Source organism: Myxocyprinus asiaticus, chromosome 46, assembly GCF_019703515.2.
Source record: "Myxocyprinus asiaticus isolate MX2 ecotype Aquarium Trade chromosome 46, UBuf_Myxa_2, whole genome shotgun sequence".
Classification (NCBI taxonomy): Eukaryota; Metazoa; Chordata; class Actinopteri; order Cypriniformes; family Catostomidae; genus Myxocyprinus; species Myxocyprinus asiaticus.
In genome coordinates this window covers 11,074,971-11,219,149 of record NC_059389.1, presented here as the reverse complement: position 1 = coordinate 11,219,149, position 144,179 = coordinate 11,074,971, and the positions used below count along the sequence as shown (strand labels likewise).

Sequence of the window (144,179 nt, the reverse complement as noted above, 5' to 3'; positions counted from 1 at the left end):
ACTTCCAACCAATTCTGATTGGATGAGCATGATTCAAAGCCACTGTAAAATGCCAAAAATCACTTTCTGTATGGAAAAAATACTACTGTTGTGCTCTATTCTCTAGCTTATAAACATGAAGCCATAATCATCATATTCAGTTTGAAGAGCATGAAATGATCCCCAAGGATGTTTGCTGAATGTCAGTTGAATTGTAGACACACTGTTCATGATTTGCTGCAGCGACCTCATTCTCTAAACACTTTGCACTTGAAATGAATGCAAGCCCTAACACGGGCTTCCAGATGTGAGGTCACATCGTGCCGAGGGGTGGAGAGGAGCTGATAACAGTGTCGCAGAGCTGCCGATGCTCACCTGCCTGTCACACACCTGTGCATTTGCGTAAGGCCATTTGTATGCATGGCTAAGACAACTAAACAGTCTTAAATCTGCAGAGCAGTCACTGTTTGTAACGTTCATGCAGAGAGCAAAGCCAGAGAAAAAGGAAGCCAGATCGGAGGAGGTAAGCTGGAGCAGAGGTTAAAATAACTCCTGGAAACTGACTCATAGAACAGGCTAGCAGCCTGACAGTAATTGGAGGATTGTGGCGGCTTCCTCCGCTGCTCTTTTCACGGGGGGGAAGTTGATCCACTTGATGTCGAAGCTCAATATCCGGCCGTGTGAATGCGGAACTGAGCAGAGCGTGCCGCAGGAAATGTTACTAGTGATTAGAGACTGATTGACAACTTCAATCCCTTTGTCAGTACAGACTCTAAACCAACATGTGTTTTGCACTCACTTTTTTATCTTGTTTTCCAGTAAAATGATCAAAACTCTTTGAGATCAGACAAATTTACTTGAGAAGCAAAACTGTGTAAGAAAATAATTGTTTTCAGAGAGTATATATTGAATAAAATGGATAGTTTATCCAAAAATTTAAATTTTGGAGGCTAACATTCTGTTGTACATCTCATACAGATCAGCAGAAAGTGAAATGTTATACAGGGTTGGAACAATATGAGGGTGAGTAAATTAATTTTTATTTTTGGGTAAACTTTAAGTTTATTTGCCCCATTTCTTGTTCAAAGCATAAAACACAATACATTTGGTTAAATGTATGATTAAAACAAGAAAAACAAAAAATAAAATTTTGCCAATGAGGTAAGAAAAATAAAAATAATTTGATGTATAACCTTTGAAAACAAGTCTTAATATCTTACACAATTTTCTCAAGTAAATGTATCTTGTTTAAATAATATTTTTTACAGGAAACCTAGACAAAAGCAGGAATTCATCTTGACCAGCACCAAACCAACACTAACTAGCGTAAACCAGCATAAACCAGCATGGAAATTCAAATTCTTTAGTATTCCTCAGGCTACGTCCACATTAATCCAGATACATTTGAAAACTGCATTTTCGATATGCTCTCCATTCACATTGCCATTATCAAGTGTTTTCCAAAAGTTGCTCGTCCACACTAAAATGTATAAAAAAGTATTAAATCCCCTTTCTGCGAATGCAAAACAAATTGGCTTTCCATGTATAGTTTGAAATTTAATTGTCCTCGTGTTCCGTCGCCGGACAGCAATTCCAAGTAAACTTCCTATCGCCATATCTGCAATATGATGTTTGTACAAAGTAACATTTATCTTTAACAATGCTATCAAAGTGAATAACAGGCACAACAACGCCACTACAACATGGGCCGCTATCTTGATTGTTTTAGGTTGACTGGATCACACGACTGCGTCACATGACAACAATTACGTCATCGTTTTCAGATATCTCAATTTTCCCTGTCCACACTATAATGGGAAAATGGCGTTTCAAAAATATCCACTCTGGAAAGCGTTTTTGAAAAGCTCAGTTTTCACTGTCAAAAACGCCGTTTTAGTGTGGACGGAAGGCCAAAATTTAGAGAAAAAGATGCATTTTTCAAACGAAAACGTACTAGTGTGGACATGGCATCAACCTTTCTCTTCTGGCTAGTGTTACAATATTTTTTTTTTCATTAATTTTTTTTATTGCAAATAATTTTTTTATAACTACATAATTACTTAATTATCAAAAGTGTTTAGGGTCGTTAAAGACCCTAGATATGTAATAGTGTCTGGGTTTTTTCTTTTTTTGTGCTTCCATAAATAAAAAAAAATTTCTCCCCTTTTCTCCCCAATTTGGCATGTCCAATTCACAATGCGCTCTAGGTCCTCGTGGTGGCGTAGTGACTCGTCTCTGTCCGGGTGGCAGAGGACGAATCTCAGTTGCCTCTGCGTCTGAGACCGTCAATCCGCACATCTTATAACGTGGCTTGTTGAGCACGTGTGGAGGCTTCACGCTATTCTCCGCGGCATCCACGCACAACTCACCATGCGCCCAACCGAGAGTGAGAACCACATTATAGCGACCACGAGGAGGTTAACCCAACTTAACTTTACCCTCCCTAGCAACCAAGCCAATTGGTTGCTTAGGAAGCCTGACTGGAGTCACTCAGCATGCCCTGGATTCGAACTTGCGACTCCAGGGGTGGTCATAAATCATATTTTTATGATTATTTCATATTTAAATAAGTTTATTATCACAGGATATCTATTTCTATGTTTAAAATGTATTACATACAAATAAATACTATATCACGTTGATTTTCTGTGCGACATTGGTGAATGTTGCTAATGTGTTTGACAGCCTGTTGCATCTAATGAAATTTCACTGTGAAATTAATCAATCCTGTTCTATGTTTGTTGCATCATCTCTTTGATATATGAAAAATACAACATCAAAATATATCAGAATATATTCTATTCTATTATTTTCTAATTGTCTTAAAAAAATAGAAAAGTTGACACTATCTGGGCATTTTGTATATCCATTTGTGATAGATATTCGTGCCTGGTCTCTAAAGACCCGAGTATGTAATAATGTTTGGCAAAACACCCATGCATTTAACGGTCAATAATTTTTCCCCTCTAGCTTTGATTTACACATAAAATGATCCTTCAGAAGCAAGTGATTCTTCCTTTATGAGCAATTACACATGTGGCGAGGATCCAATCACTTCTCGGCAAAGCGTAAGAGCCCACCAAAACAATTGACAATCTGTGTTTTTTTACAGCCATTTTGTCAGCTCTAAAAGAACAGAAGAGAGGCCACTTAAGACCATTTTCAAAGCCTGGCCATGTAGCTGTCGGATTACAGTGATTTTCCGTCATTCTCTGTCTGGGCTGGATTATGGCTAAATCCCACAAGGACCCAACACTGCTTTAATACAGATGCTCATGCAGTCTCTGTGTTTGATATTTATGTTAGAACAGACTGTCCAGCCTTTGAAATAATGTACCCATGATTTTCTATCCTGAGAACAGAGAACAGCAGGGAAAATCGAATTGTCCCAGAGGAAATTAGTTGAGAATGATGACCTGATTATGACACGATGTTATTGTTTAAAAAAGTTATTCATACACAGATGTCATTTTTTATTATTATTATAAAACAGATTACAAGTCGTGGTAAAATGCAGATAAAAGCATATCAGTGAATGCACATTGTTTGAAATCTATCTATATATCTACAGTATATTAATGTGCCATGGTAAAATCATTCTAACGCATGGACTTTGTTGCTTATTGCTTATTTAATTGGTTTCTTGCCTTTAACTGATCATGAGAGTGGTGAAATGACAGCAAAATGATATATCGGAAAATTACTTGATTTCAGGTCACTGCCACACTAGCACCACTGTGCACCGTGTCTGTTAGGCCACATCTCCGACCATGTTTATTTTGATGTGTTAACTGTCTGTACACACCCAAATTCACACATGTATAATCCTCTAAATGTTATATTTTAAAAGTGTAAGTTGTTTTGTGGAAGAAAAGTGGATAAATATTTAAATGTGCAGTCTGTAAATGCTGACCCAGCACTGCGAGGAATTAGATTTATGTTTAAAAAACTGCTGGTGGGGTCTTCAGTGCCATTAATGGGCTGGCAGTTGAAGTAGTTTAGGATTACTCTTGTAAGTCAGTTGAGTACATAAATTCAAATGATGTGTGTTGTCAAGTAGTGTAGATATACATCGTAGACTCCTTACAATCCATCATACCCTTAGTAGATTATTGGTAGGGGACACAAACAGCTGAGTAATTACCTTCCAATTCAAATCTAACGGAATTATTTTTCTTTTAACAACAGAATATGTTCATTGCACACTGTCTCTGATGGCCAGGTTATTTATTCCTCTTAAAAATAAAAAAAAGTTACTCTACACTAAACAAACATGCAGACACAATTTGTTAAGTAATAAGTTGTAATCTGAATTAAATTAAGTAATATATAACAATGTCCGCCTACAATCGGATCTACAATCCGCCTAACAAATGTGTCTTTAAAATGTTATGTTTTTCCAAACATTACATTGTGGTTGTGGTAATGTAAAAATGTCCAGTTTTCGTAACATAAGTAGAATGTTGTTCAGGTTAACATTCCTGAAAACATAACATTTTACACAAACAATGCTTCACTATTAAAATTTTCTCCTTATTGTGAGAACTTTTATCGAATACTTACAACATCATAAGGATGTACCATTTACTTTTTTTTTTTTTTTCAAACAATGTTCCTAACATTTACATAACGTTTGCCAAAGTTGTAGGAACATTCCTTGTTAGGTGGGCAGAAACAGCATACATTTTTAATGTATGGCAGATGCCACAACCTCTTCACCTCACAGTAATTGGTTGTTATACAGCATTTTTTGCCTCACATTTGATAAAGTTCAGCATTTCCTTGCTTTTTGACACTTTCGCTGCTTGCTCTGCTGCACTGTCAATCTCACATTCTGTCTAGCTTCCATTGAGAATGAATTGGAATGTCTTGCTCATGCTCCTTTCACTCTGCACAAGTTGACATTTAACCTACCCAACAAAGAAAATTTCCATTTGCTAACATTAGTTAACATGAACTAACAATGAACAATACTTATTAAGCATTTATTAATCTTAGTTAATGTTAATTTTAGCATATAGTAATAAATTTTTAAAATCAAAAGTTGCATTTTTTAACATTAATGCACTATGAACTAACATTAACAATGAACAATAGTATTTTTATTAACTAACATTAACAAAGATTAATAAATGATGTGAAAATATATTGTTAATTAACTAATGATAAAGGTGCAGTGTGTAACAATTTTCATGTTTGCCGATGTGTGAACGGCTTGTAACGCAACTTAAAAAATAAGCCCTTCCCGGACTTCCTAGGTTGCCTACTAAAGCCTGTAGACTGATTTTCATGAGAAGGGAGTGGGTTGGTTTTGCCAGGAAAATCCAAGGGATGTGACGTTTATGCGCACTCCTGTGAGCCTTCTACTGAATCCCATCTGGCTAAACGGGAACGTGATCGTGGTCGAGCAAAAACTAGAGTCAACATCGGCAGGGCATTTGATTCCTGGAGGGACCTTCATTCGGTTTTGGGGATCAAAACTGACACTGAATTGCAGTTCTTCTTATTGGACAGGTAAGCTTACATAACTGCAAAGCATGTGAAATATAGTGCCATAAGGATTGATCTGTGTAATTTTAGCTAACTTGATCTTGCCTGCTAACGCTGACGAATTGCAAGTTACCTTGCTTCGTAACTTACAAATAATTTCAATGATCTTCTCTTTATACTAGATGTCAGGTATACAGGATAAATTCAAGCAAATACGCTGGTTTCTTGATCGTAGTACAACATATGACATACAAAACATACAATAGTGCAACATAACAGTGCAGTGCAACAGTAAACTGTCTGGAATAGTTCGGTAGTATGTAGCTGTATGTGTATATCAGTATGCTATGTTAGCTGATAAGTAGTTTTAGTTTAGTCTCAAAGTTTGTAGTAAAACAATCATAACTGTGTAATTATAATTTTGCTACCTCATCTGTCAGCATGATGCTGGTGGATCACGTTCAGTCTCTTTGTACGTTACGTCATTGTTTTGGCCGATGCTCGCTCGCTCGCGTCCCTGTGGAGTGTGTGCACGAGCCCGAGCACGAGCAACAGGTAGCTGGCTGCAGTTCACTTAACGGCTACAGGTGTCATTAAAGGGTTTCTGAATCTTACATACTGCACCTTTAACGAATGGAACCTTACTGTAAAGTGCTATCGAAAATTTGTATAAGTCTGTGTACCATATGAAATATTAATGCTTATAAACAGCTATAGTAATAGGCTATAATAATGTTCATGAAGGGTTTCTTATAAGAGCAAGTTTTGAGTTCAAATTTAGGATGCAATATGTTCTATTGGAATTCACATGTATAGTGATTGTAAATGCAATTTCTCATTATCAAGTTCTTTTTATACTGGGGCAGTGGCGTGTCCAGACTTTTTTGATTGGGGAGGCCCATGTGGGGCACAGACTCATTCAAGGGTGGCATGAAGTGTAACTCAACATCCCTGATATTAATAATAATTATAATAGTAATAATGTGATGTAATAATATCAAGTAGGCTATTGTTTTATTTTGAGACAATATAGAAGATACTGAAGATATTTCTTAATCTTATCATAGGCCTACACATAAAGAATGTGCATGGATTTCAGTTTTGTGTAGGCTACTCAATTTAGCCATATATTGGGACTACCAAAGGCAATTAGATTAATTAAACAGTGCAACTGTTATTTGATATTAAAGCTGTTTTCCTGATCTCCAAATTCTTTTTTCTTTTATTTTTTTCATCTTTTCTTAAGAGACATACTATGAAATAAGACTGAAAGCATTACATTATGAAAGGCAGTAAAAACAGGCTATATGAAGACTAAACTTTCTGCTAATAAAAAAACTGATAAGTGTATTAATTTAATTGTAACTCCAACACATGATAATGATTAAGAACCTGCAAAAGTTTACAACGTTTGTGGCAGTGGCATCGTATCTTTTAAAGATTTTTAAAAACTTTGTTTGAGGCAGATAGTTTTAAGTAAACGAGATATCCCACAGGTTTTTAAAAAAAATACTTATGATGCACACATCGATGTTATACACACCCCAAAACGTCACGTGGGAAAGTAGTCAGATATTTCATATCTGAATGAATGAAGTGTTCTTGGCCAGAATAAGATGGTGAAATACAGTATGTAGAAGTTTACAGCATTACAGTTTTTGTTTAGTTGGGATAGAAGAGAGTACTGGCTTCTTCACTTCAAGCCCTGGTGATGGGACACGTAGAGGTGCATTTCCGCAGGGTGTTTCTTACAGTGTGGGATTAAATTTCCGAATTGAAGGTGGGAGCGGATGGTGATTCCATGAAATGTGGACAGTCAGAAAATATCCTGAAAATCCAATGTAGATATATGTTTTATTTTATTTATTCGAGTAATGAATGCAAGGAAAACATTTTTTTATTTTTTATTTTACAAGGTAAAATAAATGTGCACACAGCACGTGCATCAAATTATACAGTAGTTAGAGCAGGCAGTTAGTCAACGGGGCTTTAGAAGAAGCGTGGGCACACAGTGTCATCAAAGGATGTGTAACTCAGACAAGAAAATGGTAAATTTAGACAACCAGCCTCAGGAAAGTCAGATGGGCATCATGTCATGCGCCATCTGATAATTGCAATAACAGAAAAATAAAATGTTTTTACATGTGTACACTTGTTGTCTGTTTGTATTGCTTTCACCCTATGTTGAAAACAACTTTGGGGTTAAGGAAACAGGAGCGGTCGGGAAGAAAATCACTGGAGCATGGAGTAAAAATCAGCGGGAGAGTTTGGGTGCGAAATAGAAACTTGCAGGAGCGGGATGGAAAAAAACAGTCCCATGCAGTCCTCTAACAGGACGGATGATCATAGTGCTTTTTGTCACATTGTACAGTGTTTGCAGTGACTGTAACCATTGTTTATAGTGAAATGGTCCCTCACCAGATTTCATTAAGACCTCTTCACAGATGCACCTCAGTGTCGCAGTCTCGAGGATCATGTGACATGCAGCGCAATCTACAGTGCACGTTAAAGCCAATGAAGCCATATTTCATTTTGCATGACTGTATGCAGTGTTTCCCCCTGAGTCCACTTGAATAACAATCATTTCCTGACACTGTTTTCCGCTCCGATTTAAACCAATGAGGTGTAGCAGCCCGGCTGGATGAAACAACTTTGCTCTCTTTCACTGATGTTTGTGATTGTCTTCCTTTTATTCCTTTCACATATTTTGACTCCACAACATACCGTAAAAACTAAAACAAACAAATAAAACAGGATGGGTATTTGCAGGGGAAAATTTACAGTGTTTAAACAAACCAGTGATACAATAAAACTGGCTATTTTACAACAAAATCACTGTCTGAAAGGCTCCTTTAATGAAAGCCTCCTTTACTGATGATAATTCATCACTAATTATTTCACACATTCGCATAGTCCAGCTGACTTTTATTCTGACAGTGAGCTCCATTTAGATGAAAGTAAGCAGTGGCAGTTCTGGCTTACTTGGTGCCTTAGGCTAGTTCGGACGTTGTAATTTCACAAGCCATGAGAAGAATTTGATATCTCAATTAATGGAACAGTATGGGACCATAATCGAAGACAAGAGGACAGATAATGTTACCGTAAGAAATAAAGAAGAGGCGTGGGTCCAGCTAAGCACCAGCTTTAATGTGTCTGCAGTTATCAAGGACAAGCGAGACATGATGAACTTGAAAGCCTAATGGAAATACGTAAAAGCGAAAAAAAGATGCTGCCCAGGAGAGAGGAGAAACTTTTCTCACAGGAGGAGGTCCACCAGCAAGCGAAATGGATCCGTTGTCTCAAAAAATCATCCAGATCATCCCGCAACAAATAGCCTATCTCTGTTATCTAACCATTTGAAGATGATGCCATTGCGGACCAGCCAGATCCACCAACACCAACCTACAAAAGTATGTCCCTACATTTCAGTTATGAAATGGCAAATAATTTTGTCATTGTTGGCTTGATAAAGCCAAGAACATTTCCTAAAATATGTTTGTTTGTCTTATAGATACGAATAATGGAGATGTAGCGTCTGTTTCTTGCACGCACGCCACAAATGTACGCGCCAGCGAGCCGATACCGTGTGCTCACACCTCCACTACTAAATGTGTCAGCGAAGGAGATGCTCAGCATCCAGGGCCCTCGAATAGCAAAATGCCAAAAACTGACTTAAACTATTATCATTTTAAATTACTACAATTGGAGAAAGATCATATATCAAATATAATTCAGATCGACAATGCAAAGATGCAGAGAGAGGTGCTTCTTCTACAATGATAAATACTGCAACTTCAAAAATATAAACTTGCAGAGAACTAGAACCAGTTCAAATTGTTTTTAATGAAATCTAGAGAAAACAGTCTAATTTAACAGTACTGTATGTAAATGATATTGTATCTGACTGTATTGTTACATTAATGTTTTAATATTACATAAATTGTAATAAAGAACAAGAAGGCAGCCATTTTAAATGGGTCATCTTATTTGTGCAAAGGAAGGATATTCAAGCAACTCATTTGAATTAAAAATGTTTTCAATCAATGTTAATAATTAATTGTATTGAAAGTACATTGCAGTGCATTGATATGTTTCTCTCTCTCTCTCTCTCTTGTGTTTACATATTCGACATCTTTTAATGCCACCACAACACAAATTATGCAGTAAAAGGTTTCAAGTTATAGGGTTCAAGAGGGGGGTCATCAGGTAGGCACATCAGGGGTAGCCATTATCACCTACCAGGTGACCCTGGAATGCATGGCTTTCAAGCAAAGCACACAGGTGCTATTGTCAAAGATCCTGCTGTCATGTGTTGATCCTGGCCTTCAAGCCACAATGTTGGTGATTTGGGCCTTCTTATCACACACGACTTGAACATTGATGGAACAGTAGCCCTTCCTGTTGCGAAACAACTCTCCATTTTCTCCACCAGAGTTCTGAATCCGAATGTGGGTGCAACTGCCCCTGATACCCTTCCAACAATTCTGCTCACAGCTGATTTATGAACTCCAGAAAGGTCCCCATCCACCATCTGGAAACAACCAGTGGCATAAAAGGACAAGGTTATCAGAAACTGGAGCAATGGTGGTATAGCTGCATTTCGGTCACTGCTATGTTTAATTAGGGGTCAGATGTTTTCAGTAAATATAATTACAGATTCCTTGTTGAATCTATACACTGTAAAAAAAACAAAAAAAAAAAACGTAATTTTAACAGTAAAACACTGTAAAAATGCTACAGTAAAAAAACGTTAATTGGTTAACGGGTAGTTACCTTAAAATATACGGTAAAAAATGTTAATATATTTCAAAAGACAATACATATAGTTTTACGGTAAAATTTTGTACAAATATTTTTTTTATGTAAAAAGTGTGATTTTCTGTATAATTAACAGTAAAAATGTATATTATGTTTAACAAGAGAGTACATGTAAATTATTGCTAAAATTACGGTAAAAAAACAGTAATCGGCCGTTCCCAGAATTCCCTGTGTGACCCAGTTCATTTCATTATATTTTATGGGAATAGTTCTGTTTCTTCTTATTTTTAACATCAGTTATGTACATTGGGGTGTTGTGTTTTATATTTGATGTAGTTCAGTTAATGTTTATTACATTATTTTAATTTCACATGTGTTACCCTGATGGTGTTTGTGTGAGTGACACTGAGCACTGTCTCTACATGTTTATTGGTCACTGCTACTGGAAGAGCCACTGTTAGTGAACTTCATGTCATCATGTGCCTTTCAGTCATTACTACGGTGACTAACAATTTATTATAAAGTTTCAAAAGGTTAATATATCAAGTTTATTATTTAATAATGGAAAGATGGTAACGCACTGTAAAATATACAAGCATCAAAATGACATCCCGTAAAGCCTGAAACGTGGTTACTGTATTTTTTACGGGTAATTTCTGGCAACAACAGCTGGCAGTTTTTTTTTAACAGGATTTTTTTTACAGGGTACCTCTTTGAAAATTCCTCATTGTCATAAAACTCAACAGGGTTCAGCCTGTCCCGTATTTTTCTTCGAGGTACTCTTTCATTGTCCCCAATCAACCAAAAAAGTGTTGCCGTTTTTTATATTTAAACCTCCTAAGCTGCAAGTTTAAAGTTAATCCTTAACTGAAATTTAAATCTGAGTTTAAAGTAATGGAGCAACAGGATTAAAGTGAATCTAGATTTACTGTGAAATTTAAATCAGGATTAAAATGATGGTTTAAATTTAACCATGATTATTTTTAAACAAGGTTTAAAGTTTGGTGCAACAGAATTATTAGATAAACCTTGATTTAATCTCAGTTTAATCCTTATTGGTGCAACCCAAAATAGAGTGTTTAAAGTTGTTGTGTGTCCAGAGAGAAAGTGAGTAATATTGACTATTGACAGTTATTTGAGTAACATTCTCAAGGGCTCCTCAGACAATATTATAAGTGATCTAATGTCCAGTTCTTCAGCCAGTGGACATTGATATTAACAGCCCGGATGTCTACCGCGATTAAATTAATCACAAACAGTGGCCATTCATTTGATGTCAATTGTCAATGTGCATGTCTTGATACGAGATATTTGTGTTGGCACTCCTGGAAGTGTCATGTTTGCAGTGATCGGATCTTTATGCCGTTAAGATCAATCCATAATCACGTACAATAAATTGGCTTTCAAGGATCCTATTCCTTGTCATCATGATTAACACAGGCTAACGATTGGGGTAAATTCTGTCATATGACACTACATTTTTGCGTTAATGACAATTTTCTCAACAAAAAGTGTTTCCAAACCAGTTTTTCACGACATTTGATGTATCGACATAGAGTTTATGCGCTAGAGTTAAACGGAAAAATATTATGTCGACACTTGTGAAATTTTAGTGATAATTTGCGTTTCCATCAGCTTAATTTCTATGCGCTAAAAATTTTCCGCAAAAAAATCCTTGAATGGAAACGTTGTTGCTGTTTTCTAACTACCTGATATTGACGTTATTCTGAAGAGCCTGTGGTTTCATATTTACATTTGTGTTGTATTGCTTATTATGCAGATATTATTGTGGGGGTAGAGAGGAAAGGCAGATGTTTGTTATAGAAATATTCTTTATTCTTTGTTTCAGACCACACACAAACATTTACATATACAAGCTCATCTCTGCAAAGAATGTAAAGAGACATGAGTCAAATAGATCTACCCCAGCACTCAGTTTTGTTTAAAAGAGATACATTGTTGTTCTCAACATCATCCTGGCTCTCCATTTCTGCAAATATTGCTCATACATACACTACCGGTCAAAAGTTTTGAAACACTCATTCTTTATTATAATTTTTTTCACATTTTAGAATAATAGTAAAGTCATCAAAACTATGGAATAACATAAATGGAACTATGGGAATTATGTTGTGACTAAACAAAATCCAAAATAAATCAAAACTGTGTTATATTTTAGCATCTTCAAAGTAGTCACCCTTTGCTTTTTAAACTGTATTGAAGGAGTTCCCATCTATGTTGGGCACTTATTGGCTGCTTTTCTTTATTATTTGGTCCAAATCATCAATTTCAAAAACTTTTTTATTTTAAATTAAATGTTAGTTTTATAATGAAATAAATTAATATGTTGGCACAATTATATTTTTGTCTACAAAACGAATTTCAAACATTTAAGCATACGCCTTCAGATCAAAAGATTTTTAAGATCATGGGAAACACTTCAGTCAAGTGTTTCAAAATTTTTGACCGGTAGTGTATGTCTGTATTACAGTTTTTCTCAAGTGCTTTGGCTCATTTTTTGAAACAGTCTTAACATTCTCTAAACTGTAAGTGCAATTGTCACAACTGTTTTATGGGACATCACAACTCTATTGCATGTGTCCAAAATGTCATAACTCGCCCAAAACATTTAATTCATGCTTCAAACCCTAGTTATTGTTTCAGTAAATTGGCCAATGCCACCAAAATGAAACGTTTTTTTGTCATCGTGTGAGCCGTACTGGTCAAAATGTTAAGATGTTTTTTCACCATGGCAGTCAACCCTGGAAATGTTTGTTATATACACATTTCATTTTTGTTCTACATTTTTGTTGACACTGATGCTTACTGTACTATACAAGAATGTCAGTTTTGTCTGGCTGAATGCTATTGCGTATCACACTGAGCTTTTTAGATACCGATTTCAACAGTAGGTAAAAGTTTACTCATGGGAAAAGTCAATACTGTACAACACTGTAGTACATGGGAAAAGGATATGCACATTTGTATGTATACAGAACATTTATTTTTGTAGCAATGTGTTACATGTAAACAGAAAATTCACATTTGCATGTCCATTTTTACACATTTCTTACATGTAAAGTCATATATAGTGAACAGAAACATTGCCACAAAATGACATCCATGCAAAAAACAAAAAAAAAAAAAACTGTAACAATGAGAAAACTTGCGGTAGTTCTGTAAAAAACAATAAACTATACCTCCTCACACTACCGTAACACTGCAAGTTCCCATTTTCTTGTTGGACATCCTGGCGCTCTTGTTGGTTTGGCCAGAGATTTAGCAGACATCACAAACATTCCATGTCATAGATATTTATGGAATATACATGTATGTCTGACAGATTTTGATAATTGAATGGATCATTTTGCATGTGATGGCTCACACGATGAAAGAATGTTTAGAGTTGTGAAGAGTATGACAGTTTCACTTAGAATCAACGTATCAGTTTTTATCAGTAAGCCATGTGCATTTAGTTATTGTGCAAATTGTAGACAATTGTACTTACTCTTTTGCACACATGTGCCAAAACACATGCAATATGCTTAAATGAATACGAAATTCAAATCTGGTGTGAACAAGAAACTAATTGTTCAGAGATTTGAACTTATTGTTTTGAGAAAAAAGAATTCTCATTTGAGAATTGAGCCAAAGCGATTGAGATAAACTGTAATAAACCTGTTCCAGTTTATCCCCTCTCCTGCTTCAGTGTTTTAATCGTGTTTTAGTCGCACTAGCTCCTTGCTGTCCCACTTGGTCTCAGCTATAATCTACAGTGGTCGTGAAGTGCAAAAAAAATAAAATAAAAAAAACTCTAAAAACACAACGTCAATCCAAAGACAAAATAACAATTCAGAAACACATCAACAAATCATAAATCACAACGGCAAATCCAGAAACAATACAACAAATTAGAAAACACAACAGCAAATCAAAAACACAACAGCAAATCAGTCGAAACTGAAAGTGTAGGTATCATAGCTTCTCACCTGATTGGCTGAGTGAATGAAATCTAGTCCTTTCTTCAGGACTGGTTCACTGATTATATCAAAATCCATGTCAAAAGGTCACAGACTGGGGGGCCTGGGTAGCTCAGCGAGTATTGACACTGACTACCACCCCTGCTGAGTGACTCCAGCCAGGTCTCCTAAGCAACCAAATTGGCCCGGTTGCTAGGGAGGGTAGAGTCACCTGGGGTAACCTCTTTGTGGTCGCAATTAGTGGTTCTCGCTCTCAGTGGGGCGCGTGGTAATTTGTGCATGGATCGCGGGGTGTAGCATGAGCCTCCACATGCTGTGAGTCTCCGCGGTGTCATGCACAACGAGCCACGTGAAGGTCTCAGAAGTGGAGGTAACTGAGACTTGTCCTCTGCCACCCGGATTGAGGTGAGTAACCACGCCACCACGAGGACCTTCTAAGTAGTGGGAACTGGGCATTCCACATTGGGAAAAAAAAAAAAAAAATTGTTAATACAAAATAAAAAAAAAAGGTCACTGACTGAAAAACTAAATAATTTGGAGTGTTTCCTCTCTCGGGAAAACAGTAACAGGAAACTTTATAACACAGAGAGTAATAACAGCGAGCAGGAAATGTTAGTTTTAGGTATGATGTTCATCTTGGCCTCATGGTTCATCTAGTGTGAAAGGAACCGTCTTAAAGTCCACAATCTGTGCTAAAACGTTAGTGGTGTCCAAGCATTCGTTCAATTTGCATGTTCTAACTTAAAAAATCCTGAAGAAAGGACTAGGTATTCTCCCCACAGCCAATCAGGGGAGAAGCTATGGTACCTAACCTTTCCATTTCGACTGAATTGCTGTTGTGTTTTCTGTCTTGCCATTGTGTTTTCTGAATTGGTGTTGTGTTTTCTAACTTGTTATTTTGCCTTTGGATTTGCCGTTGTGTTATTAGATTTATTATTATTGTTTTGCACTTCACGGTCACCGTAATAATCCCAACATCTACGAATAAACAACATAAAACTGACCATAAACCAAAGTAACTGACATGAAGTCAAAGATACACAAAATATAAACACATAAAATAAACATTACTGACCTTGTCCCCTTATCAACCAGGTATTAGATCAAAATAAATAAATGGGCAAATATTCACTTTACAGTTCCTTTAACTACATTGTGGCTTATTAACTGTTATGTAGGTGGGTGTGCTGATTGCTCTCTCCTTTTCCATTCACTCTCCCGTTCTCCAGAGGAACGGCACATCAAAATAAAAGTCCCGTTAGGCGAAATAACTAAAAAAAGGGAAAATAATAATAGTAAAATCATAAAAACACATATCTTGTGGCTTTTAATGTTATACTAAAAACTAAGCTATAAATAACAGGGTTATTTATACCAGGTTCTACCTGGTTTTATTGAAGGCCCACCTCTGACTTGTGAAATGACCAATCACAGTTTAGAATTTGGGGTGGCACCTGGCGTGGCCAATCAAATTCTAGGGGGGTCCAGGGCCACCCCATGCCCCTTATCTGGACATGCCCCTGCACTGTGTGACCCCACATTCACATGCGTGGACGTTGTATGTTGGCTTTGCTTAAATGAATTAAAACTGACTGATTTCAGTTCTGGTGACTCTGTGCTGTCAGTAAAGTGTTAAACTTTCAACGCATGGAGTCATGTGACAAAACAACATTGTGCTGACCACAGCGGAGTTTATCTTTGGGAGAAACGCCAAAAAAAACTACATCTGGTAAGAAATCGTATTAAGTTTTTACATTGAAACCTGTTTCAGTCAAAAGATTACAGTCTCTAGTTTAATCCGATATGCCATTTTTAAAGTTTGAGCGTTTTATCACGAAACGTCACACTGCTAAACACAGTGTACACTAATGTGTACTTTAGTTGATTTTTTCCCCTTAGAAATATTATATTTACTGTGCTTTATCACATTGAGATGGGTTCATCCAAAATCTGAACATTTTTGCTTTCAAAGGCTTTATATGGTATAAGACTGAATATAAGGTGCATTTCGAACTGTTCTGAGACCAGTGCAGACATACAGCACACTGGAGGTTAAGGAGGTTAGCTCTCTGTGCATTCAATCCAAACTTCCTATCAAAAGTTCAGTTTCAGGCTGCAGATGATGTTTGGACTCAACATGTTTGGCAGACATGGGACAATATCAGTACATAGATTCAGAATTTATAATGCATAATTTTATTTTAACATGGTTGGCAGTGATTGGATGCTGTTGGCCTTTACTTTGAATCAGAATTAATTAAGGTAACTCTGGTGTAATGTCTTTAACGTCTCAAAAACATGAATTACCAACAGTCCTGGAAACATAATAAACCATTTGACTTTCTATAGCTTGGCATTATTTAAAATTTCACAACTTAGTGCCGCTGTCCATATATGTTGCAAAAAAAAAAAAGCACAGGCGGAACATTGTTGTGGCCCGTGCGTGACATGGAGAGTTTAAACGTTGCGCACCGTCTACAGGACACGAGCGGGGTCCGAGTTGGGGCGGCAAAGCTCATTTTTAGGGTGGCAGCTGCCACCCTGTGCCACCTTTCTTGCTCCGCCCCTGGGTCCATTCAAAGTCCCTTTAAGGCAAGTCAGTTTACTCAGCCACTATCTTGACTAAGACCCCAGGCTGCTATTTTCTGTAATAGGCATGCAAGTACAGCTCCTATCAACAGTACTTGAATGGGGAAAGACCGAAATCTCCAGAAGTGTTGGCACATTACAATAACATATTTCAACAATAAAATCTGACAAAACTCGTATCATAAATTTTGCTTATTTAGCTCAAATCCTGCCAAATGTGGGACTTCCGTTCATACAGCCACCATATTGAGTGTTGTGATTTCTTGCATCCTTTTTTCTATGAGAAGTCTATTTTTAGTATAGTGTGATAAAGCATTTAATAATGAATAAAAGATTTAAGCCTAGGTTGTTTCATAAGACGAAACAGCACAGATATCTGCGTGAGATATGCTACTGTATATAATTTATTCAATCATTTTTCTACTGTTCAAATGTATTCAGCAATTTAAAGTGTGAGCTATACCCTAAAGCAAAAGAATTTACAAATATACTAGCATGATTACATCCCAGTTATTTTAATTAGTTTCAAATGACAATTTACATTTCAGATCTTGTTGCAATTCAAATCATTCTCAAGCATATACGCTGCATTTCTAATGAAAAAAAAATGTATTTGTTTAATTGTTGTCCTTTTCCTTCTCTCCCTCTCTCTTTTCACTCTCTATCTAGGTCATCAGAACCGCAGAGTGTCTCTGTAGCAGCAACAGCTTTTTCCCTCACTTAAAAAACAGAGGTTTGTTTCGCCAGACACACTTCATCAACAGAGCAAAGATGAGACCATTTTCGAGAAAAGTAATTGAAGCATTCAAGATCTATAAAGGGCGACAATAGTTCCCCTCTCCCTTGATGCAAGTCAACACGTTCACAGTGAAATATCAAACCCCTTTAATTACGAAAAACAAAATCCTTTGTTGATTGCCGACACCTGGCCGACAGGTTGCCCACTGGGACTTTCAAGAGGTATAACCAAATCTCCCACAAGTGGCTGTGTCAAAAGCCTTCTCTGTGGGATTTGCATGAATACAGTTGATTATTCAACGAGAGCCAAACAATGATTACAGTCAGATTGTATTACGGTGATCAACACCGTATGACATTCAATCAGGTGTTTTAATCGGGGGAATGAACTATAGCAATCAGGTTGTTTATGCCAAATAGAGTCTTTTTGCCAGAAATACACACCATGTTTACTACCACCTGTGATAAGGCATATGAAATATTAAAAGAGGCATTAACCTTTTCGGTCTTCTGTAGTTCTCTGTTGATACATGGGGGGTTGTGATGGCCTATGAAAACTTCTGTTCCACCGTTCAGGATTGGACTTCACAAGACAAACAGAGAAGAGGTACCTGGAGTTACATACAGTACATTAAAGCCAGTTGGATTCCTGTTGTGTAAAATGCTTTTCTTCTATCATTTGTTTCTGCGTGCAGGGAGGCAAAAGTTTCAAGTGCCTGCGGAGCACCAAAGTAAGATATAACAGTGAAAAGGACAAAAATAATGTGGGGTTATTAGTTCTGCACTATTATTGCTCATGCTTTGGGTTACTGTAGGGATTTTAGCAAACCCATAAACTTAAGTAATAAACTTCAAAAAGTTTGTGCAGCGGACTTTAATGATACCTTAAATTGTACAGCTTATTGAGGAGAGGTGTGCCAAACAGATGAGATTTATATGGTTAAAGGAATAGTTCACCCAAAATGATTCACTCGATGATTCACCTAAAAATCATTTACTCACCCTCTTGACATCCCAGATGTGTATGACTTTCTTTCTTCTGCAGAACACAAACAATGATTTTAAGAAAAATATTTCAGCTCTGTAGGTCCATACATTGCAAGTGAATGGTAGCCAGAACTCTGAAGGTCTGAAAAGCATATAAAGGTAGCATAAAAGTAATCCATACGACTCCAGTGGTAAAATCCATGTCTTCATAAGCCCTATGAGTGGTGTGTGAAGTCATTCTAAATTCTCTTCCTGCCCAGTATGTGGCGATTTGCACAAAGAATGTGAGTCGCCAAAAAACTAAAGCGGATGAATGTGAAAGTGGAGATTTATAGTAATAAATATTGATATGTTTCTCAGCCACACCTATCATATCGCTTATGAAGATATGGATTTAAACACTGGAGTTATGTGGATTACTTTTATGCTGCCTTTATGTGCTAAACTTCTTTGTTTGTGTTCAGCAGAAGAAAGAAAGTCATACACATCTGGGTTGGCATGAGGGTGAGTAAATGATGAGAGAATTTAATTTTTGGGTGAACTATACCTTTAATTCTCTATTGAGTTTTAAATTAAAAAAAAACCTACCTCCCTCACTAAACCTAAACATAATTGATGGTGTCATAAAAAGCATGAAAAATACGAATGCTGATGCAAACACAACATTATGTAATGCTTCTATGACACTTTTATCTCACGTGTCGACACGTGCTCTTCAGGACTTGTACCCTGGTCTTCACATCATAAGTGCAATGCTCTATCAGTTGACCTACCGCACAATACAAGCTTGTAAATGTAGTTGGTTATGTAATGCGAACATTAAAATGTATCGCCTAACAAGTCATGCGCTACAGTTAAAGGTACTGATGTCATAAGATTGCGTGGTGTCACATATAGGGCAAAAAGTGAGTGCTTATGAACTGATAATCTGCCATTTTACTCGTGAATTGTGTCTTAGTGAATAAAAGTCATTGTTGTTGTAGCGCCTCGAGTGTTTTTTCACCAGGAAACTGCTGCTATATGTACAACGAGCCATGCAAAAATGACTAGGTTGTCACCTAGTAACCACCTATAACACCCTAGCAACGTGGTAAAAACCACTCAAAACACCTTAGCAACTGCATAATACCTTGTCAATCACCCAGCACACCCTAGCATCATTGTGGCAAATTTGACAAGGAAACCACTGACATTTTCTTCTGAGTTCATCACCAGAGCTGGCAAATCAACTTCCAAAATGTCATGTGTGTTGAATCACAATTCATACATCTGTGCATTTAATGGACATGAAACCAGAAGGTCACCAAACAGCCTTGAAAACCCACTGGGTTGATATGGAAATGCACTGAAATTCCTTGGTTTGCAGGCTAATAGGTTGGACATACCCAGTAAGAGACCCTCTCTGAGCAGTCCTGTTTTCATTTATGTTGTGGATTGTCTAAATTGCTGTTCTTACAGGCCAGGTCACGCTTGTGTTCACCGGAATAGGATTGTGAACCATGTGCTGCGCATCAGTTCAACTCGATACTTTCTCTGTGCTAACAGTAGCTGGGTGAGGCAAAGGGAAAATGATGAATGGGCGTGGTGTGTGCGCGTGTGTGTGTGTGTGCTGATGAATCTGCAACAGAGGACATTGTGTCCATTCCACCACACGCACACACACAAACCCAGAACCAAACAAGACACAGGGGTCAGTCGTTTGTCCCAACAGTGTAATCTGTTCCCCAAAATTGGGTTTGATAACACATCAGCTACAGCAGCAGTGGGCCTAATAGCTTCCTCATGGCCAGTGCTATTACCTGTGCCCATTTATTGCCAGATGTCTCACTTAGAACCTGATATAGCACCTTCTCTGTAAGTGAAAAAAAATGAATTTAAAGGAACAGTCCCCCCCCCCCCCCCCCCCCCGCAAAAAAAAAAAAAAAACATTCTGTCATCATCTACTCACCAACTTTCTTTTTGCTTTTTAATAGCATGAAAGATATCATGAGCCCTATCTGTCAGCCCGAATTACATAACTCCCACAATAACCCGCCCAGCAATAACAATCAAAGACATTATCATGAAAGAATTTGTTCCAGAAGAGTTTTATCTACATCACAAGGGGTCATTAAAACTTCTTCAACTAAGCACTCTTGAATAAAAATTTCTCAGACTACAACATAATCTTGCACACATAGAAACTCCACTCACAGTGTTTTTTAGTGCCAGTGCCTCCCCCATTAAATAAAGCAATGATTTCAAGAGATATATGACTGTGTTTCAGCGATATGTCTCTCTTTCCAATTTTAACACACACCAATCCCAGTATTTCATATTGAGCTCCCATTTCCCAAATATATTTTTCATTGCTTCATATTTTCACATCTCAAGTACTAATCTCATCGGATCATTTCAGTCCATTACAACAATGCAACAAATTTCCTTCTTCTATACATATTTTGACTGCACAATTCAACATTGACGGATGAGTCTTAATATTTTTCTATGTATTGTGTTTTCCCCTTTTGACACAGTTAGAGGAGGCTAAGGAAAACCTCACTTTTACTATAGCTTTGTTCAAATCCCTAACTCTAAATGTAAATTTAGTAAGTGACTTGCACTGTTTCTGCTACAGACATTAACACTTTAAACTTGGATGGGCCTGCCGAGAAAAAAAAAATCAAAATATTAATAACTACAGTCTCGATCAACACAAAATAGGTATAGTTTTAAAGCTTAGAAGCTGTACTTTACAATGCATGTAGGCATTATAACCAAAACTGAACAAGTGCTTTAAAATTTGCAGACATATCAGAAGTGTTTCTTTTTTATAATTGATTAATTATTTTGCACTGCACAATTTATTGTAATCGAACTGATCAAATAGCCATATATCATATGTTGTTGTAAAGCTCTCAAAGAGTAGAATACAACTTGCCTATATTAAAAATATAGCGAGTAATAGCTAAGTATATGTCTTTGACATACATACTATATGTAAACAGGTGTTGCTTATATGCTGCATTTTCTCTTATAACATCATGAAAAATAATAGAACCTAAAATATCACATACCATTACTTAGAGGAGGCAATTATCTTTAAAACAAGCCCACACAACGTAAACGGATGCATAGATCATTAGATAATCCACACACAGCACATAATGTGGTATCTGGCTAAAAACACTTTAGCTTTCCTGGATCAGATGACTTCATTAGAAATTATGTAGTACATTGTCCAGTGTCATGGAATGCTAAACTAATCATATCAGGATTCATATCGCTGCAACCAGAGGTGGAAGTCATCCAAATATGGGCAGAGAGGATTGTTCACACTAATTATATATGGCCACCAAGAGATGGCACCAAGTACATACACAGACTCAATGATGGCTTAAATGACACAGAATCGAACTGAATGAGATCTCGTTACTCATGCCTGCTTGCTTTGGAGAGAGAGCATACCTTTAGACATTGTTGTGTAATTAGTTCTTATGTACAATTATTATGTTTTATCTCTTTGGAGAGGCTTTTGGACACTAGGATATATTCTTTTTGTAATGCTATAGTTTTGATTGCTTTGTCATATCAACACAAAATCTTACTCTGCTACAGTGGACATTATTGGGAACAAAACAAAAGCAGTTTTTTGGAGCTACCTTATTTACACTCTGAGATATATATAACGTAAAATTAGAAAATAAAATTGGCTCAAGTTTTTTGTGATTTTTCAGCAGTTTCATAATTTAACAAAATCTATATCATTAAAAATGTGAAAATTTTTCTTTAAAATGATACCAAACACTTGAAAACTCCTTGTTTTTTGTTTGTTTTTGTGTTTTTTTTTTTTGTTGAGTTATAAGCCTTTAATTTTGGGTATGCCACTGAAACAGGAAATCTTTAAAAACACCCTCAGAGCTTAAAGGTACAATGATAACACAAATTTTGCAGATTGTTGAGGAGAGGTATACTATTATATACTTTTCTACGTGTTCTACGTTTAACTTGATTAAACGTGTGCAACAAATCCCAAAGACTTATGCTGAAGGTGGTACCTGAACCATATGTAGGGTCCAGAATATCATAAAGACTTGGTGGTGGACTATTTTGTCTTGGGCCAGTGAGCAACCACCCAGTACACCCTAGCAACCACATAGCAATATGCTGAAAACCACTCCAAACACCTTAGCAACTGCATAGCAACGCCCTGGCAACCACCTATAAAACCCTAGCATCCTGTTGACAAGTTTTGCATGCAAAACGTACAAAAAAATCTAGTTCTGTGTTCTAAATATGAAAGTGTTTTTATGTTTAAGTTGCATGTTTGATTTTATTTATTTTTTTCATAAGAAGTATACTATAAGGATTCAAACCACACTGCAGCTCCATCAACCACATGGAAACCTTCAGTCAAAACATAGATGCCACCAACCTTTGCAGGACACAGCTGTGCACAGCATTAGCCGTAATAGCCCCTGTCTGATGACTGTGTGTGTGTGTGTGTGTGTGTGTGTCCAGGTATTCCCTATATTGTGGGGACCAAATGGATAAAAGGATAGTAAAACCTGAAATGTTTGACGTGGTGGGGACAATCAGTCGTTCCCCATGAGGAAACTTATAAATCATACTAAATTATGTTTTTTGAAAATGTAAAAATGTAGAAAGTTTCCTGTGAGGGATAGGTTTAGGGGTAGGGTTAGGGGATAGAATATAAAGTTTGTACAGTATAAAAACCATTATGTCTATGGAGAGTCCTCATAAAACATGGAAACCCAATGTGTGTATGTGTGTGTGTGGGCGCAAGTCTACATGTGTGTTTATGTTATTACCTGGCTTGCTTAATGTTCAACTGTGGGTATACTGTATTGCTGAATATTGTAATATATTCCACAATTTCATGATAAATAATTAGTATATTTTCTGGAGATCAATAGGAGATGACTTGGCTTTGTCCACTTGTATCTTAAAAACACTAATGCATCTACAGTATTTTGGATGAAGCACTCCTCACCCAGCGGCTGTTGATAGGATTCCGATAAATGTGAGAAAGCAATTATTAGATCTGCTAAGAGCGGCAAAGAGGGGGTGGATAAAAATCGTATAAACGGCAGTGGGATGATTTCAGGGGAAGAACGAATATCTCATAGCTCAGAGGTTGCTCAGGAGACTTAATTGAGTTCACAATTATGTTCCATTTACGAAGCAATTTTATTTCAGATGTTTCTTCTAAATTCCTTGGGAGAAATAAAAGTAGACACAAATGAGACAACTGTTGAAATACTGTATAGTAAGAGTACAGAGTTATAAAATGCACAGTATGCAATGATTGCAAATACTAAAAATATATATATTTTAAGATTTAATTACATAACAAAATTTCATCAAATTTTAAAAAGTAATCTTTAACAAAATATGTCCCAATTTATATTAGATGTTTTTAACTACTATATACTAAAATTAAAATACAAATACAATGTACTTATTGTGTAACTACGTGTTGTTCGGCAAAATTCTCATAAGATTCACGTTTGCTGCTACTGAGGTTGAGGTACAGGTACTGTAGGGTTAGGGTTTAGGTAAGGTTAGGGTTTAGGGTAAGGGTTGGGTTAGGGTTAGGGTTAGGATTGGGGTAAAGTTAACAGTGTCACTAAAGATGTAATTAAATGCAGGTACTTTAAATGTAAGTACAATGCAACAACACTTATGTACATAATAAGTGTATTGTATACTGTACATTGTATGTTATTATTTGTATATTGTGTTGTGTGTAATTATGTGTATATTAGATTTTAAACTGTGTTGTAAATCTGATGTTTATTGTAAATTGTCTCATCACTGTCAGGACTACTATGTTGCTCGGAACTGCACCCAAGAATTTCACACACTTTTGCACTTGTGTATATGGTTGTGTGACAATAAAAGTGATTTGATTTTGATTTGATTTGAAGTACATTCTAACAAATGCTTAAATGCATAGTAAGTAAAGACATCTAATTTAAAGTGTGTCCACAAAATAACATTTGAAAAAACTAAATATTTTAAGTTTTATAAATGTAATTTTAATTACACAATCCAATTTGATGGAATTTTTATATGAAATTTAAATGCGTAAATTCTAAAAACAAAAATAGGCTAAAAATTTTTTTAGTGTACATTAACTGTCAGTATGTTGCCTTCAATTTATGTAGTTTTCCTTGTAAAAATATATAAATAAATTACAGTAATCAACATTTTAATGTTAAAGTGAATGCAGGAATACTGACTGAATTCAAACAGAAAATCCCGTCAAAGAGAACGTTTTGTGTTTCTGATAAAATATTTGTTTATTGTGCTAGATTCAGTGTACGCATTACAATTTAATATGACATACAAAAAAGTACAATATGTACTTTACAGTATAGTAAACATACAGTATACCTTAAGTCTCTATTGCAGGGCTCTTCGACGTGCGGGGGCCAGTTTATCCAGATGAAAATTTTGGCGGGGGCCAAAATATTTTCTGTATTTATCTTAGCAAAAAACACCCTCAATACTGTGCATTTATTCATATTAAAACAGTCACAGGGTATACTGTATATTGAATTTTAATTTTAAGGTCTGGACATAAATTCCTTCATAAGATCTGGCTGAAGAACAAACTCTTAACTAACAAATAAATTTTGATCAACTTTACTTTGAAAAAAACAAAACAAAACAAAAACATAATCTTTTTAAAATTTAGGGCTATTGTTTACAAATGATTAAAACTGAGGAGAAACATTTGACCTGCTACAACCCTCTCACAATATCAACCCACATATGAAAGCAATGGCCATATAGAAATGTCATGTTTACTTAAGAATGCATTTAAATGTAGTTTTCTTTTTGAAAAAAAACAACAAAAAAAACTAAATTGTCTATTCTTCCATTTTCTCTATAAAGTATCATCCTATTCAGTGAAGAAAAAATTAGCCCTGCAAATATTGTGAATTTTTCCACAACAGACAGTGCAGGAGCCAGATTTTTGTGTAGGTAATCATTGGCAAAAGAAGAACAAACTGAGCTGATGCTGTTGAGGGCTGACTCACAGCTGTATAGAACCAAATATAATCAGAATATTTGCAGGTTCAGTTTCACGTTATCATTTTTTTCCAAGCCCTGCAGACCCTGAACAGATGAGACACAATCATTTGACACTTCAAGGATAGTAAATAAAAGCAAAAGTTTCAACGCATTTTCTTTGAACGTTCAGTTTTCAAAATCGACTGCTTTTGTTGCCTAATGTGCATATGTGCTGACAACATTTCTGTCACAACTGCGGTGATCATTTTTTACATCTGAAAACAGACACAACTATAAAATTTTATGTAAATATTTAATTGAAAAAGACTTTATCAAATGCTCACCTAAACGGTGTGATCTATGTTTAACAAACCAGTGTAACTAAACTATCGCCAGAAAAGCTTAAACACGTGCTCCGGTCTAATGACTGCTGCATGCTGTTGCACTTGCCAATGAGCGTTGTTAAACTCGCCGCTGATTGCTGAGGTTCGTGTCTATGAATGCTGAGTTCTGCGCAGAGAGCGCGCTGGCATTTCAGATGGCGAGACAACTTGATAAAAAAATCAGTCGGAGGGCCAGACAAAGATGATTGGCGGGCCAGATTTGGCCCGCGGGCCGCCAGTTGACTAGCCCTGCTCTACTATATGCTGTAACTATTGTAGTTCAATTTACAGTAATACTACTGTTATAAAAATACAGTAACTTGCTGGCTAGTAAATTACTGTTGACTTTACGACACACTGAAATGTTTGAGCTCTTTTTGAAATCTCTGAATTTGTATTGTAGTGTTGTACAGTATATCTTGCCGTATTCGGTGACAGATCTCCACTAAAACACATATGAGATTTGTTATTGACTCAAATAGTTGACAGAAAAACAAAACAAATATACACTGAATCAACATTTAACTCCCTCTATTACCCCTCCCCAATCACCAACCCCACCCCAACCCCCAACGAAAATCCCCGTGGTCACATAAGTACACACACACACACACACACACAAAAATAAAAAAATACAAAATAATAATAAGAAGAAAAAAATATATAAAATAATCATACACATCTAAAATTACGCCTCTCTCTCCACAGCCCCTCCCCGAGAGTTCCCCAAAAACTCAGAATAACTGCCCCATTTCCCATCAATTGACTCCCAGATCCTCAGCCTTCTATATGACACCTCCTCGAAAGCTGCCACCCTCCCCATCTCCGCGCACCACTCCCGAAATGGGGGTGCTCCAGCCGACTTCCATCCCCTTAAAACAAACTGTCTGCCTGTCATCACACTGGTCAGGACCCAATTTTGTATGTGTTTATCCCCTATTTCGATGACCGCCCCATCACCTAAAATACAGAGTCTGGGGTAAAACTAAACCCGAGTGCCCAACACGTCACACACAAAACTCTGAACCTTCAACCAGATTTCCTGGATCTCACCACACCACCAAAAAACATGGGCCGTGTCTCCATCCTCCGATTGGCATCGCCAGCAGGTGGGTGTGTTTTAAGATCAAGCCTATACAATCTAGAGGGGGTCCAATAGAATCTATGTAAAATCTTGAATTGCATAAGGCACACCGTTGCATCTCTAGATGCAGACTTGACATTTTTTAGAATCCTAGCCCACATTAACTCTTCCAATACCAAGTTTAAATCTTTCTCCCATAATCTCTTGATAGAATTTAAAGCTCTGTCCCCCAGACTCTGAATTAGCAGGGAGTAATACACTGATGCCTCATGACCTTTTCCAAAAGCAGTAATCACCACTCCCAGAGTATCTGCTGCTTTAGGGGGGTGTATGCTACTCACAAAAATAGTACAGAGCAGGTGGCGCAGCTGTAAATACCTAAAGAACTGAAATCTGGGAATCCCAAAATGTTGAACCAAATTTTCAAAAGATCTCAACACTCCACTCTCATATAGGTCACAGAGTGTTGTAACCCCCATCACAATCCACTCTGACCAACAGAAAGGGGACTTATTAATACATAATTTTGGGTTCAGCCATATGCTCGAGGCTACATTTAAATAAATGTCCGAATTAAACACTCGACACTTTTGTCCATATCGAGTGCAAATGCGAGATAACGGGGTGTAACGTTTCCGATTAGTTTGATAGAAAGGCTTTGCAGTGGCAAAATAGGGGCAAGAACATCCTGTTCAATACAAAACCAGGGAGGGGCTCTCTCAGGTAGAAGCGACCAATGAGCCAAATGTCTGAGACCGAATGCATAATAATAAAACAAAATCTTGGGTAGGCCTAGCCCACCTTTGTCAATCAGCCTATGTAACTTATTGAAATGAATCTAGGATGATTATCATTCCAAATGAAGGACTTCACTATGCAATCAAATTGTTTGAAATAAGAGAGGGGGACATCTACAGCGAGAGATTGTAGCAGGCAGTTAAATTTTGGAATACAATTAATTTTAATAACATTAACCATCCCAATCATCGATAAATGTAATGAAGCCCACCTACTCACATCGCTCGAAAACCTTTTTATTAAGGAGTCTCCATTTGCTTATTTAATATCATTGATGTTCATGAGAAACAATTTAGATTTTAATGAGATCTCATTTGTGATTTTTCTTTCCTATGAGATGGAGCTGAAAAACTCAGGTTTGCACATTGAGCTTTTGAAAGAAAGTGTTTTAGGGAATCATCACAGTAAATCATTCCTAACCTCTGGGGATTTTTTTTTATTTATTTTATTTTTATTTTTTTATTGTTGCTTGGTTTAGGTAAAGATTGAAACATTGCTGTCATTTTCTGTAATGTTCCTCCACAAAATGCAGACAAAATTGTTACTGGATTTTCATCAAAACAGATAATTTACCATGATGTGCCCATGTTTCAAAGAAAGAGTGAAGAAATAAAATGAGCTTTGAGGAAAAACCGCTTTGAGCACCCCCACTGTCAGATCTGTTCCTATTAAAGTTTATAGTTGACTATAGCTATAGTTTTAGAGGAATGAATATGTAAGGCTGCTTTTCAAAATTGTTTAGTGTTCATAGAGAATCGTCCATCTGTCAGATTAAAACAGATCCTCCATTAACAAATGAAATGAATCGTCCAGATGGCACTAAAATAACACATCAGTATTGTACTAAATGTCACAGGAGAGTGGTTAATGCTCTTAAATTGTATTAAATATGGGCATATATGATATTGTTTTTCAATAATCATAATTTTTTTTATTCTTTTGAATTCAAGGACAATTTGTAATCGCTTCATGCATCAGTGTTTATTGTTTATTTAGATGTACTGTTTAAACATCCTTGCAATTATACACTTAAAGGGATAGTTGAAAATGAAAATACTGTCATTAACTCACCCTCATGCGGTCCAAACACATATGACTTTCTTCAGTGCAGCACAGAAGATGTTAGGCAGAATGTTAGCCTCAGTCACCAAGGATATTATTATTATTAATAATAAGTGACAAAGCTCAAACTTTAAAGCATTCTATTTTTTACATATACAACCAATAAAAAAACAAATACTATGGCAGTATGGTATAAGGATAAAATATATATTTGATTTGATATACAGTATATACCATGGTACTAAAATTTTGTATACCATGATATTTACCATGATAGTACTTAAATGTACTTCCAAGAATAACATGGTACTAAAAAAATGGTAGTACCATGGTGATTTCTCCTTTTTTGTAAGTAAAAGAATTGTCTTTGCTTTATTGTTCAATGGTCTATAAAGACTTATTTAAAATCTGTGTATTATTTTCCCCTGTCCTTGATGTATTGTTTGGGTAGGCCAATAGAAGAACTTTAGAGATCACATTTAAGAGAAATCCTTATTCTTTGTCTTACATCAGTGTGTGGCTTCCTACAAAACTCATAATAAATTAATAAGACAAGAGAATTGATAAAAGCTCTCAAGGTCCATCAGTTTTGAGATATTCGTTCTGAAAATTCTCTGAATGGCCATAAATAGAGGCTTGAAAGAATATGTTTGCTGTATATAATGAGCCACCATGGGAAAATGCATTTTTAAAAACATTTTATATTACATGCTTCCCTTTAAACTGAACATGTAGTGTACAAGGATAGCTGATTTATTCCTCAGATTATCATTCACAGTTTAGAATGCTCACTATTCAAAATCATAACTGACAATGATGAAGTCACTGTAATACAGTGGCCCCAAAAATGAGCCGTTTTGTACACCTGTCTCTACTTTTCTTTAAAAAATGCAAAAATCGAGGTTACAGAAAGACAATTGCAATGGCAGTGAATAGGGCCAATTTTTGCAGGTCTTAAAAGGCTGATATGTGAGGCTTAAAATTTTATAAAAGCACTTACATTCATCATAATTTTTACAGTCATTTAAGGGTTTTAGCGTTTATGGTGTCACGTCGTCATGGCAATGAAGTTGTAAAATTGGATATAACTTTACACAGACAAGGTTAGTAAGCTATTTTATCATACTAAAATCCCATTTACACACATATTGTTCATATCTTGTGGCTATACTTTTGAAACACTGAGTATTTAAACATTTACGGATTGGCCCCATTATCTTCCATTGTAAGTGCCTCACCGTAACTTTTTTAGCTTTTTTTTTTTTTTTTTTTTTAGAAAAGGAGGGACAAGTCAACATGACTTTTTGTGGTTTTCAACATTATGCCACAAATGCTGTCGATTGAGCTTAACTTGTACTGAACCTGAAATATTCCTTACGAACATTTTGCTAAATGTTTTGCATGAAAAATCTGCTTGTGCTTTTCTTTAAAAATGAATGCTACTTTGTTTGCTATTTTGTTAGTGTCCAAATACTTTTTGGGGCCACTGTATTTGAATCCAGAATTGTTATTGGTCTTTTCTTTGGTCATCTATTTAACTCTTCTATATTGCATATGAACATCTCTCTGCCTTTTTTTGGGGTTACAACTTTTCTACACTGGTGGCCAAAAGTTTGGAATAATGTACAGATTTTGCTCTTATGGAAAGAAATTGGTACTTTTATTCATCAAAGTGGCATTCAACTGATCACAGTGTATAGTCAGGACATTAATAACATGAAAATTACTATTACAATTTGAAAAAAAAAATCAGAACTTCTTAAACTACTTCAAAGAGTTCTCATAAAAAAATCCTCCATGTGCAGCAATGACAGCTTTGCAGATCCTTGGCATTCTAGCTGTCAGTTTGTCCAGACACTCGGGTGACATTTCACCCCACGCTTCCTGTAGCACTTGCCATAGATGTGGCTGTCTTGTCGGGCACTTCTCACGCACCTTACAGTCTAGCTGATCCCACAAAAGCTCAATGGGGTTAAGATCCATAACACTCTTTTCCAATTATCTGCTGTCCAATGTCTGTGATTCTTTGCCCACGCTAACCTTTTCTTTTTGTTTTTCTGTTTCAAAAGTGGCTTTTTCTTTGCAATTCTTCCCATAAGGCCTGCACCCCTGAGTCTTCTCTTTACTGTCAAATCAAATCAAATCACTTTTATTGTCACGCAACCATATGCACAAGTACAACAGTGGGTGAAAGTCTTGGGTGCAGTTCAGAGCAACACAGCAGTCATGACAGTGATGAGACATATTCCAATTTACAATAAACATCAGTTTACACAACACAATTTACATATCTAATATACACATAATTACACAACACAATAATAATATACAATGTACAGTATACAATACACACAATATAGAATACACATACAATAAAAATAGTATATAAAGTATATATAAAATATACAGTAGGTTGTATTGTACTGTATTGACATTCAGGCTGTCAGTTGATAGTCAGTTGCCATTGTGTTGTTAAGAGAGAATATAATTTATGACAGTCCGGTGTGAGATAATAAGACTAATAAAGTGCAGTGCTGATGTATATTGATTGTGAGAGATCAAGAGTTCAAAAGTCTGATTGCTTGGGGGAAGAAGTTGTCATGGAGTCGGCTGGTGCGAGTCCTGGTGCTGCGATACCGCCTGCCTGATGGTAGCAGTGAGAGCAGCTCATGCCTCGGGTGGCTGGAGTCTCTGATGATCCTTCAAGCTTTTTCCACACACTGCTTTGTATATATTTCCTGGAGGGAGGGAAGCTCACCTCCGATGATGTGTCTGGCAGTTCGCACCACCCTTTGCAGTGCTTTGCGGTTGTGGGCGGTTCTATTGCCGTACCAGGCAGTGATGCAGCCAGTCAGAATGCTCTCTACAGTGGTGGTGTAGAACCATGTGAGGATGTGGTGGTTCATTCCAAACTTCCTCAGCCATCTCAGGAAGAAGAGGCGCTGATGAGCCTTCTTCGAAATGGCCTCAGTGTGGATGGACCATGTGAGTTCCTCTGTGATGTGGACACCGAGGAACTTGAAGCTGCTGACTCTCTCCACCGGTGCTCCACTGATGGTGATGGGGCTGTGTTCTATGTCTTTTCTCCTGAAGTCCACCACAAGCTCCTTGGTCTTGCTGACATTGAGGGAGAGGTTGTGCTCCTGACACCAGTGTGTCAGAGTGTGCACCTCCTCTCTGTAGGCTGTTTCATCATTGTCAGTGATCAGACCTACCACCGTCGTATCATCAGCAAACTTAATGATGGCATTGGAGCTGTGTGTTGCCACACAGTCATGTGTGTACAAGGAATACAAGAGAGGGCTGAGAACACAGCCCTGCGGGGCTCCAGTGTTGAGGGTCAGTGATGAGGAGATGTTGCTGCCCATTCTAACCACCTGGCGTCTGCTTGACAGGAAGTCCAGGATCCAGCTGCACAGCAAGCTGTTTAAGAGTTTCACCTAAAACTTGGAGGGTACTATGGTGTTGAATGCTGAGCTGTAGTCTACAAACAGCATTCTCACATAAGTATTACTTTTTTCCAGGTGGGAGAGAGCAGTGTGTAGTGTAGATGCAATGGCATCATCAATGGAGCGGTTGTTGCGGTAAGCAATGGGTCCAGTTAGGCAGGCAGCACAGAACAGATGTAATCTCTGATTAGCCTCTCAAAGCATTTGCTGATGATGGGGGTCAGAGCAACAGGATGCCAGTCATTTAAGCAAGTGATTTTTGATTGCTTTGGTACAGGCACAATGGTGGACATTTTGAAGCATGTGGGGACTACAGACAAGGAGAGGGAAAGGTTGAAAATGTCCGTAAATACACCAGCCAGTTGGTTCGCGTACACTCTGATGATGTGGCCCGGAATGCCATCTGGACCCACGGCTTTACAGATATTCACCCGTCAGAAGGATCGGGTTACAACCGCTATAGAGATGGAGAGTGAACTAACCTCTGTAGCTTCAGCCGCGAGAGCTCTCTCCATGAGGGCGGTGTTATTTCCCTCGAAACGAGCATAAAAAGTATTAAGTTCATCCAGGAGAGAGGCAGCAGTGTTCACGGCGGAGTTTTTATTCCCTTTGTAGTCCGTGATGATATTAATTCCCTGCCACATGCTTCTAGAGTTGGTGGTGTTGAACTGTCCTTCAATCTTGTCCCTGTACTGGCACTTTGCTGATCTGATAGTTTTGCGGAGGGCATAACAGGCTTGTTTATGCTCCTCCGCGTTCCCTGAATTAAAAGCGGAGGTCCGCGCATTAAGTGCCGCACAAACAACGCTATTAATCCATGGTTTCTGGTTGGGGTAAATCCGTATTGTTTTGGTCGAAACAATGTACTCTATGCACTTTCTGATGAAACACGTTATGCTATCAGCGTAAACCTCGATGTCGTCATCAGAGGCGGACTGGAACATCTCCCAGTCCGCGTGATCAAAACAGTCTTGTGCGTAGAATCTGATTGGTCCGACCAGCACTGGATCATTCTGAGGGTGGGTGCTTCCTGTTTCAGTTTCTGCCTGTAAGCGGGCAGAAGGAGAATGGAAGAGTGGTCTGATTTGCCAAATGGTGGGCGGGGGAGGGATTTGTAGCCATCCCGGAAGGGAGAGTAGCAATGGTCCAAAACCCGGTCCCCTCGTGTGTTGAAACTGATATGTTGGTGGTATTTTGGTGCGATTGATTTGAGATTGGCTTTGTTAAAGTCCCCGGCCACAATGAACGCGGCCTCAGGGTGCGCAGTTTCCTGCTCACTTATACTCCCACATTGTTCCTTGAGTGCCCGGTCTGTGTCGGCTTGTGGCGGGATGTACACGGCAATGATAATGACCGCTGTGAATTCCCTCGGTAGCCAGATTGGTCGACACAGAAGCATGAGAAATTCCAGATCAGGAGAGCAGAAAGACTTGATAGAATGTACGTTCCTCTGATCACACCAGGATTTGTTGACCATAAAACACACCACCACCTCTGCTTTTACCTGAGAGGTCTTTCGCTCTGTCCGCTCGGTGCACGGAGAACCCCGCGGGTTCGATGGCTGAATCTGGAATCTCAGCAGACATCCAAGTTTCTGTAAGGCAGATAATGCAGCAGTCCCTCATCTCTCATTGAAAAGACATCCACACTTTCAGCTCGCAGAGCTTGTTGTCCAGCGACTGAACATTTTCCAGTAGAGTACTGGGTAGCGGGGGTCAATTTGCATGACGTCTTACTCTGATGAGAACGCCGGCTCTATTTCCCCTTTTCCTTCTGTGTTTCCGCGGGCGGGCAGCCCAGACAAAGGGCTCCGCTGGCGTGTTTGTAAACAGCGGGTCGGCATTGAGGAATTGGAAGTCCAGTTTTCGGTGTGCAATTGTAGAACCAATGTCCAAAAGTGTTTGTCTATCGTATACAATAAGACAGACAACATCCAAGACAAAAAACATAAGAACTGTAAACAAAGCAAACAAAAAACTGCAATGTTGTGTCGGAGCTCGCAAGGCAGCAGCTATACTCGGTGCCATTTTGAGTCCAATATAACCTCTACAAGTCTTGTATGACACATACAAGTACTGAATTTCTCAAACTAGAGACTCTGATGTATTTTAAGATCATTTAGTTGTACATCTGGCCTTCCACGTATCTTTCTGTCCTTGTTAGAGCCAGTTGTCCTTTGTCTTTGAAGACGGTAGTGTACACCTTTGTAAGAAATTTTCAGTTTTTTGGCAATTTCAAGCAACTGACGAGTTTTTAGAGAAAGCTGTTTCTTTTTTGCCATTTTTTACCTAATATTGACCTTAAGACATGCCAGTCTATTGCATACTGTGGCAACTCAAAAACAAACACAAAGACAATGTTAAGCTTCATTTAACAAACTGAATAGCTTTCAGCTGTGTTTGATATAATGGCAAGTGATTTTCTAGTACCAAATTTGCAATTTAGCATGATTACTCAAAGATAAGGTGTTGGAGTGATGACTGCTGGAAATGGGGCCTGTCTAGATTTAATCAAAAATGACATTTTTAAAAAAGTGATGGTGCTGTTTTTTACATCAGTAATGTCCTGTCTATACATTGTGATCAGCTGAATGTCACTTTGGTGAATTAAAGTACCAATTTCCTCCCGAAACAGCAAAATCTGTACATTATTCCAAACTTTTGGCCGCCAGTGTGTGTATAATGTCACCCACTTCTTTGCTTCATTGCAAGTACTAGTATATCCGTCAGGAAACTCAAAAAAGTTGTTCGAATCATTGCATCTGTCCTACTAGAAATCAAGGACAAAAAGAGAAGATCTGTCTACTGACACAAACCAGTGAACAAACATTCACATTGTTTTATCCCAAGAGCCCTTGAGCCTCACATCCTGTGCTCCAAACACAGCATGGTCCATCGCCGCTGCAAGCGCATAATCTGCCCCTTCTGACAAAGAAAAACTCCCAAAGCCCTCAGGGTGGAGAACAATATTTACCCCTGACTTGCCACAGCTGCAAAATGAATGCTCTATTGAAAAAAAGTCACCACTGGGGGTCTGGCGGCGACATACTGCTGACACGAGAATCAGCAATTTGAAGACTCCAGTAATTAGCGCCACAAAGACAGAAAGTTACCGGGCGTGGAGGAGCCGCTACATCAGCACGTGTTTTCCACTGCCCTCAGCACCAGCGTGAACTTCTAATAAGGATGGATGCTCCTATTTATTTGGGCATTGAGACTGTCAAATAACTTTTTCCTCTGCACCAGTCAAGGAAGTGCATAGTTGATTACTTCTCATTGGACTGTGTCCCAGATACAATATAGGCTTAGGCCGGATCTAGCAGCATTTTGGGAGCAAGTTTAGCCCACATACCACATGGAATTACGGTCCAAAATTGGCCCAAAAGTCACTTGATGAAATTTGACCAGACCCACAACAGAAAGCGGCCATAACTCAGCCATAACTTTCCCCTGTCCTCTGAAACCCCAGAAAGCAGCCATTACTGGACCACAACTACACCAGAATGCTCTGAAATCAGCAGTCAGCCAAATGCTATTTCACGCAAAGGTGTTACAACTCCACTGCCAGAACCAAACCAGAAGGGCAAAAAATAAACCAGTCAAACTTTCTTGCTATCTGGGGTGGTTCAATTATTTAGTCAAGCTGCAGTAACATATTATGCAATTCAGGCCTGAAACGCTGTAATCCTGTTGATAAACACAAGATATGTTTGAAGCTTAGTTGATGCACTGCCACATTTGTTTCCTAATTTATAGAATAGAATAGAATAGAATAGAATAGAATAGATTAGATGGGCTGGTGGAAATTGTTGTAAATACAATGGAACATATAACGTGTGTGAATGTGCAATACAATAAGATTAACAGTACAATACACATATAATACATAATACAATACAGTACAGTACAAAATACAATATAATACAATACACAAACTGTGATACAGTTCAGACAGATTAGAATGTACATATATGTTGGAGTAAAATGCAGGTACAGCCAGTATGCACATATTTTCATAATTTGGGATTCAAAACTTTCAAACCATATTGTAATGTATGGGTTATTCTCATGAAAACTGCTGAGAAAAAAAATAAAAATAAATAAATATGTATGTATATATATATATATATATATATATATATATATATATATATATATATATATATATATATATATACTGTATATATATTTTCTTGGCAGGTTTGTCTGTTTATCTTAATTTTGTTTTGGTGAATTTAAAACATCACTTTAAAAAAGTAATAGCACACCTCTTTATTCAAACCCCTAACCCTAAGTATGAGCGATAGTAATACCGGTTAAATATCATCACTAATAATAACTACTCTCTAATTAGTATTTATCAGAAATCTGGTGAATATGTATTTATGTAAGCCTCATGCTGGTACATGTTCTGCAAGCCTGACCAGAAATTATCATAAACTTGCAAGATGTTACCAGCTTTCTGTACACATCCTAGGAGACCCAGCATCATCCGGTAAGAATATTGCTCACTGATTAATGAAAAGACTGTCTTCACTTTCTGGCTTTTTTTCCTCACCAAGCATAATTTTTAGACACTTGTCTGGTTTTAAATGTCTCTGCTTTTGTTGATTTCATTCAGTTACTCATCCCAGGGAATCGATAGGATATGGGGAGAAATAAACATGTATTGATCAGTGAAGGGAAGTTGGACTCAGGGGTGGGATTAGAGAAGACTATCTCCCTATGAGACTGAGAGTGTACTCCAAGTTTTACACACACACATGTTGGTGCAGCTATCATTATGAGGACTTTCCATAGACATAATGATTGTTATACTGTACGAACTATAGATTCTATCCCCTAAACCTAACCCTACCCCTAAACCTAACTCTCACAAAAAAACTTTCTGCATTTTTACATTTTCAAAAAAAAAACATCATTGAGTATGTTTTTTAAGTGATTTGTATTATGGGGACACTAGAAATGTCCTCATAAACCACATTTATAGCATAATACCCTTGTAATTACCTGTTTGTAACCTAAAAAAAGTCCTCGTAAACCACATAAACCTGCCCACACACACACACACACACACACACACAAACAAACACAGCTACTGATGGCATTGCCAGAGCAGCTTATTCCAAACCAATTCCATATCAGATTGTAAGATTAAAGACTCCTCTAGGATTTATGCCCACAGAGAATTCTGCCTTGGAGTTTAAGTGCAAGTACAGTTATAGCCCTATATTAAGAGCACAAGCATTTAGAGCTAAGCAATTTCTTAAGTCATAAGCACAAAGTTAAAGGGCATGGCCATGAAGTTTTGATATTTTCGTGCAAGCATGCGCTATAGGCGCAAGTGGGTTCGGTGAAATCATGCATGCAACACGCAAAAAGACTGGACTAAGTGCAATTTAGGTTCTTCTCCAGTTATTCCAGAATCTGCGTCCTATTATAGTCCACTCCCTCAAGCACCAACGATTTAAACAAAGACAGCACATTCATAAGAAGTTGGAAGTGTAAATGGACTGTATGCAATGAATAACAAGAATAGACATATGGAATTTCTTTTGTGCATTATCTGCATCCTTGAATGACAGTGACACACGCTCCTTTGGTATGCACTGAAAATGTGATTCTCGTCAGAATTTGGATGTATGCTCCTTTAAATTATAGAGATACTGACACACAAATCATGGCTAGTATTAACAGTGATTGTATCAGAATGCACTTCACTTCTACCGGTCGATTTAAAAAAAATAAATTCATTTATTGAAACACGAACAAATCAAACCAAATATATTTCTAAATTCAAATTACACTTAATTAAACTAAACGAAAATATAATCAAAATAACGAAGTGGTCAAAAAAATAATACCAAATCCAGATATTTTACCCTATTCCACTTCTTCCACTGGCCCCTTTTGAAGTGACTTAAAAATCACTCTACGACAACAAGAGGAAAAATACCAATATAAATTAGATCATAAACACAACTGTTAATATAAACATAATTATAATTGAAAAATAAGCCATGACTTTTAGATAGTTTAACACAATCTCATAATTATTATTTTCATAACTGATATGACAGTGATTGCCAGGGATTTTTAGTTTAATGTTCCACTATATTTTAAGAGTTTGGACATGAACTTCATTACCACCTGCTGATGGAATCTCCAAACTGCAAACTCAGGAACTGAATTTGGACTTTGCGCTGAGTTAAGACATGGTATTGAAATGTCTTAGCACAATGACCATTTCTTAGGAAAATAGCAAAATGCACTTTGCACCACTTTATACAATACTATACACCCACAGTTTGCATGCCTACACCCACAGCAGCGCAAACACTCCCACCCACGCCCACTTGCGCTTTGCGCTGACACGAAAATTGCACTTAGAATTTGCGTTCTCAATGGGTTCGTATAAAAGCTGAAAAATGTTGCTTACAGAGGCTTTATATGAGTTAGAGAGACCAGTGCAGACAGACAGTACACTGGAGGTTAAGTCATTCACTAAATGGTGAGCAAGGGGACATCCTATAGCTTTCTAAGCAGCAAAGTCTGTTCACTCCTAAAATCTGACCAAAAGTTCAGTTTCAGGCTGCAGATGATGTTTGGACCACTCAACATGTTTGGTAGACATGGGACAATGGTAATCAGAACATAGATTCAGAATTTATAATGCTAAATTTTATTTTAACATGGTTGACAGTGATTAGATGATGTTGGTCATTACTTTGAATCAGAATTAATGATTCAGCTTTTCAGAAAATCAGCTGTATTGTCTGTAACGTCTCAAAAATATGAATAACCAACTCTCCTGGAAACATAATAAACAATTTGATTTAAAAAATAAATCTTTCTATAGCTTGGTATTATTTAATATTTCACAGCTTAGTCCCGCTTAGTCAATTTTTAGGCAAACTATTTGATCTATCATTTCTCGTTCTTCTTTTTTTCCTTTTTTTTTTTTTTTTTTTTGCTTGTTTATTAGGGGCTACTAGATACAAATCAAAATGGGAAATGGAAAATGCACACAGCAGTCACACTCAGGTCTCAGGAGCTTAAATGTAAGTACAATGCAACAACGTGCATGTACATAATAAGTTCATAGTATTAAATGCTTAAATGCATAGTAGTTAAAGACACCTACGTAATATAAAGTGGGTCCTCACTTTGTGTGATGAACAGACCAAAATGTCGCTATTCACTCACAAATCAGTGAGTGAGCCAAAATATGGCAACTACAATGCAGACTGGATTTCAATAACATCAAACCTCATTGGTTGCTTGTCTCTTGACCAAACGTATTGGTGTCAAACCTGCTTCTTAGTCACCATTTTTGCTTTTTTTTAAATCCTTTTTAGAGCTTGATAGTCTGGAGTCACTATTAATTTTCATTATATGGCAAAAAGCTGTGTGAACACATTTTTTTAATTATTATTCCTTTTGTGCTTTACAGAAGAAAGAAAGTTGTATGTATTAGGTTGATTAAATAATGAATTTTTTTTTTTTTTTTTGGCTCAAATATACCTTTAACATATTTGGAAAAAATAAAAATAAACTAAAATACATTTTCATAAAAATGGCCACAAATGAATTTTAGTTTTAGATACACAATATGTTATACATTCATAATACATTATGCATACAGTAAATTAATATCAACAGTCATAGATTAAAATCTTACAAAAACTACACTGAAAGAACAAATTATAATTACTATAAGAACCGTTACAGTCCAGTAAAATGCTAGTAAATGTCAACAGAAAGCTGTTGGATTTCAAGAGCCAACCATGGCTGTTTGAGCTTAATATTTGCCATGTTTCCCAATTATAAATGACAGACACAGACAAACATACGATGGGCTTAATCACAGTCCTACTCGATGCATACAACCAGACTGGCTGAAAATTTCCTAATCCAGAACAGCCCTACAGCACGAAATGCGGCTGATATCCAAGAGGATCAAACCCTCCCCCTTCTTCTTCCTCTCACCAGCCACGTCCCAATCAGTCCGGCCAACCGATTTATCATCCTCACCTGCGGTCGCTCCATTTATCATCCTTAGATCGCATCTCCACCAGACAGGAAATGTTTATTTTCGCTCATTACAGTCGCCAGCATTCCCCCTTTCACCAACGCCCCTCCACCCTGGTGTGATACCGCGCACGTCTGATCTCATTGCATGTACCCCTGTCTCATGCAGACCATGCGCCAGTGCCCTCAGCCATCAACCCCTCAATAAGAATTGGACAGCCTCCAGCACCCACCCATTTGCATTTAAATGGCCAAAAAAAATACACATTTCACTGCCCGTTATTGGATTACACTCCCCCTCCTGTATTATCTGTTATTAGCAACCGAAAAGGTTAAATGGCTATATTGTCGAGTCACACCAGGACTTGTAATAAAATTGATGCGATGCTGCACAAATTCATATGGAGGGGGGTTCGCGGGAATTACCTCACATTTTATACACCAGTGGCATCCCAATTATTCTGTCAGACCTGCGGTGATTGCAAATAACACCCACTTTTCATATTGAAGTTAACTCACCCGGGCGAGACTGCATTAGAGTTGAATTATGAAGAGCCAATAGGGATTTGTTTGCTATCTCCAATAAAACCCTTCATTCTCTGGAATATGATCAAGAGAAAAGTATTATAACAGTGGCTGCTACAAGCTACCCTTGATTGTACACCGTGTAGAGCGAACGGTAAACAACCATCTCCCTGCACTGATAAGGACACTTGAACCCCTTTCACACTTTGCTTCATTCAAGATAAATCATTACAATCCTCACACAGTAGGGAAAAAGGACTGTAGCTGGTAACAACATCCCACTTGTTCCCCCACATGCTGCGCAATATTGAAAGTATGTGTTTTGAGACCCTTCTGATAGTACGCAACACGACTGCTCAATAACTGGTAAATTGGCTGCTGCTTCAACTTTTCATTTGAACATTTTTATTGCTTGTGTTATTCTGCATTAGTTCACTGTGTATTTCTGGGCCCTAATTACTAGACTTGGTTTGGCTGAGATGAAGCAAAGCTCCTCATAAAGCTCTTCTACCCCATATTTCATGGAAAACAGAACCTCTGCCACTGCTGTCCCTGCTGACAAATCAATCCAACACTTTTCTCTATTGCAACAGAGCCTGGGAGGAGATATCGACTGCATCCTTTGGTTTTGTGTATTGTAATATACTTCCATAACAAGGGATCGTTGGTGTTGAAAAGTGCAAATTGACAATTCTCAGAATTCCTTTAAAGACCCCATAAAAGTGGAGTTTTGTGGTTTTAGTCCTTGTATAATAACTTTGAAGCCATATATATGCTACACTCCTAAAAACTGACAAAATGATCTTTTAGCAGTCTCATAAATATATGAGTAATCAACATTTTGGTCCATATTCCCAGAGTAATCACATTCTCATAAACAATGGTGAGTGTGATTTGGATGTTGCATTTTCGCTCTAAAACAAAAAAAATTCTCCACTGACGGTTAAGCCCAAAGTACACTTCAGTACAGGATGTGTGATGCAAATCTCATCATCAGCAGAGTGCTCGAGCGCTGACAGGTGCAGCCTGAATTTTCGAACCGCGTGTCTTTTAACATGCAGAATACACATGCGCCTGGAATTATTTGCAATAATTAGTGGGTCCACAATGTGGCAACACTCACATCTGAGCTGTTGCTATCATGAAGAAGTGCTAGAAGAAGATGTAATCGTCGTTTAACATCAGGAGATGAAGGTAAAAACAACAACAGTAGAATAACATCAAGAGCGCGTGTGAGTCTAAACTCCTGTAGAGAAACAGTCCGGTGTCTCATAGCAGTCGTAGCGCGCATGCACCAACCGTCTGTGTATGCGCGCACAGTTATATGGAGATTAACAAGTACTTTGACGAGCTCGTGTTCGACTGTACACAGATGCTGAGCGTTCGCTTCAAAATCAAAGTATACTTTGGGCTTTAGGTTTAGGTTTGGTAAGGGCATCTGGTTATAAAATATGCATTCCTGTTGACTGTATTATATAATTAAAAAGCGACTAGTCGACTATAACTAATGTAGTCGACACTGTCAGCCTGAAGTCGACTAGTCACATTTTACAATGGGGTTTCTATGCAACCCCTAGTGTGTGTGTGTGTGTGCGCACATGCGTGTAAGTGGTTGTCCATTCCCAATGGAATATATCTGATGAGATCGTGTGAGATTAAATTGTCTGAAGTCTCTCCACCTGAAATAAAGTGATTCACACTGCATGACAGGGAGCCCAAGAGATTGTAAGATTTATTTGACAATAACACAAAAAGCAAGCACTCCACTGCCTTTGCATAAACACAAGGAAGGATGAAAGAATGTTTTACCTTGATTACAGAGTCACGTTAATATTTCAGAACACCGAACTGCTGATTAAGACGTCCTGAGTGCCATATGAATTCTTAGTATTCCTAAAATAAAACCATTTTCTATTAATCCAATTGTATACAGTAACTAGCAGTATTACTGTAATAAATATATTGCAAGTTCATTCTCAGAGATAATCATATACTTTATTCACTTTCATTGTATGGAACAAAGATGCAATGAATGTATATAGTAACTGAGGCTAACATACTGCCTTACACCCCCTTTTGTTTTCCATGGAAGAAAGTAAGTCATACGAGTTTGGAACAACATGAGGGTGAGTAAATGCCAACAGAATTAAAATTTTTGGGTGAACTATCCCTTTAAATTTGGTAAAATTTGAAAGTGTGAAATTTCAAGTAATGTTTACCAATACTTGTTATTTTGATTAATTTGGTTGCATGCACAGTACACAGAAGTGTATTTTGAATAATCGAACTGCCTTTGGCTCAATTACTTGTTTCCAAACTTGACAAATCTTTTTCCGGTCTTTCACAATTTCTTCAGACACAGTCTTATCACCATGAGTTATGTATTTAATAAAACTCTGTTGGACCCAAAAACTTTGAATATTTTATGCATTTGTTTCATTCTAGTTAGTTACAGTGACAGAATACACAGTAGACTTATGGTAGTCCATTGTATAAACCATTTAATGGTTAGGTACCTTTGACGTTTGCTTGTATAACGCAAAAGCACTCTGTATTAAACTTTTATGCTTACACGTTAGTTTCAAAGGTGAAATGAAACCCTTTATTTTGTACAGAGAACCTGAGCAAGAATAGAAACACATTAAAGGAATTGCTACAGGAAATATCCAAGCAACTTTGGCATAAAGTATTTGACAAATAGCAGATTGAAAATGGCAGGCAGGGTAAAAATGCTGACTTAGGGCAAACAGACCTAAAAAGTGATCTGACACTGACCCTTACTATAGCCACCCACTGGATCGAGTCTGATATTTCTCCACAGGGGAGAGATTTGATTGGCAGTTAAATTTAAATAAATGACATCTGTTTCAAAATCACAGTTGCATACAAGACCGCCTCCATGCTTGTTTGCCTCAGGTAAGAGATCAAAAAGCATGATTATTTTCAAAGTCTTTAAAAGCCCTGCTGAAAAAAGCCCAACTTAAACCAGCCTAAGAGTTTTTTCCAACGTGTTTAGCTGAGTGCTTTTTTACTATCAATCTCCACTTTCACTTTTACATTCTTCTTCTTTTGTTTTTGGTGATTCGCATTCTTTGTGCATATCGCCACCTACTGGGAAGGAAGGAGAATTTATAGTAAAAAAGGACTTAAATATTGATCTGTTTCTCACCCACACCTATTATATTGCTTCAGAAGAAATGGATTTAACCACTTGAGTCATATGGATTATTTTTATGCTGCCTTAATGTGCTTTTTTGAGCTTCAAAGTTTTGGTCCCCATTCACTTGCATTGTGAGGACCTACTGAGCTGAAATATTCTTCTAAAAATCTTTCTTTGTGTTCCACAGAAGAAAGAAAGTCATACACATCTGGGATGGCATTTATTTTTATTTTAGTGTGATCGTTTACTAACCTTTTCTGTGTAAAGTTCCAATCCAAATTTGGATAAAAATCAAATTTTCTAACTTCTGTGCCAGATCTAATGCCATAAACTCTAAAACCCTAAAATGAACATAAAAACAATGATTTAATGCACCAGTTATAACAGAAGAATGAATGTAAGTACTTTAACAAAATTATAATCTTCACAAAAATTGGCCCCATTCACTTCCATTGTAAGTGCCTCACTGTAACTTCGATTTCTGCATTTTTTTTAAAGAGTCTGAATAATTTTTTATGGTCATCAATATTATGCCACAAATGTTGTGGATTGAGATTAACTTGTATTAAACCCTGAAAATTCCTTTAATTTATTGTAGTTTTAAAGTAGTAACAGTAACTGTACTTTTTAATGTTGCAGATATGGTTACTAAGGCATTTATTCAATTTTAAGGGCTCGTTCTTGCACTGTGTGTGTGCCTCACATTTAACTGGATGTGTTGAGCTTCCATTACAAGACCTGATTCAGTTTGCAAACAGACTATTTAGGGCTTTTCCGGTCAATTGTTCAATTACTTTCCATAATTTTTAGCAGATGTAATAATAATACAAAATACATTACAATATAATTTATAAAATAAAATATACATTTTAAAATATAAATGAGGATGGATTTATCATAATTAAAGGCTGAATGTTACAGTCACATTGTTGGCAAAGATGAAATGGTTTCTGTGTGTTTGGAGTGATAACTCTCTCTAAAAATACACCAGACCTTACTCAAATGATGCTGATTAGATTACTGGCTTAACTTCTTTTCTTCTTCTTCTTTTTTTTTTTTTTAAATGAGGGCATTAAATACAGTCATGAATCTTGTTCTTCCCCCCAAATGGGGCCGACGTCAGGGGCAGCACAGGATTAATGGTCATTCCTCCTGCATTCTCCTTTTTCTTCAGGACTGGGGTTTCTTTTTACCCACAGGCTAATGCAAATTAATATCCACTCGCCCAGAAAATGAGTCCTGCCGAACCGGGCTCTCTCGGCCCCAGCAGATGCCGAAAGAGAGTTGCAAAGAACAAACACTTCATTAACCATTTCTTCCCGCATTAATGGAAATAAAAGGCATTGATCCCAGCCGCAGGCTGGATGGTGGATGGTGGTAATCAGTTTTATGCTTCATTTTGTATTAGCAGAAAAGGAAGTCATCCACCCATGGGTGCTGCTCAGTTAGTGCACCGTACACCATTCACTGAGTTTTGAGGACAAATAGAAATACTGTGCACAGTGAAATTGTCCTTGATATGATTTGCTTCTCTTTCACTCATCCTTCCATTCTGGTTACCAGTGTGTAAAATGACAAACGACCAAGTTTCAGAACACTTTTGACTCTTACAAGGTTAAATGTCTGCATTGATTGTTAGCTAAGAGGCTGAATTTCATCATTGTCAAACTAAGAACAAGAACTGTAAGTAACAAGCACATGAGTTGTTGATACATTTGGGAAGCTTACATCTACATCTTGATGCATAAGTCTGTAGACACTTTAAGCATAAATTACTCCGATATTGAAGCCTTCAAGTAACAAGTCTCTCAAATCTTTCATGATTAAACAGACAGATTTTGGTTAATCTTGATCATGCTTTTCCTCTTATCCTGCTGCTTCTTACCACCTATTCATTCTGTCCATCATCCTTTACTCTTTCCTCTTGATGTTTGTTAGTTTATTTGTGAAAATTCACTCTTGCATAGAGTGAATTAACTGGGCCAGGCTTCCCGTGCCTGCATGCTTTTCAGGAAGTTGCACAGATGGGGAGACGCCTCGGGCAGATGTGTCAAATTATCTGCAATTAAACAATGCCCAATCCAATGCCCATGATGCTGTTTGTTAGCGGTAATTTTGGGGAAAAGAAGGCTCTGGAAATGCCAATACATGTTTAACAAATTGAAAGTGTGTTATGCACTTAGGCTTGTGTGACTTTTGCATGACTTTCTTTTTCTTCAAAACAGCTGCCTCATAAGAGTCATTCATTCGGGAACTTCACTACTGATCACGCTGTTGATGCAAAAGAACCGGCAGATTCGTTTGGAAATCAGACTACTGGTCACACTGTGTGTTTCACCCTGTAGATTAAAAAGAACCGCTTTAATGGAGTCATTCATTTGGGAACCGCACTACTGGTCACACTGTTGATGCAAAAGAACTGGCTGATTAATTTGGAAATCTGACTACTGGTCACATTGTATGTTTCGCACTGTAGATTCAAAAGAAACGGTTTATAAGAGTCATTCCTTAAACTCTGGTGAATTCTTGGACAGCTGCATGCAATTTGTCACACTCAAATTTAAAAACTCACCATTCACAGATACTGTGGTCTAATTGCAAAATATTGGGCTCATTTTTTCAGTACGCCCCACAAAAAAAAAAAAAAAAAGACTCCAATTATTCATAAAAAAATATTGTATATGTTTACAAACTTATGATGAACAGAAATTTCAAAAATCACCTTCCATCATAATATGCAGATCTAAAATGTAGGTGGCGCTCTAACGCATTTTAGCCCTCACAGATGTGCTCGTCCATAGACATTCAGTCTAATTTTCAGTTCATGCAACACCCCCATTGTTTCATTGAGTATCTCAGCCTATGAGTGGGATAGAAGCTCAATATAGGTGTCATCAGAAATCTGAGATTCTTCCCTTTGCAATGCTATAAAATGCATTTTATCACCCACAGTCGATAACTTATTTTTCTGATGATTTGTATAGCATGCTTTTCCTGCTGGACTGCATGTTTTCTTCAAGACATCTGAGATATAGCATTGGATTATTTGCACAAGCAAGCTCAAAGACAAGTTAAAAAAATGGCTCATTTTTTAGAAAACTGCCTAAGGTAAAAGCAGATGTAAAGTTTTTGGCTACTTGGAGCTTACAGCTGCACTGATCACTGCATAAAAAAGACATTTGTATTTGATGTCTTACAGAAATCATATTTCACTTTGTGATTCTTTTGAAAATCTTTTGAACTGTGGTATTAGGGCAACAAAATAAATGAGAGCTTTCATTTTATATATGACTTGTCCATTTAAGTGCTATGTGAAAGACTTTTATATTCACATTCATATTTCTATATTTAGTTAATTTGTGAACATAAATGCAAAATTTATGATATTCTATAAAATGTTCATATTCTAAGCTGATACCCCATATGCCTGACTTATGTATCCAGGGACTTTAACGTTTTAAGCGTAAACTCATTTTGTGATAAACGCCCCCCCCATACTATACTGTTCGTGCTGTGTGTTTTGTGTCATAGATTCAAAAGTACTGCCTCATAAGAGTCATTCATTCCGGAACCGCACTACTAGTCACACTGTTGATTCAAAAGAATGGGCTCATAGGAGTCATTTATTAAAGAATCAGGCACCAACAATCATGCCATGGTCGAAATCACTTAAATCAAATTTTTTTCCCCATTTTGATGGTTGATGTGAACATAAACTGAAGCTCCTGACCCATATCTGAATGATATTTTATGCGTTGCACTGCTGCCACATGATCAGCTGATTAGATAATTGCATGAATAAGTAGGTGTACAGGTGTTCCTAATAAAGTGCTCAGTGAGTGTAGATCACTTTTATAGTGCTTTTTTGTCATTTTTAAGCTTGGCAGCTCAGGTCTCTATTCACTTTCATTATATGGAAAAAAAGTATCCAGGATATTCTTCAAAAATTTACAATTTGTGGCCAACGGAAGAAAGAAAGTCATACGTGTTTGGAACATCATGGGTGTGTAAATAATGACATGGGATGAAGTTTTGAAAGCCTACGGTCTTCCAAAGTACCACTATTTTATTGCCACTCTCTAAATACAAATTCTGCTGAATTCACAAACATGCAAAAAAATAAAATAGTGACTTAACTTTTTCCAACACGGTTTATTGAACATTTTTCACAGTCCCATGATTTACCAAGCATATGACACAGGCATATTTCCATCTTAGTTTAATGTTCCCTTTTTCGCTTGTCTAACAGGAATGATACAGAGGCAGCGGCACAATTTCCTGTTGTGAGGAACTAAAAATACCTCCTAACTGCTGGACTAGACAGATTCAGTTAAAAAGGAGTAAAAATAAAACCTCAGCTCAAACAAAGCTCAAAAAAAGCACAAGGATAGTAGTTGGTGAGTGTGCGTTCATACAGTATATGTAAGTAATCCTATACGCATACGTGTGTTTGCATAAGGAGCCGCATATAAATGTGTTAACATGCATGCGGCTGTTTTCACAGGTGTGAATGCAATGCAAAAGAACCTGGAAGCCCACGGAGAGCCCGCTCTAAAGAAAATACTCTGCTAAAGGCCAGTGCCAAATGGAGTTATAGGAGAGCTGTTTGTTAAAGCACTTCTCCCACCTTTTCTCATTTGGTGAGCTTCAAATTAGATTCAGCCAGTTACTGCCATCAGTTTTCAGCAGCCCATCCACCTTCTTTACTCCATGCATTCTAATTTGATTCTCTTTCATTCCACATTTATTTTCCTCTCTCTCCCCCTCTCTCATTCACTCCCTCTTAAACTCCTCAACATTTCTGTCTCAGCAGTCCAATTTAATTCCAATCAACCCTCTACTGTCCGGTGAAAAAAAAGAGCCAAAAGCAATAATGGAAGGCATTGTCAGTCCAAGCAGGTCAGTGATACTGGGTAGCACATTAAAGCAGAAATAGCTGATTTATAAACTTAAAATAAACAGATTGCAGTTCCAGTTTTCTAATGCGTTTCCACTGGATTTAAAATACTTCTATATTAAACATTAACTGCAACAAGGGGGTAAGACAAAATCAAGCAAGCTTTTTCTTTATTGTTTCATTTCCTTGTAAATAAAGATGTTTCTTGCCTATCAATGGTTCATTTGCATATAAAGGATGGACCAGTATAAAATGAGATTGGTCACTAATGAGAAAATAAACATTCTTATTTTTTGCTCTGAGAAACTGAAGTAAACTATCTGTTCTGTAAGGGATAAACACTTTGCAGTATATGGCACTTTCAAATCATTTGAAGGTCATCGTCTGAATATTGGAATAGAAAGTGGAAATATAATTGAAAGTACATCCAGTAACGGATGACAGTAAAAGCAAATTAATTGAACTGTGTTTCTATTCCATTTACAACTTATCTATGCTGATAGCAAGCGGTAGGGAAATGGGAAAACTCTTATCTTTAACTTCATTAGCGGGGTTATCTAAATTCCGAGCCTTATTTGTTTTAATTATTCATTTACGTTTTAAATGACTTCCGCATCTGTATTGTCTAATAATATGTGGGGTTCCTTTTAGACAGAGCTAAAAAGGATAGTTCACCCAAAAATGAAAATTCTGTCATCACTTATCACCCTTATGTCATTATATTTCAATTACAATACAGTAAATGCTTTGATTGTCATGCATTATGTTCTAAACTGGTTTAGTTAAAACTCAATAAGAGGTGCCATCTTGTTGTGTTCTTGTTAAGTTAAAAGACCCAAAGAACAGGAGAAAGTTTGACTTGAACCTCAAATCCATACGGTATTCACTCGCCACTCAATTACAAACCCAACAGCTCCCGTCTGCAGTCAGATTTCAGCACCATGGAGAGCTCACAAAAAAAACTAAGCACAGCTGAGGCTCTTGTTTCAGCTAGAAATTTCCCTTGTGTGGATGTGTTTTTAGGTCTGTTTTTTGCAAAGTGGCATGAAATGTAATTTTTCTACCTGACTGGATGGGTTCTGGTACATTGTTGCCCCATTTCCTAATATGTTAGGCCCAATTTAGATACATAACTAATCGAATTACCTGATCCTGTTACTTATTTGTATTAATAGTTCACCCTGCTGAAAGTAAACATGGAACCCATTTTACAATTCAGATGTCATAAGATAGCATTGTGTGAGGAACAGGGCAAAAAGTCTTTATGAACTGATAATCTGCCATTTTACTCATGATTTGTGTGATAGGGAATAAAAGTAATTATTGTTTTAGCATCTTTATTGTTCATTTCAACAGTAAAACTGCCACGATACATACAACGAGCCATGTAAAAATAATTTTGCAAAAATGGAGCCTAGGTACAGTAACGTGTTTCTATGTGACTATCATCGAGATATTGATCATTTGAGATATTTCCAAGTGAATCAGGATATACAGTGCATCCGGAAAGTATTCACAGCGCTTCACTTTTTCCACATTTTGTTATGTTACAGCCTTATTCCAAAATGGATTAAATTCATTATTTTCCTCAAAATTCTACAAACAATACCCCATAATGACAACATGAATGAAGTTTGTTTGAAATCTTTGCAAATGTATTAAAAATAAAAAACGAACAAAATCACATGTACATAAGTATTCACAGCCTTTGCCATGACACTCAAAATTGAGCTCAGGTGCATCCTGTTTCCACTGATCATCCTTGAGATGTTTCTACAACTTGATTGGAGTCCACCTGTGGTAAATTCAGTTGATTGGACATGATTTGGAAAGGCACACACCTGTCTATATAAGGTCCCACAGTTAACAGTGCATGTCAGAGCACAAACCAAGCCATGAAGTCCAAGGAATTGTCTGTAGACCTCCGAGACAGTATTGTATTGAGGCACAGATCTGGGGAAGGGTAGAAAAAAATTTCTGCAGCATTGAAGGTCCCAGTGAGCACAGTGGCCTCCATCATCCATAAAAGGAAGAAGTTTGGAACCACCAGGACTCTTCCTAGAGCTGGCCGCCCGGCCAAACTGAGTGATCAGGGGAGAAGGGCCTTAGTCAGGGAGGTGACCAAGAACCAGATGGTCACTCTGACAGAGCTCCAGCATTTCTCTGTGGAGAGAGGAGAACCTTCCAGAAGAACAACCATCTCTGCAGCACTCCACCAATCAGGCCTGTATGGTAGAGTGGCCAGACGGAAGCCACTCCTCAGTAAAAGGCACATGACAGCCTGCCTGGAGTTTGCCAAAAGGCACCTGAAGGACTCTCAGACCATGAGAAACAAAGACTGAACTCTTTGGCCTGAATGGCAAGCGTCATGTCTGGAGGAAACCAGGCACCGCTCATCACCTGGCCAATACCATCCCTACAGTGAAGCATGGTGGTGGCAGCATCATGCTGTGGGGATGATTTTCAGCGGCAGGAACTGGGAGACTAGTCAGGATCGAGGGAAAAATGAATGCAGCAATGTACAGAGACATCCTTGATGCTCCAGAGCGCTCTGGACCTCAGATTGGGGTGAAGGTTCATCTTCCAACAGGACAACGACCCAAAGCACACAGCCAAGATAACAAAGGAGTGGCTACGGGACAACTCTGTGAATGTCCTTGAGTGGCCCATCCAGAGCCCAGACTTGAACCCGATTGAACATCTCTGGAGAGATCTGAAAATGGTTGTGCACCAACGCTCCCCATCCAACCTGATGGAGCTTAACAGGTCCTGCAAAGAAGAATGGGAGAAACTGCCCAAAAATAGGTGTGCCAAGCTTGTAGCATCATACTGAAAAAGACTTGAGGCTGTAACTGGTGCCAAAGGTGCTTCAACAAAGTATTGAGCAAAGGCTGTGAATACTTATGTACATGTGATTTTTTTTTTTTATTTTTTTTTTTTTTTTATTTTGTTTAATAAATTTGCAAAGATTTCAAACAAACTTCTTTCATGTTGTCATTATTGGGTATTGTTTGTAGAATTTTGAGGAAAATAATGAATTTAATCCATTTTGGAATAAGGCTGTAACATAACAAAATGTGGAAAAAGCAAAGTGCTGTGAATACTTTCCAGATGCACTGTACAGTGACAAAAAAAAAAGTATATGAACCCTTTGGAATTAGCTGGTTTTCAGCATTAACTGGTCACAAAATGTGATGTCATCTTCATCAAAGTCACAAGTATAGACAAACACAATGTGTTTAAGCTAACAACATGCAAACAATTATAATCTTTAATTTCTTTATTGAACACATCCCATTAAACATTTACAGTGCTGTGGAAAAAGTAAGTGAACCCTGGTTGATCCTCCTTTGGCAGCAATAACTTCAACCAAGTGTTTCCAGTAGCTGCGGACTAGACCTGCACAGTGTTCAAAAGAAATTTTATGAATAAAAGTAATCCATATGACTCCAGTGGTTAAATCTATGTCTTCAGAAGTGATATAATAGGTCTGGGTGAGAAATAGATCAATATTTAAGTCCTTTTCTACTGTGAATCTCCACTTTCACTTTAACATTCACATTCTAAAGATGAAAGTAGAGATTTATAGTAAAAAAGGATTGAAATATTGATCTGTTTCTCACCCAAAGTGATTGCCTCACTTCAGAAGACAAATAGTAAACCACTGGAGTCGTATGGATTACTTTTATGCTGAACCATTCACTTGCATTGAAAGGATTTACAGAGCTGAGATATTCTCTTATGACATTCATACATTTTAAGTGTGGCTTAATTGTCCAAATACTGCATGAGCTGCACATTTCTTTGTGAGACTCATCCATATGTTCCATGGCACCTTTCCACTAACCTCCAAGCTCATTTGCTCGCAAACCCACAAGTGCCCACAGTCAGCTGCGAGCAGTGGCCCGTGTCAATTTGCGTCCATGATTTGAAAAAGCGTATCTTCAAAATGAATAGTGTCAGGTCATTACAATGACATATTCCATGGGTGGATTATCCTTTATTTGTTTGATAGGTTGCAAACAAAACAAACAGATCCTTATCCATAGTAAACAGTTTTATAATATTGTGCCTGGCACACCAGGGACATCTAAGTGCTATGTTTGTTGTGATGTTAAGGCCTGTGCAAATCTGCTATGAGCAAAAGGACAGATATCAAAGTGAACATGTGTCCAATGGCATGTGTGAGGGTGATTGTATCGATGTGAGCAGCATGCGTTAAATTTCAAAGAGGGAAGCGTTGAACCTGAATCTACTCACGGCAGGCTGACAGTGAAATGTCTCAGATTGAGAGTGGATACAATGTCAACATTCATTAGACAAGGCCCTAAATGAAACAGAGAGCTAATGGACTAGAAACTAAATGAAACTATGGTGACTGTGTGCGGCTAGTTGGATAGACTCACTCGCTAGCCTGAGCTCTGCTTTTAACTGCTTGTCTGTTTTTAATCTTGTCTCAGGAAACCTCCTAGCAAACATTTAAGTTGAGGTGTGTATTTTCTATGCCATTACTTTTAAAAATGTATTTCAGTCTGTTTTGAGACTTGCGCTTTTCAATTGTATGAAATATTTTCATCAAAATTTAACTGAGTAATTTTTAAATGGTGTACATAGTTCAGATTAAATTAGAAGTATTTAACCCTTTAAGCTCTGAGGGTGTTTTTAAAGATTTCCTGTTTCAGTGAATTAAAGGCTTATAACTCGACAAAACAAACAAGGAGGATCAAGTGTTTGGTATCATTTTAAAGAAACAATTTCTAATTTTTTAATGATATAGATTATGAAAATTCTGAGACTCTGAGAAAATAAAAAAATCACAAACATTTTTTTTTTTTCTGATTTGACATTATATTATGTAAATAAGGTAGATCTGTAAAACTGCTTTTGTTTTGTTTCCAGTCATGTCACCTGTAACTGAATAAAATGATATGTTAATACGACACAGCAATCAAACATTACAGCATTACAAAAATAATATATCCTAGTGTCCAAAAGCCTCTCCAAACAAATAAAACAATAATTATACATAAAAACTAATTACATAACAATGACTAAAGGTATGCTCTCTCTCTAAAGCATGCAGGCATGAGTAACGAGATCTCATTTAGTTCCATTCTGTGTCATTTGAGCCATCATTGAGTCTGTCAAGTTATAAGTGAAAACATGGCATATAAGCAACACCTGTTTACATGTAACATGTATGTCAAAGACATGTACTTTGCTATTACTCACTATATTTTTGTCTGTGAGTAAAACAAATTGACTGGTTGTATTCAACTCTTTAAAAGCTTTCCAATGACATATGACACATGAATCCAGAACAAAGCAGCCAAAATAGGCAAAAAATTTGAATGTTAATTGTAGAAGTTAGCTTATACAGAAGAAATAGAAGTAGAAAGAGAGGAATTAGAGGTAGTTAGAGCAAAGAGAGTGGTCCAAGTTATCAAACAATTACTCAGTCACAACTGAGGTAATTGGAACAATTGTCTCCCCTTTTAAAGGAAAGTGGAGACAAAAAGACTTAATTGCGGCACTCTTCAATATGGCCTCTTGTACAAGTACAATTTAAATTAGACCAGTTTAGTTGATGGTACATGTACATGTACATTGACCCTCAGGTATTCAGGTTTAAAAATAAAAAATATATATATATATATATATATATATATATATATATATATATATATATAATTATATTACTTCTGAATGTAGTATTTAGCTAAAAGCTGACCCTCTTTAAATTCAGTGGACAAAATGATTGAATTATGATTGAATTATTAATTTTTTTGCACTTTAATGTCTGCATGCAAGGTATATCTATTCCACTTATTTTGAAAGTGATGCAAAAAATACTGATCAGTCATGCACACATGCCAATACACGCATTTGTTGATTATAGATGCTGGTGGACATGAGCGTCTGAAGAGCCAAAATTTGTATTCAGAATGCTTTGGTCCAGTTGAATGAGCTCATGTTTTGTAATAATGATGATAATAAGAGCCAGTGTGTTTTCATAAAGATATCCCACGGGTCCCATTACAGGCATCAGACAGCTGCCACGACCACCTCTGTCCACTGGTCCCAGCATCTGCTATACACACACACACACACACACACACACACACACACACACACACATGCGGACAGACAACATTCACTCACCTACAAAGGCAGACTTCCTGAGGAGCCAATAGGGGCCTCAAGTTTCACTTTTCACCTTTAAAGGTGCGACAAACTTATTTGGTCAGTGGGAACTTAATATGGTTGATTAAGACTGCATCTGAGCAAAAACTTGCCTCAAAAATCATGCCGACCAATTTTATTTACCATTTTATATAAAATTTCTAGATTGCCACAATACATTTGCTGGAATACAACAAGGAATCAGTTTCAATTCACCTACTAAATCATGCCAACGTGTTTTATTTTACCATTTTATCAGTATTTCTAGAATGCTTCCAAAAAATTGCTTATCCATTGTCTAATCCTCTATAAAAATACATCAAGAAATCAGTTATCATTCAAATAATGCAGGCAAGTTAGATTGGAAACACTAATCATTTAAATACACCTCAAACTAAATATTGCTGACAAATTTAATTTCCCCATTTCATCTCAATTTTCTAGATTGCTTTTATAAAATTGCTTACTCATTTTCCATATCTTAATGAAATGCCTCAAAAACTGATGCCAGACATCAGTTAGTTTTTTTGTCCACAAGAGCTTCAAGTGATGTCAGCAAAGCCCACCAGACCCATTCCACAGTTTGCCAAACATTGTGCTCGGTGTTAGCCGATAGCTTCATGTGTGCCAAACACCAGCAGAAATAGAAGGGAATGTTCTTCCATGTTCACCTAAAACTGACTAATCATGAGAAACCAAGATGACCCAAGCCTGACTTCACCGATCTGTCGGGTTTTTCCTCCGAGGGCTCAAGATTAAGCCGAACAAATGGAGAGATTGTGCAAAAGAAACCCCATCTTCTTTCAAGCCAACTTTATTACATTGTGTTGTCACCCGATACCATGATTAGGACAATGACTCTCAGTGTGAGACATTGTATGGCTATACGAGACAGAAATGAATATCCCTCGTTTCCCACAAAAGCAGCCTTAAATGTTAGCAGACATCCAAACTCTGTACGGGACATTTCTGTTTGCCTTTCTTTCCTGATTACTCTGAATAGACAGACCCCAACAATATGTGTGGTGTACTATCAAGGCCATAACCATGTCTTGAACATTGGGGGGAACAAAACCATCTTGGGGGTGGGGGGTGTTGAGGTCACAAATATAATGGTCCTCTTTGGTCCTTTAATATAGTAAAGGCGCTAATTGCAATAATTTTCTGAATAAAGGCTTGAAATGCGATAAAGGACCAAAATTTTATAATTGTTGGTTTTAAAAGATATATGTATTTTTAAAGTTCACACAGTACATGAAAAACACTGTGTCTGCATTGCTAGCAATTTGCCTGTTTCAGTCATATTTTCTTTCTTTTTTGTGCTGTCTCAAAGAAAAGATTAATATAATTAGAATTTCTTTTCATCACTGATGTATCTGTAAAATGACATGACTGTGTCAGCTGGCTAGCAAAAAGAAAATACACAAAATAATTTCCTGCCCTCAAGTTGTCCCTCATTGTTTTTTAATCCCAGTAGTATCTTAATACAATATCTTCTTCAAGAATCCTAACGCTGCTCTTTTCCATACAAAAACAGTTCATATTATCTACTGCTGTCAAGGTCCAAATATACATTTTTTTTTTTTTAAATCATTAAAAAAATACCGTAAAAGTAGTCCATACAACACATAGATGTTTTATGGCCCCAGAGAGCTTGGAATATAGTGCACTTGTCATATGGACTACTGATATAATGTCTTTATACTGAACCTTTAATAGTGCTTAATTGTATTTGTCCTTTTTGAAGCTTGACAGCTCCTGCTCATAAACTGTTTTTCTATGGAATAGAGCTGCTTAAAATATCTATATTTATGTTCCAAGAAAAACCCCATCATTTGGGATTTGAACAACATAAGGGTGAGTAAATGAGTGAGTAAAAGTAAATTTTATTTATTTTTTTCTTAGACACTGTCAAGAGAATTTTCTAAAAAGCTTCTTCAAAAACCTGCCAGATTACCACATTCATTCAATTCCTTTACAATATACACACATTCGCTCTTTATCTTAAGCCTGATTCGCTGAAAACTGCTCCGTTAATGCTTTCATATTCACAATTATGAATGACATACAAATCACGTGCTGTACATGACATATTTTCAATTCAAAACGGCGAATTTCGCCAAATGGTGAATAGTTTGCACCCTTGGAAATTAATGTTGTTCTGTACAACATCATAAAACAGTGGTCAAATATTGAATGTTTAGTTAGATACTTACATCTCACATGACACAAACACTCTTAACCTGAACGGCTTGCTGATGCGCAGAGGTTAGCATCTTAAACTTGAGTCCCGCCTTCATCGATTTGATCTCATGTGACATTGACGAGCGGTGTTAGACTAATAAGTGTGGTGAAAATTTTACTTTTTTAAACCATTATAGTATTCCTGCAACAATTTAACAACAATTAGACAGCGGTGCATAATGGACTGCAGCAGAACAGCAACAAGGATACCAATTATTGGGGGTACAATCTAGCCATATCTGATTATTGGGGGGAAATTATCCCCCTCAAAGTATATTGTGGTTACGGCCTTGCATACAATGATCAGCTCTAGCCCATTTAGCAAAGGGAAAGAAAGTGCAGCTTGTTGATTAAAAAGCTTTTTATTTGAGACAGGTACTCCATTAATTATATTCAAACACTCACATCAAATCGCCTTGTCTGGAGGCTAATCACTATGAATGATCTGCTAGCTCGAGCAGCCCAAATAGAAGCCATTCATAACTGTTAGCGGCCCTAATAATAAAGCCTTCTAATTCTTTAATGGCTTGAGCTGTTGTGAAGAGGGATTAATTTTCTCTTTTAAAAGTAATTACGTTCACATGCTCAAACAAAGGTGTGTAGTCCCTCTCAAAGCTGTTTACTGTGACCCTGCTAGCTTCTATAGAGACAATAAAACTTTTGGGGGGCATATACAGTTTAAGAACAATAGATTGATTCAAACGCTTATAAATTACACAATGTCTCTTCGACTGAAGTGATTAATAGGCTGTGTCTGAAAACTGAAAAGGCTGCCTCAGGTTTTGGACACACCTATAGCTTTTCACAACATCTGTGATAGATGCTAGCTGTGCTTTAGCATTAAGAAAGTCAGCTTTCACATCCAAGCCAGGAAAGTTTTGCAGGACTGTCTTATTAGCCAGCCGTTCAGTGGCGTCCCTGTGATTTTTAACGAGCACACCCTCTCATTACTGTCAAGTTCTAAGGAATGGTCCTGTCTTATCTAAAGGCGCTAATTCCGCAAACAGTGCATTTTTTAACCGTCAAGGCCTCATTCTTATTCCTTTATCTTTTCTCTGCCACACAGCAGATTGTATTCCACAGCACAGCCACCCCTAATTAAAAAATAAGAGGAGGAACTTAACAAACCCATCTCCTTGAAAACTTCCTCTTTCCTGCCAGCCAGCCAAATCAGCAAAGACGCAAACTTACAGCTTAAGCAGGTGCCGCACTAGCCAATTTTCCAAGTAGATATAGCTACAGGCCGGAGACCTCCAACTGCGGGCTCCTGCCCCTTTTTTGGAGCTCTGCCTGCAGCTACATCCTTCTCAATTTTTCCAGTGATTTTCAGGTGTGAGCTTCATTTACATAATCGCTGACCAGTAACAGAGAGGTGAAGCGCACATTAGCGTCTGCCGTCAGGAGGTCGTTAATCACTTGACTGTCAGGATTCCCAGCTGAGTTAATGGCTTCAAAAACTGAAAAGGCACATCCAGCTTGCTTGAAGAAATCATTCTGTTGCCAGGGCAGGCTCTTGTGTTCTCGTCAAGTGACTAATGAGCTTCTTCTTTTACTGGAGAACTGACAAGACATCATACTGATGTGAACGTTTTCATCTGCGACCACACTCAGCTGCATATCATCACAAATGCTGATTGTAATCCATAGTGATTCTGTCACCAAGCATTTTCCTGCGTTTTTCTCCCACACTAAAAGGACTAATAAAATCAGAAAGCGGAGGCACAACAGTCTGTTTTTATTGAACGTAATTTCTTTACTCACTGAAAGCTGCATATGGACAAACGTGTTCTACGGCAAGCCTCAAGGGGAAAAATACACAGTCTCACACTTTCACAAAGTAAAGTTACTCCATGAATCACAACCTAAATCACTCTAGTACAATTGTTTATGCTCACGCGGTACCTCTGTTGTTATTTTGGTGAGCTCCACGTGACAGGGAGTCAAAAAGATAGTTGCGGTGAGTTGGTATGTCTGTCACCCCTCCACCATTTTTATCGGCAAGTTTGTCATACCTCCAAATGAAGAGCGCGAGATCTCAGCAAAACAGTCTGCATGTGTGACACCATCAGCCAAAATTGTGTCTGCTAATGTGGTTTCTTCAACCTAAAGGAATAGTTCAGCCAATATGAAAAATTCTGTCGTCATTACTAGTCCTCATGTTATTCCAAGCGCATACGACTTTCTTACTTACATGGAATGAATGACACTACACTCAAAGCGCTTTACACAGTGAACAGGGGACTCTCCTCAACCACCACCTGTGTGCAGCATCCACCTGGATGATGTGACGGCAGCCATAGTGAGCCAGTACACTCACCACACACCAGCTATTGGTGGAGAGGAGAAAGATCACAAAAGGTGGAACACAAAAGGGGATTTTTTTAAGAATATCTTAGCCACTATTTTTCTTATAATTAAAGAGAATGTGGACAGGTCATGTTAAGCTCTAAAATGACAAGAAAACAAAAAAACATCATAAAAGTAGTACATTTCAAGTCTTCTGAATGCATAAAATATCTTTGTGTGAGTAATAGCCTGAATTTAAAGCCATTATTCACTGATAAACTTGCCCTCCACATAAGCGCTGAAATGGACAACAAAAGTCACACGGACTTCAAAAAATGGCGTGTTGACACCATTTGAAGCCATGGACGCCAAACTGTCTTCATTGTAATCAATGGCTCGATACAAGCTGTAGTAGAGGGTATGATTTTCAGTGAATAACGACTTACATTTTGGTTTGGTCGTGACACAAACCTATTGTATGGCTTCAGAAGACTTGGAATAGAGTGCATGGACTTGTATGGACTACGTTTATGATACTTTTGGTGCTTTTTGTCATCTTGGAGTAGGGTTGTGCAATATTGACAAAAAAAAATCATGTTGCGATTTTTGATAGATATTGCAATTGCAAAATGGTACATGGTACTGAATTACTTTCAGAAATGTCAGTTTTCAAAATTGCATATGTGATAGATGATAGTGTCAGTTATTTCTTTATGCTTTCTTTATTTTTATCTTTACTCATCTTCCCAGTTTCTGTTCTGTTCTCACAATGGTACCTTTTTTGCGCACTGCTTTCTGATTATCGAGATCTCTTCAGCGTGCAAGACGGGCACCAGTCAGAATGGTGAATTAAATATAATTCTGAGTAAAAAAAAAATATCGATAAAATGTAGTATTGCACATGCTCATATCATGATTTTATTACGATTGTGATTAATTGCACAGCCCTATCTAGGAGCTTGACAGACCCAGTCCACTTTCATTTTTATTATAAGGAAAAGAGCTTCGAAGATTCTCCTTTTGTATTCCACGGATTAAAGAAAGTCATGCAGGTTTGGAACAACATGAGGGTGAGTAAATAAAATATTGACAAAATTTGAATTTTTGAGTGAAATATTCATTTAAAAATGGTTATCTGAGCTTAAATAGTACATGTAAGTGGAAGCCAAAAGTTACAAAACAGCACGATTACCGCTGACTTACCAACAAGTTTACAGAGTGCATAGAAGACACCTCTGAACTTTTACATCCTGCAGATCCACCAGCTTGGGAAGCTTCTGCAGACTCTTGCATTTGTTAAGTTTGTGTTACTCTCAATCAGCCCATTCCTCTAGACTTCTAGGGAGGAAGCAGGCAGGTGCACAGGATCATCTATGCCAGCAATGCAGTTTTATCCATTCTGACAGAGAAAAAAGATATTTTCTGAGAGAGAACTAGGGAAGAGCTCATCTGCCCACCAGCTGGTCCCACCGTTTAGTCTGAGAGGAAATGGAAAACTTTAATATCACTGAACTTTATCAGTAAGACATTAAAGCACTGTAGGCTTGACGCTTGGCTTCCCAATATTTTCCATCTACAGTATTTTCCATCTCTGCTTGTGCTGTTGAAACCCTGTTGAAAAAAAAAACAGCTTAAAGCAATCAAAAGTGGTTTGTTGGTCTTAACTAGTCTCCCAACCTGGTCTGTTGGCTGGTTTTAGAGAGATTTTGGGCACATTTCAATGGGGCAGGCTGGGAGACCATCTTAATCAAAAATGAAAATTCTATCATAATTTACTCATCCTCATGTTATCCCAGATGTGTATGACTTTCTATCTTCTGCAGAACACAAACAAATGTTTTTTGAAGAATATCTCAGCTCTGTAGGTCCATACAATTCAAGTGAATGGTGGCCAAAACATTGAAGCTCCAAAAAGCATATAAAAGCAGCATAAAAGTAATCCATATGACTCCAGTCTCAAGCAATATGATAGGTGTGGGTGAGAAACAGATCAATACTTAAGTCTTTTTTTTTTTTACTATAAATGGCCAATTTCACCATTTACATTTACATTTACATTTATTCATTTGGCAGACGCTTTTATCCAAAGCGACTTACAAAAGAGGAAAACATATGCGAATCATCTTAAGGAGACAGTGGTATGAAAAGTGCCGTATTACAAAGTTTCACAAGCATCAGAATAGTATTCAAAACAGAATAAAGTGCAACAGGATTTTTTTTTTTTTATTATTGACTGGTTAAGTGCTCATGGAAAAGATGTGTTTTTAGTCGTTTTTTGAAGACAGAGAGTGAGTCAGCTTCACGGATGGAGTTGGGAAGGTCGTTCCACCAACGTGGTATGATGAAGCTGAAAGTCCGGGAAAGTGTTTTGGTGCCTCTTTGTGTTGGTACAACAAGGCAAAGTTCCTTAGCCGACCGCAGGCTTCTAGTGGGCGCATAGCTCTGCAGAAATGATTTTAGGTATGCTGGAGCAGACCCAGTGACTGTTCTGTATGCCAGCATCACAGCCTTGAATTTGATACGTGCATCAACCGGCAGCCAGTGGAGAGAGACAAGGAGTGGTGTAACATACGCTCTCTTTGGTTCATTAAAGACCAGACGTGCTGCTGCATTCTGGATCAATGCTGCTGCATGCTGCATTCACAGATGGTCACTGCATTCTTCATCTCATCATTCTTCTTCTTTTGTTTTAGGCGATTCACATTCTTTGTGCATGTCGCCACCTACTGGGCAGGGAGAAGAATTTATATTTTTTTTAAAAAGGACTTAAATATTGATCTGTTACTCACCCACACTTAACATATCGCTTCAGAAGATATGGATTAAACAACTGGAGTCTTATAGATAAATTTTATGCTGCTTTTATGTGCTTTTTGGAGCTTCAAAGTTCTGGCCACCATTCAGTTGCAGTGAACAGAGCTGAGATATTCTTCTAAAATCTTTGTTCATGTTCACCAGAGGAAAGAAAGTCATAAAAATCTGGGATAGCATGAGGGTGAGTGAGTAAATGATGAGAGAATTTTCAATTTTGGGTGAACCAGCTAAGACTAGCAAACCATCTTTTTTTCATACGGGTGGCCAGGCTGGACTTCAGCTAGTCTAGCAGATTTCCTAGCCTTTCAAGATTGTTTTTAGCTGGGTGGTTTGCTGGTTTCCCAGCCTGACCAAGGACCTAAAACCCCTCAAAAGCAAGAAAAATAGACCAGCCTTACTGCCTTGGCCAGGGTTGGAGATCATCTAACCACTTTAGGCTGGTTTAAGCAGTGTTATTTCCAGCAGGGAAGAAAGAATTTTGTAAACGTAGTAAAATATTGTGGGTTGCCCATTGATGGGCCATGAATGAATATAATGTTGATCAAACTTGACTGTAATTGCACAAACAGGTTGTGCTACTACAGTACACTGAATTTTTGTCATAGAAAAAATGAGGAGACGACAGTAAGCTGTTTTCTGCTCAGTGGGAGGGGACTTGCTGTTGTGGCCTGCTGGTCTGGCCATCTTTTCTTTTCGCCATCTGGCTAAGCATTTCATTGTTTAGCTTCTTCCAGCATCTCCACCTGCCTCTCCATTTTTTGGAACTAGGGTGAGTAAATAATGACAGAATTTTCTTTTTTTGGGGGGGTGAACATTTTCTTTAAAGATAACATATTCTTTGTGACATTTATTCATTTGATTGACCTATGTCGTGTTTGTGCAAAAACAACAGATAAAGATGAAGCTTACAGATTGTAGAACCAGGGGATTTTCGAGGCTGGTGTTCTAAGAGGAGGCTAATTTATCTAAACAACAACCATCCAACTTATCGTCTCCGATGTCTACATTTCAGTTCCAACACGTATTCTTGTTTTGAGGTAGATGAAGGATGAGTCATCTGAAACCGTTCTTAGAACTAGAAATGCACTCTGCTCATTTGCTACTGATGAAGTCATAATTACAGAGCTCTTGCTGTGCAGTCGCCAGACATCACCTCCATGATATCTGACTAATATTTAAAGGTACAGTTCATGCAAGAATTAAAAATCTTGTCATATTTTCACCCTCATGTCATTCCATGCCTGCATGAAGGAATTTCTTCCATAGAACACAAGAGGACATGTTAAGCCGTATGTTAGTCACAGTCACCATTTACTCTCACTGTATGAAAAAAGATGCACTGAAAGTGAATGGTGACTGAGACTAAAATTCAGCTTAACATCTCCTCTTATGTTCCACGGAAGAAGAAAAGCCATACAGGTTTAGAAAAACATTAGGGTGAGCGAATCATGACAGAATTTCCATTTTCTGGTGAACTATCCCTTTAAACCAATGGAAAACGTTGTTGCAAACCACAGTTCTGAATCAGTGCGCACAGATGGTCACTGCCTTCAAACACTTTGTGCAACATCAATCTTGCAGACATGACATTTGACCTCCTCCCGGCACCTTTTTGAAAGATTACTTTAGAAAGCGATTTTCAAGAAAACAGAACAACCTGATGTATTTCAGTCTTAAAAAAATTCAGAGAGATTAAAAGCAGACTGCACCTGCACCTGGTATTGACAGTGTGAAAAATATCCTAGGTATTTATATATATATATATATATATATATATATATATATATATATATATATATATATATATATATACTTTCTGCATTTAACAGCATACCATCTCCAACACTAAACATAGACCTTATTGGTCATTAGTGGTGCTTACTAAGGCTAAATTTTTGCAATTTTTACCTGGTACATGATAAAAAGGGGAAAAGATCCCATAGGTTGAAGGAGGAAGCACAGTCATATCTAACGACCAGAATAGAGACTAGAGTTAGGCTTTTTTTACTTGGTCCAGTAAGCAACCACATAGCAATGCGCTAAAAACCCTCATAACACCCTAGCGGCGACTTTTGCACAATGCACAGACAAGCACCACTTACATTTCCTTCAGAAAATATAAAAATCTAGTTTATCTAGCTCATTACATACCTTAAAGAATAATTGCTTAAGAAAACTAACCGTTCATGTCACAAAGCAAGGATATTTTGGGCAATTTTGTATATACATACAACACAAGTATCTACAAAACATTCAAGCATTTCTCAAAATAAACAAATTCCCTTAGCTGATTTAGTACAAGTAGGTATAGCTGCAGGCCCAAGACCTCCAGATGGGGGTGGGGTCTCCAAAAGAGGGCGGGGTTACCATAGAAGGGGCGGGGTTATTCCAAAAGGAGGTTGTGCCAACTCCAAAAGCCAGGCCCCGTCACTTCCATTCACGGTTAAGGTTAGGAAAGGGGTTAGGTACGATGTACGTTAATCCGTTACTTACTATGCAATGTTCGTCTTACGTCTGTCATTTTGACGAATCTTTTGTGCTTCCTTCAACATCATATTGTTTTGTTTGTGAATGAATCTGTGTTTTCTGAGCAAAAGGTAGCAAATCTTTCAGTTCTGTTTTGGCTGATAAGGACTCAGTGTTTTTAACTAATCAGCTGAATCAATTATTTAAAGGAACAGTTCACCCAAAAATGAAAATTCTTTATTTTCTCACCCTCATACCATCCCAGATGAGTATGACTTTCTTTCTTCTGCTGAACACAAACGAAGATTTTTAGAAGAATATTTAAGCTCTGTAGGTCAATGCAATGCAAGTGAATGGTGACCAAAACTTTGAAGCTCCAAAAAGCACATAAAGGCAGCATTAAAGAAATCCATATGTCTCCAGTGGTTAAATCCATGGCTATTGAAATGATCCAGTCAGTTTTGGGTGAAAGCAGACCAAAATGTAACTAATTTTTCACAATAAATCTTGACATCAGCAGTCTCCTCTTACACTTAGATCAATTCAGAAGACATTGATTAAAGCACTGGAGTCGTATGGATTACTTTTACACTGCCTTTATGTCCTTTTTGAGCTTCAAAATTCTGGTCCATTCACTTGCATTGTGAGGACCTACAGAGTGGAGATATTCTTCTAAACATCTTCTTTTGTGTTCTGCAGAAGAAAGTCATACACACCTGGGATGGCATGAGGGTGAGTAAATGATGAGAGAATTTTCATTTTTGGGTGAACTATCCCTTTAATGACTCATTACACATAGCAGATGCTTGTTTATCACCACCTACTGGTGCAAGATGTTATATGCAGTGAACGATTCGTAACGATTCTCTTTGATAAACGGAATCAAAAGAATCATGTCAGTGGGATGAAACAAAATTCACATAATCTCATCCCCTTGACAGGAGCTTGGCCCATTGACTGAAAACCCAGATAAAATGTATATTTATTTTTCTTTTCAAATGTAGCTGTTTGTTATTTGTACAATTGTTTGATTGTTTACTCATGTATTAATAAATTTAATAATTGTCTTTTAAAGGTCATTTAAGCACAGGCCTGCATTGCAGTCTTCTTGCACCATGCCAGCTCTGTTAGACATCCAATAAATCACCTCTGCGTTAACTGGCATGGACACTCGTGCCTGGCAAGACATGAATTAAACCTAATACAGCATGGGTTGACTCCACCTGTTCTTTCAGAACAACAAGCCTTAGAACCTAAAACTTAACGACTTTCATTTCAAGGATAACACTTTACAGAAAACATTCTTTTAAACCACTGCGAAAGGGCTCTTAGGGACTTGGTTCAATTTGAATGATACCATTCACTGATAGGGTTGGTATCAAATCTATTATCTTTCTAATTAAGTCACATTAAAGGATTTAACAGTGACCCATGTTAGAGGTCATTTCTCACCCATAGTTAATTAATAAATTCATATTTGCACATATCTGAGGTTGTTTACATGTTTTGAATGACATCATAACATGTTATATTATCAGTTTTAACAGTCTATTCAGTGGATTTCTTTGTGTGCTACAAAGAAAATAAATACTTTTATTGCTTATGATATTCTCTAAGCCCATTTATGTCAAAATGTTGAGAATAAAGATTTAAAAAATCTGTATAGCTGGTTAAAAGATCATGTGCAACCATCAAATACCTTGGTATAATAATAAAATGACAATGTTAAATGCTAGATTAAGAGACTATCTCAGCTCTCTCTAATAAAAATCTACTTTTAGATATAGCATTACTATATAAGAAAGGAGAAGAGCCAGAGCTTGTTAATCATTTATAATGTTATGATATCAGTGAGAAACTAAAAGGCATTTAGAGTAAAAGAAATACATTTTCAAAGCTACTCCTGAAGGCATGTGCAGACTTCAGATCAATATTTAAGCGCTTTTTTACTATAAATTCTCCTCCCTGACCAGTAGGTGGCGATATGTACAAATAATGTAAATCACCATAAACAAAAGGAGAAGAATGTGAAAGTATAAGTGGAGAATTATAGTAAAAAAAACACTTAAATATTGATCTGTTTATCAACCACACCTATTATATTGCTTCTGAATATATAGATTTAACCACAGGAGTCATATGGATTACTTTTATGCTGCCTTTATATGCTTTTTGGACCTTCAAATTTCTGGCCACCATTCACTTGCATTGTATGGACCTACAGAGCAGAAATATACTTCTAAAAATCTTTGTTTGTGTTCTGCAGAAGAAAGAAAGTCATACACATCTGGGATGGCATGAGGGTGAGTAAATGATGAGAGAATTTTCATTTTTAGGTGAACTATCTCTCTAAAGCCACTGAGATATAGTGAATTGTGACAACATCCCTTTGTGACCACTGGCACAGTTTTATATATTTTTCTATTTTTTGGCTATTGCACAAGGTATTTATTTATTTTTATTCTATTTGCAGCATGGGACACCTTATAACTATTTGGAGAGTCAGTCAGCTCCATTAAGACAGTTGTAAAATAATTTTTGACTTTGACTGATTTTGTGTAATAAAAAACGGATTACTCTGCGAGATAACTCTCTGATATCACTACATACACCAGGAGTTTTGAGGGCTTATTGCAGAGCAGGTTTCTGCTTGTCAGCGACTTTGCCTTCACTTGTCAGTGATCAAATTTAGAGCCTTTAACACCCAGAATTTTATCAGGCCATTCATAACAAATGTCTGGAATATCCGCCAATTCAATCTAGACTTACCATTATTGATCAAAGCACATGACATTTCTGAAATTGGATTGGTCGTCCTGAAAAATAAATAACAAATGAGTGTGAGCCTTAGTTTTATGTCCTCTGCCCAATTTTTAAGCATGCCATGTCTAAGGCCCTTTAATAATTGGTGATTTAGGCAAGCAACTGGGGTGAAACAAAAAGGGCATTGTTTAAAAACAATAACTACAAAAATCTTGATTTTACCATACATAAGAAAACACTGTGTTTATTAATGTGACTGAATTTTAAACCATAACATAATAACTCAATAACTCCTACTCTGAATGCCAGAGCCCTTGATGTGGGTACTCTGAAGGGAACATGCCATTACTGTATGGAGGGTACATAAAAAGATTCATTGTAACACTTTCTTTTGAAACGACTTCCAGCGGCTTCCCCTTCAAGGGCGCAAAAAGGCCGTTTGGAAGGACATGGTTAATTAATAAACTTGAGAAATAGTTGTTAAGTTTATTTAAAATCTGATCTTATAGCGTCCTCTAGTGGCTAGGACTCTGAAAACGTGGATGATGACGTTCGTGTGCTCACGTACGTGTCAGGGTTAAAGGTTACACATTAGTTCATGACTGTGCCAGTGGGCTAAGCCAGTTACTATTATTATTATAATAATTTAACTGTCCTAAAACGTGCATACAGTGGCAATGAATAACATGCTATTTATTAATGAATATAAAATGTTTGCCCACATTAATTACAGAACAAGAAATAACTCACAGTGTCACTGTAATAATATATAATTATATATAATACTATAATATAATAGTATGTAATATCAGAAAATTATTTTAAGAAATGCTTAAAACCCTTAAAAACATTATAATATATACAGCCAGTCAAAAGTTTGAACACACTTGATTTATTTCTCGTGATATTAGCCTTTTGATCTAAGGCTTGAAGATATGCTAAAATGAATTATATAAATAGGCTATAAATTGTGTCTATGAATGTGTTTCGCAAGGAAACTGAAATCTAATTTCTTATATAGTTGCCAGTACACATGAAGGAATTTCTTCAATAATGTTTAAAAAGTATCTTAGGTTGGCACCTCATAAAGCTGGTTGAGAGAATGCCTACAGTGTGCAAAGCTGTGATCATTTGTATTATGTCATAGTTTTGATGGCTTTACTGTTATTTTCTAATATGGAAAATTGTAATAATAAAGAATGAATAAATAATAAACTTTTGACTGGTAGTGTATATAATAGTATAGACTTTATAGAAATAAATTACAACATACATTTTATAATTAATTGTAATTCATATATATATATATATATATATATATATATATATATATATATATATATATATATATATATATATATACATTATATAGAATATACACTGGCGGCCAAAAGTTTGGAATAATGTACAGATTTTGCTCTTATGGAATGAATTGGTACTTTTATTCACCAAAGTGGCATTCAGCTGATCACAATGTATAGTCAGGACATTAATAACATGAAAAATTACTATTACAATTTGAAATAAATATTCAGAACTTCTTGAAACTACTTCGAAGAGTTTTCATCAAAAAAATCCTCCACGTGCTGCAATAACAGCTTTGCAGATCCTTGACATTCTAGCTGTCAGTTTGTCCAGATACTCAGTGACATTTCACCCCACACTTCCTGTAGCACTTGCCATAGATGTGGCTGTCTTTATCGGGTACTTCTCACACACCTTACAGTCTAGCTGATCCCACAAAATCTCAATGGGGTTAAGATCCATAACACTCTTTTCCAATTATCTGTTGTCCAATGTCTGTGTTTCTTTGCCCACTCTAACCTTTTCTTTTTGTTTTTCTGTTTCAAAAGTGGCTTTTTCTTTGCAATTCTTCCCATAAGTCCTACAACCCTGAGTCTCCTCTTTACTGTTGTACATGAAACTGGTGTTGAGCGGGTAGAATTCAATGAAGCTGTCAGCTGAGGACATGTGAAGAGTATATTTCTCAAACTAGAGACTCTGATGTACTTATCCTCTTGTTTAGTTGTGCATCTGTCCTTCCACATCTCTTTCTGTCCTTGTTAGAGCCAGTTGTCCTTTGTCTTTGAAGACTGTAGGTGTACACCTTTGTATGAAATCTTTGTTTTTTTGGCAATTTCAAGCATTGTATAGCCTTCATTCCTCAAAACAATGATTGACTGACGAGTATCTAGAGAAAGCGGTTTCTTTATTGCCATTTTTGACCTAATATTGACCTTAAGACATGCCAGTCTATTGCATACTGTAGCAACTCAAAAACAAAGACAATGTTAAGCTTCATTTAACGAGCCAAACAGCTTTCAACTGTGTTTGATACAATGGCAAGTGATTTTCTAATACCAAATAACAATTTAGCATGATTACTCAAGGATAAGGTGTTGGAGTGATGGCTGCTGGAAATGGGGCCTGTCTAGATTTAATCAAAAATGACTTTTTTTCAAATAGTGATGGTGCTGTTTTTTTACATCACTAATGTCCTGACTATACTTTGTGATCAGTTGAATGCCACTTTGGTGAATTAAAGTACCAATTTCCTTCCAAAACAGCAAAATCTGTACATTATTCCAAACTTTTGGCTGCCAGTGTATTTATTTTACTTTTTATTTTATTTTATTATTCATAAAAGCCAGTTAAATAATATAAATACTGTAACTAACAGATGTATAACTACTGAATTATAGTTTTTCCGTCTATTCTTTCAAACAAACCACAAGTATACAAAAATAAAAGAAAAAAGAAATATATGTAGAAACATATACAAATATATATATATATAACAATAAACAACTTAATATTGTAATATATGATACAAATTATTCTCAGTATTATTTATTCTGGCGAATTCCCATCTTTTTATATCCACATTATTTACAAAAACACATTTAGAGAGGTTAAAACATTGGGTCATGGATGGGTCACGAACTTTGAACTTTGTTTTCGTACGTCTCATTTAATGTCTGCAATATGAAAAACTACCATGAGGGGGCGCAAAACTCCAATCAAATGCAATACAAATGCGTTGCTTCAGATTATGGCAGTAAAACAATTAAAAACTCACCAGGTATCCACAATTGCATTATTTTATTTATTTCATTGCCATACGAACATACAAAAGAAGTATTGATACATAGTCAAATTAATAGCATAATTAACGTGAAAATAGTCTTACATAAACAGCAGATCCTTTACATGCTTTCAGTGCTTTTTTTTTTTCGTAAATGCTTACATATTATTTGGTTTACTAAGAGCATATTTGTCTTGTAAATATGGTATTTTCTGAGTAAAATAATTTACGGTACTAATTATTGTTCTTTACCATTCAAATCATCTTTAAAATACTATATGACTTCAAAAATACACAGATTGTTTTTTTTGTTTTTGTTTTGTTTTTTGTTTTTTTATCACACATCTCAATTTTCTCTCAATATAGGTTTCCAAATCCTTCCAAAACAATTTAACATAAAGACAATGGTAAAACATGATGTTTTTTTTGTTTGTTTGTTTGTTTGTTTTTTGTTTTGTTTTGTTTGTTTTGTTTGTTTTGTTTTGTTTTTCACAGAATTCGCAAGCGTACAGTATGAACTGTTCAGTTCCTTGTTTCCTAGATATGTTTAACCGGATAAATCCTAAGCAATATTTTGAATGATACTTCTTTAACTTTGTTATTGATACAATGCATTGTGTATTTTCCATGCTTTTTCCCAAGATATACTTTCAAATAGCAATTCCATTATTAATAATGTCAATATACAGTATGCATTTCCCATTCTCGTCCTGTGATAATCAGGGGTTTTCCGTACATATTTTATAACAACTTGCGGCAATGTGGATGTGACTGTGCAAAATCTATCTCTAGTCACGTTCAGGTTTTTTTTTTTTTTTTTTTTTACCAGTTGCGTGAACTGATGTCATAACCTGACGATTATTTGCCATGAACACGACTAACAACACACCAGAGAAACGTGACGGGGCTGGATCTCCAACGTGGAGCTGAACCAATAGTAGCTCGCGAGCTCAAGTCACTCATTCTCATAGTCCGTACACGTGTCACTTCTACCCAATGGACGCGGGAAGAGGCGGGAAATGATTGCGTCTGGTGTAGCTGTTCGTAATCTCAAACTTCAGACAGAGAGAGACATTATGTGGCTAGTGAACGACTGAAATTGGGGATTATTTATCGTCTGGACGACCGTCGACTTTCATATGATGGAGTAAAGCGCAATTATGGTGGTGAATTCCGTGCACTGGTTTCGCAAAGGACTGCGGTTGCATGATAATCCGGCTTTGCAGGAAGCTCTAAATGGCGCGGATACTGTACACTGTGTTTATATTTTGGACCCTTGGTTCGCAGGTTTGGCCAATGTGGGAGTCAACAGATGGAGGTTAGTTTAGCGGCCTGATTTGTATAGATATAGTAATTTTCTGTCTGGTTGTAGTGCAATTCCATAGGGGAGATATGGTGGCGGGTAACTACGCAACTGTGTACTGCACAGACGCCGTGATGTTTTGGCCTCGCGTGCGCCAACATACGTACATGGTAGCCGGTGATCTGATATGTCATTCAAAATAATTTTGCGTACAAAATATATCATTTAAACACGCAAGATAAATTACTGGATTTAATGTTACCCATATTTCATAGAAATCTTAAAAAATATAAAATGTCGCGCAATTATACAATCCCGTAAAGGGCCCAATTGTTGTTTACAGTGCGTGAGGAAACTTTTTAAGTCAAATGGGCACTTCGTTTATAACCGTTAAAAACAGTCCAACTGAGTTTAAAAAAAAATATATATATATATTTAAACCAATAAGCGATAAATGCATTGACAGTCAATGCGAACTGATGTACACTTATGGTGGTGCCGTGACTACTGAGTTCCAGCTAACGGGCTAACCGCAGCCAGGCGTTTTGCTCACGCCCTCTTGATCACTTGTGTTTTATATAACACCTAAAATTACTTATTGCATTATTGCGTCATTGATTTTAACGCGGGTGTCTCCTTGAACTCGAACGTGCGAGCTGGCGCGCGCCGTTTGTACACTGAAATAAAAAGAACGCGTGTGTAAAAGATTGGAGTTTCAATAGCGCGAGTCACGTGATGGAGAGGTTCTGTTTCACGTGTATTGTCTTGTCGGACATACTGTTTGAATAAAAACCAGGAATTATTCAAAAAATATTTTGTATACAACATTTGTAGGAATTAAGGAACGCAGTTAACCCAGGTCCCCTGTCAAACGTTTGAATTCATAAATTAATTTACTGTGTGCAGCTTGAGTGTGAGCATACATGTCTGCTTGTAGAACAATAAATAACAACTATTGTGATGATGATTCATGCAGAATCAATACATTATAAGAGTTAAAGTGTGAGTAATGTATTTCAAAATTAATTGGTATGTAATTAATTAATTGGCCTCATAAATGGTATGTTAGGAACAGATAACTAGAGTAGCCTTTGTTAGAGGTTGTATAGTATTGAGATAATAATGTATATCATCCATTGAAAACTATTGAAATCATTAACAACCAATGAACATCAGTGCATGATTTAATAATAATAATAAAAACAGGTTATGTTATACTTAAAGGAACAGAACACCTAGGTGTGATATCAAGGATAGCTGTTGCTTTCTAAGGAATAACTTCTGTTAATTACTTGTAAGGTCACAGCTAGGGCTGGGTATTGATACAGATTTCCCGATTCGATTCCGATTCACAAGCTTTTGATTCAATTTAAATTCGATATTGATTCATATGGGTATTTTTTTAGCTATAATGTCCCTTTTGATTACATATGAAATAAATTCTCTCCCAGCTAATGCTGTTAATTATAGAGTGGTCCTGCTAACTAGGCACATTACGAAAATATAAATTTTACTAATTATATTAATTATAGTTTTTTTTATCATTTTGGTTACATTTTAGCTTTTAAAAAATGAACGAATCAATGTATTTAATCAAGAAATATGATATTATATTGCAATATATTATATATATATTTTTTACATGTGTATTATTTAATTGCATATTTTGTACAATTTACAGGTATTACATTGATTTGTTGAAAAACCGGTATTGTTTCTTTAAGGCAACCCTGCATTTTTGTAAACCGTGTCTTTAAATTAACGCATGTTAACGAGAGAAGCTCAAATGACTTTATCTCATCTGTGCTATGTTCTAAATGGTATTAAAAGAGACATTATTCATTGACAAATCGGTTGCGTGGATCTTGTCTTTGGACATGCATTACATGGAACAACTTTTACTCTCAACACACACACAGTGAAAGGATCTTGCTGCTAAATACCGCACCACTATACTACACAATTACTATCTATTTTCATTTACCAGCCAGTTGCCAAATATTTACATTTTTAGTCGCATAGTGCGAAGTTTGGTTGCAAATGCGAGTGATTTCCTCTCATTGTAGTGGAGGGTTGCGCATTGAAGTAAAAGATCGATCTTGGAGTTTAAAAATCAAGATGCATTGGAAAAATCTATATTTTTACCCACCCCTCACTGCGCAAGTATGTAATGTCACTAAGTTTTTATGTAGAGAGAGATGCATATGCCTTTGAATATCAATCTCAATATTTCACATACATTTAGTGTATCATATTTTATTCACCATATAATTATAATAAACTTTCTCCCCAACAGATTTTTATTAGAGTCTTTAGAGGATTTAGATACAAGTTTAAGAAAACTGAATTCAAGACTCTTTGTGGTGCGAGGACAGCCAACGGATGTGTTCCCCAGACTTTTCAAGGTCAGTACGACTACAGACATATGTCTTATTTTGGCTTTTAATATCTAAACATTTATGTCCAGTAAATTTTAAATAAGGAACAGTTGTTTGTAAGTCCAAGACTTATGTTTGTGTGCCTGAAGCAAGCCTTATAAAATACATTTTAAAATTTTAATATGATTTGGTTTATGGCATACAAATATTTCGGAATGATGTGTGGAATTAGTGTTGCACTTTAAGTTTAATGAAGCCAAAATGCCATTGTTGTTACTACTTAAAATCAAATTAAACAATTAAAATGGGATCTCCTACAAACAGTTAACAAAGCTTTCAGAATCTTTCTATATTTTTGTATCATTTATTTTTTGCTAAAAGTCTCATCTAAAACCAAGATTTGTTGTAGTAACAATAATTGTTGTAACAATGGCACTTTGGTGAAAACTATAGTTCCTATGTGATGGTAATTTTAAGGCAACTGGCCAGCTGGGTGTGGTGACTGACTGCAGGCCTACCACAGGATCAGTCTGATGAATGTTCTCAAAGTAATGGACTAATCAACATTGTTAATTTTCCAGTGTTGCCCATGTGGCATCCGGCATAATGAGTCCAACGTGACGGTGGTGTTGTTGGGTTTAATCACAGCCTGAGTTGTCTGCCACTCTCTCAATGACTGTCAACTGTATTTGTTTGTGTTCTATAAAAAGACAACATAGCCTGCATGGAGGCTGCTTAACCTTGCTTTGTCCACTTCACCTTTGTTGGCACTGCCTGTAGTGTACCATGCTTATAAAAAACACTTCCTTGTCCTTGAGATTTACACTTGGTCATATAGAAAGAACTTTGATCATTCATTTTCAACAGCAAAACATCGCTGTGAAACAGAATGTGTATTTTTACTTTGTGTTTTAGATTGTTTTACTGTTTGTGGATTGGGGGCTTTTTTTTTTTATTATTGTTCTAGTTGCAATATTAATTTTTATTTCACAAGTATACACTTACTGAGCACTTTATTAGGAACACTAATAAAGTGCCCAATATTCAATAGCCTTCTGCTATTGAAGCCCATTCGAAGTTTGAGGTTTGACATGTTGTGCATTCTGAGATGCTATTCTGCTCACTACAATTGTACAGAGTGGTTATCTGAGTTACCGTAGCTTTTCTGTCAGCTCGAACCAGTCTGGGCTGGGTTTCCTAAAAGCATCAGAAGCTTACATTGATTATATAGACCACTGGCGCCAATGATTTCTACAGTCTAATTAGGCTTACAATGCTTTTTGGAAATGCAACCCTGGCCATTCTCCGCTGACCCCTCTTATCAGCAAGGTGTTTCCGTCTGCAGAACTACCACTCACTGGATGTTTTTTTGTTTGTTTTTGGCACCATTCTGAGTAAACTCTAGAGACAGTTGTTGTGAAAATCCCAGGAGATCAGCAGTTACAGAAATACTCAAACCAGCCCATCTGGCACCAAAAATCATGCCATGGTCTAAATCACTGAGATCATGTTTTTCCCCATTCTGATGGTTGATGTGAACATTACCTGAAGCATTACCTGTAGGTGTACAGGTCTTCCTAATAAAGTGCTTAGTAAAATATGTAGCCTAACTATTAAAGTTGAAGTGTGTAACTGTTCCCATGTTAAAATACTGTGTCCTATCCCAGCTTAATATGCAGAGGCAATTAAGTGAGCCATTTGTATGTTGATATCCTTAAAAACTGAAAACACTGTGCAGGGCTGTACAGTACTGATGCAAGTGAGAACTGGCAGCTGAACTTTTGAGCTAATACATTACCATCAGAATAAAAACACCCTAATGCATCTCATCTTATAAACAATATACTTAAAAGTACTTTTGTACTAGCTATTTTTAGATTAAAAGTGCTGTTTTCTTACTCTCGTATGGCTGAGAGCCCACTCTCTTTCATTCACGTGCATACATAGAGTGTACAGAAAACAATTTAAAAACGGCAAATACGAACATAAAAACAGACATCTTCAATAAAGAATGTGATTTAGTTTGTGCACATCATATAAAATGTAATGTTAATGCTTTATAACTTTCATGAATATAATAAACAAGTATTACTGCAGTATACATTGCTTAACATACTATTAGTTAAAACTTAAAATGTATGAAAATTCTGACAACCAAAGTATACTTTGGCCTAAACATTTAACAGTTTAAAAAAAAAAAACTCTGACTGTGCCCTTTAAAATTTTAATTTTGGTGCACGAGCACTTCTAAACAAAAATGTTAGTGTAGAGCCCTGCATTATGTCTCTGTGGCACAATAAAATAAATTTTATATATATATATATGTATATACAGGTGCATCTCAATAAATTAGAATGTCATGGAAAAGTTCATTTATTTCAGTAATTCAACTCAAATTGTGAAGCTCGTGTATTAAATAAATTCAATGCACACAGACTGAAGTAGTTTAAGTCTTTGGTTCTTTTAATTGTGATGATTTTGGCTCACATTTAACAAAAACCCACCAATTCACTATCTCAAAAAATTAGAATACATCATAAGACCAATAAAAAAAAAACATTTTTAGTGAATTGTTGGCCTTCTGGAAAGTATGTTCATTTACTGTATATGTACTCAATACTTGGTAGGGGCTCTTTTTGCTTTAATTACTGCCTCAATTTGGCATGGCATGGAGGTGATCAGTTTGTGGCACTGCTGAGGTGGTATGGAAGCCCAGGTTTCTTTGACAGTGGCCTTCAGCTCATCTGCATTTTTTGGTCTCTTGTTTCTCATTTTCCTCTTGACAATACCCCATAGATTCTCTATGGGGGTCAGGTCTGGTGAGTTTGCTGGCCAGTCAAGCACACCAACACCACGGTCATTTAACCAACTTTTGGTGCTTTTGGCAGTGTGGGCAGGTGCCAAATCCTGCTGGAAAATGAAATCAGCATCTTTAAAAAGCTGGTCAGCAGAAGGAAGCATGAAGTGCTCCAAAATGTCTTGGTAAACGGGTGCAGTGACTTTGGTTTTCAAAAAACACAATGGACCAACACCAGCAGATGACATTGCACCCCAAATCATCACAGACTGTGGAAACTTAACACTGGACTTCAAGCAACTTGGGCTATGAGCTTCTCCACCCTTCCTCCAGACTCTAGGACCTTGGTTTCCAAATGAAATACAAAACTTGCTCTCATCTGAAAAGAGGACTTTGGACCACTGGGCAACAGTTCTTCTTCTCCTTAGCCCAGGTAAGACGCCTCTGACGTTGTCTGTGGTTCAGGAGTGGCTTAACAAGAGGAATACGACAACTGTAGCCAAATTCCTTGACATGTCTGTGTGTGGTGGCTCTTGATGCCTTGACCCCAGCCTCAGTCCATTCCTTGTGAAGTTCACCCAAATTCTTGAATTGATTTTGCTTGACAATCCTCATAAGGCTGTGGTTCTCTCGGTTGGTTGTGCATCTTTTTCTTCCACACTTTTTCCTTCCACTCAACTTTCTGTTAACATGCTTGGATACAGCACTCTGTGAACAGCCAGCTTCTTTGGCAATGAATGTTTGTGGCTTACCCTCCTTGTGAAAGGTGTCAATGATTGTCTTCTGGACAACTGTCAGATCAGCAGTCTTCCCCATGATTGTGTAGCCTAGTGAACCAAACTGAGAGACCATTTTGAAGGCTCAGAAAACCTTTGCAGGTGTTTTGAGTTGATTAGCTGATTGGCATGTCACCATATTCTAATTTTTTGAGATAGTGAATTGGTGGGTTTTTGTTAAATGTGAGCCAAAATCATCACAATTAAAAGAACCAAAGACTTAAACTACTTCAGTCTGTGTGCATTGAATTTATTTAATACACGAGTTTCACAATTTGAGTTGAATTACTGAAATAAATGAACTTTTCCACGACATTCTAATTTATTGAGATGCACCTGTGTGTGTGTGTATATATACAGGTGCATCTCAATAAATTAGAATGTCGTGGAAAAGTTCATTTATTTCAGTAATTCAACTCAAATTGTGAAACTCGTGTATTAAATAAATTCAATGCACACAGACTGAAGTAGTTTAAGTCTTTGCTTCTTTTAATTGTGATGATTTTGGCTCACATTTAACAAAAACCCACCAATTCACTATCTCAAAAAATTAGAATATGGTGACATGCCAATCAGCTAATCAACTCAAAACACCTGCAAAGGTTTTCTGAGCCTTCAAAATGGTCTCTCAGTTTGGTTCACTAGGCTACACAATCATGGGGAAGACTGCTGATCTGACAGTTGTCCAGAAGACAATCATTGACACCTTTCACAAGGAGGGTAAGCCACAAACATTCATTGCCAAAGAAGCTGGCTGTTCACAGAGTGCTGTATCCAAGCATGTTAACAGAAAGTTGAGTGGAAGGAAAAAGTGTGGAAGAAAAAGATGCACAACCAACCAAGAGAACCACAGCCTTATGAGGATTGTCAAGCAAAATCAATTCAAGAATTTGGGTGAACTTCACAAGGAATGGACTGAGGCTGGGGTCAAGGCATCAAGAGCCACCACACACAGACGTGTCAAGGAATTTGGCTACAGTTGTCGTATTCCTCTTGTTAAGCCACTCCTGAACCACAGACAACGTCAGAGGCGTCTTACCTGGGCTAAGGAGAAGAAGAACTGTTGCCCAGTGGTCCAAAGTCCTCTTTTCAGATGAGAGCAAGTTTTGTATTTCATTTGGAAACCAAGGTCCTAGAGTCTGGAGGAAGGGTGCAGAAGATGATAGCCCAAGTTGCTTGAAGTCCAGTGTTAAGTTTCCACAGTCTGTGATGATTTGGGGTGCAATGTCATCTGCTGGTGTTGGGCCATTGTGTTTTTTGAAAACCAAAGTCACTGCACCCGTTTACCAAGAAATTTTGGAGCACTTCATGCTTCCTTCTGCTGACCAGCTTTTTAAAGATGCTGATTTCATTTTCCAGCAGGATTTGGCACCTGCCCACACTGCCAAAAGCACCAAAAGTTGGTTAAATGACCATGGTGTTGGTGTGCTTGACTGGCCAGCAAACTCACCAGACCTGAACCCCATAGAGAATCTATGGGGTATTGTCAAGAGGAAAATGAGAAACAAGAGACCAAAAAATGCAGATGAGCTGAAGGCCACTGTCAAAGAAACCTGGGCTTCCATACCACCTCAGCAGTGCCACAAACTGATCATCTCCATGCCACACCGAATTGAGGCAGTAATTAAAGCATAAGGAGCCCCTACCAAGTATTGAGTACATATACAGTAAATGAACATACTTTCCAGAAGGCCAACAATTCACTAAAAATGTTTTTTTTATTGGTCTTATGATGTATTCTAATTTTTTGAGATAGTGAATTGGTGGGTTTTTGTTAAATGTGAGCCAAAATCATCACAATTAAAAGAACCAAAGACTTAAACTACTTCAGTCTGTGTGCATTGAATTTATTTAATACACGAGTTTCACAATTTGAATTGAATTACTGAAATAAATGAACTTTTCCACGACATTCTAATTTATTGAGATGCACCTGTATATATATATATAAATGTTTTGGGTAGTCTTCCACAAGCGTCTCACAATTTTGGCCCATTCCTCCAGGCAGAACTGGTATAACTGAGTCAGGTTTGTAGGCCTCCTTGCTCACACACACTTTTACAAATTTTCTGTCTGATTGAGGTCAGGGCTTTGTGATGGCCATTCCAATACCTTTGTTGTCCTTAAGACATTTTTCCAAAACTTTGTAGGTATGCCTATGGTCATTGTACATTTGGAAGACCCATTTGCGACTGAGCTTTAACTTCCTGGCTGATGTCTCGAGATGTTGCTTCAATATATCCACATAATTTTCCTTCTTCATGATGCCATATATTTTGTGAAGTGCACCAGTACCTTCTGCAGCAAAGCACCCCCACAACATGATGCCTCCACACCCATGCTTTGTAGTTGGGATGGTGTTCTTCGGCTTGCAAGCCTCACTCTTTTTCCTCCAAACCTAATGATGGTCATTATGGCCATTTTGTGTCATCAGATCAGAGAACATTTCTCCAAAAAGAAAGACCTTTGTCCCCATGTGCACTTGCAAACTGTAGTCTGGCTTATTTATGGTGGTTTTGGAGCAGTGGCTTCTTCCTTACTGAGCAGCCTTTCAGGTTGTCGATATAGGACTCGTTTTATTTTGGATATAGATAAATGTCTTCCTGTTTCCTCCAGCATCTTTACAAGGTCCTTTGCTGTTGTTCTGGGATTGATTTGCACTTTTCGCACCAAACTACTTTCATCTCTAGGAGGCAGAATGCATCTCCATCCTGAGCGGTATGATGGCTGCATGGTCCCATGGTGTTCATACTTGCGTACTATTGTTTGTACAAATGAATGTGGTACCTTCAGGTGTTTGGAAATTGCTCCCAAGGATGAACCAGACTTGTGGAGGTCCACAATTGTTTTTCTGAGGTCTTGGCTGATTTCTTTTGGTTTTCCCATGATGTCAAGCAAAGAGGCACTGCGTTTTGAAGGTAGGCCTTAAAATACATCCACAGATACACCCCCAATTCAGTACACCTCCTAACAGAAGCTAATTGTCTAAAGGCTTGACATCATTTTCTGGAATTTCCCAAGCTGCTTAAAGGCACAGTTAACTTAGTGTATGTGAACTTCTGACCCACTGGAATTGTGAGATAATCAATTAAATGTGAAACAGTCTGTCTGTAAACAATTGTTGGAAAAATTACTTGTGCTATGCACAAAGTAAATGTCCTAAACAATTTGCCAAAACTGTAGTTTGCTAATATTAAATCTGTGGAGTGGTTAAAAAATGAGTTTTAATGACTTCAATCTGACCATTGCTGTATTTTCTTTGAAATATTGATTTCTCCTGCCACTGATGTTAGATCTGTCTCTGTCAAAAATTGGTACATAAATGAGAACACTAGTGTGCAATTTATCAAGGTTATATCTTTGAAACCGAGTATATCCGCAGACTGTGTTGATGATCTCCTCTAACTTGAAAAGAAAAGAAAATGCAGGAAAGCAGAATGAATGTGGCGGAAAACACAACTTGAAGTCCATTATAATATCTATAAAGACAGCCTTCATGCTTTCAATTTGGAATTAGGCATTAACTGTCTGGAAAAAGATCTGTTAGAAATAGTAAATGCATCACTCCTTTCAGGCACATTTCCGAAGTCCCTGAAAACTGCAGTTGCCAAGCCCCTTCTTAAAAAGAGCAATCTAGATAACTCAATATTGAACAACTACAGACCAATTTCAAATATTCCTTTCATAGGCAAAATCATTGAAAAGGTTGTTTTCAATCAGCTGAACAAATTCTTAATCTCGAATGGCTACTTGGACAATTTACAGTCTGGTTTCCGACCGCATCATAGCACAGAGATGGCGCTCATAAAGATCCTTAATGATATTTGGCTAAAAACTCATTCAGACAAAATATCAGTGCTGGTTTTATTAGATCTCAGTGCTGCTTTTGACACTGTAGACCACAACATTCTCCTAGACAGATTGGAAAACTGGGTAGGGCTCTCTGGGATGGTCCTCAGCTGGTTCAGGTCATATCTAGAAGGTAGGGGTTACTATGTGAATATGGGCAACTATGAATCTGAGTGGACATCCATGATGTGTGGAGTCCCAAAAGGCTCAAATCTTGCACCGCTCCTGTTCAATGCTCCCACTAGTCCAGATTATGAAAAAGAACCAAATTGCATACCATAGCTATGCAGACAATACCCAGATCTGTCTAGCCCTATCACCAAATGACTACAGCCCCAAAGACCCTCTGTGCCCAGTGCATTGATGAAATTAACAGTTGGATGTGCCAAAACTTCCTTCAGTTAAACAATGACAAGACAGAGATCGTAGTATTTGCAACAAAGGCAAAATTCCAAAAGTGAATGCATACCTTGACTCCAAGGGCCTAAGACAAAAAAATCAAGTAAGAAATATTGGTGTCATTATGGAGTTAGACCTTAGTTTCAGTAGTCTCATCAAAGCAATAAATAAATCGGCCTACTATCATCGAAAAATATAGCCAGAATTAGATGTGTTGTGTCCAGTCAAGACTTAGAGAAACTTGTTCATGCATTCATCACCAGTAGGGTAGACTACTGCAATGGACCCCTAACCGGCCTTTCCAAAAAGACCATTAGACACCTGCAGCTCATTCAGATTGTAGCTGCCAGGATTCTCACCCAAACCAAAAAAATCTGAGCATATTACTCTAGTCCTCAGGTCTTTACACTGGCTTCCAGTTACATTTAGAATTGATTTTAAAGTACTATTACTCATATATAAATCGCTCAAGAGCCTAGGACCTAAATACATTTCAGATATGCTTGTTGAATATAAACCTAGCAGACCTCTCAGATCATTAGGATCAAGTCAGTTAGACATACAGAGCAAGGTGAGACAGCGTTTAGCTATTATGCCACCCGCAGCTGGGACCAGCTTCCAGAAGAGGTTAGATGTGCCCCAACAGTAGCCACATTTAAATCCAGACTGAAAACACATCTGTTTAGCTGTGCATTTTCTGACTGAGCATTGTGTTGCACTTATTGATTTCACTGAATCATTTTGCTTTTGTCTTTCATTTTAATTATTCTATTTAGTTCTTTTTTTATTTTTATATAACTTTTTCTCAATGTGTTTACAATTTTTAGTTATCCTCTTTAATCAGGGAAGGTTAACAGCAGTTATGGATGGTGTTAACAACTTAGTTATCCTCTGCTGTGCCAGGGAAGGTTAACAACAATTAAAGTGTGTGTTAACAGTTTTTGGTTAACTGTTTAATCAGGGAAGGTTAACAATTTAATATTATTTTTCTTATTCGTTTTAATCATTTTACATTTTTTTTAAATGTATTCTTATTTCATGTTCAAAAAAATAAATAAATTATGTATCTTGTATCTTTAAAATGTATATGTAATGCACTTTGAATTGCCATTGTGTATGAAATGTGCTATATAAATAAACTTGCCTTGCCTGTGTGTGTGTGTGTGTGTGTGTGTGTGTGTGTGTGCGCGCGCATACAGTTGAAGGCAGAAGTTTACATACACTTAGGTTGAAGTCATTAAAACTCATTTTTGAACCACTCCACAGATTTCATATTAGCAAACTATAGTTTTGGCAAGTCATTTAGGACATTTACTTAGTGCATGACATGAGTAATTTTTCCAACAATTGTTTACAGACAGACTGTTTCACTTTTAATTGACTGTATCACAATTCCAGTGGGTCAGAAGTTTACAAACACTAAGTTAACTGTGCCTTGAAGCAGCTTGGAAAATTCTAGAAAATGATGTCAAGCCTTTTGGTAATTAGCCAGTTAGCTTCTGATAGGCTAATTAGAGTCAACTGGAGGTGTACCTGTGAATGTATTTTAAGGCCTACCTTCAAACTCTGTCTTTTTGCTTGACATCATGGTAAAATCAAAAGAAATCAGCCAAGACCTCAGAAAGCAAATTGTGGATCTCCACAAGTCTGGTTCATCCTTGGGATCAATTTCCAAATGCCTGAAGGTACCACGTTCATCTGTACAAACAATATTATGCAAGTATAAACACCATGGGACCATGCAGCCATCATACCACTTAGGAAGGAGACTCATTCTGTCTCCTAGAGCTGAACGTAGTTTAGTGTGAAAAGTGCAAATCAATCCCAGAACAACAGCAAAGGGCCTTGTGAAGATGCTGGAGGAAACAGGTAGACAAGTATGTATATCCACAGTAAAACGAGTCTTATATCGACATAACCTGAAAGATGCTCAGCAAGGTAGAAACCAAAATGCTCCATAAAAAAGCCAGACTACAGTTTGCAAGTGCACACTGGGGACAAAGATCTTACTTTATGGAGAAATGTCCTCTGGTCTGATAAAACAAAAATTTAACTTTGGCCATAATGACCATTGTTATGTTTGGAGGAGAAAGGGTGAGGCTTGCAAGCCAAAGAACACCATCCCAACCGTAAAGCATGGGGGTGGCAGTATTATGTTGTGGGGGTGCTTTGCTGCAGGAAAGACTAGTACACTTCACAAAATAGATGATATTATGAGGAAGGAAAATTATGTGGATATATTAAGCAACATCTCAAGACATCAGCCAAGAAGTTAAAGCTCGGTCGCAAATGGGTCTTCCAAATGGACAATAACCCCAAGCATACCGAGCAAGGAGGCCTACAAACCTAACTCAGTTACACCAGTTCTGTCTGGAGGAATGGACCAAAATTCCAGCAACTTATTGTGAGACGCTTGTGGAAGGCTACCCAAAACGTTTGACCCAAGTTAAACAATTTAAAGGCAATGCTACCAAATACTAACAAAGGGTATGTAAACTTCTGACCCACTGGGAATGTGATGAAATAAAGAATTCTTTCTACTATTTTTCTGACATTTCACATTCTTAAAATAAAGTAGTGATCCTAACTGACCTAAGACAGGGAATGTTTTCTATGATTAAATGTCAGGAATTGTGAAAAGCTGAGTTTAAATGTATTTGGCTAAGGTGTATGTAAACCTCTGACTTCAACTATATATATATATATATATATATATATATATATATATATATATATATATATATACACACACTATATTGCCAAAAGTATTTGCTCATCTGCCTTTAGACGCATATGAACTTAAGTGACATCCCATTCTTAATCCATAGGGTTTAATATGACGTCGGCCCACCCTTTGCAGCTATAACAGCTTCAACTCTTCTGGTTTTCCACAAGGTTTAGGAGTGTGTTTATGGGAATTTTTGACCATTCTTCCAGAAGCGCATTTGTGAGGTCAGACACTGATGTTGGACAGGAAGGCCTGGCTCGCAGTCTTTGCTCTAATTCATCCCAAAGGTGCTCTGTCGGGTTGAGGTAAGGACTCTGTGCAGGCCAGTCAAGTTCTTCCACACCAAACTCGCTCATCCATGTCTTTATGGACCTTGCTTTGTGCACTGGTGCGCAGTCATGTTGGAACAGGAAGGGGCCATCCCCAAACTGTTCCCACAAAGTTGGGAGCTTGGAATTGTCCAAAATCTCTTGGTATGCTGAAGCATTCAGAGTTCCTTTCACTGGAACTAAGGGGCCAAGCCCAGCTCCTGAAAAACAACCCCACACCATAATCCCCCCTCCACCAAACTTCACAGTTGGCACAATGCAGTCAGACAAGTACCGTTCTCCTGGCAACCGGCAAACCCAGACTCGTCCATCAGATTGCCAGATGGAGAAGCGTGATTCGTCACTCCAGAGAACGCATCTCCACTGCTCTAGAGTCCAGTGATGGCGTGCTTTACACCACTGCATCCGACGCTTTGCATTGTACTTGGTGATGTATGGCTTGGATGCAGCTGCTCGGCCATGGAAACCCATTCCATGAAGCTCTCTACGCACTGTTCTTGAGCTAATCTGAAGGCCACATGAACTTGAGGTCTGTAGCGATTGACTCTGCAGAAAGTTGCCGACCTCTGCGCACTATGCGCCTCGGCATTCGCTGACCCCGCTCTGTCATTTTACGTGGCCTACCACTTCATGGCTGAGTTGCTGTCATTCCCAATTGCTTCCACTTTGTTATAATACCACTGACAGTTGACTGTGGAATATTTAGTAGCGAGGAAATTTCACGACTGGACTTGTTGCACAGGTGGCATCCTATCACAGTACCACGCTGGAATTCACTGAGCTCCTGAGAGCGGCCCATTCTTTCACAAATGTTTGTAGAAGCAGTCTGCATGCCTAGGTGCTTCATTTTATACAGTTGTGGCCATGGAAGTGATTGGAACACCTGAATTCATTTATTTGGATGGGTGAGCGAATACTTTTGGCAATATAGTGTGTGTGTATATATATATATATATATATATATATATATATACAGTGGTGTGAAAAAGTGTTTGCCCCCTTCCTGATTTCTTATTTTTTTGCATGTTTGTCACACTTAAATGTTTCAGATCATCAAACAAATTTAAATATTAGTCAAAGATAACAAGTAAACACAAAATGCAGTTTTTAAATGAAGGTTGTTATTATTAAGAGAAAACAAAATCCAAACCTACATGGCCCTGTGTGAAAAAGTGATTGCCCCCTAAACCTAATAACTGGTTGGGCCACCCTTAGCAGCAACAACTGCAATCAGGCGTTTGCGATAACTTGCAATGAGTCTTTTACAGCGTTGTGGAGGAATTTTGGCCCACTCATCTTTGCAGAATTGTTGTAATTCAGCCACATTGGAGGGTTTTCGAGCATGAACTGCCTTTTTAAGGTCATGCCACAGCATCTCAATAGGATTCAGGTCAGGACTTTGACTAGGCCACTCCAAAGTCTTCATTTTGTTTTTCTTCAGCCATTCAGAGGTGGACTTGCTGGTGTGTTTTGGATCATTGTCCTGCTGCAGAACCCAAGTTCGCTTCAGCTTGAGGTCACGAACAGATGGCCGGACATTCTCCTTCAGGATTTTTTGGTAGACAGCAGAATTCATGGTTCCATTTATCACAGCAAGTCTTCCAGGTCCTGAAGCAGCAAAACAGCCCCAGACCATCACACTACCACCACCATATTTTACTGTTGGTATGATGTTCTTTTTCTGAAATGCGGTGTTACTTTTACGCCAGATGTAATGGGACACACGCCTTCCAAAAAGTTCAACTTTTGTCTCGTCAGTCCACAGAGTATTTTCCCAAAAGTCTTGGGGATCATCAAGATGTTTTCTGGCAAAAATGAGATGAGCTTTAATGTTCTTTTTGCTCAGCAGTGGTTTTCATCTTGGAACTCTGCCATGCAGGCCATTTTTGCCCAGTCTCTTTCTTATGGTGGAGTCATGAACACTGACCTTAACTGAGGCAAGTGAGGCCTGCAGTTCTTTGGATGTTGTTGTGGGGTCTTTTGTGACCTCTTGGATGAGTCGTCGCTGCGCTCTTGGGGTAATTTTGGTCGGCCGGCCACTCCTGGGAAGGTTCACCACTGTTCCATGTTTTCGCCATTTGTGGATAATGGCTCTCACTGTGGTTCTCTGGAGTCCCAAAGCTTTAGAAATGGCTTTATAACCTTTTCCAGACTGATAGATCTCAATTACTTTCTTTCTCATTTGTTCCTGAATTTCTTTGTATCATAGTTCTTTGCATGATGTCTAGCATTTGAAGATCTTTTGGTCTACTTCACTTTGTCAGGCAGGTCCTATTTAAGTGATTTCTTGATTGAGAACAGGTGTGGCAGTAATCAGGCCTGGGTGTGGCTAGAGAAATTGAACTCAGGTGTGATAAACCACAGTTAAGTTATGTTTTAACAGGTGGGGCAAACACTTTCACACAGGGCCATGTAAGTTTGGATTTTGTTTTCCCTTAATAATAACAACCTTCATTTAAAAACTGCATTTTGTGTTTACTTGTGTTATCTTTGACTAATATTTAAACTTGTTTGATGATCTGAAACATTTAAGTGTGACAAACATGCAAAAAAAATAAGAAAACAGGAAGGGGGCAAACACTTTTTCACACCACTGTATATATATATATATTTGTCACTGTCTGATGAAAGGCCCGTATCTCAAAAAAAAAAAAAAATGTCAAAAGCATGGAAAAACTTTATCTCATAAGCTATCTTACAAAATGAATCGAAAATAACCTTTACCTTTAGGACCTGGAATTCTGTCATTACACATCTGTTAGTGAACTTTTCGATATTTTAATTGGACTTACACTGTTTTCTTATCATAGGTTCGAATGGCACATGTTCAGTCACAGACTCGAGTCTAACTGTTCGTGTTCGCAGAACTCATTTGGTAGGTTATTGATTGCTAGAGAATTTATTTTTGGATATAAACTGAGCTTTCACTTACTATTATTTGATAGAAATCAGTTTTATGACTAGGGTTTCTAGTCCGGTTGTTGAGTGGACAGTTACATTTCGAGACGTGTTTTCGGTTCCAACGCATAAATTAGTCAGAATTAGCTTTCGCAAATTTTTCGTGGTATCGCGAAGATAGAAATCTGGCAAACATATATGGCTGGTATAGTCTACTTTTTAAAGCCACCTGACATTCTGCATGCACGAATGGCTTTGGTTGTCAGGGAAATCACAGAGCCAGCACGATGTAGGCAATCTCTTCACTACACTTCAAACTAAAAAACAATAGTGTTATCTAAACAAATCTATACTTTTGGACTCCTTTCATAGTTGTACATTGTATTATATTACAATTAATTTGGGTATAGTTCAGTTATAATGTCCATTTTGCTTGCACACAGTATAATCTTTCAGGTAATGCTGTTATTCATTATGTAGGGGACCTTCTAACTTGTTAAATTACAGACAAATCAATTTTACAAATTTTTTCATCACTTTTGTGACATTTTAGATTCTTTTTAAAAAATGTTTAAATGTATTACATCAATAAATATGGTGTATTGAAATTGCATATGTTATATTGCATAAATACAATATATTGTTACATGTTTGTTGTTTACATGCCTAATTTGTACTATTTACAAGTATTTACTTATGTAGAACAAGTGCTAAAATGGTACAATCTCTTTAAACGCTGCCGGTTTATGAAAGGCTCCGGATTGCCCCGGCTGTGAACCAGTGGAGCACAGGCTCTGCACGAGAACCATCGCAATTTTGGTGGAAAAGGGCTAAAAGTGACCTTGTATAAGTATAATTTGTACAGTACGTAAAACAGTTTGGAAATTACTAGTAATGGCTCAACTTTTGTTCAGTGTCAAAATGCAAAATCGTTCTGATCCAATCATCTGACATTGTCTAAGCAGCAGTTGGTTGATTACTTTTCTGCAACTTTTTTTCACTGTATTTTAAAGGGCTAGGAACAATAAGGGGTAAGGTCAACAAATGTGCTGTCAAAAACAATTTAAATTGTTTTTTTATTATTATTCTTTTTTATTTATTTTTTTACACTAAATATACACTATATTGCCAAAAGTATTCACTCACCCATCCAAATAATTGAATTCAGGTGTTCCAATCACTTCCATGGCCACAGGTGCATAAAATGAAGCACCTAGGCATGCAGACTGCTTCTACAAACATTTGTGAAAGAATGGGCCGCTCTCAGGAGCTCAGTGAATTCCAGCGTGGTACTGTGATAGGATGCCACCTGTGCAACAAGTCCAGTCGTGAAATTTCCTCGCTACTAAATATTCCACAGTCAACTGTCAGTGGTATTATAACAAAGTGGAAGCAATTGGGAATGACAGCAACTCAGCCACGAAGTGGTAGGCCACGTAAAATGACAGAGCGGGGTCAGCAGATGCTGAGGCGCATAGTGCACAGAGGTCGCCAATTTTCTGCAGAGTCAATCGCTTCAGACCTCCAAAGTTCATGTGGCCTTCAGATTAGCTCAAGAACAGTGTGTAGAGAGCTTCATGGAATGGGTTTCCATGGCCGAGCAGCTGCATCCAAGCCATACATCACCAAGTGCAACGCAAAGCGTTGGATGCAGTGGTGTAAAGCACGCCGCCACTGGACTCTAGAGCAGTGGAGATGCGTTCTCTGGAGTGACGAATCACGCTTCTCCATCTGGCAATCTGATGGACGAGTCTGGGTTTGGCGGTTTGCAGGAGAACGTACTTGTCTGACTGCATTGTGCCAACTGTGAAATTTGGTGGAGGGGGGATTATGGTGTGGGGTTGTTTTTCAGGAGCTGGGCTTGGCCCCTTAGTTCCAGTGAAATGAACTCTGAATGCTTCAGCATACCAAGAGATTTTGGACAATTCCATGCTCCCAACTTTGTGGGAACAGTTTGGGGATGGCCCCTTCCTGTTCCAACATGACTGTGCACCAGTGCACAAAGCAAGGTCCATAAAGACATGGATGAGCGAGTTTGGTGTGGAAGAAGTTGACTGGCCTGCACAGAGTCCTGACCTCAACCCGATAGAGCACATTTGGGATGAATTAGAGCAAAGACTGCGAGCCAGGCCTTCTCGTCCAATATCAGTGTCTAACCTCACAAATGCGCTTCTGGAAGAATGGTCAAAAATTCCCATAAACACACTCCTAAACCTTGTGGAAAGCCTTCCCAGAAGAGTTGAAGCTGTTATAGCTGCAAAGGGTGGGCCGACGTCATATTAAACCCTATGGATTAAGAATGGGATGTCACTTAAGTTCATATGCGTCTAAAGGCAGATGAGCGAATACTTTTGGCAATATAGTGTATATGTATGTATGTATGTATGTATATATATATATATATATATATATATATATATATATATATATATTATTATTATTATTATTATTATTATTATTATTATTTTTATATTTTTTGAGCATCACAGCATGGCAACATTGGCTCAACCAGTGGTGTCAGATTGGGGGCAGAACTATCTGCGTGACCAATGGATGATGTGGAGAGTTCAAACAAGTGGTGCAGAAATAACTGTATCATTCTACCGTTGGTATCTGATCTCTTTGTTTCTTTCAGGAGTGGAATGTCACACGTCTCACATTTGAATATGACTCTGAGCCTTATGGGAAAGAAAGAGATGCTGCCATCATTAAAATGGCACAGGAGTACGGTGTGGAAACCGTGGTACGAAACACTCACACGCTCTACAATCCAGACAGGTGGGTGACCGCACACTCTTCACAGGACTGACCAGGGGCTTCAGGCCACGTCCACACTAATATGTTTTCGTTTTAAAACGCATTAATTTTGCTATGTTTTGGCCTTCCGTACACATTAAATCCAGCGAACACTGAGCTTTTCAGAAATGCTCTCCCAAGTGGATACATTTATAAATGCAGTCTTCAAAAAACTGAGACATTCAAAAACAATGATGTATTTGTTGTCATGTGACACAGTGATGTGATCCATTCAACCCAAAACAATCAAGATGGCGGCCCATGTTGTAGCAGCATTGTTGTGCCTGCGATCCACTTTGATAGCATTGTTAAAGATAAAAGTTGCTTTGGACATCCTTCACATTGCATTCCTTCAAAGGCGACGGGAAGTTTAATCTAAATCGCTGTCTAGCGGCGCGGAACACGATGACAGTTGCGTTTCAGACCGTACATCAAAATGAAGCAGGGTCATACTACTTATGATTTTTTTTTTTCATGTACGCAGTAAGGGTATTTAAGCGTTTTTAAATGTTTTCGTGTGGACGAGCAACTTTTGAAAAACGTTTGAAAACAGCAGTGTGGACAGAGAGCTTTCGAAATGAAAACGCTGTTTTCAGAGTTATCCGGATTAATGTGGACGTAGCCTCATACACCTATTTTTTATGTATTTATTGTGAGGGCCAATCTTTTTGAGGACCTCTCATTCAGTTATTTTGATCTTTAGTTATAATACTGCACCGTGAACCTAACCCTTGATGGTCAACTTTTGCCATTTTTATATTATGTAATAAAAACATTTTATATGTTGCGTCCATTACTTTTTAGTAGTGAAGAAGACTGTTCACAAAAGGTTGATTTTGAGAGCTTGTACTATATTTGTATATGATATTTTCAGAAATTGGGCCATGACAAGTGTAGCAAAACAAGTACAGTCCTCATTGAACAGCACTGACATGCACTCCATCATGTCTAAAACCTCACTTAGGTCTGAAACACCCAAATAGAAAATGTTTTTTCATCATTTTGATTTTAATGAAGCTATGAATTTCAGACACAACGCCTACATTTCTCTCCTTTGTTGCATGGCACAGCACATTTTAGTGTGTTAATGATGGGCCATTATATAAGAGTTTTGAAAAATGATCTAAAAATCATCCACTTCAAATTAATGGTTTTGTTATTTGAGATTGGGCTATATAATTTTCAAAATTCGTCCTTTGTTTATTTCTCATGAACCTTTCTCCTGTCAGGCTAGCCAAATGGCATGTCGTATGTTCTGTTGGTCCATTTTTCACACCTCCTTTTGAAGTATTTCTTTGGTTTAATAGTATTTTAGTGCTATTTCTGTTTAGTGTCATTGACAACAGATTGACTGGTTTGCTCATTTTGCTCATTTAAGCATTTCTGTCATGTTGATATACAGGTGCATCTCAATAAATTAGAATGTCATGGAAAAGTTCATTTATTTCAGTAATTCAGCTCAAATTGTGAAACTCATGTATTAAATAAATTCAATGCACACAGACTGAAGTAGTTTAAGTCTTTGGTTCTTTTAATTGTGATGATTTTGGCTCACATTTAACAAAAACCCACCAATTCACTATCTCAAAAAATTAGAATACATCATAAGACCAATAAAAAAAAAACATTTTTAGTGAATTGTTGGCCTTCTGGAAAGTATGTTCATTTACTGTATATGTACTCAACACTTGGTAGGGGCTCCTTTTGCTTTAATTACTGCCTCAATTCAGCGTGGCATGGAGGTGATCAGTTTGTGGCACTGCTGAGGTGGTATGGAAGCCCAGGTTTCTTTGACAGTGGCCTTCAGCTCATCTGCATTTTTTGGTCTCTTGTTTCTCATTTTCCTCTTGACAATACCCCATAGATTCTCTATGGGGTTCAGGTCTGGTGAGTTTGCTGGCCAGTCAAGCACACCAACACCATGGTCATTTAACCAACTTTTGGTGCTTTTATCAGTGTGGGCAAGTGCCAAATCCTGCTGGAAAATGAAATCAGCATCTTTAAAAAGCTGGTCAGCAGAAGGAAGCCTGAAGTGCTCCAAAATTTCTTGGTAAACGGGTGCAGTGACTTTGGTTTTCAAAAAACACAATGGACCAACACCAGCAGATGACATTGCACCCCAAATCATCACAGACTGTGGAAACTTAACACTGGACTTCAAGCAACTTGGGCTATGAGCTTCTCCACCCTTCCTCCAGACTCTAGGACCTTGGTTTCCAAATGGAATACAAAACTTGCTCTCATCTGAAAAGAGGACTTTGGACCACTGGGCAACAGTCCAGCTCTTCTTCTCCTTAGCCCAGGTAAGATGCCTCTGACGTTGTCTGTGGTTCAGGAGTGGCTTAACAAGAGGAATACAACAACTGTAGCCAAATTCCTTGACACGTCTGTGTGTGGTGGCTCTTGATGCCTTGACACCAGCCTCAGTCCATTCCTTGTGAAGTTCACCCAAATTCTTGAATCGATTTTGCTTGACAATCCTCATAAGGCTGCAGTTCTCTCAGTTGGTTGTGCATCTTTTTCTTCCACACTTTTTCCTTCCACTCAACTTTCTGTTAACATGCTTGGATACAGCACTCTGTGAACAGCCAGCTTCTTTGGCAATGAATGTTTGTGGCTTACCCTCCTTGTGAAGGGTGTCAATGATTGTCTTCTGGACAACTGTCAGATCAGCAGTCTTCCCCATGATTGTGTAGCCTAGTGAACCAAACTGAGAGACCATTTGAAGGCTCAGGAAACCTTTGCAGGTGTTTTGAGTTGATTAGCTGATTGGCATGTCACCATATTCTAATTTTTTGAGATAGTGAATTGGTGGGTTTTTGTTAAATGTGAGCCAAAATCATCACAATTAAAAGAACCAAAGACTTAAACTACTTCAGTCTGTGTGCATTGAATTTATTTAATACACGAGTTTCACAATTTGAGTTGAATTACTGAAATAAATGAACTTTTCCACGACATTCTAATTTATTGAGATGCACCTGTATATGGGTTGGCATCCTGTTTGGTTAGAATTGAGAATTGACTTAATGGTGACTCCCTAGATTGTTAAATATGTGCAATAGTTCAACAATGTGGATTATATTATAATTATATTTTAATTAACTACTTGAATCAGGGCTCAGCAAAAGGAAAGCCAGAGTGCAGTGTGAGAGAATTTTGGGCCACTTGACAAAATTGTCACTTGCCCTGTCAGACCAATGCTGGTTTGTCACTACACACTTAAATATTTGTTAACATTGGTGTTGCAAATTAGATTTCTTTAATATGTCATCAAGGTAGCATTGTCTAACTGTCTGACTTAGATGATGATTTGTCAAAATTGCAAGAATGTTGGTTTTTGAAACATCATTTAGAATGGTTTGAGCATTTTAAATAAGTCAGTAATGTGTTGCACCATCTGTCAGAAGTGTTTATGAATTTATATCTGTCATCGAGTTACATAGCAATTTTTTTTACACTAAAAATATGGCAAGAATAATTCTATTTGTCACTGGGCCTGTGAAAATGTGAATTACTGGAATTACAGGCCAGCAAAAAAAAGGTTAGGTAACAATTGTAAGAGTAATCAGTTGTGTGGAAAACTGGTGACTCCCTTGACAGTTACATGTGAGCAATAGTTAAACTATATGGATTAAATGTATTATTATTTTTTAAATTATTAACTATTAACTATCATATGGTTATTGTATGTTCTCCTAGAAAATTCAGTTGTTTTTAATTATTAACTATTTATAAGCTACTATTATAATTAAGGTTATTGTATGTTATTGTAGAAAATTCAGTTGATTTTAATTAACTGTTTATTAACTATTAACTATTATAAATAAGGTTATTGTATGTAATCCTAGAAAATGTTGTTGCTTTTAATTCATAACTAATAACCATTAACTATTAAAATTAAGGTTATTGTATGTTCTCCTAGAAAATTCAGTAGATTTTAATTAACTATTTATAAGCTACTATTATAATTAAGGTTATTGTATGTTATTGTAGAAAATTCAGTTGATTTTAATTAACTGTTTATTAACTATTAACTATTATAAATAAGGTTATTGTATGTAATCCTAGAAAATGTTGTTGCTTTTAATTCATAACTAATAACCATTAACTATTAAAATTAAGGTTATTGTATGTTCTCCTAGAAAATTCAGTAGATTTTAATTAACTATTTATAAGCTACTATTATAATTAAGGTTATTGTATGTTATTGTAGATAATTCTATTGATTTTAATTTACTATTTATTAACTACTAACTATTAATGATTATAAATAAGGTTATTGTATGTTATCCTAGAAAATAGTTTATTTTAATTATTAACCATTTATTAACTACAAACTATTAACTATTATAATTAAGCTTATTGTATAATTGAAAATGCAATTGATTTTAATAACTATTTATAAGCTACTATTATAATTAAGGGTTTTGTATGTTACCCTGGAAAAATCAGATGATTTGAATTATTTACGATTAACTACTAAATATTAATTTATTATAAAAGTTTATTACGTGTTATCATAGATAATTCACTTGAAGTTATTTACCTTATGCCTATGATACATAAGTTGTTGTTTTTGTCTTTTGAAAAACAAATGTTACTAAAATAACAAATGAAGACATGGGAAGTTTGGCTGTGAATTACAGTTTGTTAACTGAAAGTTTTGTGTACGTCATGGGGAAACATTTCATGGTCTTGCGTTCTTGTTCAAACAGGTCTTTTCTAGCTACTTTGAAAAGACAAACTTGGAAGGACAGGAGGACATAGATCAAATGTAAGCGAGTTTTGAGACGTGCTGCACGATATATAAATATTTTTTTTTATTTTTTTTTTTTCCGGTGGTGGATGATGTCGAAGCATTTGACAAGATCAAAAGAATACGTAAGAATGCACATAGAGAAACAAACATTGACTAGATTCCACAGTAAACTGGGCCAGTACTTTTAACAATGTGAGATAATGATTAACTGTACAGTAGAGTGGCCCAGCCACACTCGTGTTTATTTGCTATTTTGTCTCCCAAGCCATCCTGAGAATATTACCAAAAAGGAGAGAATGACTTTCCATTCACATAAACATGCAGATTGTACTATTACTGATCTGTAATGCAAAACAAGTGCCATTTGGGTTTATGTAAATGGGACTGTTGCTGTTGATATGCCCAGACTCTACACCTCAGTTAGAGGAGAAGAGTATGAGCTTGCATGCATGCGCATGTTCTCCTCAAATCCTTACTCGCATCTCTCTTCCTGTGTGCTCGCAAACTTTTTCTTCTATTCCCTATTAACATCCTTTACTGTGGGTATGTCTCTAATAAATGGGCAGGCAGTAGATTAGACGAGCTTTACCAGATAAAATGTGACTTGCTGCTGCCATCTGTTGTTTAAATGGCAGTGCTGGCAGTCACACTGTAAAACATGTGCCGTGAGTGGGAGGGTGAAATAGCTCATATACAAGTCACCACTGCAGACATGTGCAAGCTGAGCTGGGCTTTTCCTAACAAGCACGTGGGTGCCCCCTGATTCTGCACTGTGCAGAGAAAACTGGCCAATAGCAGGGACTCAACCTCAGAAGGATATAGACAAAGTTGTATAAGATCAGGACTATAAATAAGGGACAGGCTGTTAATGTGTTAAGACTGTTGTTTCTGTCTCAGAGGAGACACTGAGACTATTAGCTCCTTTCTCACAGTGTATCAGTGCTGCCAAGGAAGACGTGTGCTTAGATTTTGGGCATTTTTAGAATGTAGGGAATTGTGATTGCCGCCAGTCGAACTGTCCCGGTTGATTGAGAGTGATTTTATTGACCTTGTTTCCAATTCTTTTTGCTTTTTGTAGCGCCATGTCGTGTTATTTGAAGCAGATTGGTTAAATATGTGCCAGAAGTGATATTTCTTACAATCAAGCAAGACTCTCTGCAGTACTTGATTTCCTACATAAAGGGTTCCCAAGGTCATAGAAAGCTTGGGTATTTAAAATTGTGATTTCCATGCCTGGAAAAGTCATGGAAATGAATAACATTTTAAGTCATGGGCATTTACAGTATATGGTGTGTCAATACATTTCTCTCAACTTTAAAATACTTCATTGGCTAGAAATAATTTTTATTATTTATTATTATATTGGCTAGAAATGAAATTATTAAATAGTTATTTTAATTATTTCCGAGTGTAATGTCTATAAAGGCTCTGTAAAAGCCCTTGTCCAGTAATCATAAATTTCCAGAAAAGTCATGGAAATTCATTAGTTAAAAAGTGTTAGATTTCTGTCCATGGCTGTGCTACTTTTCATCACTTTTGCAGTGTCTTCTCGCATAATAAAAGCAAGAACTACATTGAAACATTTTTACAAGTAAGTTAACAGGATTAATCAAACTGGTTGAAAACAAAGACATTTCCCCATATTGTGTCCTTTTAAAGGTGCAATATGTAATTTTTTTTTTTTTTTGCCAATGTGTGAACAAGGCAACTTAAAAAAATTAGCCCTTCCCGGACTTCCTAGGTTGCCTATTAAAGCCTGTAGACTGATTTTTCATGCGAAGAGAGCGGGTCGCTTTTGCCGGGAAAATACAAAGGATGTGACGTTTATGCGTGCTCCCGAGAGCCTTGCCTCGGTGCTTCCACTATTCAACAGCGACAACAAACTGCAACACTAGGTAACGTTATTTTAGAGATGGAATCCTACTAACGTCCGGGTTCCAGCACAACACCGACTTCGTAACTTTCAAATAATTTCAACGATCTTCTCTTTATACTAAAAGTCAGGTTAATGTCAATGTTAATCTGTAAGTATTCAGCAAGGTAAACTACAATACCACATGAAATGAATGCTAGTCAATGTTCAAGATAATGCAAAAAGCTCCATTAGTGTAACGTAACTTGGTTATACAGAAAATATATACATTCTATTATTATAAAACAATAGCGCATCGATATATCAAAATGACAGTTGTATTGCAATCACATCAATACTGAATTGTCAACATATTTATAATGTACAGTCTATTTTATAAACCGCTACTGTCATCATCCACCAAATTTAGCTAACAGCTATTGATAAAGCTGGCTAGCTAGCTAATGCCGACATAGGCTATCATATAAATGCAGTCAGTGTATCATGCAAAGAAAAGTGATTACTTCAATCAGTCTCGCATAGTCAGACCTATATCCACACTTTGTTTTAGCCCTGTTCCAGCAATGGAGAGTCAAATATAATATGCAGTCTCAAAGTTTGTAGTAAAACAATCATAACTGTGTAATTTTAATTATGCTACCTCATCTGTCACCACGAAGCCAGTGAATCACGTTCAGTCTCTTTGTTTTGTTCCCTATGGAGTGCGCGAGTTCACGAGCTACAGGCTGCAGTTCACTTAATAACAAGGGTTTCTGAATCTTACATACTGCACCTTTAAGAAACTCACTGTTCATCCCTAGAGCAAAAAAGGCCACGTTAAAAGACAGTAGAAGCTGAGATATGCTTTTGCTTTTCCCTCAGGATCATAGAAATGAACAAACACAGTCCCCCCCTCACCTTCAAGAGATTTCAAGCCATCGTGAACCAACTTGAACTGCCCAGGAAACCTCTGCCGACCATCACGCAAGAGCATATGGTCAGGTGTCGGACGCAGATCTCAGACAATCATGATGAACACTACGGAGTGCCCTCGTTAGAGGAGCTGGGTAGGAACTGAATTCATAAATATCAATAAGATTTACACAACCACTTGCATGATTGCAACATACACATGCTATGCAAAATGTACATTGTTGAAAGGGAGGAGAAAACACTTTCCTGTGAATTACTGGCTTAATATTTATAATAGGTCTGTCATTTTAACACGTTTAAAAAAAATGTACGCAATTAACCGTGCCTCCAAACTGAACATAAATTACTTCAAAAGGAAATTTCCTACTATCTGCGCAATTCATGCTTGATGTACCACCTTTATGCAGTAGGGGGCAGTCAGCGCTACAACTGTACTGGCAACGTGCCTCGTCAAACCAACAAGCAGACGATCTTTTGGGATGAAGGGCCTTCTGTATGTTATGTTCATCAATATGGAAATAAAACAAACAATATTTTGATTTTAAAGATTCTTTTTGTATTGCCTAAATGCTTTACTTGTTTCCTGCCACAATATACTGTATGTATATAATGTAATGAATTGGAATTGTTTAAATAATAATATTAAATATTATTTCTGATTATTTTAATTATTATAAATTACCTTTTATTTAGTGGCCTATCGCAGTCAACATTGATGTATGATAAATTTGATTAATTAATCGACATATCATGTAAATAATTAGATTACATTTTTTATAATTATTATAAATATAGTTTATCATTATGTGAAAATTAAGGACATTTTTTGTTACTTTTATAAGATAATTACATTTGGTACTGTGTTTGGTTGTGCTGTAGTAAAACCAATTGAGAGCCACAGTATTATATTTTTATGTATTATTATTATTATTATTATTATACCTGTTTAGGTGTTATGATTTTAAATGAAATTATTTTCAGATCTTCTTTGAATTGTTTGCAATTCATTTCTTATTACCATGACTATTTGTTCACATTGTGTTTTGAAAGCTAAAGTAATTATTAAGCATCGCCCCAAGGAAAGAATGTTTTGACAGCAATTTAATTAAAAAATAAATCAATGAGAGAATTAAAAATAATAAAGTGGGATGAAATTTTCTTTTTTTTTGTCTTTTGTCCATCAGGTTTTATGACTCAGGGTGACCGCTCATATATATGGAAGGGTGGTGAGACAGAAGCCCTGGAGAGACTCAACAAACACTTGGACAGGAAGGTGAGCAATTCAGCTGCTTCATACACGATAATTAGGTTTTGTAAAAGAGGAATTAATTTTAGTGACTGGCAAGAAATTGTGTTTTTTCTTTAATCAGTAAATATAGTATAAATATGATTGTTTTATGCACAGCTATTTTAATTAAAGGTTTTACTTTTTTTTTTTTTTTTATCATTTTATTTGTATGCAGGCCTGGGTAGCAAATTTCGAGAGGCCTAAAATAACTGCTCAATCCCTGTTCGCCAGCCCAACTGGACTCAGTCCTTACCTACGATTCGGCTGTCTGTCATGTCGCGTATTTTACTACAATCTGCGGGAACTTTATATGAAGGTGAGTCTGGGTTATTTTAGGGCACTGTTTGTGGACTGGAATCACTGGATTTTGTGTTCATGTACACCAAAATGCATCAAATATCTATAAGGTTAGCTAGAGAGGTTCTAGACGCAAAGGGTGTGGGTTCGATCTCAATAAAATATGTATTCTTTCAGCGCACTTGGATAAGTGTTTGCCAAATATATAGAAAGTGATCTGTCTCTGAGAACAAAGTAGATACATTTAAATCAGTAGTAAATTTGATGTTTAGTGAATTCCATACTTTAATATGCAGTTGTAGTTGGTAGAGAAATATATGTACACTGATGAAAGAGCATGTTATATCAATTCATTATGCTAGCTTAATGGAAGCTTATTTTAGTAAAAAAGAAAAAGAGGACCCAATACCTAGCCTTGGGGGACACCACAAGATGTCATATATATATTGGTATACTTGATTAATATTGTTATGGTAACTATTGGTGTAGAATATTTGTCACATTTGTCAAAATTTTATTGGATTACTTGCAGTGACGAGTTTTGATAATGTTGATGTAATTTGTCATGATCTCTTGCTCTCCTCTAGCTGCGGAGACACTCCAATCCTCCCCTCTCACTCTTCGGCCAGCTGTTGTGGCGGGAGTTTTTCTACACAGCGGCCACCAACAACCCTAACTTTGACCGTATGGATGGAAACCCCATTTGCGTGCAGATCCCGTGGGATCATAACCCCGAGGCGCTGGCGAAGTGGGCTGAGGGTCGGACGGGGTTTCCTTGGATCGATGCCATCATGACACAGCTCCGACAAGAGGGATGGATTCACCACCTGGCCCGGCACGCCGTAGCCTGTTTTCTCACCCGGGGAGACCTGTGGATCAGCTGGGAAAGTGGAATGAAAGTAAATGAGACGGTCACTGAACTGTAGATTATTTAGCTTCTGGTACTGTATGTTTTGCATGCTGATTTCACAATTTGCTTTTTTCTCTCTCGCTCTATTTCTCTCCCTTTTTTCTTCTTTCCTTCCTGTTTTCCTTGTATTCTTTCCTTCCTCGTTGTGTTCCTTCGTTCATTCTTTCTTCTGTTTTTCTTCATACTTTCCTGTGCTTTTTTCCTTATTTTTCCTCTTTTCCTTCCCTACTGATTTCCTTCCCTCAATTTTTTCTGTTTCCTTCCTTCTTTCCTGGTTTCCTTACTTACTCGTTACCTCTGTTTTCCTTTCTTCCTATTTCTCAATTTTCGGTCCTTCTGTTCTTTTCCTTGGTTCCTTCTCTCTCTCTCTCTCTCTCTCTCTCTCTCTCTCTCTCTCTCTCTCTCTCTCTCTCTCTCTCTCTCAGGTGTTTGAGGAGCTGTTGTTGGATGCGGACTGGAGCGTGAACGCAGGCAGCTGGATGTGGCTGTCCTGCAGTGCATTCTTCCAGCAATTCTTCCATTGTTACTGTCCAGTGGGCTTTGGCCGCAGGACGGATCCCAGCGGAGACTACATCAGGTACACTAACTAGCCCTAAACCACAATCACACAGCACATGTTACATCATCGTCAGGTGTTACACATTTTGAGTTTCATAGATTTTTGTTGCATTGTTACACTTTTGGTGTTCCCGGTCAAAAATAACCGGGAACTTATTGATTGTAGGCCTCATTGACCTGAGCTTATGCACCTCCGTTTTTGAGTGAAAAAAGCATTATTTGTGGATAATTTTGGCAATATTAAATAAAATATGGAAACATTCTGTACTGTTTATCACACTAGTGTGCTTTAATGTTTAACCAGGAAGTTTGTTCTGAAATGCTTTTATTTTGTACAAAGTTGCACAAAGTCAAACTTGTGGTGTTCCCGGTCAAAAATGACCGGCCATTGAAAATGAATGGGGAGATCAAAAATATTACATAAATATCTTTGAGTTATGCCTGTCACGATAACTACTTTTGTTGGACGATATATTGTCCCAGAAATAATTGCGATAAATGATATTATTGTAATTTTAAGAAAATGTTACGCATAATAATAATTATGTTATTATAGTAATATAATAGCATAATAATGCAAGTACACCCTTTCAAAGAGCAATGAACTTTTAATTCTTAAGAATATTCAGCTATTGGAATCGGAATGTCAAAAAAATTAAAGTAAGGCCCCTCTACATCTCCAGCTGCGTTTTTTGTTTCCAGCTCGGAAAACTGCATGGAATGGTTTTAGATTACAGGGCTCGACATTAAGCATTGTGATCTGCTTGTCCTTTGGACAAGTAAATTGGTCATTCACTTGTCCGAGTAAAAAAGTTACTTGTCCAGAAAGAAAAATTCCTTTTTTTTTTGCTGTTGTATTTCCTAAAATTAGCAGTAAACATTGCTGTTTAATGTTAACAAAATGCATTAAAATTCCAAAGTATCCTGAGAAAGTGCCCTGTTTATTTACTACTGTATGTGGGTCGTTGACAAATAACATAACTGTGAAATTTTATCAAGATTGAAGATTTATCAACATATGAATATTAATCAACAACCCCACACATTTACGCTTAACATGTCCTCTCTAGAAACATGTCTTACATCCCTGAAAAAAACAGACATTTGGCATGTCCCAGCAGGATATCAAATGTCAGATGGAACAACCCACCAAAAAAATCATAATATTCATGACATAAAAATGAATAGTATTTGTTAAAATTACCTCAAATATATATATATATTTTTTATATTTAAATAATAAAATATATAAATATTGAATCGGGTGTAAGGAAAATATTGTACGACCTGACATTTTAGTTGGGTGTGTTCAAAATGTTTGGTATGTTCAAAACCACATGAAGCAAACATAAATATAGTATTACAATTGTAAGATTTATTTTTTATTTTATTTTTTAGATTATGTAGATTTTCCATTTTCATTATGGAGAACCTGATTATTGATTGACCCATGTATTTTAAAGACAGATAATATATTTTAATTTTATGTATATTGTTAATATTATAGTGTTTATATTACCATTTTATGTTTATGTTTGTATATTATTACATATTAAAATGTGGAAATGAAGATGAGAGATGTAACGGGCGTTTAAACGTTTCTCTTCATCCTGCAGCAGGTAGCATTACAAAAAGTATTTTTGCTATTTCTGCAGTTCTTGTCAAAGGTGTTGTATTATGACTTGTGACGGAGGCTGCAAACCTGGATCACTCCGACGTTACGCGCTTGCAACGTTGACAGCTTTGTTGTTTATAAATAGGTGCGATAGTTTTATAGCTTTGCTCTCTAAACACAGGCGCAGTACAATTACATTCACATGTTGAAAAATGCGTCCACTTCGCATGCTCACACCAAATTCAACAAACGCTGCTGCGCGAGAGAAGAAGGACGCGCAAAAGTGGTTTTCCTGTATTCGCGCAGATTCTGGAATTAATACAAAAACTCAGAAACCCGCACAGAATTTCAGACACTGTAGATTATTTTCAACAGCAGGATTGTTTTTTATTTTATTTTTTATATATATAAGTGATACAGGCATATGCAAAATCACAAATAAACCTGGTATTTTTTTTTTTATCATCATTAAGGTTTCAATCAGGCAACTTGTCCGGTCGGGCAAGTAAAATTCACTTTGACTTGCCCTTGCAAAAATCCACTTGTCCCGGACAAGCGTTAATGTCGAGCCCTGAGTTGTATTGCCACTTTTTGTTGTCACTTTTTTTTTGTTTTTTTTGTTTTTTACAATTTTTATTGATTCCATTCACAAATTAAATAAACATAACAGAAAATACAGAATCAAATTATATAAATTAAGCTCCTCCCCCCAACACAAAAATGCACACCAGTGGTCAGAATTATTTAGAACATAAAAAAAAAACATTAGAAAAATTATACTTTCAAAAAACAGTAATGCGCACACACATTTAAAACTACAAATCCCTCTCCACTGCCCCTCCCCGAGAACCCTCCAAAAAGGCCAAATATCTACCCCACTTCCTATTAAACAAATCCAATTTTCCCAGCCTTCTATATGTCACCTCCTCGAATGACGCCACCCTGCCCATCTCTGTGCACCACTCCTGAAATGAGGGTGCTCCAGCCGACTTCCGTCCCCTAAGAATGATCCGTCTGCCGATCATAACTCCGGCTAGGACCCAACTTTTTATATATCTATCCCCTATTTAATGACCGCCCCATTGCCTAAAATACAGAGTCTGGGGCAAAATGAAATCCAATACGTCACACATAAAACTCTGAACCCTCAACCCGTTGTCACTGTTTTTAAACAAAGTCGGCATACCGACTCGTTCACGTTAATGGGCTCTCCTCTCTAATTCAGCTTAAAGCCAAAATGTTCCCACACCGGAGCTCTGGAATGCGGCTTTGAAACCAAGTCCTTTTGGACTTCTTCCAAACTTTCTGGCTGGAATTATGCAGTTGTTGGGAAAAACACCTATTAAAACACCAATTAGCCTCGAGTAACACGTAATCTTCACCTGGTGCTCTCTGCTGTGTGTGTGTGTGTAGGAGCTGCCTTAGCTCCGACACAGAGCAGACGAGAGCACAGACGCAGAGCGATTGACTAAAATGTTGGTGACATTCATTCTTATGTAAACAAACACGCATGTAAACACAATGGGCAATAACAAGGTCAGCAAAAATGATCGAGGTCATGTCAATATATCGTACAGTAAGTCGATAACGTAATTATCGTGACAGGCCTACTTTGAGTATTACATGCTTTCTTACATGTTCGGGTTAACATATGTGCATGTGTGCTTGCAAACATAAAGGCCTCAGATCTGTGCACATAGACACACACGTGTGCACACATGAATACTCACGTACACGCACAGAAACTTGAGTATTACATGCTTTCTTTTTCATAGAGATTAAGTTTATTCTGCCATAATTATAATAATGATAATAGCTTTTTGCATGTGCCTTGCAAATGTGTGTTCTGCATTTGAAACACAATACTTCATGAAAGAAAGATCATCAAAGAAAGATTCTAATGGAGAGGGGTCACCGTGGGGCAAAGACAGTTCTGGTGTGTGTGTGTGTGCATGCGTGTGTGTTTGTATGGTAATGTTGGATAGATGAATGGATGTTGGATGCATTTCAGGGTAGGACAAAGTTCATCTCTGTGAAAAAGAAAGAATGTAATACTCAGGAGTTTGTGCGTGTACATGAGCATGTGTGTTTTTTTGTGTGCGTGCGTGTGTGTGTTAGTGCGAATTAGTGTGTGTGCTTGTGCACAGGTCCGAGGTCTTTATGTTTGCAAGCACATATGCACATATGTGAACATGATGAACATGTTCCTGAACACTCAATTTTTCTCTTATTATTTATCTCCCCCATTCATTTTCAGTGGCCAGACATTTTTGACCGGGAACACCACAAGTGTGACTTTGTGACACTTTGTACAAAATAAAAGCATTTCAATACAAACTTCTTTGCAAAACATTAAAGCACACTAGTGTGATTAATAATACAGAATGTTTTCATATTTTAATGTTGCCAAAAGGATCCACAAATATTTTTTATTTATTTATTTAATTTTTTTTAAACGGAGGTGCATAAGCTCAGGTCAATGAGGCCTATGATCAATAAGCTCCAAAAGAAAATACAAAACCTGTGCTAATTGAAAGAAAACAAGTTGACAAAGATCTAATCCAGTATTTGGTGATGATATAATATAGTAATATAGCATAATGTGAGATTTATAAGCAATATTTAATAGGCCAGTCATATTTGACCGGCAACACCAAATTACGGCACAAGGGTTAATATAATTTGTAGAAATTTTTATTTATTTATTTATTTTATATATATATATATATATATATATTTTACTACTTTTTTTTTAATCTTTATTATTATTCTTGTCCACTAATCACAAACAGCTGTTAAAGTTATTGACATTCATTGTTTAGGTGTGGTTACCCTGAAATTAACATTATTGCTAAAAGAACATTTCGTTTGGAGAATACCAAGCTGTCACATTTTGTCATGAAACTGCAAATTCAAGTGACTCATCTAGACATTTCTTGAGCTTTAAATGGACAGCCTTTACAAGCTCTTTATCACACTGTTCTAAGAGCTTCTACTATCTGCATTAGTCCGCTGTTCTTCCAGTATATGTGTAGTTCAGCACAGAGCAGAACGCCAGCTTGCTGTCTATTATTTTATTCTAGTATTTTCCTTACTGGACACATGGGAGTTTAAAAGCCTGTTTTATTTTTAACAATGTGTCAAACTTAACAATGGACCCTCTGTAGAAACTGTTTTCTACCTTTATCCGAGTTATGTTTTCACAAAATATGTCTTATGAAGAGCTTCTCACTGTGGCTTAATTTCATGCAGTAGAAATTCTGTTCAATAAGATACAGTTGTGCTCAAACGTTTGCATACCCTTGGAGAATTGGTAATATATGTACCATTTCTAAAGAAAACATGAGTGAGCAGGCAAAACACATTTCTTTTATTTCTTATGAGATTCATATTCAACTGTAGGTTATAACAGAATGGCACAATCATAAAACAAAACAAAGAACAAAATTAAATGACCCCTGTTAAAAAGTCTGCATACCCTTAGTTCTTAATACTGTGTATTGCCCCCTTTAGCATCAATGACAGCGTGTAGTCTTTTGTAATATTTGTCTATGAGGCCCCAAATTCTTGCAGGTGGTATAGCTGCCCATTCGTCTTGACAAAATGCCTCCAGGTCATGCAAAGTCTTTGGTCGTCTTGCATGAACCGCACGTTTGAGATCTCCTCAGAGTGACTCGATGATATTAAGGTCAGGAGACTGTGATGGCCACTCCAGAACCTTCACCTTTTTCTGCTGTAACCACTGGAGGGTCAACTTGGCCTTGTGCTTAGGGTCATTGTCATGCTGGAAAGTCCAAGAGCATCCCATGCGCAGCTTTCGTGCAGAAGTATGCAAATTGTCTGCCAGTATTTTCTGATAACATGCTGCATTCATCTTGCCATAAATATTCACAAGATTTCCCATGCCTTTAGAGCTCACCCCTCCCCCCAAAACATCAGTGAGCCACCACCATGCTTCACAGTGGGGATGGTATTCTTTTCACTATAGGCCTTGTTTACCCCTCTCCAAACATAGCGCTTATGGTTGTGACCATAAAGCTCTATTTTGGTCTCGTCACTCCAAATTACAGTGTGCCAGAAGCTGTGTGGCGTGTCAAGGTGTTGTTGGGCATATAGTAACTGGGCTTTTTTGTGGCATTGGCGCAGTAAAGGCTTCTTTCTGGCAACTCGAACATGCAGCTCATTTTTGTTCAAGTATCATCGTATTGTGCTCCTTGAAACAACCACACCATCTTTTTCCAGAGCAGCCTGTATTTCTCCTGAGGTTACCTGTGGGTTTTTCTTTGTATCCCGAACAATTCTTCTGGCAGTTGTGGCTGAAATCTTTCTTGGTCTACCAGACCTTGCCTTGGTATCAAGAGATCCCCGAATTTTCCACTTCTTTGTGATTGAACAGTACTGACTGGCATTTTCAAGGCTTTGGATATCTTTTTATATGCTTTTCCATCTTTATAAAGTTCCTTTACCTTGTTACGCAGGTCTTTTGACAGTTCTTTTCTGCTCCCTATGGCTCAGTATCTAGCCTACTCAGTGCATCCATGTGAAGCTAACAAACTCATTGACTATTTATACACAGACACTAATTGCAATTTTAAAAGACACAGGTGTGGGAAATTAACCTTTAATTGCCATTTAAACCTGTGTGTGTCACCTTGTGTGTCTGTAACAAGGCAAAACATTCAAGGGTATGTAAACTTTTGATCAGGGCCATTTGGATGATTTCTGTTTTCATTATGATTTAAAAAAGGAGCCAAACAACTATGTGATAATAAATGGCTTCATATGATCACTATCCTTAAATAAATGACAGTTTGGTTTTTTTGCATGATCAGTCATATTTTCAAAATCAATGCCAAAATTCCACAATTTCTGCCAGGGTATGCAAACTTTTGAGCACAACTGTATGAACAGATATACAGGGATACTGTATGTAAATATACATGTGATATGCATACAGTACTTCATGTTTAGGGTCCTGATCACCCTGCTGATTTAATATGTTCCTTGATGTTTACTTATATTAGTAATGTTTTGTTTTGCACAAACTCATATTTGTAAAATATGACCCTGCACCCTCATTCTGACCTTCTGTCAGAAATGCTCGGTTTTAGTGCTGCTTCTCCTTTAAGACTTGACAGTAAACGCCCACTGTTATGATTGGCTCTCTGCTCTTAACTGACCTGCTCTCTACTTGCCCTCTCAGTACTCTCCACTACTGGGTGGGGCTACTGAAGTGATTAAAGATAAATTAGCCTTTGGTGTTGTTGTGGAGGTGGTCAGATGCAAATGTCTACCACAGCGTGACATAAAAATGGTGGAGGAAGTAGAGAACAAGTCATGTTGGCAGTTTGGTTTCAACAAATGCTCTTTTTGCAGTGAGGGGAAGTTTTATAGTACAATGAGCTCATATGTCAAAAGATCAAAGAACATTTTTATTTTTCATGTCATTTACCCCTTTAATGGCTACTTGTTTTGGGATGCAATTTTCTTATTATGAAAGAAACTAGTGATACATGAGACCTCAAACTAGCACAGCTATGCATAAACTGGGTTGTGTGGGACAAGCATTTAAACTGTAGTGTCAATTATACAACTTGTTATAAGATGTACTATGTGGCTTTGCATACAGGAGGTACATCCCAAAGTTGAAAAACTTTCCCAACCGCTACATCTACGAGCCATGGAACGCTCCAGAATCAGTACAGAAGGCCGCAAACTGCATTGTGGGTGTGGATTATCCCAAACCCATGATCAACCATGCAGAAAGCAGCCGACTCAACATCGAACGAATGAAGCAAGTTTACCAGCAGCTCTCCCACTACAGAGGCCTTAGTAAGTGATGCACAGTCTTAGGACACAGTAGACCTCTTAAGCATTGCATGCGTTTAATTGCATCGCTCTTATTGAAGAAATAGTAAATTAATTAATTTAGTCATTAAAGGGATAGTTCACCTAAAATCATTTACTCACATGTTGTTCCAATCCTGTATGACTTTGTCTTCCGTGGACTGCAAAAGGACATATTTAGCTCAAAGTTAGCCAAACATTTAAATGTAAATGTACCACCTGGCACCATTTGTACATTTTAGTTTAGTTTTGCACTTTTTTCTTATGCAGCAGTACATTTGCTTAGGTCTGCATTTTGCACCGCTCCGTTAATAAGATGAACAGAGCTACAGTGACATTACGAGTGCTTATTGGCTGTAATGGAAGGTCACCAACTGAACAGTAGTTATGACGATAAAGAGTGCTTGTGTAATTTATGGCTTGTAAATAAATGGCTTGTGTTTAGCCGGTAGTTTTAACACAGTTGCACTATTACAAGTCCAGTAATTATGTGATTTTTTTTTTTTTTTGTTTTGTTTTTTTTTTTTTTTCCAAAAAATTTGTTTGACACAGAAGCTCTAATTTGGTTTTGCCATGATAGTTTGTAGAGAGCTTTGCTCATTGCAGATGGGAAATGGCTCAAGTTTCGTTAGAGATTTTTGAATTAAGGCTTTTGAGAATTCATGCAAAATTTGTTTTGTTGCTTTTTCGTGTACTAAAGGTTAACAAAAGTAGGCATTGAAATACAGATAAACGTATTTAAAATGTAGTCTTTTTCTTTCCGGAAAACCTGCCAAAGATATTGATGACTCATCTTGCACTACACAGATTTTTGTCCAATCAAATGCTTTTTAGAATGAGAATGTCCCTCCCCCTGATATCACCTGCAACCGTCTAGCACAGTGGTCCCCCCCAACAACACTACACATTTTGGATATTTCCCTAGTCAAACACACCTAAATCAGCTCATTAGTGGAGACTCCAAGACCTGAATTGGGTGTGTCAGAAAAGGGAGATATACAAAATGGGGGGGTTCCCAGGAACAGTGTTGAGAGCCACTGGTCTAGCAAGTAGCAAATCACTGTTTGTAACTGTGATATACTTAAAGCCTGTTGGCCATTTAAAAATATATCATCCCACCCAAACTTTGACTGTTCTTGTCAAGCATTTTCATATCTCAAATGACTGTAATACTTTAAAAGGAACTGTTCACACAAAAACAAAAATTCTCATCAGTTACTCTCCCTCATGCCATCTCAGATGTGTATGTCTTTCTCCCACAGAAAACAAAGATTTTTAAAAGGATATCTCATCTCTGGAGGTCCATTACTATGCAAAGTGAATGGTAACCAAAACTTTGAAGCTCCAAAAAAAAAACACACATTCAGCATAAAAGTAATCCATATGTCTCCAGTGGTTTAATCCATGTCTTCTGAAGCGATCTAATTGATTTTTGGTGAGAACAGACCAAAATATAACTTATTTTTCAATGTACATCTTGACATTGCAAACTAGGCACGATAATAAATTCAAGTTCAATTACATTTCTTAGTGCTTGATGCATGCGCAGAGCGCTAGATGACGCTAGGAAGTTTAATCGAGCTTGAAATCATGATCACCAAGAATACTGATGTCAAGATTTATTGTGAAAAGGAGTTACATTGTAGTCTGTTCTCACCCAAAATCAATTAGATCGCTTCAGAAGACATATATTAAAACAGTGGAGTTGTGTGGATTACTTTTATGCTTTTATGTGCTTTTTGGAGCTTCAAAGTTTTGGTCACCAATCACTTGCATTGTGTGGACCTAAAGAGCTGAGATAATCTTCATTTGTTTTCAGCAGAAGAAAGAAAGTCACATGTCTGGGATGGCATGAGGGTGAGTAAATGATGAGAGAATTTTCAATTTTTGGTGAACTATCACTTTAATGACTCATTACACATAGCAGATGCTTGTTTATGGGCAGGATTGCACTGTGATGCAGTTGTTATTCGCCTTGTGTGTTATGCACTTCAAAGTACCTTTCATTTGTAACCAAGCGTCTCTCTTTCTTCGTGTTTCTTGGCAGGTTTGCTCGCCTCCGTCCCTACGATCCAGGAAGAGGCGGAGCCTCCCATGTCAGATGACTCTCAGGCCAGCAGCAGCACTGGCGGTGAGAAACATCAAACTAACAGGATTCACATTCCAACTTTGATTTCTCTCAGCTCGTATTTATTTGCATAATTGAAATCGCAACAAAAGTGGCTCTGCACTCCCTCTATAAAAATTTAATCAGCAGAATTGCTTTTTGCTCTTCTCCACCTTCAACGTGATTCTTGTTTTCTATAGGTCAAGCCTCCACTCCCACAGCATCAACCCCGCCCAACTCGGAGACCTCTACCCCAATCTCAAGCCCGACAGCAGTGGCCCTCGGCCCCCAGGCACAGAGGAAGAGGGGCCGAACCTCTGACGTCCCAAGCAAACAGAAGTCAAAACTCAAGCACACAAGCCAATCCAAAGGAGTCGAGCAGAAGACGGAGGACAAGCAGTGACCACAGGTACCAGCCATGTTTTTTCCATCCAAATATTACATTTACTGTTTGGTGCTTGGTTGTTTGGCTCATTCAGTATTTTTTTTTTTAACAATTTAACACTTGTCATTGTAAAAAAAAAAAATGTGTAGGAGTTGTTTCATAAACCAGCTTTACTTATTTTTTAATGCAGAGGTTATTCAGCTGAGCTTTGCAGTTGATACAGTGTGAATTATTCGGCCTATTCAGCAGAGTAAAATGAACCAGCCAATGGCGATGATGATAATAATGAATTATATTTCTGTTCTCCTTAGGTTGAGACTGCATTGGCAGTCTGACATCTGAGGGAATGGGAGGAGTCTACCTACCCGAACAGTAACAGCACGAAAAGTGTGAAATGGCGCCACTTTCTGCAGCAGAACACAAACGGCAGCAAAGAGAAATAAACAGCGGAACTCAGCCGTGTTATAGATGCTGGGCTTCTGTTTCCCAATCATCCTTCATTAAAGCTGCTTTTGTTCTAAAGTTATAACCTGTTCAACCAAACATGCGTGTATTAAGATACAGATTTGTATCAAATTTTAAGGTTCATTGATGTTTTGTTCCCTGCATTGTGATCTAACTCCGATTTAACGGATATTGTCATTGCCATTGCAAGTTTGGGGTAGCGGGCATTTCACTGAATAAGTATTCAGGACATTTAGCCAAAGTTGCACACTTTGAGTAAAAATGAATAAGCAATGAGGGAACATTGGAGATGTGGCCTACAATGTTCCAACCACATGAATTGAGAGCAAGTTTTGTATGAACTCTGAAGTAGTCAGTCTCTATAATTGCTTGCAAGCTACTAGTTCGTACAAGCAGCAATGAACTATTTCTTCAGTTTGTGGTTTGGTTCATTTTTCCCTATAAATATATGCTTTGTGTACGTATCTCCAAATGCAAACATTTCATTGCCTCTGGCTGCACTTAAGTTTTTTTTATTATTATTATTATTTAACAATATCAATCCTCAGTTTATAATTCAATAAACCCGATTTATTTACCAAGTGATTCATTTGCCATTCGCAGGTTTTCTAACACTCGACTAATAATTGTACATTCCACTAAATGTCATTCACAATAATTTAACAATTTAAAAAGTTCTAGCTGGCGATGTGGTGCAGATTTATTTATTTTTTGTCCCTTTTTCTTTTTTGTATTGTATAAAAGAGTTTATTTTCATTAAAAGGCTGATGGGTTTCCTAAGCCGTTCGGTTTGTAGGCAGTAATTTATTCAAGCCTTTTAACTGCATGCTTCTGTCAGCGACAAAATGTTTCTGCGATGTATTGCATCTATGATGTCTCACTGTAGACTACAATATATCATATAAATCTGTTGAACCTATTTGAAGCACTTTGAGTTGGTTTTACTTTGATGATGTGTGAACGGGGAATGTGCTACATTGTTACTTTTCTGTGATTTTCACATGGCGGACAATTAAAAGGGGAAAATAATTTTATCAACCTACGCTGAAGGAGGGACCTGAGCCATATCTTGGGATCAGAACATCATAGAAGAAGTAGTCAGTAGACATTGCAATGCCCTACAAACCACTCAGAACACTTAAGCAACACTCTGCCAACCAGCCACATCACCCTTTTGCATTGTGTGGGTGACTTTTGTACCAAACGCCACATATTTTCTTCAGAAAATGTAACTTTAACAACCACTAGAGGGCACAACATGCACCAGATTTTCATATTTCTTTACATATCTATGAAAACTGTGTATTGCAAAGGCCTGCCCAGTTCCAATAAAGATGATTGAAGTGTATTTGCATTTTGACGGTTATAGTCAAATCTATTCATACATCTTTCTGGGTTTAAACTCGGATATCTGTGTTATGCATTTTTTCCATTTCCAACAAGAGAGTGAAATGGGTTTTTTATTATTATTATTATTATTACATCTAACTCAGTGCTTAACCTTTACATAAAGCTAAAGGCAAAAAATGCTGCAGTTGCACAAGTCATCAGCCGAGTGAACCATGCAGCAGTGGGCTGGCTGTTATCTCAGACTGGTGTTGTAGTAATGTAATAGACCCACTGTATGCAGAGCTGATGTGAATGGTGTCCTGTGGGAACAGCGGTAATGAGGGAAGAGCTCAGCTCTTGCACAGGTCAGCTAATGTCTGCTCTTTTAGAGCATAATGACCATAGACTCTTGATTGTCTCTGTTTCTCTTCTCATCTCTTTCTCTTTGTACTCCACATCTTTTGCTGAGTCCTCCAATGAAACATCTCCTAGAAGTCAATAGCAGGCATTATCTGCATTCGCCCAACTGTCAATCTAAAATAATATCTTGATAACAATATAGGAGTTAGGTGATTATTTAAAGGGATTTTGCAAAAATGTAAATTATTTACTCACCCTCATGCCGTCCCAGAAGTGTATGACTTTCTTTCTTCTGCTGAACACAAACAAAGAATATTTCTGCACTGTATGTCTATATAATGCAAGTGAATGGTGGCCAGAACTTTGAAGCTCCAAAAAACATATAAAGGCAGCATAAAAGTACTCCCTAAGACTCCACTGGTTAAATATGTCTTCAGAAGCAATAGGCCTGTGATAGGTGAGGGTGAGAAACAGATCAACATTTAATTTCTTTTTTACTATAAATCTCCACTTTTGCTTTCACATTCTTTAATGCTGTGGTTTTGTTTGGTTTGGTTTTTCTCCAAAAACCGAAACACGTAATTACCATATTATACCAGAATCCACTTGAACGTTGATTGAGGCCATTATGAAGTATTTTTTTCCAGGGCATGTAATAAATGTTTTAAAATAGATGAAACATGGTTTGAAGTAGTAATTTTCCAAATAGTCAAAAGTGCCACTAATTATAGAATCACCCATATACTGATGCATGTTTAATCCATCAATAAAGCGCTTGCTTGTCCATCCCAACCATTAATGAAACGCATGAAGATCCGGCAGTAATTAACAAGGATGAGGGAAAGGAACAAATAAACTCTAATGATACATTCTATATCACGGATGTCCACAGGCAGCCTTGCAGATGTTTATATTCATCTGTTATCAATGGCATCGATCCCACTCTACTGCTGCTGGCCTGCTCTTGTGTGGAGGTGGCAACTTGAGCTGCATTGATCTGGACCATCAATCACAGGGGTGGCAGACCCTTTTAGTGGAGACTACGCCTCTCTCTCTCTCTCTCTCTCTCTCTCTCTCTCTCTCTCTCAGTCATCCACTGCTGACTTTAATGGCTTCACTGAAGGACACACGCAGTGCAGTGCAAGGAGTGTCCTGGGTGTACAGTATGATGCTTCCATGGGAAGTGAGGACATCCACAGCCACTCCAGCTTCCCGTGGCTGATGTAACCCCCTGAGGACCCTGTGAAGGACGTTTCTCTAAAGGACCTCTAATCAGACCCAGAGTGTCGGACGGGTGGTTGAGGAATAGTCCCATAACTGCCGGCTCCATTTATCCCCAAGAAGGGTCCATCGCCACCCCGCCCTGCCCCGCAGATGGTGCTCTGCCTGGCCATGGACTCCAGAGAGAACGGGGACAGCTGGGTGGAAGAACAGTGGGAGAAATGGTACAGTAGTAGCCTACTTATGCAACGGTGTCCCCTTTATGGCCTTTTGCGCTGTACTTAACTGACCTTGGATCAGTGTATGTGCTCTGAGATGGGGTCCTGCGATTTTTATGGGCTAAAATGTTAGTTTGCTCCTTTGCGCAGTAGTTTAACTGACCTTGGATCAGTTTATGAGATAAACTAACATCTTAAATGTTAGTTTGGTGCGTTTGAAAGAATATATTGCAGGATTATGGCCGCAACTGAGTGAGAGATAAAGGTTTTTGTAATCTAATATGTCAGTATGGGCAGGGCTCGAGGGGATGGCATCCCCCTTGTTGCAAGAAATATCAAAAAAGCATCCCCCTTGTAAAACCACATTCCCCCCTTACCATCCCCTTTAGATCAATTGTGTCATGTATTACTTAGGACTAATCATGCAAGTAAAACACTGCATTATCTACATTTGATAAATAACAGACTTTAAATAAGGGCGATTAGCCGGTCAGATTTGTGTGTGAGGTTGCCAGATTTCTATAGGTGAAATCCCCCAATTAGGTCTTGACACTTGTACAGTTTGGATATATTCTGGCAGGGTGACGCTTTAGTCCCGCAATCTGGCAACCTTGAGCGCGCGAGCGCTCTCTTTCCACTGTGAAAAGACACCGAGTTTCTGAAAACACTGTAATACAGGTATGTCAGAGTTTAGTGATGGGTTGACTTGTTCTTCATAGTGTGCACATGAAACTTACGCCACTGAAGGTAATGCACGATTTCAAAAGTTTTGTGCACTTTCAAAAATGGCCAAGATTACAGTTCAAGAATATATTTAATCTTTCATTAAAAAGAAGAGAACAGAATGTAAGATACTGCTATGACAAGTGTACAGATAAATATGTACATGTTTTTAATTCAACCGACATTCAGGCCATAAAACGCTTTCATGATCTTAACATGGATTCTTTTCACATGATTCATCATAAAGTTCAATAACAGAGGGTAACAGGTGCATATTATGGCCCTGTGTCCTAAGGGTCAATGAAGTGATGCTCATTTTTGTCCAGATCTATTAAATTAAAAATACATTAAAAAAAAAAAACATTTCACACAAACTATTTACTTGAATACACCTCTTCTATGATGAGCATATTTTCAATTTCTGACTTTAAAGTCATATTGTTATTATTTCTGGGGCTTAAAATTAAAAAGTCACATGGTGTCCAGAGACAGTTAAAAAAGTCAAAGTCTCATTAAAAGCTGAAATTCCTGAAAAAAGAAATGTTGGCATGACTAGTGCAGAATAATTTTTTATTGTTATTTCTTTAAAAAAAAAAAAATAAGCAGTGAAACAATTGTGATTTAAAATATTTAAAAACGCTTTTGTCCACCAAATAAAAGTAACTGGGTGTAATGAACACGCACGGTTGGGAGGGTTACTTTTGAAATGTATTCCACTATAGATTACAGAATACATGCTGTAAAATGTCATTTGTAACGTATTCTGTTAGATTACTCAAGGTCAGTAACGTATTCTAAGTACTTTGGATTACTTCTTCAGCACTGGTAGATTTTTTTACTCTGCCAGTACAGTAAGACAAAATACACGTTAAAAATACATTCTCTGAAAAACCTAAATATTTATGCAGTGTTGTTTCTAAAACAAGATCAATCTAACTGATGTTGTTTTAAGGATTTTTAGATATTTTTACAGGAAAACAATACAAAAATTATTATCAAGAATACGATTTTTGCCCTAATATCAAAGAAAAAAAGAAATTATGATCTAAGGTGAATTTTCTTGATAAAAAAACATGATCGTGCCTGGTAACATGTGCATGTAAAATGGCTAGAAATAGCATTTTAGCTTAGTGTAAAGCTGACAATTTACACAAGGTTTATTTCTATTTCTTCTGCTCCAAACTTACTTCAAACGTACTTCTCTGTCTGCTTGTATGAATGTAACACATCATAAGAAAGTGTTTCACCGCTGTTCAAATGCACTTTGGATCGAATCATTTATATGTATAAATGTTTTCCATCTGAAAGGACTAAATATTAAATGAAACAAATGACAATAAAATGCAAAGTAATCTCTTCAGTAATCAAAATACTTTATGAATGTAACTGTATTCTAATTACCAATTATTTAAATTGTAACTGTAGTGGAATACAGTTACTTATATTTTGTATTTTAAATACATAATCCCGTTACTTGTATTTCGTTACTCCCCAACCCTGTGAACATGTAGGTTTATGTTGACCATAAAAACCATAAAACAGAGCAGACACCTTTAGACCCTCAAGTCTGAGTGTGAAGTTTAAAACAAAAGTCTGATATTATTTTGACATTTTTATGAAAAGGCACATTTTGTTCAAGTCATGTGGTGTAACCCTGAGAAAACTTCTTGATGTTTTTGACTCAGAAATTCATAATATATATAATATCTTGAAAAATGTGTTTGAAAACTTTTTGGAAATGAATGATTAAGTTGTTTATACTCTCATGTATTCAAGGTGCAAATAAAGTATTATAATACTTTTTACTTGATGGTTTACCAAATGACAATTTTAAAGTTTAAATTTGTTTTGTAGAAAATCCTATAAAGGTTTTTTAAAAATTGATGAAACCAAATTGGAAACAAAGATTACATTTCTGTGAACATGATGCAAGTGTTTTAAACTACATTTTTAAAAGGTTTCGCATTTTAACACCTTGGACAACCATATTTGTCAATGACCCATAAGTATTAGGGTTATTACCTAATTCCACCACCCCCCCCCCATAAACATACACCATCCCCCTTCAGTGTTTTTACAAATCGACCACTGAGGGTGTTTCTGATCTAAAATCAGGCTTGCTTTGATTGTTGCAATTAGGTTTACTGTGATATTGCATAGTAAGAAAACTTCACTACGAAAAGCTAAAGTGAGTGTGATCTGGTTTATTTTGACTAAATTTGTTCTTTCTTGTTGTTATTGTTAAATTATCTAACAAGTAGCTATAAGTATCTATAACATGTCAAGCTGCACAGTAGCAAGTATATAAACACAAAGTAGTGATAATGTAGCACATTAGAGTGCTTTTAAACCTTTTTCTAGCTTAATTACTTGATCAGTCAATGGCTGAAAAGCCGCCAGCTTGCAAACAGAGCCTGACTTCACTTAAAATCAGGAAAACAGCAGAATTGTGTTTACTTGTGCTTTCTTATAAAGGTTCCCATGTGTGTAACTTCTATAAATCTTAAAAAAACAACTTCAGATTATGCCATATCAAATTTGTTTTTTAGATTTAACCCTCTGATGCATGATATCTACTGTGGACAGATCTTTAAAAGACATTTTTAAATATGCTTGTGTGATGTTACATCCAAACCTCTATGGATGATTAACTTTCCTCCCTATCCATAATTCTATGTGACTGTCTTCTTCATACGTCATTGTGGTTTTTTATGACAATATAAATTCATTGGCTGCATGATGAACGAGATGATGCACCAATAACAATTATTAATCTAGTTTTAAATATCTTCTATTGCAGTAGACAGATGTGTAACTGTCTCAAAATACAAGTTTAACGATCACTATTAGGCCTACAATTAACCTAGTGGGTTACATCATTGCAGCAGTCTTGAAGTTATCAGCTCATGAGGCGAGCTGTGCCCTCTCTTGTATAATGTTTGTCTAGAGATAGCCTCGTGGAAGTATGACATAGTGTGTGTCAATGTCTGTGTATGTGGGTGTGGGTGTGCTGACACTGCAGGTTAACTCATGATATCAGTCTAAGTGAATATGAGGATGATGACCTGTCAGAAGTGACAGAGATCACGGATGAGAACGGAATCACCCTCAACCACCTCGAGCTCGACCCTAAAGTAAGTTTATACTCCAAACAAACATACATTATAATTTTTTTTTTTTTTCAATCAATCAGGTTTTTCAATCAACCTAATGATCTACAAATTAGTCATAAATTCCTATATACTCTAGTATCAGTTATGGTACTGGTTGAGTAAACTTAAACTGGTTGAGTAAACTTTCTTTGGTTGAGTAAAGACATTCTTTACTAAGCAGATTTCTATGTCAGATCATGCCACTGTGCCAAATGGTTGGGCTGACTAATAAAGTGGAATGTGTAACAATTGCTTTAAACTTTATGAAGTCAAGTCAATTTAAAGGAATATTCCGGGTTCAATACAAGTTTAAGCTTAATCGATAGAGTTTGTGGCATAATATTGATTACTACAAAAATACATTTAGAAAAAAAGCAAAAATCTGGGTTCCAGTGAGGCACTTACAATGAAAGTGAATGGGGGCCAATTCGTTAACTTTAAAATACTCACTTTTCAAAAGTATAGTCACAAGACGTAAACAATTATTATTATTTAACATATGTTAATGTTTATTTATGTTTAACTATATTAACTTTATGCTTAAATATATTATTTTCTATTAACATTTTTCCATAATTTTTTTTCTATTGAGTCTGTGAAATAATGTCTTTTAAGGTGTTAGTTCACCCAAAAATGAAAATTCTCTCACCATTTATTCCCCCTCATGCCATCCCAGATGTGTGACTTTCATCTGCTGAACACAAACAAAGATTTTTAGAAGAATAGCTCAGCTCTGTAGGTCCATACAAAGCAAATGAATGGTGACCAGAACTCCAAAAGCTCCAAAAAGAATATAAAGTCAGCATAAAAAAAATCCATAAGACTCCAGTAGTTTAATCAATGTCTTCTGAAGAGATCCAGTTGGTTTTGGGTGAAAACAGACTAAAATAGAACTCCTTTTTCACTGTACATCTTGACAGCAGTTTCCTTGGCTATCATGATTTCAAGCTCGAATACACTTCCTATAGTGCCATCTAGCGTTCTGCGCATGCGTCAAGCACTAGGAAGTGTAATCATGCTTGAAATCATGATCATTCCTAGAGACTGCAATGGCAAGATGAACGATAAAAAAGGACTTACATTTTGGTCTGTTCTCACCCAAAACCAACTGGATCGCTTCAGAAGACATTTATTAAACCACTGGATTACTTTTATGCTGACTTTACATTTTTCTTTTTCTCCCCTTTTTCTCCCCAGTTTGGAATGCCCAATTCCCAATGCGCTCTAAGTCCTCATGGTGGTACAGTGACTCACCTCAATCCGGGTTGTGGAGGACAAATCTCAGTTGCCTCCGCATCTGAGACCGTCAATCCGTGCACCTTATCACGTGGTTTGTTGAGCGCGTTACCGCGGAGACATAGTGCGTGTGGAGGCTTCACGCTATTCTACGTGGCATCCACGCACAACTCACCACGCACCCCACCGAGAGCGAACCACATTATAGCGACCATGAGGAGGTTACCCCATGTGACTCTACCCTCCCTAGCAACCTAGCCAATTTGGTTGCTTAGGAGACTTGGCTGGATTCAAACTCGCGACTCCAGGGGTGGTAGTCAGCGTCTTTAATATAAACATATTTTACGTTTATTGTTTATTTGTGTTAAATATATACAGTATGTATATTTAATATATTTATTTATATATTAATATTTATCTTATATATTTACTTAAACTTTTTAAATTGGTTTGATCTTGAAATCTAGGCTCATAATGATTCGTAATGACATAATCCTGTAGTTTAAAATATTAGTTACACTTTTCAATAAGATTAGTTAACATTAGTAAATGCATTAGGTATCATGAACTAAAATTGGGCAATATATTTTTTAAGCATTTATTAATCTTGGTTGTTGTTAATTTATTAAGATACAATTTTTGTTGGTTCATAATGCATTCACTAATGTTAACATTTACAAATTTAACAAATTTATTAGTAGTCTATATGTTGAAATGAATATTAACCAAGTGCTAAAAAGTATTGTTCGTTGTTAGTTCAGGTTGTTTAGGAGTACAACCTTATTGTAAATAGTTACCAAAATAGATTTTTTTTATAATTAATACACCGTTTTATTGTCTCGAAGCATATAAGTACATAAGGATTGTGAATTTTGGGATGGATGCCAGGGTGCCACCTGGACATACCTATAAGGGTTAAACAGCATCTGCTCAGAGCCTTTAGCTAATCTCCAGTGGGCTACAATCCAGGTATGGAACATACAGCTCTCTGGCACTCAATTATCTGATATGTAGCTCAGAAGTCATGCTTAAGTGATGCTTAACTCTTGCACAGATTTGGCATAGACAGATTTAATGCCACTGTTTTGGCATGAAATAAGGAAAATATTTTGCATATAATTTTACTGTAAATTATGTTTGATAATTATCTGTTTCATATGAAACCACCACGTGTTTTTCAGGTGTGTGCGATCTTATTAGTCTATCTTGAATGGACCAGTTGTCCTGTGGTCCCCATGAGGAAAACAGCTTCATGAATCATACAATGGGGATTACATCATGTCTTAATTAAAATCTTAATTATAATTCCAAAAGGTGTCTTTTAGGATTAGGGTTAGCGGCAAGATTATGTTTAGGAATTAGCTTGATTAAAGAACAATAGATGTCACTGGGATATCCCCACCTTGATAGAACATGACGTCTGGATATGTTTGTTTGTACTTTAGTCACTGCGCATCCATCCACCCTGTAACCAAACAGTAACTCAGCTTTGTAGACACACAGGCTTATGGCCCCAAGCTGAATGAAAGATCATTTGACATTACAGAGTTGGCGCACTGTTTACCACATAGCATAAATAGATTTCTGGGTCAAACACTGAGAAAACCATCTGTATTCTCAGGCAGTGAAGTCCTGTTTTGCACTCTGAACTTATAGAGAATACTAGCAATTCAGTGTTCAATATTGGACTGAATATTGGTGAGGTTAAAAGAGGCTGTGGTGTTCAGAGCCAAAGTAAATTAGCAGCTTAGTCATGGACATTAATGCCAAGTCAGAGTCAATCACTTCTGACTTTTTACAGTTTATCGTGGATATCACAATGTCTGATCGCAACCAAAACAAAAAGCCATAATTTAAGATTTTACAATATTTTGTTGCTAGTTCATTGGCAAACAGTGTTGTAGTGTAAGATCTTCCTTTAAATCATGTTCTTGGTCATTATTTGTTTCCATTAAAAATTATGCATCTAAATATCATTACATAGATGTTCTTTAAATGCCTAGTTTATCCAAAAATACTTCATTACTCACCCTGGCAGATTTGGCTTGAACATTTGGGGGGGTTACCGTGCCCCATCCCCCCAGAATCTACGCCCCTGCATCCTCGTGTTGTTTTAAACATATGACTTTCTTTTTTCTGAGGAAGACAATGGGAGATAGCCACCATTTACTTTCATTGCATCTTTGCTCCATACAATGAAAGTGAATAGTGACTGAGATTGTCCAGTCCCTAACATTCTTCATACCATCTCCTTTTGTGTTCCACAGATGAAAATAAGTCAAACAGGTTTGTAACGACATGAGAGCGAGTAACTGATGACAGAATTTTCATTTGGGTTATTAATACCCAACACTCATTTTTGGGTGTTTATTTTGCCTGGCTCGCCTGACACGCCTTATTTTGTTCTCTGAGATTGAATTAGCTTTCCTCACAGCAGTCAGGAAAGCAGCCACAGGCTGATGTCATCACTCGCCTCTGATTGGCTGACTGCATCTGACTGCAGCTTGACTCTAAAGCTCTGCTGCCTGCTCTTCCCAGGATCACATGACGCAGCCGGCCAATGGCACACTGAGGAGCGGCCGGAGGAGGGGGGTGGTGGATTTGCAGACGGAGATGCTCCACTTGGACCTGATTGATGCAGAGGGAGGAATCCAGGAAGAAGAGGAGGACGAGAGGCACCTCGATCCTGTCGATGACAACCACAAGGAGGAACAGGGAGCAGGGCTGCCTGTCACCCAGCCTAAACTGAAGGATTTCATCCCTGTCGTCGCCATGGATACCTACCGGCCCAAGAGACCAACCACCCTGAATCTTTTCCCCCAAGTGCCAAGGACTCAGGTGAGATGGATGATTTTGATTGCTGGTACCAAGGCCCTTTGGTCCATAAGAGGCTTGTTGAGCACATCTAAGGCAGATGGCGACCTATATGTAAACTGACAGGCCTTTGAAATCCTTTCACAGTAAAATGACCATACTGTAATGATTTCCATACAGCACAAACAGGAATTTACCTTCATGGTATGTGCCCTACACCAGATCTCAACCACTCATGTCCTCATGAGTGCCTTTATTGTGAATATGGTATGGGGTGTATTTTCAGTGTATTGTCATGATTTCAGTCCGTGCTAATCTGTGACTTGTAGCGACGGTTGTCTCTGATACTCCCGGCCGGTGATGCTGATGACGTTTCCTGTTTGTGAGCTCCCGCTCTGCGAACCTGCTATGAATCACTACTGATCGCCCTCCGTGTGTAATGTGATCCGACATAAGAGAGAGTGAGTGGATCATTACTGTTGACCTGTGGGGGTCAAACAGCAGGGGGCAGCACTCTAATGGGACAATTCGTACAAAACATAACGAGATGGGATTAAAAGCACAGCTTTTGTTGGATGTCATGTGTGGTGACAATTTTTTGAAAGGAACCTGTAATGTGTTTGGAATAGATTGACATTTTAGGGCTAGAAAGAGGAAGATAACTTGCTGATCCATCCATCTATTTATATTAGCTGATTAATAAAAGTGTCAGTTCGAAATATACCAACAGACTTGTCAATAGATAAGCATATTTTGTTTTAATTTTTTGTACATTTTTAGTAAAATATTGCATTAAATAAGCATTTAATTTGACAATTTTGGGTGCATCTAATTTGCTATTACTAAATTTGACAAAATACACATTGCTATTTGCCATATTGCAACCGTACTCTCTAGATATCAGTCTCAGCCATATATTGACCTATATATTGGTTGACGAATACTATATATTATACATTTTTTTGGGATTAAAATGATATCCTATCTGACGAAAACCTGTTTTAGGCCTTAAACTTTGATGTGCTTATTATTAGATGTCCTAAATGTCATCCTTTCCAAAATCTTTGAACATCAATATTTTTAATAGTCATCCAGTGACATCACAGACTTTGTAAATGGAGTATTTTTCTAACTAGTGCTTTTAATGAGCTCTGCAGTGATTTTTGGAGCACTTTAATGTAAATCATGAGTAGCCAGGCTGTCTTTTTTTTGGTTTTGTTTTTTTGTGGTCCATCATGGGTAAGGAGGCTGCTGGCGCTCTACTAGAGCAGGAACTGAATGATTTAAGTAATTGCCCAGCACTGTGCAATCTCCTGAAAAAATGTCCAACTCAAACTTTATTGAACTCAAATTGATTTATTCTCTCTCTGTCCTCCTCTTCTACCTCTGGAAATAGTGTATTGTTATGCTGCTTGCTGTCATTTCTGTCAAATGTCCATATTTGGTACTTCAGATAGGCCTTTCTAGTTATAAAGACTACAAATAATGGATTTGGTGTGGAGTTTTTTTAAATAATAAAAGTCCACATGTATCCTGTAGGGCACAAAATAATGTATATTTTCAATGCAAAGCAGTTTAAAGGAATAGTTCACCCAAAAATGAACATTCTCTCATCGTTTACTCACCCTCATGCCATTCTTTCTTTTGTGAAACACAAAAGGAGAATGTACATGCTGCTCTCTTCCGAATGTAAAATGAAAGCAGATGGTGACCAGGCAGTGTCAAGCTCTAAAATGGACGAAAAAGCACCATAAAATTATTCCATATGACTTACGTGCTATATTCCAAGTCTTCTGAAACCATACGATGGCTTTGTGTGTGGACCAGACTGAAATTTGTTGTTATTCACTGAAAATCATGCTTTCAGCCGCAGCTCTCAAATCTCATTCACACTGTAATACGGGTTAAAAATACAGGTTTGAAACTACAAGATGGTGATTAAATGATACATTTAATTATTGGGTGAACTATGCCTTTAACCTATGTTGAGTTAAGTCAACCCCATGCCATTTATCCAGCCTGTACTGCAGTAGTTGCATAATAATATTTAGCACCTTATGTATATAGCATTACAGCTGGCAGCTAGTCAAACGTCCTGTACCAAAAGTCACCTGATACACGCAGGTGCTTCCATTCGGTTGAATAAATATGTTACCCTGGTGACAAAATCGACTTGAAGAAAGGGCAAAACTAGTCAGTTTACAGTTTGTTAGTGTAAAAACAAGCCTTTTGCTTTCAAACGTTTGAGCATTTCAGCACACCAAATTATATCCAGGTCAACAGACTTCTTTACGACTAGGGAAGATGGTGGATGACTGTAAATGTGCTTCAGTGTCTTTAATCTCGTAATCTTGGTTTGTCAGATCTCTCCTTGTCTGCTGCCACTGGGCTCAAAGGGCATTTGAGGAATTAGCAGAGGAAGAGCTTTTCCAATGAATGTGAACTGAGATATTGGTTAATACAAAGAAAACAGTGAAAAAGTTTGGTCAAAAAATCAATTTTCTCTCTGAAATGTATTTGGAACAAAAATATTTTAGCTAGCAAGCTCGAGGCCAGCATATTGTTTGGCACACTTAAAGTCAATGTGGAACTCATGCGCAACCTATTTTAGAGAATCAGAATCAGCTTTACTGCCAAGTATGCTTACACATACAATAATTTGTCTTGGTGACAGAAGCTTCCAGTGCACAAACAATACAGCAACAAGACATAGAATTAGAGATAATAGAATAAAAATAAAAAGTGAATAGATAATATAAGTATATATAGAAATAGAAATAAATCTAAAAAGACTAGCAGTATATTGCATATAATTATTGCTCAATGGGGCAGTTTTAACTATTCATGAGATGGATAGCCTGAGGGAAAAAACTGTTGCTGTGCCTGATGGTTCTGGTGCTCAGTGCTCTGTAGCATCGTCCAGAAGGCAACAGTTCAAAAAGGTAATGGGCTGGGTGAGTGGGGTCCAGAGTGATTTTTCCGGCCCTTTTCCTCATTCTGGAAGTGTACAGTTCTTGAAGGGAGGGCAGGGGGCAACCAATAATCCTCTCAGCAGTCCGAACAGTCCTTTGTACTTTTTACTGCAGTAATCTAACATATTTCTGAGTGAAACAGGATTTTTGACAAAAAAAAGTTAGGGAGGGACTTGGTTGGATTGCGAAAAGTGGGCATTACATACTAGAACGGAGCCAGTTGATTGGAGTGGACGGGTAAGAGGCATTCGTGATGTCAGTCGAAAAGCAAAGTAGTTTAAGAGGACGAGCAAGTTGATACATTTTGATCATAGATTGCAGATTTTTTTGTTGTTGATGCTTAGAATAACGTGCGCCAATGATTTGTTCACAAACACCAGGGACGTGCATTAAAACACTAAATAGGGTCCATTTTGATTTCAATTTTGACTTTTTGACAGTTCCCTCTATATCCGTAAAGCAGAACTCTCTTCTTTTAAAGAGAAAATTAAGAATTATGAGGAAAAGTGTCAGATTTGCTCCACCTCGTTAACGATTGGATGGCAGTTGGATGGCTCAGATTTTCCTGTGGAGAAAAAAGATTATTTCATTGCTAGTCTGATATTATTAGGGCCAACAGTAATAGAATGACAGACTCCTCTTCTTAGAAACAGATTATTAAATAAGATAACAGTAAACTGTCGGCATAGAGTTACTCCTATCTGTTTCCTTTTTCTGCTTCCATTTTTGGAGGCACTGTATAAGAGCATCATATAAGCCATCTGTATCTTCCTCCTCCATCACAAACAGTACTGCTTGACTACCCCCACACTTACGCATACACTCACACATGCCAATTCCTGAATCATCAATGGGTGCGTTGCTATGGCAACCTAGGAGTGTCAGTATTAAAGATGCATCATAGCAGCGTGGACAACTGGTGAATCAGCGACACGAAAGAGCAGTAAATTGCTTTTCCGGTAACTCCCATTTACAGATTGCTGTCAGGTGTGTGTGTTTGTGGTAGAAAGCATCTTGAGGGCTGCTGGCGTTGCTGAGAATGTTGACAAAATCAAAAAATAAGAATATCTTAGCTCTGTAGGTCCACATAATACAAGTGAATGGTGGCAAACATTTAAAACCACATGAGTCATATGGATAACTTTTATGCTGCCTTTATGCACTTTTTGGAGCTTCAAAGTTTCATTTTTGGGTGAACTATCCCTTTAAAAATATACAAATGTCATTGCAGTAGATAACAAAATATAAAACCAAGTGGCATCTGCAAACAAATGATGCTAGACCATTTCTCAGAACTAACTTAACTCTCCACTTTAATTACAGGACACAATAAATAACAATTCATTTGGTGAGAAGGATCGGAGAAAAGAAAAGAAAACCCATTCCTCGTCACCGCATATTAAGGGTGAGTCATTGCCACGTGCCACATGCTGAGAATGTGTAAAACAAGTCATTTTTTAAACTCATTTCTATGCATTAGAGAAATTTGCTTGAGATAAATGAAGGAAATACAGTTGAGAAGCTGCACTGATAAATGCAGTTATGAAACAGCTGTTAGTCATCTTGGTAATTGTACTTGATGTTTTACTGATCATGAACAAAACATTACATTAATGACGATGTTACATTTTTAATGTAAATTGCTCCTTGCTGGAATGAAGTCAGTTTGAACTGGTGACAAGCAAGCTTGCAGAACCTCAAATGTGCTATCATTGTTAGTGTTTTTGTAGTATTCTGTTCAACAAAATGAAAATGTGTTTACGTGCTGTTATTAACTTAATGGGATTTGTGTCAATCCACTTACCCTTAAGAGTTCATCGGATGTAACTTGTGTCTGATTGCACAGCTAGCACTATGAAGAAAGGTTATATGTTGTTTTAAGTTGATATGCGTAATTTAAAAAATATATATTTCTCCTTTTCAAGCTCCTATCCAAAATGCAGACAATTATAAACCATCCGTAGCTTGTTTGCCCAAAACAGTATAAACACCGTGGCTCTGTGACGCTATCAAAGCATTGCTCTGTTTGAGGGGACCGACATAACAAAATTTGCTCTGAGTTTGGGGAAGAACTGACTGTTTATTCCAACAATTGGAGACGGGGGGAGTGTGTGGAAAACCTGCTTGGAAACAGTAATTATTTTTTCAATTCCATTTGGTTCCACTAGTGGCACAGAAATTACACTTGGAAGCTTTAAGAAGAATTAATTCCAAAAAACAAAGGACTACATAGCTCAATTTTGTAAATACATAGACACACTTATAATTATGCAGGTAACGTTGGTTTTTGCATTGCTTTCTATGCTGAGTGATCATAGGAATCATAGGAATTTTAAGTGGTGTTAGTTGACATTTTATTCCATAATTTGGAATAATTAGGCTTACTGCCTAATATATAATCTTCTGTGTATGTGAAATAGGGGATCTGGTGCCCAAACCTGAGCAAGTTGTTTGCACCGATGGGAACAAAGTGCAGGCCAGGGCTGACACCAAACCACGAGGCCCTACCTCCTCCACGAACAAAGCAGCAGCCTTTCACAACAAGCAACAGGACAAGTTATCCGAGTCTTTGAACAACCCCACTGCGGTGGCACCCTGCACACAGACAGTTATGAGGGACAAATCTGGGGAAGTCACCCTAATAGAGGGTGTCCTTAACATTGGTACCATTTGCAAGGAAAAAGCCCTTTATCACACTGTAAATGGTTATCGGGAACAAGTGCAGTACCCTGTGGAGAATGGTGGAACGTGTCACCAGTCAGTCGAGAGAAACAAGGACTATCGGATATCAGAAGGAAATGCCACGGAGGAGATCCACCTCACACCGGTTAATGGCGAACAGGAGCGACCTTTTCTGTCACAAAGCAGCGACAGCAATCGCATGTCTATCAGTTCAGACACAGAGCTGCCTCCCCTGCACTATTACCCAGTAGCAGGTGGTGCAAACCCTTCCATTAGTGAAGAAGATGAGGTATACCCACCCACGCCTCCTTGTAGGACTGTCAGCCTCAGCGAAACAGGGGACAGTAGTAAGTGGGTTGAAACCCACAAGCTGAAAGCAGCGAAGGAGGACACAGGAACCTTAAGGACAGCGGCCGTCAGCACAGATGCCTCAGGACTTACATATGACTCAGTTAAGTACACCCTGGTGGTGGACGAACATGCTAAGCTTGAGTTAGTGAGCATCAAGGACTGCTACAAAGGTTACGATAGTGACAGTGACAATACCGTCTACGAGTCTGCCATTGATGAGGACGGGGAGGATCAGGTAGTGGATGAGGAGGAGGAAGAGTCGGGAGCAACAGGTATGAGGAGAGACACTTCCTGTTTGTCTGCCGACTCAACCACTGACACTACTTCAGACCTGCCCTGCTCCCGCAAGTTCATGAATGTCTTTGTAAATGGACGGTCACGCTTCTCTGGTGAGTGGCAGATCTTGGCTCTTTGTGCAAAGTTAAAAGATCCATTAACATTCAGTTTTTATGGGTTTAGTGGTGGAGCCCAAACAGAATGGCAAAGGTCCAGGAATTGAACCTTGTGGCACTCCTTCCCTGCATGTAACCACCAAGACTTTGCAAGAACTGCAAAGATTTTCCTCGTTAAGGGGTTTGCTAAAGTCAGTTTCTACCAAAATTAGTATTTACATGCAAAATACACTGATAACTTTGAGGAATTAGCACAAGAAAATCGTGTTTACATGACATTTGAAATGATCTTTTTACATCATAACGTAAACAGACATGCACTCATTGAATAAGCCACCAGAACACAAGTCAAGGTGTTTACATGCACAGCGAAATCGGATTAATGGGCAAAACCTAGGCATGTATTAACTTTACCCGATAAAAGAAGGCAGTTTAAGGCATTTACATTACTTTACACATTGTCTGGTTATTAAGCATGATCAGTTTAAGATTGTGCATACACACTCATTGACACTTACCTTCTGTGTTTTAAATGTGATGCGAACTTTTTTCTCACTCTCAGGTGCTGAGTTTGGACTCTTCTCCTGTGTTATTAATGGAGAGGAAAGAGAACAAAGCCACAGAGCAGTGTTCAGGTACATTTAAAAGCAGACCAAATCACTGATGAACAGCCAGTGGTGAATTCTCAGGGCCAGCAAAGCCTTCTCTGCTGGCCTAACATGCCAAATAAATACATATTTTTCATCCTTTCATTCTCAGTCACTTTTTGCCTATGTATTTTTAATCGCTTTCCACTCTTAATTAATCTACAAACAAATAGAGAAAAACTAAAAGTTTATCCAGTCAGAATTTATTCCTTGATGCTTACAAGCGAAGCGTGACAATTGTTTCACAAATCACATGCCCAAAGGGTTAGCCGAAGCAGCACGTGAGTTTGAGCTCCACCCCGTCAGGCCTTCAGAATTTCCATAGAATCCCTCAACAGTGCAAATGAATGAGCGACTAAAGTCAGATTGTCAGATTCATCAGCCAATCAGATTGATTTATTTGTTCTTGGTGGGTGTGATCTTTAGGATATGTCCTGGTCAAGGCCTTCTAGCTGGCCTTGAGTGACGCAATCACGCTTTAAGTGATGTACGTAATTTGAAAGCGAAGAGCGCGAGATCATCATCACTGCCACTATCGCCATTGAGAAAGAGATCCTTATGGATTTAAAAACACGAGATGTTCTGCATGACCGTGTGATTGCTTAATTTATTAAACAGGAAAGGAGGACTGATTTTCACTTCAAGTAAATTAGTAAGTGCTTTTTGCATTGTTATAGCAACATCAGGAGTTTTCTAAGTTTAAATTAGGCTGCTTGAGCATTCAGTGTAGGATCAAGTTTTGAAAAGTAGTGCTGCGTTCCATTCAACTCGGAAAGTCGGATTTTACAACTTCCTACTAGGAAAAGTGCAATGGAATGCATCTTGAAGTCAGAATTACAACTTTTAGGCTCGTGCAGAAATTTTCAACTCGATTTCACCGAGATGCAGGGGCATGATGTCACACAAACATGTCGACACTCAGGGAGATATACAAAGTAAGTGATAAACATTCACTTTATTAAGTAATATCAGTAAATTAGTTCGTTTCCACATTACATGATATTAAAGCTTGTTTAACAAACGCCTGCAGAAACAGGTGTATAAAACATGGTAAATTATAATCTCTTTTGATAATCGTACACCTGAAGCACAAATGCTAGCGCTGCAGCATTGTTTATCAGTTGGGTTGCTTGGAGACCTCTCTAATGAGAGTCAAACCCCTGCTAAGCTAACGGGAGCATTGCAGTTTTGTTTCCTTACACGTCATCTTTGGAATATCAGGGAATGGAATGCATTTATGGTCAGAGATCGGAGATATCAGGTAAGAATATCCCACATCCAACTTGAATGGAACACAGCATAACCGTGTACCCTGACGAAACGAAATTTATTGCAAGCAACATTTCAATCGCAAATATTATTAGATAGATTTTTCCAGGTATTATAGACCTCCTTGGTAGATTCATATGAAAAATTATGATTTTTGAATGTTCGGGAGACGTTCATTTCACAAAACAGTCATGCTGCAGTTAAAATAAGGCTTGCTTGAGCATTAAGTGTCGTATCAAGTTCTGGCTTTCATGCATGGACGTGTTTTTAAAATGTCAGTTGGTATTATTAGTTAGCTGCGGCATAATGTATAATGCCCAAAGGCATAAGGTGTCTTATTCATTGTGAAACTGTGTTTTCTTAATGGCATGAATCACACCAAAGGCCTAGACTTTTAATGCACAACCCGCCACTGTGAACAGCTAAATTAAGCAAGTAAATAAATAACCAAGTGACTGACAAGAAATATTTAAATATTCAGAGAATATTTGGGCTATTTTACTACAGCAACACACCTGCACACAAGAACTAACACATGACAGAGTAATAGGACATATCCAACTTTGCTAATGCATACACTGTGTACTAACCAGGCATGCCACGATAAAGCATCAAGTTAATGTAAGCTTTTGCCCTAATTAGCCACAAAAACTGACAAGCAACAAGAAATGTTTTGGGTCGCTTGGTTTCAATTTCTGCAGAATTGCGCAGCTCTTTTGCTTTCAGAGTGGGCAGACAAATTACTATTGAAACATATCATGAGGTGTCTGGTTAGAACACAGCAATAGTTTTGTTGAAGTCACACTCTGCTAACATGTGGTATCCTAAGTCACTCTTTTGGGGATCTCCCAATCAGACTGCATTCTACGAGCATTCTTGTTTGCTGGTTTGTTTACAGGTTTATTCCTCGGCATGAGGATGAGCTGGAGTTGGAGACTGACGACCCCTTACTGATAGAAGTGCAGGCCGAGGATCTATGGTGCGAGGCCTACAACATGCGCACTGGATCCAGAGGCATCTTCCCTGCATTCTACGCCATCAAGGTGACAAAGGATGAACATGTTAAAGGTAACCTCTTCTTTCACTATACTGTAGTATTTTAAATATTTAGGTTTTTGAATCTTGTACTTTGAGGAGTAATGGCTTCTTATGTGTATTACTTTACTCAGAGGTCAAAGGTGATTGGATGGACAAATTCTGGGTCAAATTCCTTGGTTCTGTTCAAGTGCCGTACCACAAAGGGAATGATGTGCTTTGTGCCGCAATGCACAAGGTAATCCATTTCTTTTTCATAATCTATATTCTAATAGTGCAGGAATATTTCGGGTTTAATACAAGTTAAGCTCAATCGACAACATTTGTGGCATAATGTTGATTACCACAAAAAATTATTTCGACTCGTCCCTCCTTTTCTTTAAAAAAAAGCAAAAATTGAAGTTACAGTGAGGCACTTACAATGGAAGTGAATGGGGCCAATTGGAGGGTTTAAAGACAGAAATGTGAAGCTTATAATTTTATAAAAGCATTTACAATAATTCTTCTGTTAAAACTCATGTATTATATGAGCTGTAAGGTTGTTTAAATCGTCATTTTTACAGTCATTTTAGGGTTTTAGGGTTTGTTGACATTACATCATCATGGCAAAGAAGTTGTAAAATTGGCTATAACTTTACACAGTAAAGGTTAGTAAGTGATTTTATCAAACTAAAATTATGCTAATGCATATTGTTTCTTGTGGTTATACTTTTGAAATAGTGAGTATTTTAATGTTTACGGATTGGCCCCATTCACTTCCATTGTAACTGCCTCACTAACCCAGATTTTTGCTTCTTTTTTTTTAAAGGAGGGACAAATCAAAACAAATTTTTGTGGTAATCAACATTATGACACAAATGCTGTCGATTGAGCTTAACTTGTATCGAAACTGGAATATTCCTTTAATTACCATATGTTTGCATAGTAATTACACAGACATACAGTTGTTCTATGCAATCTGTTATTCATATGCAATCTGATTATGTCAACAGATCGCATCAAACAGGAGAACGACGATGCAGTTCAGCCCCCCTTCACCTTGCATTCTGGAAATCAACACAAGAGGAGTGAAGATCATTGTTCAAGATGACTGTCGGACTTCAGGAAGGGTTTGTATATTTCAGAAGGAGCTACAAAATTCTTCCTTAAAATTACCCCCAAGCACATGGGACAGATTTTCAGAAATATGCTTTGGTTCAACTCATGCACTTCAACTTTATTAATTACAGTATAACTTGATTATTTACACAATGGCAAGAAAATTAAAAGGATGCCAAACAGGATGGAAACTAACAGGGTGGAAATAATGAGTTAGCCATTGTTCAGTGAAGGATTGAGAGTTACGTATCTTACATGTGGCTAATTTTGATTTTTTTTAACCATCTTCTGAAATTTTGATTTTGTCATATATATTTCTGTGATTCTATCAAACAGGATGGAAACCAACTAATAGAGCAAAACATCAAAGAATGAATCAAATCCATTGCTAATACTTACTGATGTTTGTGCCGGTGTTTCCCATCAAAATGTCACTTTCTGGAGGGTGATGTCATTAAGGAACAGGCGTTTATTAATTAAAGGGATATTACAAAAGACTAACTAAATTGATTAAATTGCTAGCCATAGCCTAGTGGGCTGTGCTCATGATATATGGTGCTGATGCATTGCAGGTGACCCAAGTTCAAGTCCCAGCTCTTGAGGTTGTTTCCCAATCCCATTCCCACTCTTCTCCCCTGTCATTTCCTGTCACCTCTCCACTAACTCTGTCATAAAAAATTAAAAAAAAGAACCACCCAAAATATTTCTTTATAAATTGCTGTCTTTTTTATTTTAGAAGCCAGTGCATAGCACCATGGAACATGGCAAATTGGCAACATTTGCTCAAACCAGAGTAATTAAATTATTTAAAATTCACCCTGTTCACTTTATTGTGATAATAAAATTAAACAATGTTTTCCATCTTAGAAAGTTGTCATTTATCTATAAAGCACATTTAAAAACAACAGTTGTTGAGCCAAAGTGTTGTACAATGCTAGGCTAAAGCAATACAAAATAAGAGCACACAATTAAAAAAATAAAATTTAAATCAAAAATTACAAAATTAAACCATAAGCAAAATCAAAAGGTAAAGAAAATAAATACATCTTCAAACAATTGTGATATTAATATTTTATGTAGTATATTAAGACTGGGCATAAATAATGGGCATAGGCCTACATTTCTGTTTTTGAAAATATTGACGAAAATCTCATTTGGAAATAGACTTTGACATGCTTTTCATTTTTTGTCATCTAATAATGTACAGAAGACGGAGTCAACTCTCATGACTTCATCTTTAAATGACTCCCATTGCTTTGAAGGCATCCAAGTTCATTTTGAGGCTGGATGTTGCCACCAAACGGCTCTTCCTCTCAACTGTGCTCAGTGATGGTTCCACTGTTATGCAATGAAGCGTTTTAAGATTGAATAATAATCTGCAGCCATAACCCTATGAGTGAATTTGTGAGTGAGTTCAGTGATGCAAATCACAGGGTTGAGGAGTTATTCGCACATACTGAAACGACCTCACAATGCACTCACATCCTGTTTTAACAGCTTACACTAATGTTTTTTCGCTCTTGTAGTACTGATTAAACCATTCTTTTTTTTTTTACAGGGTGAGAAGTGCTTTCACTTTTTTCAGTTGAAAAACATCTCTTTCTGTGGATGTCATCCGAAGAACAACAAGTAAGTATAGAACAGTTGGTAAAATGCTGGTTTCTGTCACAATCAACCCCGCCCCATCATTCGCGACAAGATCATTCATATAAAGCTGTAACTTCAATAACCCTAATTTTACCAACCAGAACGTCCCCTACACAGAAGAATTAGAACACTAGCATATGACTGACACCAGATGAAATAGGCCCATGTTACTGGCAAGAATATTGAATAAATACAAATACTTCATGTGTGTCTTTCAGGTATTTTGGACTAATTACAAAACATCCAGCTTCCCAGAGATTCGCCTGTCATGTGTTCTTCTCAGATGATACCACCTCAAAGCTGGCTGAGTCTGTAGGGTGAGTTCTCCATGTACTTCATCATGTACTTAAGGATCTATTTGCTGATTGGCCAAAAAAGCAGAATCTTTTTGCTGATTGGTCAGAATCATAATTATGTTGAAGTGCGCCAGAGTCAGGTACTGTTACTAATGTACAGTAAGTAATTTTCTGAATGCATAACCCATTGTCAGATAAGTATGTATACAACAAAAGTGTCTAGATTTAAAACCAGTTCTAGAACTTCCTACATTAGTAAATCAATTTTAAACTATGATTTAAGTGCATATAAATTGCATTTGCATCAGTCAGGATAGTATCTAACACTTGTTTTGTTTTTTATTCATATAGGAAAGCTTTTCAGCAATTCTACAAAGACCATATGGAATATTCCTGTCCGACAGAAGATATCTTCCTCGAATGACCTTTGATATATTTCTCTTTTTGCATTACCACATACTATTAGAGATGTCGCATGATGGTGGTTCTAAGCCTCTTTGTAACGTGTCATGTTGATATTATAATGTCGATGTCTATTTTAGACAAATGTTAAAATCAAAAAAACACCTTGAGTGTTTGCAAAACTGATATTGGCTACACTGCAACTACTTTCACCTCTTATGACCCAAGTATTACTGACTGGTGTAAAGCCTTACAAACTAGTTTAATAACAAACAAATGTTTGATGTGACTTTTAAAAGTCATTTTTGATTTATTGTTACTAGTGCAAAGCTTGGTTTTGAATTGATGCAAAGCACAATGTCCAACGCATTAATAATGGAAAACAACACGTCAGTTAGAAAGGATCTGGATCCAAAATCAATATCTGTTTTTCAAAGTTTATCTGAAACCAAAGCAAAGTGGATATACAGTACTATCTGTGGCAGTTCCTTCTTCAAGTTAGAATGGAGATGACCACGAAATTCGGTTCATATCAAAGTACGTACTCTGTCCGTCTGGTGCAAAAGGTATTCCTGCCCCTCTTGGTACCCCATGGGCTTTTCATGCTAAGCTTGAACCTGGGTTTAATGTTTCACACTTATAATTTTAAAATGGGGTTAGCGGTGCTTTGAGCCCATGACAAAGGTATACAGTGTGAATTATAAAACCAGGGTAAAGTATAAACAGTGTGAAACATGGAACAAGATCACCCATGTTTAAAAATTACCCTGGGTTAACAATATGTGAAAAGCCCAAAACACTGTTGTACGTAAAATAAGGTAATTGCTACAGTTTATCATTAGTCAGATACTCACAAAGTCTGTTTAGGCATCACAAAACAATATAGCATCCATGCTTATTTCTGCGAATGCATTTTTGTTCTTGTATTTAATGTGCTTGAATTCCGAAAAGTTGCTCTGTTAAACAGAGTGTTGTCTTGGCCTATTTCAGTCTTCAGTCTCAGTATCCCTGAAGTATGTAGCTGTGAAAACCAAATAATTTTATTTTCTTTTTACATATTATATCAGATATCTTATTTATAATTATAATAAAATGAAAAGAATCTTAAATTATTTTATTCTGGCACCTAAAACATACAAGGCCATACAATGAAGACGAAAAACTACTGTCATAATGACAGAATGTGGTCTATATAAATGGTGCTGAGGGAAATGGCTGCCTGATAATGAAAAGTTTGTGAATTCTAATTTATTTCTGATACAAAAAAAAAAAAAGTTTAAAAGCCAAGGCCTACAACAGACCCATCTCCACCATTCCTTTCAAAATGGCACACCCTTACAGCATGCGCTCTGAATTAACTAATATACAATCTTCACAGCAAGAAAAATATTAATAGAGTCATCAACAGACCAAATGGTATTCTGTAAAACTGATTAACTGTAAATGAAGATGTTTTGCTTGGGACAGCCATTGACAGGCATTTTCCAGTTACTAAGAACATTTGTGTCTGCAAAACGTGCAACTTTATTCGGCAAAATCACAAGTTGTGCCTGTTTCTATTTCAGTTGTTTTCATTGTACATTGTTTTTTCTTTTTCTGTGGAACCCATAAAATTAAATCATATTTGTAAATTTTTTGTCCTGGTGTGCAAAAACAGTAAAAAAACAAAAAACAAATAAAAAAACATTTTTTTAAAAAGAGACTAGACTAAGAAAACCAGAAGTGGTTGCTGTGCGCCTGCTAGGATGTTTACATGGATGTTAAAAAGAATAGTTCCCCCCAAAATTAAAATTCTCTCATCATTTATTCATCCTAACTCATGTCATCCCAGATGTGAATTACTTTATTTTTTCTGTAGAACACAAACAATTTTTTTGAAGAATATCTCAGCTCTGTAGGTCCACATAATGCAAGTGAATGTTGACCAAAATTTTGAAGCTCAAGGCAGAATAAAAGTAATCCATAAAACTCCAGTGGTTTAATCCATGACTTCTGAAGCGATCTAATTAATTTTGGGTGAGAACAGACCAAAATGCAACTCCCTTTTCACTGTACATCTTGCCAATGCAGTCTCTTGGCACAATCATGATTTCAAGCTTGATTACACTTCCTAGTGCTTGATGCATGTTCAGAGCGCTTGAAATGTAATCGAGCTTGAAATCATGATCACCAAGGAGACTGCTGATTTCAAGATGTGAAAAAGGAGTTATATTTTGGTCTGTTCTCACCCAAAAACTGATTGGGTAACTTCAGAAGACATGGATTAAACTACTGGAGTCTTATGGAATACTTTTATGTGGGCTTTATGTGCTTTTTGGAGCTTCAAAATTTCGGTGTCCATTCACTTGCATTGTATGATCCTAGAACGGAGATAATATTCTAAAAAATCTTTGTGTTCAGCGTAAGAAAGTAAGTCATACACATCTGGGATGGCATGAGGGTGAGTAAATTATCAGAGAATTTTCATTTCTGGGTGAACTATCCCTTTAATGTTTAGCATTAGGGTTTTGTTAAAAATGTATCAGCAATATGCTTGCCTTAGGAATCAGAGGAATCCGTTTCCTCCGTGGAACCGTCACTCTCCATTTTGATCCTCTTGCGTGGGTGCAGGGACTTGCGTGGTGAGGCTTTTTTGGACGTATCTTTTTGTCCCGCAACACTGCTGCTACTGATGGAAATTAGGCTGATGGAGACTTGAGCTATGCTAAAACAATCCCAGAAACACAGTTTCAAGCAAATGATAACAGTAAGATTATTTAGTCAGTGGTATGATGTATTTAATCTCAAAGCTCCCTTCTAGCATATCATCAGTACTAGCTTTAAAGGGATAGTTCACTCAAAAATGAAAGTTCTCTCATCATTTACTCACCCTCATGCCATCCCAGATGTGTATAACTTTCTGTCTTCTGCAGAACAAAAACAATGATTTTTTGAAGAATATCTCAGCTCTGTAGGTGGTTAAATCCATATCTACAGAAGCGATATGATAAGTGTGGGTGAGAAACAGATCAATATTTATGTCCTTTTTTTACTATAAATCTCCACTTTTTCACATTCTTCTTTTGTTTTTGGCGATTCACATTCTTTGTGCATATCGCTTCCTACACTCACACCTATCATATCGCTTCTGAAGATATGGATTAATCCACTGGACTCGAATGGATTGCTTTTATGCTGCTGTTATGTGGTTTCTGGACCTTCAAAATTCTGGCCACTGTTCACTTGCATTGTATGGACCTACAAAGCTGAAATCTCCTAAAAATCTTCATTTGTGTTCAGCAGAGGAAAGAAAGTCATACACATCTGGGATGGCATGAGGGTGATTAAAATGGTGAGAGAATTGTGATTTTTAGGTGAACTCTCTTGAAATTAAATTTCTTAAAAGTGAAAAAACAAACTATTAGCAAGCTCTCCATCTTCATTTAACAGAAGACGGCATAAAATTGTTCAGCGAATGACTGTAATATACTTTTCGAAGCAAGTCCGTCTCTCTCACAGTCTCTCCAGCTCCTGGTCCATTTCTGGATCAATCAGCAGGTCCAATTTATTGGGAAGAGCACCTGATTTTTATTGGAGAGAAAATAAATTTGGTTTACAATAAAGTTCAAACCATGTTAAGTGTTACAAAAGTTCTCGCATGAATATGTGCCACTGTGAACAAGCTTTTCTCATACCTTCAGAAGGCAGTGGGCTCCTCCGCCTTCCGGCGAACCGCTCTAGTACCACCGGACCATACCTCCTTGGCGTCGCCACCCTCCATCAGTGGCAAGGGCTCTCCAGCAGTGCATCCCTCCTCCCTCCGGGGTTTTGGCACCAATGTAACGGGTTCACACGTTGGGCAAGGATGAGGTGGGAACCGGCTGGGCAGTCAACGTAAACTTTTAATGACACAAATGAACAAAACACATCATAAAACTGACGCACACACAACTTCGTGCATCTCTCTCTCTCTCTCGAACTGGTGTCTCCAGCTCCTCTTTATCCCTCTCCCGGCTGACTGGGTTGATTCAGCACTGGGTGTCCATCGTTACGGCCCGGCCACGCCCTCCTCCTTGTCACAATACCCATTATGTTAATAAAGAAACAGCAAACAAGCTAAGCCTAAAGTTCTTTTATCAATTTTAAAATTAGTAAAGAGTATTATACAACATTTACCCACAGAAAAATATTACTTAGTATGTAATGACTTTCTTATTAATTTGTTACTTATATAAGTAGACTCACACTGAATCTGCAAACTTTTTTTTTTTGCATTGATTGTAGGTCAAATTGGCAAAACTGATTTTAAAATAGCTAAATGTCTTAAATGGAGCTTAAATATTATCAAATATATAAGAAATGGCATGCAATAGATGGGGGATGTGTAGAACATAGTGTATGGAAGGTGTTCAAATTCAGAATTGTGCAGCCACAGATTCCATGCAGGGCTAGTAATACAGTGGTAAAATAAATATGGTACAATAAAGCATGCTTTGTCTTACTTGTGTTTGAACCTCTCACAAAGTCCCTCTATGCACTCATGAAAGACAAAGGAGTCTACGCCCTCTTGAGCATCTGACTCTTTATTGACTGTGCTGGATAATTGCTCCACTGAGGTGGAAGTTGGGACGTAACAGTGTTTGGGTTTTCCTGACAGCGGATCTTGATAAATAACAGACACACTCTTCACAAACTCTGCGAAAGCGACTAGCATGGATTATTGAACCTCATTCTGATAAAAGGCGGAGACTAGAGTAACCATGAAAACTCTTTTCTCCTTTCCTCCCTGTGATGATCTCATTCTGGTATTTTATTACACTTCTATAAAACTCTCAAGGTCAGAATGGCTTTTGTCTGGCCAAGATCTTTAAACATCGCCCAGGAGGTATTGTTCTAGATTGATTAGTGTCTTTACACAAATGAGCCACATAAACATGTGAGCGTAGCTACCGAAACTCAGAAAAGTTTTTACTGTAGCTTTCACATTTTATATGAATTTCTGTTTTAAAGTAGTGATGAAATATAATTTTTATCCTTGCTGTAAAGTAGGTTCTGTGACTCAACACCAATTGAAAACACAACAAAGTCAATATGAAATGTACTTCCACCCAACATTTTTTTCTCTTTGAATATAATGTGTCACTTGAAAATATGTTACGTCACATTGGGTTGTGAACACTGTTTTATGTTGATTGCATAAACATTGCTATTTCCACCAATGTACCAACCAAAGTATGGCTTATTTATTATAAAATTACCTTTATAACAGAACTGGATTTGGAATGAATAGATGAAATCTGAGAATGACCAAAGCATCATCCATCAAGACAATCCTGCCATGGAAAGAAAATAAGATAACATGTTAATCAGTTAATTAGATGAATAGTTCAGCCAAAAATGAAAATTCTCTCATCATTTACTGACCCTCATGCCATCCCAGATGTGTATGAATTTCTTTGTTCTGCAGAACATAAACAAAGATTTTTTGGAGAATATTTCAGCTCTGTAGTTCTATACACTGCAAGATGAAGGTGACCAAAACTTTGAAACTCCATAAAGCACATGAAGGCAGCATAAAAGTCATCAATAAGACACCAGTGGTATAATCCATATCTTCAGAAGTGATCCAATTAATTTTGGGTGTGAACAGACCAAAATGTAACACATTTTTCACTGTACATCTTGCCATTGCAGTCTCTAGGCACAATCACAATGTCAAGCTTGATTAAACTTCCTAGTGCTTGACACATGCACAGAGCACTAGATGGTGCTAGGAAGTGTAATTGAGCTTGAAATCATGATTGCCATGGAGACTGCTGATGTCAAGATTTTTTTTTTCTTTTTTTTTTTTCTTCCCTTTTCTCCCCAATTTGGAATGCCCAATTCCCAATGTGCTCTAAGTCCTCGTGGTGGAGTAGTGACTCGCCTCAGTCTGGGTGTCGGAGGACGAATCTCAGTTGCATCCGTGTTTGAGACCGTCAATTCCCGCATCTTATCGCGTGGCTTGTTGAGTGTGTTACTGCGGAGACAGAGCACGTGTGGAGGCTTCACGCTATTCTCCGTGGCATCGACACACAACTCACCACATGCCCCACTGAGAGCGAGAACCACATTATAGTGACCACGAGGAGGTTACCCCATGTGACTCTACCCTCCCTAGCAACCTAGCCAATTTGGTTGCTAAGGTGACCTGGCTGGAGTCACTCAGCACACCCTGGATTCGAACTCGCGACTCCAGGGGTGGTAGTCCGCGTCTTTACTCGCTGAGCTACCCAGGCCCTGATGTCAAGATTTATCATGAATAAGGAGTTACATTTTGGTCTGTTCTCACCCAAAACTAATTAGTTCGCTTCAGAAGACATGGATTATACCACTGAAGTCTTATGGAATACTTTTATGGTGCCTTTATGTGCGTTTTGGAGCTTCAAAGATTTGGTCACCATTCACTTGCATTGTATGGACCTACAGAGCTGAAATATTCTTCTAAAAATCTTTGTTTATGTTCTTGCAGAAGAAAGAAAGTCCGACAAATCTGGGATGAAATGAGTCTGAGTAAATGATGAGAGAATATTCAATTTTGGGTGAACGATTCCTTTAACATCAGTATGGGGTGGCGAATGGCAAAGAATCATCAAACAAGAACTGTGAAATTACCTGGCTGTGTTTTGTACCATCTCAACAGGAAAGCCTGGACATAGCAGCTGAACTGTATTCTGACATTGCCAGCAGATCTGCAATAAAATGACAACCACATTAGTTCACTGTACACAAACATATGCAAACAAATACAGTTGAGCTTCATGACATAGAAAAAAAAAACATGTATTACCTTACACCCCATTTTTTTTTTTTTCAGTCTGTCTGAAGCATTTCCAGATTATATGATTGAAGGTCACTCTGTTATGTGGTGTTGCCTTGATGTAATTGAATTCCCTGAAGAGTACATGATTCCCATTCTTCACACTGGTAAAACTGCAAGATAATAGGAAAGTACATGTTGCCTCCGCTTACAAAAAAGTACCATGGTATTTCCATGTTTTTGGGACATGTACCATGGTACTACCATTATATTGTGGATATATATGTGTAAATCCAATACATATGGTAATCATTCAGTACCATGTTATACATCAGAGTAGCATGGTATTACCATCTGCAACCATCACTGTGCCATGGTACCGCCACAGTGCTTTTTTAAAAGGCCAGGAACTATAGATTATGATAAGAAACAAATTACTATTCTGCAAAATATCGGACCATACCAAATTGAGTGTATTATTCTTCCTTATGTTCAAATAGCTGAGTGACTACATCATTGAGGACATTCATTTCAGACGGAAAATAAAATAAAAAGGCAATGGCATGATGGGTGTTAATTATTCTTCAGTCTAGCTGTCAATCATTTTGTCAGCATTATCTTGTGCTTATCAGTGATATTTGCGCACGCATAAAAACAAACCAAATAACAAACACCGCAACACACCTAAGTACTCGTCAACTGTGAGGTTGAAACGGTCCGTATTCATTTTCATGTTGTTATATGGTTTTAAATTATTTGCCAATGCTGGGATTGAGATGCAGTGCATGGCTTTGCTGGTATCCCATTCAATAAAGCTACTGGTTAGTGTGCCCACTCTGTATTGACGCCACTGCTGTGCGAGATACAGGGCATACTCCTTCTCTCATATGGCTCAGTGCTAAAATTGCCGGTAAAACCTTCCACTTACCATGTATTTATGTAAAATTGTCCTATTTAAAATATAAGCTCATTAAAGATAGATATCTACGAGATTTACAGATACATATATTCGAACTTTGTCTAATTGCCTTAATATACTGGCAACTGCGCTGGCATTTGAGCTAAAATTCCCCTTTAAATTTAAAATAACCAATAGGAGACGCAACTGAGCAACACGTGACACAATACGGAAGCGATAGCGGGGTGGAGTCTCGTGCTCATTTTTAAAAAATGCTTCTTGTTTCGTCATTTTTTGTTGACTCAGCCGCGGCTTTAGAAACAGGCGCATGCGCGGTACAGCTGCGTCACTGCGCCCATAATGGCTTGTCCATTTAAATACTAATCCACGCCAATTTGTTATTAGGTATTTTTGCCACATTTGTAGTGCGCATACGTATTAATAAAAATAAAATAACGAATAAAATACACAAACATGTACGCACAAACCGGGTCGTTTTGTTATTTAGATTTGTCACTGTACAATCATGTATTCTACATTCAAATGTACACCAAATAAAGAGGGATATTTTGTAGTAGATTATGAATATCCACCCAGGCAATACAATATGTATA

The 144,179-nt window shown here is 37.4% G+C and overlaps 2 protein-coding genes and 1 pseudogene across 2 annotated transcripts; 2 read left to right on the top strand and 1 right to left on the bottom strand.

The window, feature by feature from the left end:
• The first annotated feature begins 71,758 nt into the window (after positions 1-71,758).
• LOC127435616 (cryptochrome-2-like) lies at positions 71,759-112,627 on the top strand. Its single transcript, XM_051689210.1, has 12 exons — positions 71,759-72,091; positions 74,373-74,481; positions 90,866-91,008; positions 98,523-98,707; positions 99,758-99,846; positions 100,037-100,177; positions 100,746-101,057; positions 101,494-101,645; positions 108,871-109,073; positions 111,136-111,219; positions 111,396-111,604; positions 111,892-112,627. The coding sequence occupies exons 1-11, from the start codon at positions 71,934-71,936 to the stop codon at positions 111,596-111,598; spliced, it is 1,779 nt and encodes a 592-aa protein (XP_051545170.1). The 5' UTR covers positions 71,759-71,933; the 3' UTR covers positions 111,599-111,604; positions 111,892-112,627.
• A 1,986-nt stretch (positions 112,628-114,613) lies between these two features.
• LOC127436217 (C-Jun-amino-terminal kinase-interacting protein 1-like) lies at positions 114,614-137,520 on the top strand. Its single transcript, XM_051690241.1, has 12 exons — positions 114,614-115,179; positions 118,919-119,030; positions 122,823-123,122; positions 127,394-127,475; positions 128,491-129,492; positions 130,058-130,130; positions 132,310-132,479; positions 132,581-132,684; positions 133,439-133,555; positions 135,103-135,173; positions 135,410-135,508; positions 135,839-137,520. The coding sequence occupies exons 1-12, from the start codon at positions 115,109-115,111 to the stop codon at positions 135,909-135,911; spliced, it is 2,274 nt and encodes a 757-aa protein (XP_051546201.1). The 5' UTR covers positions 114,614-115,108; the 3' UTR covers positions 135,912-137,520.
• Positions 137,521-140,366: 2,846 nt separating this feature from the next.
• Positions 140,367-143,400, bottom strand: LOC127435691 (centriolar satellite-associated tubulin polyglutamylase complex regulator 1-like; annotated as a pseudogene).
• Between the last annotated feature and the right edge of the window lie 779 nt (positions 143,401-144,179).

What these genes read in the sequence shown, in the direction of transcription:
- LOC127435616 (XM_051689210.1), top strand. Translation starts at nt 71,934, where the DNA reads ATGGTGGTGAATTCCGTGCACTGGTTTCGCAAAGGACTGCGGTTGCAT. An exon ending in TGTTCCCCAGACTTTTCAAG is followed by an intron (nt 74,482 to 90,865) that starts GTCAGTACGACT and finishes TGTTTCTTTCAG; the next exon opens with GAGTGGAATGTCACACGTCT. An exon ending in TGCGGGAACTTTATATGAAG is followed by an intron (nt 100,178 to 100,745) that starts GTGAGTCTGGGT and finishes GCTCTCCTCTAG; the next exon opens with CTGCGGAGACACTCCAATCC.
- LOC127436217 (XM_051690241.1), top strand. Translation starts at nt 115,109, where the DNA reads ATGGTGCTCTGCCTGGCCATGGACTCCAGAGAGAACGGGGACAGCTGG. An exon ending in CCCAAGTGCCAAGGACTCAG is followed by an intron (nt 123,123 to 127,393) that starts GTGAGATGGATG and finishes CTTTAATTACAG; the next exon opens with GACACAATAAATAACAATTC. An exon ending in CTCGTCACCGCATATTAAGG is followed by an intron (nt 127,476 to 128,490) that starts GTGAGTCATTGC and finishes TATGTGAAATAG; the next exon opens with GGGATCTGGTGCCCAAACCT.